Source organism: Homalodisca vitripennis, chromosome 7 (assembly GCF_021130785.1).
Source record: "Homalodisca vitripennis isolate AUS2020 chromosome 7, UT_GWSS_2.1, whole genome shotgun sequence".
In the NCBI taxonomy this organism is placed as follows: domain Eukaryota; kingdom Metazoa; phylum Arthropoda; class Insecta; order Hemiptera; family Cicadellidae; genus Homalodisca; species Homalodisca vitripennis.
In genome coordinates, this window is record NC_060213.1 from 55,416,812 (window position 1) to 55,560,990 (window position 144,179).

Sequence of the window (144,179 nt, forward strand, 5' to 3'; positions counted from 1 at the left end):
TAGATCATTTAGCTTCCATAAATTAGATAGAGCATTATTACAGGAATGATTAAACATTAAATCAAAGGCAGCAAAACCTGTGCTTTCATTATGGGCGGTGTTTAAACTTAATTGTATACAGCCTAGGTCATTATCCCAATTACTATGACAGTTGTGATAGAAACTACGTAATAATGTAGATATGTTTCTAATATGCCTTTCTGATTGATTTCCATTGGCCCTGTAAGGCGCTAGTCTACGGTGTTCAATAAAATTCTTAAATAAGAACTTATTAAAATACAGTGATGTAAAATATGCGGCATTGTCTGAAACTATTATTTTAGGTACAGAAAAGTTGTTAAAAATTATGCGGTCTAATTTATTACATATTTCAGCACTCTTACATTCCCTCAAAGGGATTAGCCTTAGAAATTTACTGGCGGCATCTACAACTACAAGTAAATATACATTGCTGTTTCTAGTTCTCACTAAGGGACCTAAAAGATCTATGAATAAACAATCCATATTGGTCTTAAATGGCACAGATACTAATTCGCCTTCATATTTTCTTTGGCACACTTTACTCATTTTACAAACATTACATTCTTTGACTTTTGCCTTTATAATTTCGTCTAAATCAGGTCTATAAAAATACTGATTAATTTTTCTTTGCGTTCTAGCAATGGCTAAATGACCTCCTATTAAAGAACTGTGGAAGAATTCATATACTAAATCAACTAACTGTACAGGCAAAAATATCTTACTCTTACTTTTTACATTCCTTTTGTACATCAGTAAAATGTTTTTTATAAAATAACATAAATTGTTATTATTGCTTTTTACAGATTGAATGATTCGCTGAGTTTCTTTATCTTGAAGTTGATATTTTTCTAAATCTTTAAACGCTAATGGCAAATCATTAATTAACAACCACAAATTATCCTTGTTATTGCACTTATTATTTATCTGCATTTTAGGCTTTACATTAGATGTTCGTTTACATGTTTGCCTTCGGGAGGAGTTTGAATGGCAGAAGGAAATCGATAATCTATTTTTATCCTGGTCAGGACCGTTCCGGCAGTCACTGGGGCTCGGATCAGCTGTTCCCGTCGACTCGCCCTCAAACATACGTGAAAGGGCGTCTGCCAGCGCATTATCGGTGGAACTTTTAAATTCCACCTCAAATGGCAAATTCAAAATCCTCTCGATCCACCGTGCAAGTCTTCCTACCTTCCTTTTGTGATTGAGGACATAGGATAAAGCTTGGTTATCAGTTATTAATTTAAAGGTTCTTACTTCTAAAAATTCGTGCCATTTTTCTATGCAAATTAGTGCACTCAAAGCTTCTTTTTCATAAACAGTATATTTTAATTCGGCATCAGTAAATTTCCTAGAGTAATAGGCTATTGGCATTGATTCATTTTGGTCGTTTTCCTGTAACAAACAACCACCTGCGGCTATTCCACTAGCATCTGTCATTACTATAAACTGCTTTGAAAAATCGGCTAACTGGAGTACAGGAGGATTCATTATAGCTTCTTTTAACTTTACAAACGAATCTTGACATTCACTTGTCCAAACAAATTTAGCGTTTTTCCTTCTTAAACGATTTAAAGGATTACATAATTCGGCATAATTATTTATACATTTTGAAAAGAAATTGGTCATACCTAAAAACTGTGAAATTTGTTTGGCGTTCTTAGGCGGCATAAATTCTCTTATACTCCTTGTTCGCTCGGGATCTATAGTTACTGTATTACTTTTTATTAAGTTCCCCAAAAAGGAGATTTCCTCAAAACAAAACTTTGCTTTCTCTAGGTTTGCCGTTAAGCCATGTTTGCTTAGTCTATTTACAATCTCTCTGACATATACTAAATGCGAATCAAGGTCTTTACTGTACACTAAGATATCATCACAAAAATGTATCACATATTTAAATTTTATATTGTCTAGGACTTTGTCCAGATAGGCGGACAATACAGCACTACCAACATGTAAACCAAAGGGTACTCGTTTAAATTTATATTTACCAAGTATAGTGCTAAATGAGGTAAGATCTTGACTATCAGGTGATAATGGACATTGCAAAAAACTTTTTCTTAAATCTATTATTGAAAAATATTTGGCTCCACTAAGATGTTGATAATAATTATTTAAATCACCAATGGGAAAATCAATTTTCTGTAACTTTTTATTTAATTCGGTATAATTGACTACAAGTCTGTCCTTTTTGGTTAAAAAGGCTGGACTGGAGTAGGCTGAAGTACTGAGTTCAATTATTACTTGGTCCAACCAATCCTGTATTATTGTTTTCATCTTACTTACAGTAGGAGGGCTCATAAAATAAGGCCTAATATTTACAGGTTTGGGGTCATTTAGAACTAATCTCACTTCCAAATCTAGAGCCTCTCCTAATTTTGGATTAAAAACATTTGGAAAGTCCCCTATAAGGTTTTGTATCTCAGCCTCAGCTCTAGTGCACCCTATTTTTACATCAATGCTGTTTACTTCATGTTCAAAAGGCTGTTGTCTGACAATAGTTACTTTCTCATTACAATTGAATTTAAAATAACATGAATCTCCATCAAGATCTAAAATTAATTTGCTATTAGATATAAATGGGTTTCCCAATATAATGTCCCATTTTAAATTATCCAATACAATAAATTTTACTTTCCAACAAAATTTAGAAATTTTTATCTTAGCATAACAGTAACCAAAACATTTTATTTCAGTGTTACTTGCAGCAAACATTCTATCATCTGACTTCATTAATTTAGAAACATTTTTATTCAACAATAGGCTATCATAAAATTCTTTACTAATTATATCTCTTGTAGCACCAGTATCTAATAAGCAGTTTGTTTTTACATTTTTACCCACTATAGCTTCAATTAAAGGCATATTGTTACACTGTCTAACATTTAGTCTTAAATTAGGTTTTCTATAGTTTAATTTACTCCAACTTTTAATTACCTTACCATAGACTCTCATAAAATAGTGTTTTTCTTTTCTTACTGTATTACTATTTATAAAATTATTATTCTTAAATTTATGAAACCGGGGAGGGATATTTTTAGGTGTTGTGTGTAATACCACTCCCCTATCGACTATTTTTTTGGATTCCTAAAACAATTTTTTGCTAAGTGACCAGGCCTATTACAATTGAAACATAACTTTGCGTTTTTGACAGTAGGCCTACTTTTTCTAAGTTCAACATGTGGTGGATACATGTTGTTAACATATATCTTACTTAAATTATCCCTTAAGTTATCATTAAAGGTTATATTGTTACTAGCTATACACACATTTTCCAAATCTGTAAAACAAATGGGATTGTTTTCAAAAATTAACTTATTTCTATCTGTAGGCTTAATACCTCTTTTTATACAAGTTACCAAGTCCTGTTTACTTATGTTACACAATAAAACTTGACTGAGCTCTTTGATGTCATAGATGTATTCATACAGTGGCTTATCAAACCTTTGTGGCCTATAAACTAAATCTAGTCTCAGTCTTTCAATTAGGCCTACAGGGATAAAAGCACTAATTAATTCCCTGTGTAGATAGTTGACATTTGGCATGACAGACTTACACTGTATTATTTTGGCTAAAAGTGGACGTTTTGCATAACATGGTAACAATGCTAAAATTTCATTTTCTGATAGGCTAGTTTCACATTATAGTTTTCACAAAGTTTTCAAAAAGTTTATTAGCTCAGGTACTACTAAGCCATTTGTTACTGTAAAATTTTGTAAATAACATTCTACAGGGTTGTTTTACTTATTAAACATATTTAAACCAGACATAGGCTGACTAATACAATCATTGTTTGCATTATAAATAGGCATTATAGGCAAAGTGGGGGTACTGGCAGTAGGCTGTGATATTGTTGGTGGTTGTATAGAAATAGGGCCTATTTGTTCTTTCACTGCCTGTTCCATAGCCTCATCTTGTTCTAATGATTCATTTAAATTGGCTTCTAACACTTTAAGCTGTTGTAGGTTCACTGTAGGTAGCAAGTTTTTAGCTAACTGTTGTTCAACATTTACTAGCCTACACTTTAAAGCTGATAAAGTTTCACTATGTACAGAACTTAGTTCTAGCTGGTTGTCTAAAAATAAACGGTTTATTAAATGTTTACACTTTTCTTGGAATTTGGTGATTTCTAAAGGTAAACTAGCACTGTTCAATTCACTGCACCCATGTTCTAATAATATCACTTTTTCACTGAGAAGTTTTACTTCCTGATTGTGGTCTATTTTTAATAGGCTACTAGGAGTAGGCAAAATATTGTTTCTCAAACACTGTCCTTAGGACTTTCTGAGTTCATTTACTGTACTGTCACTATTTAATTTAATACCTCTAGATATCAGTTCAAATACCAACTCATCTTTAGACAAATATTCTATTTTAATGGCAGGCATTGTGGCGTTTTCACTCAGTTTCACCCAGTTGATGGCAGAGTAGGCACATTAATAGCAGAGTGGCGCAATAATGTGTGCCTACTTAAATAGCAGAGTGGCGCAATGTACTTATGTGTACCGTATGACGATAACACATGGGGGTGGTGACTTCTGAGGTCGTAGTAATAAATACTAGAAATACAAAGTTTACTTATAAGTTCAGTTTAATTACTAAAACTTAAAAGCAACACTTTTAGATGGTAAAGGAAAAGTTATGTAATGCCACGTTGCTGCCAATTACAATATAATAACTAAAAAGTGGGCCTAAAATATCCAATGTTCTATTGAATTATGCGTACGACGTTTTACTTTACAAAACAATAATATTTCACTTCCCTTCGCAATAGGTAGACTCACAACCCGGGTGTCGGCGTCTTGGCACGAGACATTGAAGCTGTAGTCTAAGAACGGTTATTTCTAGAAGAGGAGTAGAAGTTGGGAAGTGGTAGCCATCTATTCAAACAACACGTGAGATACGTCAGCTACGTAAACTCGCCTAAAACAAATTCGCGACGGTATTAGCCATTTAATGATACAAATTACTATTTATAACAACGTGCTCGTCGCCATAAGGACGACGCCACAACCTTTATCTATCTCAATCAAGCAAATAAAAGATCTTCAAGGGTAAGTTACTTTACTATTCACATCTTTACTTTACGTTACATTCATTTTATACGTTTGGCATCAAAGGGCTAATTTAATAATACGAAAAGATAAATTTTACTTACGGACAAAGCGCGCGAGGTCTGATCGGTTACGTAGTTGGGCTGCTACAAAGGGATAGAAGAAAAAATTCATACGCGTGCCAATTAGGTAGTTACTCCGCCCAATAATTTAGTTCCGGAACATTGGATGTAAAATAATATTATATTATACTGGCTGATTAGGTTGCGAAATTTACATTGTATGAAATTTAATTAACTAATTTACGGTACACACCCACCGCAAACCTATTAACATGTACAATGTACTGTTTTATAACATATCAATAAAACTATCATACACAACAGAAAAAGGTTAATCTTCTATGTGTAGGTTTTTATGTTTTAATTAATCCTTTAACCAAACCGATATGAATAAACAGATAAGGAATTTTTTCCTGATTTTGGAATTTATATAATGCACTTAACTGATAAGATCCTTGTTTAAAAGAGAAAGCAATAATTATGAGAAAATGTTAGACCTTTCATTCAGTGGGAAGAATCAGCTAGATTTTGCCACAACTGAAATATTATTAATTTATCCTCACTGGATTTCACCTACTAAATATCTTGAAGACCAATTAGGGTACAAGATTTAAAAAAATATTAAGGACACTGCTATGGCATTCCAGACGTTTATTAGTTTATCTAAATCTATAGATAACAAATTAGGGATTTTTTTAGGTCTCAAAGATCTCCAAAATCAATATATATGCTCAATATATGCTCATCAAACAATATATAACATATAAATATATTGATGAAGATAACACAATATATAAGGCTTCCACAGGTAGATGGAAATCATTCTTCTTAAAGTATTTTTAAAAATTTTGTTACATATCACGATGGAAGTGTCCGAATTTCTATTATCTTTCCAGATCAAGTAAATCTTTAAAAGGGAACGGCGTCCATACCTAAAGTGTGTGTGATTTGGTACAAAAGTTAAGGAATTTTTGTGTTGTTACCAACAAAGATCATTACAACAACATAGAAACCTTGTCGGACTTTGAATTCAATAGGCGTATACAAACTTTATATTAAAAGCTCAAACTACGTCAGAAAGTGTTACTCAGCGTTCCATGTCTATGTTTTAAATATTCAATAATTGATTGGTTGAATTAAATCTGCTGCATTTCCTTATGCATACAGTTCTAAAATACAGCTCACATATGTTAGTGTATGTATATACATGAGCAAATACCGCCAAAAAGTTTACAGTCAAATATTGGACATCTGGTGCACTGTTTGGCCTCGAGTAGTGACATATGATTCCAAAAAGTTCTCTAAAATATTCAAAGTATGGAATACGTTTCTTGAGTTTTACTCTCTATTTGTTTAGTATTTAAGCCTGTAGTGTATAAATTTGTTTTAAAATAATAAGAAGTTTATACAAGAATATTGTAATTTTGTAAACTGGCTATTTAAATTATAACTCCTACATAATAGGATCCATAATAATTTCTTATACTCTGGTGAGCACTTCCTTTGTCATCATGCGTTTCGAAACAACAATGATCTTACCAAAAATACTTAGTTTAATGAATACTATTACCTTATTCTGGGTTGTCTTTATTTCAGTTTTTATTACGAGAAAATAAACTTCATATTTATTTAAAATTGTAAAATTTAATTGTTAAAATAATAAATAATTATTCACTATAAGAAATTGTTGAATAATAATTTGGGAATCTTCTCATGTCCGGTAGGCAAACACTGTTTCTATGTTCCATCATCTACTTCACAGCGGCAAAAAATATTGAGGTTTAATATTAGAACAACATGGGTATCTAAAAATATTATCATTTGATTCTGGACAGCATATTTTCAATTGAGGATCACCTTTAAAGCAAGAAAATTGTCTTTTATAATATATGAGATATCAAATTAATGACATTTTCTAGATATAATATGTTTTTTCATATTTTCTGTCTATTATATAACTTGTTAATGTTTAAGCAGTAAATGTGAAGTTAATTAAAAGTAAAAGGATGAGAAATAAATGTATAATTAGTAATTTTCATTTCATAATATTTACATTACATGATTTTTATGATAATCCTATAGAAAAAATATATGGTATTTATTTTTTTCATATACTGAAACTAATAATACAAAGTAATATTTCAATATTTAGAACTGAATAGTTTTAAAATACCTAAATAGTTAAAATACATTTTTGTTAAAATTACAAAGAATGTGTATTATGCATAATTATGACTTCCTGGTTAATTTATTTTAAAACTACACCATTTATAACTCCAGCTAGCCATTTGTTAAAATATTTCCAACTCGATTTTATGGTTTAAGAGAAAAATGTGTAGTTTTCTCAGTGTCATTATAGATTTCAAACTGCAAAATGTTCCATTATATTTGTAAATAGTAAACCATCGACAACAAAACAATCTCTGTTATATTAATGAATACAAAACATTAACTAATGACCACAGATTAATATTAAAATAAACCACACTATTATTTTAACATCTATGTAATCCTAAAATGTTTTCTCTTACATTTTCTATGCTAGGGAAGTATATAGAAAGGTGCTAAAATTATTGTGCAATGAATTATTCAATACGTACTCAATACAAATATTACCTTAGGTTACACTCTTTTTATGGAAACAAAACAAAATACGAGTTCATCTTATCAAAATTAAAAGTTAAAATACATTTTCTACGGTATAAAATCACGTTTAAAATTTTAGGCAGGTTTGCATATCAAGCAATATATTATTAAATACTGTAAAATTCTATACTCACCAAAATCTTACTATAACATAGTAATATTAAAACCATAATACCTACAATCAGTAATAACCCGAAGATTCCTTCATGAAACCACGTACTTTCAGCCTATCTGTGTCTGTCTCTGAAATTGATAAAATACTTAATGAAAAAAATCATATTTAAATACACCTTCTCGACTATAATATTAGGACTGTAAAACTATGGGAAACATGTCCAGGTCTGTTGTACCGTATGCAGGCACAATTGTGCTTGGTATTATGTTCTTACCAGAATTATTTAATGTAATTAATTTAGTAAAACTCCAGTAATAAATAAATCTGATTGCTTGTTGTCTTTAGCAATACAAAGAACGGTGAGGCCAACTGCGCGCTTGTTAGCATAGTGTGGAAGGAGGAGACACATAAAAGCCTATACTCTCACAAATAATTAATCATCTTGTAATTAATTAATTTTGTTACTATTTCTTTGTATTATGGTTCCCTTTTTCATGCTTCATAACTTCGCTAAATTGATTTATAGTTTACCAATATCAATAGTATTAAAATCAAACTTTGATGCATAAAATAACACACATTTTAGCACATTCTGAATATTAGGTTTAATATTATAATTTTATGTTTGTTAATAATTTACCCTTATACCTTATAGATTGTATAACCAAAGGACGCTTAACTAACCCGCTTATTAGTTTCTTGCCTTCAGCATCAGAAATTTCGATGCACCAAGAACAGTGCATAATGTTCATTAAGACATATTATAATCATCAAGCAAATTATTAAAATTCATCGTTATAATTTTTAAACTTAATTTATCTTGTAGTATTGAGCGCCTGAAAGTGGGAATAGATACGATTCATCGAAATGTTATTGTTTTAATGCAGCACGTAAAGATAGTAATTGTATACGTAATCCTTTTGGCCCTATTTACAAATGAAAATATGGAATTTGTAAGTATTCTTTGTAGAATCTACTATACAAATGTGAATCTTGACTTTAACTCCAGATAACCTCTTAGGGTACTTTCCCGTCTGAAATCTGACGCTGTCACAGACTTTACGATTTTGTACCTACTATAACAATGAGAATACTTCTTCCCTTAGATTACACTAAATTTCCCTCTTCCCATCGTCCAAGGTGACATGAATTATATAGTGACGGTCATGGCTGCAGTATAATAAGAGGGCACCAGCACAATAGAATCATATTTCTGATTATCTAAACTAATTAAACAAAAATGGTGACACGAATTACGTTATATAAAAACTATCTGTTATATGTATCTATAAAAGGTAACAAACAAAACAGAATAACAATTAGTTACTTCTTACCGTTTTTAAGGATATACTATGATTCTATTGCGGTGGTGGCCTCTTATTTTACTGGACCCTCCGTCATCCCTTCCATGGGATCTCGACATGAGGCCCCTACCCCCAAATCTAAAGATCCTTTTAAAACTAAGGATGTTGTATGTTATTTAGGATTGGCTGGGAATGTAATCAGGCAAAGCTATGATTGCCAAATCAATATTATTGATTTATTTTCTTTAGAAATTGGAATTGCATGAAACGTACAGTGCACGAAATGCATGTTAATTGAAAGATCGTCTTATAATAATTTGTACGAGATTATCAAACCACCTGTTTCGGCTGAACAGGCGGAAGACACGTAATCAATGTTTGACCTACAACACTGCATTAAATCAGCGCTCTAGTTACCCTAGGTGCACCGGAAATTGTTGAAAATTGCAAATGTCAGTTAGTTAAGAGATAATGCACTTAGTGTAATCAAGCGTACAAAAAGAACGAGACCGTTAACGAGTGAACGTATGTGGGTTACTGGCGTAATTTACCTCAGCGTTGGTTTGTGGCGACTCCCCGTTTTTCACATGAATAACGTTTCTCTTCCCCTTGAACTTACAGTATAAATAGTACGGATTTGACTTCTAAGAAACCTTTTTAAATTAATATACATACAGCAGGTTGTAAGACAAACGTTGTTAAAAGTCACAGTCGTTTTAACTTTAGCACAACATATATGTCAAATTAATACAGAAAAACTTTTAGAGACACCATTTTCGAATTTTACGATAGTGAACAATGATATGAAACATAATATGGTATTTAATTTATTTTTGTAACAAGTTTGATTCATATATTAATATTTAAAGAGTTCATTTTCAGCTCAATACGTTTTAAGATAATTATTTGCATTTAAATTGCTATTTTCCATACACTTTATTTGCTGTAGATTCAAAACGTAAAACAATAAACCCAAACTTTTTTTATATATGAATTTGTAGATTACGTATTTCTAAAATTAAGATTTACACTTATTAAAATTATGATTATAAAGAAATGTAAAAATCTAGTATATCATTCTTGTATTTATGATAAGCAACAAAACCAGTTGGAATGAGCCGTGTTAGGAAAGCAGCTAAGTAGATGACAAGTACCACGTCGTTACAGAGTGAAGGCAAGAATGTTGTTTAGTGCTGAGAGGCAAATGCAGCGGAACTATGAACATATCCCTCCTGGTACATTCTGCAGTCTGTGTCTTGAATTTTGATTTCAACAAAGTTTTTGCCAAAATATAGACTTTTATTTTGCCCTGTTAATACTAGCATTTGTTTCAGAAAATTTTGAAGTACCACAATTTCAATAACTTACAATGTAGCATCTGAACATTTAAAAGTAGTAAAGATTTGAAGCAGCTATGGAGTTTTAGTAGTATAGAAGCTTATTGACCTTAAGTTAATCTTAAATTAGGTTTAAGATAATCTTAAGTTGACCTTAAGTTAATCTTAAGTTAACCTTACACTTCCATTGACAGACTCCTGTAGACTGCGAGGAACATCTGCACGGTATCAAGTGGAGTGATATGTTGGCACTCAAGCTTTGAACACCTTTTTTAATGATAAATTTTTTTTATTCATTGATTGGTGAAACATATATTTTAAAATAATTGTTAAGTTTATTAATATAGTTATATAGATGGCACAATTACCTACTAAGTTAAGTTGTAGATAATGACAGCAGTTCATATGTCATAGGTACCTTAACAATGTTTAAGCAAGTGTAATGTAATGGTTATGTTCAATATATTACATAATTTCATAACATATACATAATTTATAACTTGTATTCCTAAGTCTCTCAGTTATTCCATTATAAGAATTCTCCAATAGTAGAAATATTCGGCAGTTAAAAACTGCGCGTTTTACATTGTTACACGCTTTGAGCAAGAAGTATTGGCAGGTATAGAAGATTCAGCTTGCATAACGTTTCTGAACGAATAAAATAAATAAAAATTTTTTTTAGAGTTGTGATTAAAGCTTATTACGACTATTACTTCACTGATAACATTTTGTATCGTAATTGGAATAACAGAGATTTTTAATCAACATTTTATGAAATGTTACGGTAATAAATGAAAATACCATAGCGTATATTGGTAAATTAATAAATATTGGTATTTTAATATCTGTCGTATACATATAAATATTTAGTTTTTTATTTTTAATAAATAAACCCAGCCGAGTTGACAGTTAAAGGAAATTGCAATTGAGTATTTTTTTTCCTGAAAAATGGTTATGTAACCAGCAGTAAAATAATAACGTATTACCTTATAAATAGTTTGTTCTCAACTATATTATATAATATAGTTATATATATATATATATATATATATATATATATATATATATATATATATAAAATTTAGGAAATTAAGCAATAATAGAATTGCATAACATAAAATACAAAACGTATCTACCAGACATATACACAGTCGTTCTGTTCTCATTCCTACCTAATTTATGTCATACATGTTCTCATTCTTATCCGGTCTAACCGTAAACACCTGGTGTCATTCATATTTGTTGTACTAGTAACTTTACTTATTTAAAATATAAGCCATATAAGTCAAACATGTTCTCACTCATATCAATTCTCATTCATACCTGTTCCCAATCGCATCTGTTCTTCTCGTACCTGTACTTCGTACCTTCTCTTAATCGCACCCGTTCTTATTCTTATCTGTTTTCACTAGTATCTGTTCTAAATTTTACCTTTTCCAATTGTACCGGTTTTCATTCTTAACTCTTATAATTTGTTGTCTAACTCATTCGTACCTGATCTATGTGTTACCGTAAATCTACCGTAAACATATGACAAACCCTTTAACTGTTTATTATTGTTAATTTACTTTTATCTGGATTATATTCAATTCACAAAGTTTAGCAAAATATTTTCTATAAAAAACCATTTATTTATCAAATTTTATGAATAGTTTATGAATTTGATTTGATTTAATTGGACTTTATTCATGTTAATGATTGTATTTATTGATTTAAAAAACTGTTTTTCATGAAATAATACTTTTAAGGTGGCTACATTTTCTAAATGATAGCTTTACATGGATTCAGATTTTCCTCTAACGGTGATGAAGTGACATTTTAATATGTTTGTCTTTACTTTCTATTGAAAGCTGCATAAATGATAGCCGATTGATCTTGAAACACAAAATGAACATTCAGTCATATAATTTGAGCTACAATAATAGAGTTACAGCCGGTATATTTTGTAAGGTTATTAATACATTAACATCAGTTTATTGAATTCCAAAATCATGAGGTATGTATATTTGTCAAATAGTTTATCTTTTGTATGGTAGATTAAAATATTCGTTCACCTTTCCCTGTTGAATATTCTTAACTGTAAACGTTCGGTTTCAATAAAATAAAAGTGACAATGTACTATACATATTATTTACGTTAGTAGACGAAAACTAGATTGACACGTTCTATGATCAAGTAATATTTGAATAAACAGAAACAATAACATTTTAAAAAATATCCTTAAGAGTAATCTTAAGTATGTTTATCATTTTGTATACTATGAATGTTAGGAACAATCATGCACGGCGTGTGAAGATTTGTTCACTAATGACTTCATAACATTAATTGTTTTGTTTACTTATCTACACTCGTATTATTAGATACATGTTGTATTCTTCAAAATGTTCTTATGGATTTTTTCTCAATATTCTTACTCATTGATCATCATTGCACATATTATACTACTGTGGTCAGTGAAAACTTTAATTCACGCCCATTTTTCTGTCTATACCACTTTCTTGCACAAGTAATAACAAAATGCAGAGTCATACAAGTTTTACAAGTTCAAGTTATTGCCAAATCACGTCAGAGCTTAGCGGATGCCGAGGCTCCCAACTTCACATTACCCGTTTTCCACTTCAACTGTTTGACGGCTCAAAGTTGCTGAATCCTCTTTTATCATCCCAGCCAATTTACAAAGTTCGTTTCATATACGTAACGATAGCAGTATCTGTTTCCACCTTTCTTCAATGTCGGAATGTTTTAATTGTAAGATTTATTACTGTACATAGTAAGCCCTGTTTATTTCATTGCAACTAGTTATACTTCCACAATGAATATTTTTATATGTCATATGGTTAAATAAAATATTGTTTTAATATACTTAAAACACGCTTTTGAAATATATGACATTATCTGATCGAACCTCTGATAGACGCCAGCCTGAAGAAGGCAGAGACAGTATAAACACTCAAGTACAACAAATTATTATTCTGGTATATTTACAATTCTTATTTGAGCTAATGATAGAAAAGAGTTGTGAAGAGACTGAATTACTCTTGAGCTGGAATGTTTTGATACATAGTTCGACCTCCTTGAGTTTCTTCAGTTGAGTGAGCTGGGCGATAGTAGATTTTTAATAGACGTTGGCTTTCATCCAACACGGCTTTTGAATGAAAGTTACATTTTTTAAGTAGAAATATTATTATATATGTATAGATTATTGTATATGATATAATAGTTTGAATATAATAATCCATTCCTCTCTGTCACATATTGAACGGATCACATGTATGTTCATTATGTATTTGTTATAGCATCAGTTACAGTGGTCTTAAGGGTAATAATCAATCCACTCCTTCAAACCTGATTTTAAGTAGATAACTGATTCAACTTATTGACAAAGTTTCTTTTGTATTTTATCTATTAATATTATACATGAACGACGTTATGGACTGCTCAAAATTGTTACGGTCACAGACAGGATTTAAACCTGCGCTATCTCTAACTCAGATCCATAGTATGACGTCTTAGACCGCTTAGAACCGGCTCTTAACGAATTTAAAAGATTAAAACATAGGTCTTGCCATTGGATGTTTCAGTTATATTCTACTTCAACACAGACAATTTCAATACTTGAGAACAAGTTTCATTACGAGCTAATAAATAAAAACAAGGTTATTGTATATTTCCGCTATCCCTAAAGGATATTTCGACGGTATAAGTCCCTTCAAAAGCAGGTAGAAGGAAGACATTTCAAAATTGGACACTTAATCCAAACAAAAGTAATTATTGAAATGGAACTTGGCTATATTGGGTGCGAAGTCCTATTTCTAATTTACGTTTATTTAAAAACTAATAGAAAGGAACATTTATAGAGGGACAAAACTTCATGTATATAAGTTACTAGCTGTTATCCGCGGTTTCGCACGCATTCTTTAGAACTGAAGTACTTATATTAATTAGTAAAAGCAATTATAGTGTAATATGATGGGAGTCCTGTAAAAAATTAAAACCTAAGTAGGCGTACATCAGGCAGATATTATTTAAGTTCATGGTAAATAGTATCAGAGTTTAACTTAATTATTATATCATGTTTGGCACGTGTAGGAGCATTTCTGGTTTTATTTAATTATATACATAACGCCCCAGCTGAATCTGCCTTGTCATCCTGATCCAGAAAACACCCGGATCACACAGGTCTCGGAAACTTACTTCGGTCAAAAAACGTATTGATCCAGTCCTTGTCATATATTTCAGGTCTAAGATATTTCCAGTATCATAGTAAAGTTTGCCTTGTTGTTCTGACGAAGAAAAAAAATATATAAATATACTTACGTAGGAACGAGATGCCTACTTCGGTTAAAAAGTGCAAACTTAAGACCGTTTAAATTCACTTACCTACTATGTCACAGTTTAGTTTGCCATATTGCCTCGATCAAAATACTATATACGTTCGATTATGTAGTTCTCGGAAGTCTATTTTGGTGAAATCGTGTTGGCATAGTTGAGTTTTACTTGTCCTGATGAAGAAAATACATACGTAAGTAGGACTGAAAAGCCTATTACGACCTAGGGGGAAGCCCTGCCTACTTCTTATGTACTTACGGTATAGGAGGAAAATACTTATTAAAGTTATGCAACATTCCAAAATAATCGTTATTCAAGTTTTGCTTTACACTTGTTTTTAGGACTAGCTAGAGAAATAATGAATCGATGAGGTATATTATTATTCATTTCTCTGTTTTCAATATGTCATTGCTAAAATGTAATATCATAATATCAAGGAAGCCCACTAGTTTGAATTAACTTATGTGAAATCATTCATAACTTTGTTCATTAAGGTTAGTTTTAAAATAGTATTTAATGCATTAGATGATTTTAATTCGTCACTGGCGGAATCTGGAGTAAAATTTATATATAAATGTTTTATTTACTATCAGCATTACACTACCGATCAAGCACTGTTTACTTATTATTGATAAATGTAAATGTAAACAGTTGTTCCAAAAAGTTTGTCGAACTATAACTGTCAACAGCTGTTTAATGCCGGTTTAATTTGAATTATTAAACGTAAAAACTACAATTTTTTCTGAATTCCAAAACATTTCAGGTAACTTTTCTTAATAAAAACCTTCCTCGGATTTCAATGGACATTTAATAAAAACAATTAACCGAATTGGTCCTGCCGTTCTCGAGATTTGCGCTTACCAACACATTTTACGATTTATTTTTATTTATAAGATTTAGACTAGAACTTAAAATGTAATTATAAATATACGGTTAGGATGTACAATAATGAAAATCAAACCATAAAAGTAAATTTCACTACACACATGTTTGATTAATATTTTACAAAATATCTCTGCTGGCGCAACGTGCAAAATGTTAATTTATGTGTGACTAAAATCATAATACTAAAATAACACACTGAAAATTAATGACTAGTTTTAAGGTAAACTAGTATGTTTCTCTGTCTATCTAACTGTTTGCCTCTGCGCACAAAATCTCTAATAATAAATAACCTATGGTATTGACATTGTGCATGAATATTAATTTATAATCTATCACCATTGAGTTCAATTATAGTGCATGCCATTCCATGCCATTTGGCTGAGCGTTAGCCGAACATTTTTACATTTATCCTATGAGTAACCATGATTTAAATATTAAATGAATTGGTAAAAAAAACGGAGAAAAATCTTATGGAAAAACACATGTAGCTATTGATTTACAAATGATGCATGAGGAACCTGCAAGTTTTGTGACGCGGTATGGCGCACATTTATCTTGCTTTGCAAGCCACAAACATTTGTACGACTGTTATCCGGGAGTTTTAATATATATATATATATATATATATATATATATATATATATATATATATATATATATATATATATAATAGACAAGTCACCTCTAATAAAAAAGGAACCCAGGGACTGTAAAATCGTTTTCGTGTTGTTCTTCGATCTCTAATAACTGCTATATAAATATATCTCTACACCTTAAATAATAAGACAAAACTTTATAAATACCTTCCTGCGTGAGAGTATGGAACAAACAGACCCAAGCAATGTGTAAGTACAATCTATTTTATAAATTTATTTTCATCCAATAAAGTCTAGTTAATTACAATCTAATTTTAACTCCTATTTACTAAAATAGGTTGCAGCTGCATAGAGATAATTAATAAAACTATATACGAGTATAGAACTATTTTTGTGGTGATTGGCTTGTAATGACTAATATCGTATTATACAAAATTGATAGAAGGGTCGCTCAATGGGATTGGAAGCGGGAACGACAATCACATGTGTTGCAATCAATGTATTTAACACAATGGATCGCGATGGACGAAAACCAAAAAGACCCCTTCTTCTTGTTTTCGTTTCACCACTAAACAAGTATTTTTAATACATTATTATATCTTTATTTAATCCCCATGAGGCGAATTAGAAATGATAATTCTATTGCATATCTTTAAAGTTTGCAATGCTAAAAATCACAATGTTCTCTGCTTTGTGGTTGTCATTAGAGTGCAAACTTATAGGTCTTATAGGACTATGGTCTAGCGGTGGCCACCTTAAATTTGGATAGCACTTTTTTGTAAAAAAGAAGAAAATCATGTTTTTACATAATTTTGAACTGCTTCAATTTTAATAATACAAATATAAAATCTGTGTTGGTTCTTCACTTTTTAGAAGGTGTTACATATTAAAGTTAAAACATAGAGTAATGCCAAATCCTGATAACGCCATAACGGTGGGAGACATCATAATGGTGTGTTGTATGTAGTGTCTTTAGGTAGTAGAGAAACCCTTAGGAGCTATAGCAACACTGCCGGACATCTCAAAATCCATCAATTTGATTTTGGTGTTTTTAAGGTGAAGAAGTTTACGGTACATAAATTAAAACTGCCTCATTCACAGGCATGCTAACGAAAAATTGTTTAAAAATGTTAGAAGTTATATTATATTACTACCTAAATAGCAGTCCTACAGGACATGATTCCCACACAAAAGTGTTAATTAAATGAAACAACCCCTGCAAGGGGTTAAATTAAACCAAGACTCTAATAACCACCTTGCGCTTATTTTGGTGCAAGTCACCTTGATTATATTTACCATTTGTAGTGGACATTTATTTTACTTTTACACACACACACACACACACGTATTTTACCATGAATGGTTTTCATTCTTTCCACATCAATCTACTGTACTCAGTGGAGCCGCGAGAGGGATAGGTTTTTTGTGAGAGGTTGCGACCGTATATTTCCCTCATTACCGTGTTTTACACTAGATGAAGTGATCTCTATTTACAAGTATTATGGTAGAGTTTTAGTAAAAAAATATTATTTTAAGGAAATTTTTTATAGTATTGCCAAAACCAGCATAGGTAACGCTCAATTTTCTCATAAGTTAAGCTAATATATTTAGTTCACAAAAAAACGAGCTTATAACATGCAAATTGGCTCTCTGCTCCTTGAACATTTTAAATAATCTAATATCATTTCTAATTTGAGGCGGGAAAGGATTGAAAGTCTGAAAAAGATATTAACGAGCAATTTGTACCAAGAAGCGGTATGATCATTAAAGTAGAATAGCTTTTATCGAGGGATTCAAGGAAAATATTATAACAAAATACAATTGTGAGAGTAGGGATGTTGCAATGTATTCAATATATGAATTAATCAGCTAAACATAATTGGATAAGTTTGAAATTTCTAGTACTTGGAATTGTGTTTGATTATTGTAACAGAATGGATTGCTGTTAAGTATGCTTTGCTACAAATTTACATAGAGCAGATAAGCAATTTCCGTTTGCATCAAAATTCAAGCCCGGAGGAATTATAAACCAATTCTTCCAACAAGATTCACTTTACTGAGTAAATGATTTTAAATATAAGCCTATCACAGTAAATGTAATTATTAGGAGTACAAGACCTTCTTACTTGTTGAGTAAATTACTTCTAAGCCATTACATTAATTAAATTTATGATATCGTCTTACTTAGAGATATAATTCAGATATAGATCAAGATGAAATATTTCGGAATTAAGGGTTATTGTATAGAAATGCAAATGAAACAAAAATTACGTGACGACTGTAAAATGTGTGCTTATTTCTGTTGATTATGACTCGTACACACTAAAATTACTATTAATTATAAAATACTTTAGCTTATGTGCTTATATAATACACAGAGGGGTTTTTTGTTAATTAAATAACGTAATAAGTTGTTCAGATTGATTTTATTAGTACTATTTTGGTACTAGGATGAAAATGTTTTAGTACGCCGTATCAAGTTTCACATAAGGGGCTTCGCTGTTTTTACATGCAATTTACAGGTCTGTTGTTCATTACATTACGCTAAACGTGTTAGTATTTGACATGTTAAAATGCCATTTTCAGCTTATTTACAAATTTAATTATCCTGAGATTTACTTATTTGTATCATGATTACCATATGATGTATATAAAGGTTTTTTTGCCAACTCTCGGTAACTCCTATGAAAACTAAGCTTCATGAATACTATCAAGTATGTAATAAAGTTCTTAATCGAAGTGTTGTGCTGAGATAAATAAAGACGGACAGATAGGACTAAATGAAATTTTTCTATCTTTCTCGAGTGACAGGCTTCACTGTAACTCGGCGAATTACACAGTGTAACATTTTGTAACTAATCTAATACGAAATAATATGATGTCCACTATTGATCAGCAATGTTTGGCTTTTATTTATTGTGCCGTTTAACCTATTTGGTTGGATATTTCTTATTAATAACTTAAAGATATTTTGTATAGTAATATTATACTTCAACTAGCTCACTTTCCTACGCACATAGTACCAGGTGTATGTATGGCACTTTAAATTACAGGTCATATGTATCAGTATGGAGAGGAACGAATAGGTAAAGATTTACCAATATCTCCAAATTTGACATCTGATATTAGATATTGGGCATCTGACGCGCTGTTTGATCTCCAAGCTGACGCATAACCTAGATTACTTCTTTGGTGAGAGTTGGAATAGGATTTCCATATTTTTTGCAGCTTTACCGTACAGATTTTTTTGTCCAAGGATATTAAAACTAATTTCAACAAAGAAATGTTGTAATTTTTTCGCTGTAATTTATAAAATTGTGCGAGTATTTCTATTAAACAACTGACTTTAAAACATCGAAATTTACTAAGGCTCAAAAATTAATTAACTATGATAATTGGAGGATTATACATACTAAAAAGTGTAGTCTATGAACTAGCAGATAATTAAACTACACGGGTCGTTTTATGTTATTTTATGTTAATCGATTGCTAATGAAAGTCTAATTTGGTGTTGACACCATCTGCTAATAAAAGTTACAAATAATTTATCTACCGTCATGAACAATAAATAAATTCTTACTCCTGTTATTGGAAATAGCGAAAAATGCTTTTCATTGAAGCGAGGATAATTTATAAATATATTAGGTTTACTTTTTGGTTTAAAACACAGTAGTTTATATGCTCGAAAATACTATTTACGAATTTATTATATTATTTGAAAATATTTGATATAACATTGGTTTTGACTAACGAGAACAAAATATAATTTCCATTCTGTTATTGATAGTTCTTACTTATTTTGTCATTGTGGTTTAAAAAGTAATTCCTTTGACTACGGAACTAGTTAGAACAGTGTTGTTTGGTTTTGGTTTTATAACCAAATATGTTTTCCAATGTATTTAAGAAACACAGAAATATTTATAGCTCCTACTATTATTTCCTATTTTTCAAGGTTATAAATATTTTTGGGTAAACATTTTCTTAATATTCTTAATACAGAGGACTTGTTATAATTTTATGTTTTAGTCTAAATAATAATATCGGTGCATCAAAAGTTTCCTTGTGATCTAATGTCAGAAAAACTTTTATATAGCGTATTATTCAAAATCAATGTAGTGAACCCGTTAAAGACGTCCTCTCCCTTATACTATATGTTATGCTATGTTTTAAAGTTTTTACCAATATTTAAAAAATATCTAATTCAAACAAAATAGTTCGATTTAAAATATTTCAGAAAATATGTGTTCATGAAGTTATTGTAATCGTTATTATTATAGTGACACAAGCTATTTATTCACCTCCAAACTATGTTTATTCCCCATTCGTTTGTTCCCACAAATACATCACCGGAAGGTCGAAGTGTTATACTTTTAAAGGAGAAAGTTTAGGTATTATAGTAATTTCACTGTAAACCACCATGTGAAAGGCACACCAATGTCAGTATGGGAGAATTCGAGTTCGCTCTACATCGAAAAACATCTTGGGTCATCGAGTGTCAACGGTATGTAGTCTTGACGAAGAAAAACATATACAGGGTGTCAATTAAGTCTGGAACCTCTTTTTTAATTTTTGAACCATAATAGAAAGAAATACCAAAGTTCACACGCGCTTACTGGTGATAGTAACGCACACATCTGCCCAATTACCGACCGGATAATCCCTTTAGGGGACGGTCCACTAGGAGTCAGACAAAATTCTAAAATAGCAGCATAGGTCAAGTTTGGTATCAAATTAAAGATATTACTTAGCAGAGTACAATGCCGCAAACCGGACTTAAAAAGATGGATTCATTCAGTAGTTATAGCTATTTGAATATTAAAACAATTGAACAATTTAAATTATTAAGTATTACAAGTAAACACCAATTTTTAAGTACCTGTGATCAAAGTAAGTTTTCAAAATATTCCCCTCCCATCATCTGACAATGTATTAATCAAAGCCAGGAATCAATAATTATTACCAATAACACAACTACTGTTAGAATGTGAAAGTGGCAGATTGAGTCATACACAGCATCCACAGAAACTTAACGTTTGGGCAGGTATTATAGGAAATCAAATTATGGGCCCATTATTTATCAATGGTAATTTAAATGGTGACTCGCATCTAGCAATGCTCCAAAATTAGATAATTACTGCACTACATTCCTGCTGCTCTTTGGTCGACAATTTCAAATAATTTATTTCCAACAAGATGGTGCGCCACCACACTTTGCTCTCCTTGTAAGAGAATACTTGGATACAATATTCCTTCAGATGGGTTGGAAGACGTGGTGCAGTAGAGTGGCCTGCTCGTTCCCCTGATTTTTTTTCTCCGCTGGATTGTTTTCTTTGGGGATACCTCAAAGATAAAATTTATCGTACTAAGCCTCGAGATTTGGCGCACCTAAGAAATCTCATAGTCCAAGAAGCTCAAGATATTCCTCGTGACTACCTTCAAAATGCAGTGGATGGCTTTTACAACCACCTAGGACATTGCCAGACGATGGTAGGGGAACATTTTGAACACTTACTTTGATCACAGGTACTTAAAAATTGGTGTTTACTTGTGATACTTAGTAATTTACATTGTTCAATCGTTTTAAAATTCAAATAGCTATAACTACTGAATGAAACCACCTTTTTAAGTCCGGTTTGTGGCATTGTACTCTGCTAAGTAAGACCTTTAATTTAATACAATGCTGCTATTTAAGAATTTTGTCTGACTCCTTGTGGACCGTCCCCCAAAGGGATTATCTGGTTGGTAATTGGTCAGATATGTGCGTTACTATCACCAGTAAGCACGTGTGAACTTTGATATTTTTTTATATTGTGGTTTAAAAATTTAAAAAGAGGTTCCAGACTTAATTGACACCCTGTATATTGGAACACACATGTGTACATTCCTTGAACTACCATTGTTATCCACTGTAGCCCATCCTTTGCATAGATATTATTGAGGCAAAAACTGAATGGCATATTAAAGGGGTTGTTATATTAATATCCTCTTATAAATTGTAAAAAAAATAAGTGTTTTTATAAGCACATGAAGTATATATTAATATTAATAGTATTAAAAAATAAGTTTGAAGTTTTTGGCGCCTATCGCTCATTTTTTTCTCAAAGAATGACTATACCTTGAGATTTTGTAAAGTATAAATTATGCGCGTCGTAGCCTATCACCGTAGTGTTATTCTTTTTTTCAATTTATGTGGTATTTTTCACAATCCGCTATTAAGTTTTTATTCAACTAAGTGAAATAACTTTTATCAGAAACATAAAAAAATTGGTTAACTGTTTTATAAAGATAGAGTAAACCCTCTAAAATATTATTATTTATACACACATTTGATTACAATATAAGCTCTACCTAAAGGGAAGATTTTCTTTTTTCGCCATCCGTCCAGGGCAGTAACTTAGGTGCTGCAGAAGCACGTCCTCATACTTGTAATCATTAAAGTGAGACAGTTCGGAAACTATAATCTAGCTAAAAGAATCATACCTGATATATTTTTGGGTTGCGTTTCAATTGATATAGTTTTAAATCACCATTTGCAATGACATAATGTTTTCTGCTATTATAATGGAATTTGAGGCTATTGTGTTATATTTACTGATCATTTCTAATTCTCACTTTGGTTACAGGTTATCTACGGAGCAGTGTTTGAATTATGAAAGGTCAAGCTGATTATACTATATCCTCATTTAGTTTATAAAAAGCCTGCCTAGCTCTAAAATGTCCATAAGCAACATATTTAAATTCTAACGCATATGCGTCTGGTCAAAGTGACAGCTCATATTTGTAATTTATGTGGCAAATTTTAATAAATTTATACTAATTTTGATGTTAAGAAGTTTCATGAACGCATGACTGATAGTCACTTCGAGACTTACAAATGACCACAACTAATAATATTTAGTTATGCGACTCTAAGGAACTTGTTAATACAAAACGGAGGAATTATCTGTCATCTTATTTTTATAATAAACCATTTTTAATAGTTTTCATGGACGTCAATGGTTGTTTGTACAATCCACCACATCTCACTTTATCGTAATGATAAAGCTCACGAACTCCAACGAGGTTAGAGAGGTAGGCCTAGTCTAAAATATCTTTTCGTCTAGCAGCAATGAATCCGGTAATCCGATGATCGCGGTTTTCATGGGCAATGACGTCATCGATCTCCAAACATTTATGAGCCCTGTAAAAACTTTAAAGAATTTACAGTAACGTACAAACGCTACTCCGTTTCAGCTTTAACGAAATTTTGGAATCTCCAAAGGTTATAATCGAGATATCTTATACTGGTAATAAGAAAACCACAATAATAAATATGCTGAACGCCGATGATAGATCTAGCTGAAAATAAAGTTTCTTTTGCTATATCACTGTCGAAGTTTTTTTAATTTTCTCTGTAACAAAAGAAATACAAGAAAATATTACCTTCCCTCCCATCCTTCAATCTCTAATACATAAACAAACACATTTATATACTATATGTGTATATATACAGAAAAGATTATTGTGAAAAAGGTCTTTTCACTCTGGGTTTTTTTTAGGGTGTTCACAGATAACACCAGATATTTCAGACAGGTATTGTATTTTATGTAAATGCCATGTGTGAAGAAGAAAGGAAAAAGAATATAAGATAAGTTAATATACCAGCCCTGTACGAGGTGGTATATTAATTCTACATATTAACCACTTTAAGTGTTGTTTAAAGTAGCCTTAGAATACAACACAATAACAATATTTTTTCTGTTCTGTAACCTCATATTACTACTTCCAAACTTAAGGTAGTACCAACAACATATTTCTACACAAATTTCATGTTTATTAATCATGTACTTTGTTTACGATGTGAAGCCACTAGACCAGACTTACTCGAGCTACCTGTACTGCATTAATTTGGTTATGTAAATCTCAGCTTGGTGTTTTTGAAATATGTTTGCTATAATTATAAGTTTTAGTTATTTAAAACAAAGGCTACTTGAATGCTTCATATCCTTATCCATAACGGATTTATTTTAGAGCTAAAAGTCAGAAATATTAAGACTCATCTATTAGATTGACTTCCTGCTCTTCCTGCTCTGACATGGCTATGTTCACATACTTACGGCTTGATTAAGATTTCATTTGTAAAACACATGAATGATATTGATGATATCACGTAATGCTGCTAGCTTGATTCATCTCTTTAGTCTCACGTTTCTGCTATCTTGTCGATATCATTTTACAGATTAAAAAACTTTATAGTTATTTTTTTAAACAGGACTTTATACCTATTGAGCCAGATATAATTATGCTATTTTTATTTTTAACATTTTTTACTGGTTAATAAGATTACAAAATAGTTATTAATCAACAAACTCATAAGCAGTTAACGCTTTAATATAATTCATTCTCACAAACACATAAGGTTGCTTTTAGAACGAAAATTTCAAGCATTCCGGTTGATCTTAAATATTTCTAAAGGGAATTGAAGGAAAATACGGACTCTTAGTAAAAATACACAGACAGACACACATTATTTTATATGTTAAGCATCAGCATGTTCATACAGTCGCCTTGTTTAAACTCAGTTTTTGACGAAATATTGGAGGGTAGCAAACACCTCCCATACAAAAATATTTGAAGAATTTAGTGTGATATTAAGGTAGTAAGTCTTGAGTCGTTATATATATATATATATATATACACATATTGGATTTTGTCAAATATTATGCGTTATGGTATATATATATATATATAATGTCACTGAACAAAATAGATATAATAGGGTTGAGCTATAGGCTTAAAATCTTATATGTATGGCTTGGCTATCCCAGAAAGGTTCTAGAAAAAAGTAACTTTTTGAATTCATGCTTGTATCTCAGTTTACGTTGCGTAACTCGAAACTAATTGATCTGGAGATTTTTAACGTAACTTCATTTATACATAACCAACATCGTGTTTCATGATGAGTATGTCCCTCTTTGAGATTTGTCTGAGCGTTGATGTAGCTAGTTCATCCGGTCAACGCCATCTTTGCATTACTTGTAACCTCTAAATTGTTCATTGAACTACATTTTTACGTGGACGACATTAATATATATGATGATTCTTGTCTATTAAAGGGAATTGGCTGAGTGTCATTGCAGTCATGGAACTGAGTATGCTGTAAAATATATATTGTGCATGCCTGAAGGCTTTAAAATGATTAACAATCTTTATAAAAGTTAATTTTATTTACGAAATCTCAAGGACTAAATGAGATATAAACCTAATTCTTACATGACCTTAAAAAGCTGTTACCTGTGATCGTACTCATATATTATTATTTATGGTCTGACGATTAATTTTTGCTATTACTGTGTTATTTATTATTATTTTAGAACTATTGATTTAGAGATATTCTATATATTGGCTTATAAAATAATACTGGAAATTAGCTCAATTATTACGTTAATTTAAAGGTTCTTTTAATATAAAAAATAATAAATTTGTATCGCTATTCCTGTAACTAATACTAATGACACCACTAGCATTCTTTTAGTACTATTTTATTTTTCCGAGAGTAAATAAGGTGTTTCAAAACTAAATAGCAGGAGAAAGGTTCAACGATTCAGTTAAACTGAAGTAATTGGCGGACTTAATGAACAGGGAAAAAATTCCCAGATTGCAGAAAAGGTTTTTATATTGAAGTGTTACAATCGTTCAAAATTATCTTCAATCATTCCAACCAATTTAAATTAAGAAATTGCAAACCATTACCAATGGATCTTTGATACATTTATCGTCCTTTCACTGATCAAGTTCAAAGTAGTTTAAAGAACGCTAATATTTTACTTCACTCATTATTATTCATATTAAATTACTACATGTGAAAAAATGAATAGGCTACAAGAGGATCGTTTCTCAATTTTATATTTGTAGTAAAATACTTTAGTTATAATTATTTAAGAAGTCGTAAAAGCTACTGGACTTACGGCACCTATCTAACTAAGCACTGACCACAGGTTGTACATACATGTAGGTAGAAGATAGTGGGTGAGTTGTTTACTTACATTAGCTACCTATCAATCTTAAACTTTTATATGTGGCTGTTTAAAATTATAGCAATTTCAAGAATTATCACTAGCAATTAAGAATAGGTTTACAGCGTTAACAGTGAAACTATCCGAGTCAAACTTCTTACTGCTATAAACATAACTAGCCTGCTGGATCTGCAACTTCAACTGTAATAATACTTGAAGGAAATGGGTTTATAATATTTTGTATCTCTCTTTGAAATCTATTCCGTGTAGGCACTATCTAGTGCTATGTTTTAGTTCGTATTTATCAGTAGCCACTAGAAAAACCAACACAGGTCGTCCCGAAAAGAGGGAAAGGGTTTTACCTAACGGTGTATTTGATATGATATGAAAATGTATTTTTTTAATGAAACAGGATTTTTCCGGTCATTTGCCATCGTTCAGTGAAACAAGAAATCAGTAACACTACGTTTCGAAATCTGCAATCTGATCTATTCTTCAGTTAAAGAACTAACCTAATACATCATTACAAACTAGGTTAAAATACACAAATGTTAACAAAGCGTTGTGGCACGCCTAAGTCAGGAATCACAACCTACATGTTGTTTGTCAACTTCACTAACTCTACAAACATGCACTGAATAAAAAACTATACAAAACACTAATCATTAAAACTTAACTACGGAATACAGGTCACAATACCTTTTCACTCGTCTACTAACCACCTACGACTGAACGTCTGAACGACTTAACCTAAGAACAACTTCACTGAACGATGGCAAATGTCCGGAAAAATCCTGTTTCCTTCACAATCCTTCCATCGTCAAAAATAACCTTCAAACAAAGAATATTTTGTTAGCTGTTCCTAAAATTGTAAGGATTAATAATGGTCAGTGAAGATTATCACTCGAAGGAATGGACAAGCGCAAATTCTCCTGTTAGTTTATATGTGCGCACGACATTTCGAATAGACAAACTGACGTATACTGGAAATGAAACTTGAAGCTTCATTTATTTTTATACGGAACTCCGAGTTCAAGAGTGGTACCGAGTCACTTCGTGGGATTTCACTGACAGTTAGTAAAAAATTTTTATATTCGTGTCTTGGGTTACCAAAATGGCAATAAGTAAATACAGAATAAATTAATGTAAAAAATCTGAGAACAATCGTAATATGACATAGCAACACATGTAGCTTTACAAGGGACCTAATCGAAGCCTGTTACGCGACACGTGGCGATGCATGATTTTACCATGGACTCTTATACTTTCTAGTCTAAGTAGAATTCTTAAAGTGACTCGTAACCAATGAGGCCAGTTTATACGAATTTAAACAAAGCGCTGAAAGGATTTGTCTAAGAAGATTAATGGGTTATAACGTGCGGAGTGAGAGAGCTTTGATAGCCAACTTTAACTTCATCTTCTTATCGTCGCTGAGTTTTGATGTGGCCTATAAAATACTCTATTCATGAAACAATATTTTTTAAATATTTTAAATTCTTATATTAGAATTCCCGAAAACCCACAGCCCAGTGCTGATACTGATTTCATTCTTGTAAGCAACATCAAAGATTTTGTTTGTTTGATAATCATAATATTGGTACACATTGTTTCTAATATTAGTGAGAATTTATATCACAGTTTTGAGAAATAGAGCAATGTTTACTATCTAGCCGTCAAATATTTGTATTTTGAAAACTTTTTTTTTATTTTGGCAAAACTTCTATAATATTATTTCTTTTTCTGTATTAAGCTCAAAGTTCAACCATAGTGTAACATGATATGATAAAGCAACAAAACTTGTTCTCTTGATTTGAATCTGAAAGAATAATAATTGTACCAGATATCTTTGTTATATCTACTTTGAAGTAAAATCAGACCTATAAGACACTTGCCTACAGAATAAATACGGTAATATTATCATTTACAACCCAAGTTTATATTTCATTTTTGGTCTGTCCTGACACAAAGAAATAATTTCCAATATATTAACCTAGAGTTTTGTAAATCCACATTATGTCATAGCATAAGTTTATCTAGAATAAAATAAGGATTTAAATTCTAAAAAGGTTTTAAAATGTATTCATCGGTTAAGTACAACAATGGCACGCTCAATAGTTATCACGTAATCGCTAACGTTGTGTTGAACGTTACACCATAACAGAGTGTGACATCCTTCACAGTAGAATATCAGCAGTATTCAGGTTCCGGTTCCAGTTCAACTCGTAAGATCTGTGTCACTCAAATAAGTTCAGGATTAGATTAAACTCTTGAACACGTTTTGTTTTGTTTCAAACATCTGTCACCTTATTGCATTTTTCTTTCAAACATCTACTATTGTTAAGGTGGATAGCGATTTTTCAAGCCTTATAAGGGCATTCATAAAAAGATGGACGTATAGAAAACTACGGAGTTTCCTAAGAAATAAGAGTACTGTTTAACTTCCTTAAACATCCATTTTATAACAACAATAATTCAATCGCTCATATAGGATTTGCAATATTAATGGAAACTCTTTAATACTTTACAAACCTTGTTAGATTTAGAAATTTCACAGAATGTTATACGGCTCTAGTTACTTTTTTGTGTTATGTATAAATGCTTGAGGGGATCTCTAAAGCAATATTGAACACGGATTTCCACATGTCATTCAACTATTGAATACAAGCCTAGATCATTGTGAATGAAAAGATAGTAATCTATTCATATTCCACAATGAATTCATCAAATTATCCATCTTTAATCAATATGCACATAAAGTATTAGAATATTTTATTAGAATATAATGCTACAAACTACATTTCAAAACCTCTATTCTTAAAAAAATGGTGGTTGTAAAATAACATCAGTGTTATTACCTTAAACGGCCACTTATTACGGAACATACTGAAAGTTCTTTGTTAAAAGAGTGTAGAACCGAGTATACTGTATTTCTCCGTGGAACCAGAAAAAAACTCCTTCCCTACTAACTCATGGATGTTGAGTTTATATATGGTGTATCTTCCTCTCAATTCAGCGTCTAGAATCTGATTCTCTACGGATTTTACTCCTGGAATTTGGAACCATGTTTTTCTGAAGAGATAAAAAAGTCCATAATAGAAAAACATAATGGACTCTGTTGTGCGCCTGGTATTACAATGCGAATGCAAAATCAACTGGCATTTTACTCTACATTTGATATTTTATAATATATGTGTCTCTGATGTCGAAACGACGTAAATTATTCGTTTTCATCTTCTTCGTCATATAATAGATAGCCCTGAGGTATTAGAGATACTGTTTGAAGCATGTTCTAAAGTTACACCTACAGTACAGTACTCCACATATCACTATTAGCTGTAATGGAAAGGTTTCAGAATGTATGCGATATCCTAGAAATTAGACTGTATTGAAAAATGCATATGACGCTAATCAGCGCTTGATGCAATTTTGACCGCATTGAATGTAAGGATAGTTCATAATTCATTACCGTATATGATTATAAAAGAATCTATCCATGTTAAGACAAGCGTTTATATAACACATAACGTGTCTCTCAGTGTGATATACATCATATAAAGATATATATATATATATATATATATATATATATATATATATATATATATATATATATATATACTAGCAGACCCGACAGACGTTGTCCTGTACACACGTCTTTAATTCAAAAATTTTAAACTTTGATTAATCTGCAACAAACTGGGCTGTTTTTGATAAAAATGTCTATTAAAAAAGTTAATTACAATATCTAACTTCATCACATGCACATTTAATCACACTTCGACCAACCGATAGTGTGTGAGTATAAACATGAGTGATGTGAAATGTAGAGGATGTTTTAAAATTAAAACTTACTTAATCTGAAGGTAAAAAAGTTTGAAACAAACTATTTTATAACAGGGTATATTTTTTCAATTTACAACTTAATGTATCGTAATACCATTGAATGTACAATATTTTTTGTAATATTCCTACAGGAGTATACACAAACAATTAGATGATTTTCTGATAGGGCTGAAGTAAAATAAGTGACCTCCATTCACAATCAAATTATTGATATTTCTGAATAGCCTATATAACTACTATCCGAATTAGATTATTGTTATGTAAAGGCTGAAGTATAATAAGCAGCCACCATCACAATCGAATTATTGATATTTCTGAATAGTCTATCTAAACTACCGAATTTCATTACAGTTATTTATAATTACAGTATAGTATCAGAACTGGCCAACAGAATTTAATTTATCTAAAATACTAAATAAGTATTCCGTATAGGGCTGAAGTATAATAAGTGGCCACCATCACAATCGAATTATAGATATTTCTGAATAGCTATCTAAACTACTAAAATGACTAACTGAATTAGATTATAGTTATTTAAAGGCTAAATTACAATAAGCGGCCAACAATCGCAATCAAATTATTGATATTTCTAATTAGCCTATCTAAACTACCGAATTTCATTATCTTTGTAATTATATTTCTTTTATGCGTGTGTATGGGAGCTGAACTGCTCCTAAATGGGTGGACCATCTTGGAATGTTTTACATTGTATCCAGCAGTAATGCGCTACGATCACAGTTTCAAATGTTTTTCTATTTTAATTTCCAGGTTTTCCTGACAGTTTGTGCTGTTATCAAATATGTGTGTTGTTTTGTAACATCGTGTAATTATTGTGTGAGTGCTAATTGTAATATCACATTAATAGAGATTGAAGATGTTTGAAGTACATAAAAAACTATAGTTATTTATTGAAGTTATTGAACTAATTTTGAAAATTTTATTGAACGAAGTGAGTAATAATGGTCGCATAACCTAAGTAGCATACAAATCAAAAGGTTGTGTTTCTATGTGTGAAGAACTATTGTTAACAGTTTGGTTACATAAGTTCAAATTAAGTAGCATATAAATCACATGATTGAATAACTATTCGTCCTCTTCCACGCGAACACGTGGTATTTTTCTGTATAAAAATAAAATTCTGTATAATAGTACACAATGAGTTTATGAGTAACTTATTGAATATGTAATTTTAATTAAGTAACTTCTAGATAAAAATGTATAACAACGTAGACTACGGTATCTAAAATACTAAATAAGTATTGCCTATAGGTCTGAAGTACAATAAGTTGGCCACCATCACAATCGAATTATTGATATTTTCTGATTAATCTATCTAAACTACCGAATTAAAATTATAATTATTAAAAATTACAGTATAGTATCGGAACTGGCCAACAGAATATAATTTATCTAATATAACTAAATAAGTATTCCCTAGAGGTCTGAAGTACAATAAGTGGCCACCATCACAATCAAATTATTGATATATCTGAATAGCCTATCTAAACTACTAAAATGACGATCCGAATTAGATTATAGTTATTTAAAGGCTGAAGTATAATAAGCGGCCACCATCACAATCAACTTATTGATATTTCTGATTAGTCTATCTGAACTAACTGAAATTACATTATAGTTTTTTAAAAATTACAGTATAGTATCGAACTGGCCAACAGAATTTAATTTATCTAATATACTAATAAGTATCCCTTATAGGTCTGAAGTACAATAAGTGGCCACCATCACAATCAAATTATTGATATATCTGAATAGCCTATCTAAACAACTAAAAATGACAATCCAAATTATAGTTATTTAAAGGGCTGAAGTATAATAAGCAGCCACCATCTCAATCGAATTATTGATATTTCTGATTAGCCTATCTTAAACTACTGAATTTTATTATAGTTATTTAAAATTACAGTATAGTATCAGAACTGGCCATCAGAATTTAATTTTAAACCAATTCCTACATTATTAACAATAGTTATTGACACATGTGATTCTCTATTAATTTAATATTACAATTAGCACTCATACAATAATTACACGATGATACAAAACAACACACAAATTTGATAGCAGCACAAACTGTCGGGAAAACCTGGAATTAAAATAGAAAAAAAACATTTGAAACTGCGATCGTAGCGCATTCTGCTGGATCCAGTTTAAAACATACCAAGATAAAAAACAATTTATTTACAAACAAAAAATTAACTGATCAATCGCTGCACACTTAATATTTTACGAATTTCAGTTAAAAGAGTATATAACTAAAATTTCTAATTTTATATCTGGATAACCTCTATTGATATTCCTGATTAGCCTATCTAAAACTACCGAATTTCATTATAGTTATTTAAAATTACAGTATAGTATAAGAACTGGCCAACAGAATTTAATTTAAATCCAATTCCTACACTATTAACAATAGTTTATTCACACATGTGATTTGTATGCTACTTAATTTGAAATTTTCTGACCAATTCTGACTGCAAGATTAAAAAATGTAAATTACAACAAATTATTTTAAATCCATTAGTTTAAAAACTTGATTATCTAAAATGTTAACAATAGTTATTCACACATAGAAACACAAACCTTTTGATTTGTATGCTACTTAGGTTATTTGAGGTAATGCGACCAATAATCTCTATTAATGTACTATTACAATTTTAGCACTCACACAATAATTACACGATGTTTTATTTTTTTATTTTCTTCTTTTTGCCTGTTGGCTGGCGTTTTATAAACTTTATTAACGCGGCCACGTAGTACACTTTTTATAACTTCATTCTATTATATTTTAATGTTATTTGCCGTATTTACTTTTGAAACTACAAAAACAACACACACACATTGATAGCAGCACAAAATGTCGGGAAAACCTGGAATTAAAATATAGAAACATTTGAAACTGCGATCGTAGCGCATTCTTCCAAGATCAACACTTAATACTTACTAAGAATTTCAGTTAAAAGCTAAAACTTCCAATTTTATATCTGGATAATCTCTATCCTCCAAAGTGAGTTACAGAATATATTGAAATAAGAAGTGGTGTTAATTTTTATATGTTTATGCTTACTCTATGCTCTCAAGACTATAATTGATTAAACGTATGGCTGTGTTGTAATATTATAATGTTTACATAGAACAATTGGTGAAACTTTAACTTTGCAATCTGCATTAAACTACTGATCAAGCACTTTATAATAACGTAATATAAATGTAAACAAATGTTTCTGCCTCTTTGGTGAACTTCAGCTGGAAATATTCACAGCTGTTAAGTATTAGTTCACTTTGTATTTACGTGTCGTAGCGCAGTCTGTAGGATCCAATATAAAACACTCCAACATCAACAATAATTTATAATTAAAAATTTAATTTAATTTGACCGAATAAATAACTATAATGAAATTCAGTAGTTTGGATAGGCTATTCAGAAATATCAATAATTCGATTGTGATGGTGGCCTGCTTATTATACTTCAGCCTTTAAATAACTATAATCCAATTCGGATAGTAGTTTGGATAGGCTATTCAGAAATATCAATAATTCGATTGTGATGGAGGCCACTTATTATACTTCAGCCCTATCGGAAAACCATCTAATTTGTTTATGTACACTCCTGAAGGATTAACAAAAAATATTGTACATTCAATAGCATTACGATAAATTAAGTTGTAATTAAAAAAATATAGGCTACTTGTTATAAAATTAGTAATTTAAAATTACAGTATAGTATCAGAACTGGCCAACAGAATTTAATTCAAATCCAATTCCTACACTATTTTATTAACAATAAGTAGTTATTCACACATGTGATTTGTATGCTACTTAATTTGAACTTATGTGACCAATTCTTACTGCAGATTAAAAAATGTAAATTACAAACACAACCTTTTGATTTGTATGCTACTTAGGCCTAGGTTATTTGAGTTAAGCGACCAATATACTCACTTCAATAAATTTGCAAATGAGTTCAATAAATTTAATAAATAACTATAGTTTTTTATGCACTTCAATCTCTATTAATGTATTATAACAATTAGCACTCACACAATTATTACAGAATGTTACAAAACAACACACAAATTTGATAGCAGCACAAACTGTCGGGAAAAACCTGGAATTAAAATAGAAAAACATTATGGCTGTGTTGTAATATTATAATGTTTACGTAGAACAATTGGTGAAACTTCATCTTTGCAATCTGCATTACACTACTGATCAAGCACTTTACAAATTTAAAATATAAACTTTCTAAATTTTAAATGTGAACAAATGTTTCTGCCTCTTTTGATCAACTTCACCTGAAAATATTCACAGCTGTTAAGTATTAGTTCACTTTGTATTACTTGTCGTTCGTTAGCGCAGTCTGGCGGATCCAATGTAAAACACTCCAACATCAAAAACAAACTTTATTATTAAGAAATTAATTATATAAACTATTTAAATTGGACCGAATTGTGAATCTAAACCATTCTCGGATCCACCTGAAGACACACAAAAAGTTTCATTAAAATCGGTCCACCCGTTTAGGAGGAGTTCATTAACATTACACACGCACACAAGAAATATATATATAAGATTATATATATATATATATATATATATATATATATATATATATATATATATATATGAATGCGTCTGTAACCACTTCACTTATTGTATCGTTAATCACACTTAACACTCTGTGAATTAACAGCAGTAGATTGCACTCGCTCCCCCTGGAACTCGCAAAATGCGACGACAGAAGGAAACTCCAGGAGGCGATACAGAAGGCGGTGGGTGACAGGGGCGATGTTCGCTCCATTGTTCCTAAGGCAAGCCTAGAGATTCTAGATATGGATGCCTTGACCATCGAAGCCGGCATCTCGGACGCCCTAAGCAGGGAGTTTCCTGCCCTTGTTGGCGAAATTAGGGTTTCCCTCTTCAAGCCTAACCGGCAAGAACAGAGGAAGGCCGTGGTTGAGCTGCTCGAGGTACTTAGATAGTACCTTGATAGTATTTCGAAAGGGGAAGATCAAGGTCGGGTGGGTCATCTGCCGGATTCGGGGCCGTGTGGAGGTGGACAGATGCTTTCACTGTCTCGGCTATGGCCACACCAGGAGGAAATGTTCCGGACCCGATAGGAGCAGTAACTGCTGGAAATGCGGCAGCGCCGAACACAAGGCGGCGGTTTGCAAGGGGGATTCTTCTTGCGTCTTATGTACCGGAAAGCCTGGAACAAAGACGGATCATGTTCCAGGATCAGGTGACTGCGGGGTTTTCAAGAAAGCCCTGGACGATAGGAAGGCCCGTGCTAGGCCACGAAAATTATCCGGTTTATCCAGGCCAATCTGCAGAGATGTCACGCTGCGGACGCAATCCTTGAACAGCTGGCCTGTGAGACCAGAGCCCAGATAGTGATCGTCAGTGAACCCGTCCGAACCAAAACCAGCTCATATTGGTTTTACGATGGACTCGGCACTGCGGCTGTTTGGATCTCAGACAATCGTGGGGTCCGTGTTCTGAGTCATGGTTCCGGTGACGGTTATGCCTGGGTAAAGTTGAACAGCGTTACCATTTACAGTGTGTACCTCTACCTCAATTACTCCGCGCGAGAGTATCCAGAAAGGTTGGAAGCGCTGGAAGATAGTCTTCGAAACGTCTCTGTGCGTGTTATATTGGCGGGTGACTTCAACGCCCGTGCGGTCGAATGGGGTATGCCCGTTTAACTACTAACGTGAGGAGAAGACATATTTTGGAGATGGTCTCGAGACTCGATTTGAAAGTCGTGAATAGAGGGACAAGGCCGACCTTCCGAAGCACTCTCGGTGAGTCAATACCAGATATTACGCTGGTATCGGCCAAATTTTTCCCTTTAGTAGCGGAATGGGAAGTGATGGACGACTTACACTTCTAGTGACTACGAGTTCATCGCTTTCCATCTTATCTATAATCGGCTGCCGCGGCGAGTGAATACTTGAAAAACTCTTGGCTGGAATCTGGCTAAGCTGGACTCGTAGTATCGAGGCTGGTATTTCCGAGTTTCCTGAGTCCACGGCAACAGCTGAGGTTGAGGCTTATATCGACTCTTCCATGAAACTGATAGAACACGCTTGCGATTCGTCAACGCCTCGAAAACGACCAAACCGGGGCCGTCGCCAAGCCTTCTAGTGGACGGACGAAATCGGCGAGCTCAGAAGAACTGTACTAATGTGCAGAAGTAAAACGCAGCGAGCTCGAAACCGGCCTGAAGCTATAACTAGGTCGGCAGAGCATAAGGCTGCTAAGAAAGCTCTGAGTGCGCAATCCGTCTGAGCAAGGCGCGATGCTGGCGTGAGGTCTGCCAGGAGGTGGACTCGGACCCTTGGGGAAAAGGATACAGACTTGTGAGAAAAAAGCTCGAAGGAATGGTGGCTAACAGCACGGAAATGCCTGCTGGAATGATTTCGGCGATCGTGGAAGCTCTCTTCCCAAGTCACCCTGTTAGGCGGGAGGAGAGAGTAGCGAGGCCGGTTCCAGACGTTCCCATTTTTACGGAGCAAGAGCTTGTAGCAGCGGCGTCTACCATGCGCAACAAGAACGCTCCAGGACATGATGGCATTCCAGATGAGGTTTTTGAAGGTTGTGGCGGCGAGTTATCCGCTCTTGCTGCTGAATATGTTTAATGTATGTTTGGTAGATGGTGTGTTCCCGTCGCGCTGGATGGTTGCTAGGATGTCGCTGATCAGCAAAGGCAAAGGTGACGCGAACTCCCCGTCGGCATACAGGCCACTTTGTATGCTTGACACCGCGGGGAAGCTCTATGAAAGGTTGCTGAAACCCAGATTGCAGTCGTCCATCAAAGCCACCGGAGATCTCTCTCCCCGGCAGCACGGCTTTCGAAAGCGACACTCAACTCTGAACGCCATTACACAGGTGGTCAGTGCCGTCCAGCAAGCCCACACAGCTTGTCACAAGGCTCAGCCGATTGTGCTGTTGGTCACCCTTGACGTAGAGAACGCGTTTAACTCTGCTCGGTGGGAGAACATGCTAGAGGCGTTGCAGCGGGACTTGAGCGTGCCCGACTATCTCCTGGTCGTTGTGCAGGACTACCTGTAGAACCGTCGGCTGTTGTATGAAACCAAAGACGGAAGGAGAACGAAAGAGGTCACTGCCGGTGTGGCTCAAGCGTCTATTCTCGGCCCAGACCTTTGGAATGTTTCATACGATGGTTTGCTTCGCCTCGAGATGCCCCATGACGTCTTCCTCGTGGATTATGCCGATGACGTAGCTGCAGTCATCACGGCGAGGACTCTGTACTTGGCACAGTCACGCCTTGATCAGGTAATGATTCGGGTTAATGCCTGGATGATGAGCCACGGACTTGAGCTGGCGGTCGCCAAGACCGAAATCGTTATACTCACTCGACGGAGAATCCCCACTCTGATCTCTATGAATGTGGGGAGTTTCGAGGTTCGAACAAGGACTGCGGCGAAGTACCTGAGTGTGTTACTCGACAGCCGTCTTCGGTATTGGGAGCACATTCAGGCGGTGTGTGACAAAGCCTCTAAGGTGGTTATGTCTCTCGGCTGGCTGATGGCTAACGTAGGAAGTCCTAGGTCAAGTAAGAGACGCCTCCACATGTCCACTGTAAACTCAACCCTTCTGTACGGCGGGTGTCATGAGGATAAGGCGATACAGTCAAAGGCTGTTATCGGTACAGAGAAGAGCAGCACTTAGGGTCGCCTGCGCCTATCGCACCGTTTCCGGTTCGGCCAGGGTGGCTTGGGTGATTCCTATTGATCTGCTGGCCATGGAGAGACAGACCATCTTTCGTGAGGCTGCCGAGCGGGTTAGAGAGGATTCCTTGGCTGCTGCCAGGGTGGAGACTTTGCAAGTTTGGCTGCGGAGGTGGACGAAAGGATCGGACAGTCGCTGGACCTTCCGTTTCATTCGAGAGCTTCAAACCTGGATAGATCGTGACCACGGGGAGATAGATTTCTACCTGTGTCAGTTCCTGACGGGGCACGGTTACTTTGGGAAGTACCTCTACAGGATGGGAAAAGTCAGGTCACCTCGGTGTGATTACTGCCCGGAGGAAAATGATGATGTTCATTACACCTTCTTCGCTTGCGGGCGCTTCACCGAGGCCTGGCAAACGCTCGCCACCACAGTTGGCGATGTTTCGGCAGACACCATTGTGGAGCTGATGCTGCAGAGTGAGGACGCATGGAATGCAGACACCACTCATGTACATGCGATCCTTTATCAGAAACGTGAAGACGGATGCCTGGCTGACCCCTAGCTTCCGAAACAAGTAGTTTTGTCCTAGGTGGGACTTAAGACACACGGACCAGGCAAGATGTCATCCGAAAGGGTTCCGGCCTGGGCCCTCCGTGGCCCGTAGGGGGTTTAGTGGGTAGTCCGCCAGGGAGTCCCACACTCCGTGCGCCTGCGCCTATCGCACCGTTTCCGGTTCGGCCAGGGTGGCTTGGGTGATTCCTATTGATCTGCTGGTCACGGAGAGACAGACCATCTTTCGTGAGGCTGTCGAGCGGGTTAGAGAGGATTCCTTGGCTGCTGCCAGGGTGGAGACTTTGCAGTTTTGGCTGCGGAGGTGGACGAAAGAATCGGACGGTCGCTGGACCTTCCGTCTCATTCGAGAGCTTCAAACCTGGATAGATCGTGACCACGGGGAGATATATTTCTACCTGTGTCAGTTCCTGACGGGGCACGGTTACTTTGGGAAGTACCTCTACAGGATGGGAAAAGTCAGGTCACCTCGGTGTGATTACTGCCCGGAGGAAAATGATGATGTTCATTACACCTTCTTCGCTTGCGGGCGTTTCACCGAGGCCTGGCAAACGTTCGCCACCACAGTTGGCGATGTTTCGGCAGACACCATTGTGGAGCTGATGCTGCAGAGTGAGGACGCATGGAATGCAGACACCACTCATGTACATGCGATCCTTTATCAGAAACGTGAAGACGGATGCCTGGCTGACCCCTTAGCTTCCGAAACAAGTAGTTTTGTCCTAGGTGGGACTTAAGACACACAGACCAGGCAAGATGTCATCCGAAAGGGTTCCGGCCTGGGCCCTCCGTGGCCCGTAGGGGGTTTAGTGGGTAGTCCGCAAGGGAGTCCCACACTCCGTGCGCAAATGCATTCCCCCTACGTTAAAACAAATTTAATTCCCCCCCCACTATTTTTACATTTTCTGTATTGGGTTCGAATCGTTATTTCACTCAAGTTAGTTTAAGTTTACGGCATAACATTAAAACTCCTTAGACCAGGTAAAGTAGAAACTACTAGAGAAAAGGTCACATTAATAAGTAAGTCAGTTATACGTAATTATAAAAACGATTAAACGAAGAAAATGAAATGTCACGATAAAGTAGAAGACCAAACCCCATATAAGAGTCACGTGACAGATGTAACGTTAGTGGAGGAGTTGCCGCAATTAGGGATTTCTTTTACATTCAGGAGAAGGCGGTTTTTGTTTCTGGATCCCTCCGCGCGGGAAATAAGAAACATTCAACTCTTTCACTATCGGTGTTTGCTCACTGTTTTGAAAGTTTGTATGTTTTTACGTTTTATCGAACAATTTATACACTGTGTAGACCTACTGTCATAAAAATTACTATTGTAATTATCCTACAGTGGTACGCTCTTGGATTTTCATGTCCCTTTAATAACATATTAATGGGGTGTCATTACCCTGAAGTAACATACCTTTAGACACATACAGTGTACCAGTACCACACCAGTTCCTATTCTATCACCACTTCTCACCGTAGTTAGGTTGTAGTTAGAAAAATTCAACGGCTCCACCGTATTTTTTAATATTGTTACTAAAACGTTTAGTACACTCTCTTTAAATGATTGGCTGTTAGTGGACACTATTACAGAGGTATCACTTTAAATTTAAAATGTTTCTGTTTTAAATTTACGGTATTTAATAATAGTTAACTATTTTTAAGTTAACTGTGTTAAGTTAGTTAACTGTATCGATTAAAAATACATTATAATGGATAGTTCCCAAGAACACAATATAATTTTTTTCAAAAGTGTCATTGCGAACTTAACCTAAAAACGTAAACAATGTCTTATTTTATAATGCGGAGTTGTGGCAGAGAAAAATTATCTGAAAATTATTTTGGAAATTAACGGTTTAATGGTTACTTCTGAACCACCATCAATGGCTGGGAAGGCGCGCTGCTTGCAAGGACAGCATCACTCGGCGGTCACACATCCAGGAAGCAGCCACCATCGATGTTGCTTAGGACTCGGTTATCTTGCGATAATCGCTATATCAACTGAAATGTGCCATTGGAAAACATCCTATTCTGTATCGAAATTTCAGAAATCTTATTATAAAAAGTCTACAAAATTAGGTTGTAAAGTTTTATGCTTTAAATAATTAAGAAAAAATTAAGGACATGGCCACATTCTGTCCTGTTTCCATTATTTGGATAAATTTTTATTAGGTTTTTGTGAAATCAGTTACACTCAGTGCGCTGTTACAGAATGCGTTGATTACAACTCTTAACAGGCTAGTAAATTTCCACCTTTTTTCCAAGTTGTCATTATAGGTCACCGCTTCAACAACTAAGAATTTTAACAAATGTTATAATACTGTCCTGGACGATTGTAAGAGGCTTAGTGCAGAACTGTAGGAAAGCTGCCAGCTGCTCATTAAACTTACTTTTAACATATAACCCTATTTTTCAAGTTTTAAAAGTATTCTACGTTATATAATATTAGTATAATGTTATACTACTTGCATACTATATAATAATAATATAACGTACACTATTTAAGAGATATATACTTCTAAAATTTTCAATTACGTAAGATATCCAATAATTTCTATAACTCGTACAAGTCGTAGTTTCTCACGTGACTTTGGTAAATATTCATATAGTCTAGTATTATTCTGAAATAATACGTTTTAAGATATACCATATTTATTATATTTTATTTCTGATTATAGATAATTTGAAAGAGTAAAAAACGCACATTAAATATCATTCTTGAGCTTTAATAACATACAATGTTTTGCATTGTTTTCCATACTTAACTAATATTATTAGGATTAGAAACCTAAAAAAAGGCTCATACTATTTCTTGAAACTGGATTCTCTTACTGTAACACGTAGTTATGGTACATTTCCGTTAAGCTCTCTCAGTAGTTTTCATAAAAGAACTACGTTTTTTTTGAACTGAAGAAGAAATTTCAGTCAGACGTCTCATTACTGTTGGTTTAACTTTACTACTACTATTAGTGTTAAAATAGGGTTGCAATCCCAAGAAGAACTATATGTTTGTGTTTAAACTTCCCGCTGTCCCATAAAGGTGAATTTGGGCTAACACAACTTATACACCCTCAACAGACTACCAGAGCCAGAAAAAACATAGACTGGGGTAGATTACAATAGGTGAGTTTTACCGCTTTCTAAGCGAAGTTGACTTTTCACATATATTTTTTATATTTTTATACAAATATATTTTTTTGATGTAGACTACAAGCCAAAAGCTACAACCTCACTAGAAAATCCGTCGAACGTAATTAGATTAAAATGGCTGGAAGTAGCTGCTTTTTGACAGAAACATACATTTAAAGCAATTGTATGTATATTTGTATATATATATATATATATATATATATATATATATTGATCTGGATAACAAGGCTTACGATAATACGTCGCTTTAAATACATTGGAGTCGAAGTAGATTAAAGTGGCCGGAAGTACACGCTTTTTAATAAAATAAACGTTTTAAACCTACGTATGCGAACAGTTGATAGTTTACTCTAATTCTAAAAAAGGACGATCAATATTTTACAAATCACTACAGGTCTACCTCATTTTTTCCGGTTTTGAGTAAAAAATTTAAAAAGTATTTAAATAAAATCTGTAGAATTTTTTAATAAATACCATCTTCTTTCTGAGGATCAACCCGTTTTCAGAAAGGTAAGTTGACAAGAGACGCTGTGGTGAGTCTATTATACACGGTTATAGAGGAGTTGAAGAGTTGGGAATTTAAGAATTTCAAGACTTTTCTGAATCATTCCACTCCTAACTGCTTGCCAAACTTGAATTTTCATTAGAGGCGTGCTAATTCAGTGCTCTGCTCAGTTTTAAGCCACTGAACACAAGTAGTCCTGAACTAACTGAACTACAAGGGAGACTCGTAAAGTAGACTAATGATTCAACATTTTGTTTCAGGAACAAATAAAAACAGTACTGGAAGAGCAAACGCATCAAAAAAAAGCAAAATTTTAACAGCATCAATCTTAAAGTGAATTCCTTAAAATAAAATGTCCTAACGTCGCAGTGAGACCAGGAGATCCAAATCGAGGACCTGCAGTTTTGTTGGATGACATTTTTTCGGAAGAAGTTTATTGTTCCAAATTCCTCGGAATACTCCTGGTTAGGGAGTTAATGTGGAATGGATTACATTGAACATGTTTGCTTTAAACGTCCTCTGCATTTATGTTTCGAAACGTTTAACCAAATACCTCACCATTTAGGTTCAGATTACGGCGTACTACGGTTTATTTACCCCCCCCCTTCATATAGTTTAGTTTTGTGGGGAGAAGACCCAAACGGACAGTCCTCCAGAGGTTTTAAAATGCGAAATCAAGCTGTTCCAAAAACCGCACGATTCGAGTTCAGAGAGTCATGTAAGAGAGGCTTCAAAAGATTGCAACTGCTGACTCTGCCAAGTCTCTACATGCTACTAGAGGCAGTACTACTACTATTCTGTATGTGTAAATGAGCTATGAATAACGATCGACACATATATACGTACGAAATACGAGGCAGAGGCGCGAGGTCCTGACTGGCCCTGATATCAGAGATACCTACCTGACTGGAAGACTTAGGACGGGTGTTTAGAAATACTGGCCCTTAAAGGCAGAGGTTCACTTTATTAACAAATGGCCTGATTTAACAAAAATGCAATAACGCGAAAGGCGTAAAAATCTCGTTCGAAACTAGTTTTAGTGTTAAGCATTTTACAGTGCTTACAGCAAAATTAGCAGACTGACAACTGGCATTGGAAGTGTGAAAATCAATAAATAGAAAAAGTATGACGGATATTTTTTTTTTAATTTTACTGAGGTTTTAGTGTAGTGTGTGTAGGTTACTATTTATTATTTTAATGCATTATTTTATGTTAATGATGTCAATACAACATTTGATTTGATTTTAAATTTATGAATTTCTGCTTATAAGATAGCTAAAGAATGAAATGGGCTATTGACATTGCATGCTATTTCAGCAAAGCCTGTTATGCAACAAGTGGTGTAAAGTACTCCTACCTTGTAGTGTAAGACTACAAATACAATCAACTTAAGTTCAGCTCCGTATAAGTATTTATTGTTTCACAACCTTTCCTCCCCGAACAGATAGTTAGATCAGTGAGTGACTCATACTAACTATTATGATGGGACTACAAATAGTTTAGTACTTTAAAACATAAGTAGTAGCAGGACACATTAGACTGTAACTACAGGATTATATTTGCCTGAACTGTAACTCGCATCTAACTTAGATTTCACCTGTAGGTAATGTTCTGAGAGCCCAATTACGTGTTAATGGGGTGTCAAAGGTTACGTGTCAAAGGTCACGTGATGGTGCTATGTGATACAAACTTCTATCGGTAATCTTTCTCCTAATGGTCGTTTTATTGATAACATTACACACTTATGACTCGTTTACAATACAAAGTAGAGTAATTTTTACTTCGTATCCCATAAAGAATTATAAATTTTTTATTTTTAGTTGCTTACTCATTAATATACTTTTCCTTTTAATTGGGATATAGGCTCCCAGGTACCTTTTTAAAGTCAAATCTGTGATGTGTAAGAAGGCAAAAAAGCAGCAAACGGTATCAAAGTTTTTGATAAATCTCTTTGGTTAAAAATATAAAAAGAAATAGACTGATAATAAGACATAGGTAACTGATTATTTTAAAGTTTAAATTTTAAACGGTAGAAAAGGAATTATCTATTGGGAAACAGTAGATAACAAAATTAATATAACTTTAGATTTTATTTCCTATTATTTAGATTTCAGTGCAATCAATTATATATTAAAACTCTTTTTAACTGGAAGCGAAGATGTTGTGAGAGTAAAACTCTAGAATTATACTAGGAGCGATAAAAACTTTTTGCCTTTACTTTTCCGTTTTTGACAATGGAATGTACCATAATTTTATTAACATTTACCATTGTTCAGTGATACAACAAGTCTGTCTCACTAAGTACGGGGTGGATAACTACCCAAAGTACAGATAAAACATCACGAGGAAAATCCAGTAAAGTGAAGCCTTTTAATAAGCTGATTACAGATGCTAAAATTAGATTAGATCATTATTTTACCTAGGTAGCAGTGCTATGAATATTTATATTGCTTAGCACTTAGGTTCTAAAATAAACATTTTTTTCTCCATAACTTTTCAATCAATATTCTTAAAATTTTATAGTAGATTTTTCGATTATACTTTACAAATAATTGATGATAACTGTAATTATACATATAAAATTTAGAGTTTTTAAGATAATTACGAGGTTAGTAGATAGTTCGTGGTCATCCTACATAAAAAAATTCTTGTTTGTAACTAATAGGCGTATTATTGGGCTTAAGTAGACTTTGGGTAATTTTACCTAGATTTTTTAATATGTTTGTAACACTATTTATATAACTGAGTAAGAGATTAGACGATAAACCTTGATAGTGATAATTGTTAAAACAATTCGGTCAACTTTATAGTATTTCTTCTCCAGAAGAATCTGCATTACTGAGATATGTATAAATTAAACCTAGGATTCTCAAATCTGAGAACTGTTAAGAGAAGTAATGTTAAATGAAAGCCAAGGTTTAGAGGGAAATTTAATTTTTTTAAACATATTTGAAGTTTGATTTTTACCTACGATGACGATCGCCCGTAATAATTATGTTGTCCTAAATACATATTTATTTCAAAATGCATTAATACTAATATTTTTTAAGCGCTAAATTGTTATATAATTTTATTTTCACAAATTACTAAGTGAGAATCCTATAAAACAAAGGTTTGAATTTAAGGACCCAAAACAAATATTTTTTCCAAAACTATTTAGCGAAGTATAAATTAAATAACAGGGAACAGACAAATTCCGCAGTTTACCTGATATGATTGCCGCAGACTATTATCGGTATTTGCCCAACCAGATCAAAGCCAGTTACTAGTCAAACAATAAGTTTATTTGTTTAAAACCTTTTAGCGGGTCTGATAATTATATTACATCCGTATTGCAATGTTTTTTTTTAACTCCCAATAAAACTGTGGCTCACTTCACAATGAATTAAAATTTTAACTTTTCCATTCTAATTAGCTCTCATTAATAAACCTGCATTCGCAATCAGTTCTTTCAATTTGACCTAAATGACCATTTCCTTTGACTCTGTACTGTAACATAAGGGTAAAGGTGGGTGATTCAACACTATTTCTCCACTATCGCCTTCTTGCTCTGTTAATGACCGTTGATTAGTCGGGATACCACAGGAAATGATAACGTTCGTTTTTATGTTATTTTTTCACTTTCACTGACGTGTGTGTAACTTGTTATCTCTGCTCTTGACTTCTGAGCAGACGCAACGTCTGGGTACATTTTCTCAAATCTGGATTTAACGATGTCACGAACGATACAAATTCTTACGAGTGACAGTCCATTTTTTATGTGTATGTAAATATGTATTTACGTATTCAGCGTTTGCTCGTGAGAAACTCGGTATATTTACATCCCATAACCTAGGTTTTATCTTTTTCTAAAATAATCAATGGTAAATATTTGTATTCCCAATAGTGCCTGTTCATAACATTTTGCTCGCATAACTGGCAAGGTAATAAAAGCGTACAGAACAGATAGGCATGGAAAACAATATTAATTTGCATTGTTTAGTGAAATTAAATCGGCTGATTTTTTGATTCTCTAGAGAAGCTCTTAACATATCCCTCTTATCCCACATGTTTAAAGTATGTTTTCTAATAAAATTATTCTGTGTTGCATACATTAAATGTTCTTGATCATGGTTTTTTAACCATAAAGTGTTCTTCCATACAACAAAATTCACAGTAGGCCTACATATTCATTCCGTGAATATACCGAACAGGTTTCTAAAAACGACTAAATATAGAAATTTCATTCCCAGATTGCCTATAATTTTAATCTTTTTATCTTAAAAATCACAAATCTTTACAGATATAGATATGACATGTACGTATTTTGTAGGAAACGTGCAACAATATCACTTGAATGTACGATTTTCCTAGAACTACTAGGGAATCAAATTTTGCCAAATTACGTAAAGCATGCATCCACTCTTCCATAGGATAAACTTGTCTTTAATCCTACACTGTGACTATAATAGCTACAAATCGGTGAAATATACTTTCATTGTAATATTTTTCTCTACTATGATGATTGGTAGACATTCACCATCATTGTGTCGATTACAAAATACAATAAAGATTATTGCTCTGCGTCTTGTTGAATTTTACATAAGATCCGTTTTCAAATTATTATTTTTGCAAATAACAAATTTTTAATAGCATATTGAATAGTATTTCTAGTCCAAATAAAAATAACCGTCATTTACACTAATGGAAACAGTGCGAGAACTAACAGTGATCTTTCTGGAACGCCTTGTTAAACGCAAACTATGTATGAATGTATCGAGAAATAGCCAATAGTGTGGTAAAGATTATTCAATCCTATTAGTAGTAAAGTGTTTCCAGTTATTAAATTCGTTTCGTTACATATTTGTGTTTCTATTGTTCTCATTACCAAAACGTTGCACTTGTTATTATTGTACAAAGTTTAAGACATCGAAACATACTAGGTTAGAACATTTTATAATATTTTTTTTGCCTTTGGTTCCAAAAATTACGATTTTCTTCTTCTGGTAACCATAAACTATTGTAGATTCATTAACACGAAACATTTATTAGAACCCAGTATTTGACATATACGTTCTTTGTGCTGAATTATACTCACAAATAATACAAGTATACTATATTAGGGCGTATAGTCTTTGTCCGTTTGCGTTTATATTAAACATTCTTTTATATATTGTTATACAGCGTAGAGCCCTTAATTAGTTACTACATTACTCATATTTAGCTGAACACATTCATTAATTGGTCAAATGTTGTGTGTTCTAACGACAAACTTACACCTAATAACCTGTATTAAGTACACGTAAATTTGTTTGATACCATTATTATTGTTTCATTTATACGTGTATATAACGTCTTTAAGGTATCTGAGACAATAATCCTGAAGAAGTTAGTTGAAACCAGTGTAAAGAATGAGCTGTAGTGTGTTGGTTTGAATATACCACAGAGTAATATCTGGTCGATTACATTTCATACAAACCACGCATTTGCAATAAGGTTCTGTATCCATAAATATTTAGGTAGATAGAAGGTTTTGTAGTTTGTAAGGCGACAGTTTGTAACTGAAAAGCATTAGTTCTCTCCATTGTGACTATTGAATATATCATTTTATATGTAAATATACAGTGCGAGTTTTAAGTCCCTACATTATGCTGCTATATACTTATAAGATAAGAATAGTAACAATTATCATTTTCGGCAGTAATCTCGGGTACAGCTTGAACTAACATAACGTGCGTTTAAATACATTAATGGATATTCAAAATAGGCAGATGGTTCCTAACTGGCTTTTTATAACAAGTATTGTGGAACATATGTATTTCGGTCATATTTTCTTCGCGTTAAGACAAATACTTATTTTCTACTCTATAATTATGCATTTAATTGTATTTTCCAAATTTATTTTACACATATTTTTAAAATTTACCAATTGAGCTGACAGCTTAGTGATTGATGTGTTATAAACCACTAAAAGTGTAAGTAGGCAAGTTACCGGATACTATTTCAGTAACTAACCATAATTCAATAAAAACTGATGTTTTATGTATTTATAAATAAAAGTAATGTAAGTCATTGATTACACGAGTACATAAAGTAAAGAAGTGTTTATCAGAAAGATGGGTGAATATTTAGTAGAATGTTAGAATTAAAAGATATACCCACAGAAGGAAGTGAGTTACATGTATCAATTAATATGATAATGGACAAACCATAATTTTTATGGATTGTTAATGAAACAAAGCACTTTTAATCACAAAAATTTTTCTTTTGAAGAAATATTATTGTTTCAAAGTACATTATTATGAATTTTTAAGAGTATTTTGTACATTTATCATCTTTATACGTTCAAAAATGAAACACTACGTTTCCATAGTTAAAATTAGGCTTCTTCTTCAGGTATAAACGCCCTAAGATTGGTCATTTAAGAATATGCAATCCTTAAACTGCATTTTTTCTAGGTCTAAAGTTTATATTCATAAAATGTATGTAGATGAAGCGGTTTTACTTGTATATTGAGATAAAAACTTCCGTACTACGATATTTTATAAGTCATTAATTACACGAGTACATAAAGTAAATACAAGAAGTGTTTATCAGAAAGATGGGTGAATATTTAGTAGAATGTTAGAATTAAAAGATATACCCATAGAAGGAAGTGAGTTATATGTATCAATCAATATTATAATGGACAAACCATAATTTTTATGGATTGTTAATGAAACAAAGCACTTTTAATCACACAAAATTTTTCTTTTAAAGAAATATTATTGTTTCAAAGTACATTGTTATGAATTTTTAAGAGTATTTTGTACATTTATCATCTTTATACGTTCAAAAATGAAACACTACGTTTCCATAGTTAAAATTAGGCTTCTTCTTCAGGTATAAACGCCCTAAGATTGGTCATTTAAGAATACTCTAAATCATAAACAGTAAAACTGTATCAATTACGTAACTACTTTCTAAATTTGAAAACAAATATAAAGTATGTCAAAATATAAGCATGCACCTGTACCCTTTAACTGGTAAGAAAGAAACCAAACGATGATAATGAATATACACAACAAATGTCTCACGCACCTGGGAAGGGGAGGGACTGGGGAGAAAATCAGTAACGGTACTTCCTGTGGTGATGTGATACAAGGATAACTGGAATATGGTCATGAGAGCGATTGGTAAAGATGGCTATCTTTTGCGTTGATTCTCAATGCCTCAAAGTATACATTTTTGTACAGATTGTCAAAGAAAGGTCTAGAGATTTTCGAATATTGAAGAGATTATAGTTTTCGAAACGATAAATTTATCTTTATAACATATCACCCTTTTTTGAAAAAATTTTAAAACTAAGAATATATTGTTATGTTACGTTATTTAAATCCTTGTTATGCACATAATTCGTTTGTAAGTAAAAGTCCTGGAATATGTCCAAACAAGTTTTCATTTAATCAAAACGTAGTTTTTCGGATATTTATCAAAGGATCCTACTGAACTATCATCAATATTATTATTACATGTTTAGTATAAAATTATAATATTCACAAATGAGTAGTAAATTGGAGAATCTTTTTTCATTTTTAAGACGTAAAGTTTAGGCTTATTCTTCCATATACTCTTATCTTCCTTGTTCTCATGGGTCCTCCATTTTTATTAGATACTTTATTCAACAGATTCAGAAAGGAATTTTATATATTTAAACGAAGTATACACCATAAGCGGTCCAGAGTAGAATAATACATGTTAACGATTACAGTGGGCCTCGGTATCTCTTTCTATAGCGAGCCTATTACATAATTTAAGAAGAAGTATACATTAAGTATACTAGAACCCACGTAGAACCCATATTGTGTATATATAATATACAGTTTTATAAGTTATCATGAAATACATAACAAATTTAAGTTAAAGTAACACCGTTTTGTGCAATTAACAAGGGATATAATTATGCATAAGGATGTAAATGGTAATATTATTACGGAACAAACGTTTTCTACATTAACTCTTCCCCGCCTTTTCATTACCTCTTTCGACGAACATGAATCCAAATTCCTGGAGTCCATTCTGCGATAGCTTCAGATTCTAAGCTGTACTTGAATCACACCTTTTAAATTTATTTATACCTCGTTTTTTCACCTAAGTCAACAAATTACATGAAGGGATGAAACACCTATAAGGCATAGTTCTTTTTGCTCATACGTAGTTTTATAAAATATTGAATTTGTTCGAACGAAAATTGAAATAAACTTAAAATATTATCCTTTACGCATTAATTTTGATTTTGTAAAATGTTTAGGAAAACATGTTATAACTGCCTTGAAGAAGAAATCTTTTAAAATTATTATTTGTATAAAATTATTTCTACATTATGGAGTTATTTTTACATTAGTAAAGTAATCAAATTAAACCTAGAAAATTGTATTTCTCATTCGCGTTTTGGCATTCGGCCAGCTTCAGTGTACATTAACTTCTAAATAAAATTATGAACAACTAAATACGTGTAGTATGAACCAATTAAATGTATGGTAAGTTTACATGACACGGTTGTATTTTCGATATTACTCTGTATTTAATATTTTAATTTTGTAGTAACTTTTAAAATAGTTTTAATAGATTATTATACTAATATTTAGATTTTACTAGACATAAATACAAAATTCGGAAATATTATGCAACAATATTAAATAAACTTGAACCTTCATTTTTCCGCTATCTCACAGTTTAATAATTTATGATTATATTAATGACTATGTGTTAAATTCGAAGAAGTTTAGTTTAATATTAAGATAAACAAACAGAAGCAGGTTACTAGCTATTAAAAAAAGTGTAAGCAGAGTGTGGAATTATTTATTTTGAACCGCACTCCAAGAAACGTTCCAGATAATTAATTACTTTCCTTAATCCAGAACCTTGAGAGAGACCACATACCCACCCATTTGCCACCAGAACCAACGTGCATGCATTTGTCGTTGATATAAACTCATAACAATAATTGGTGGGTATGAATATATCTCTGATGGAGTAATAGTTACAGTAATGTTATAACCACAAAGATCGTCCATGTGGAGGTTAATTTACGTAGAAATAAAAAGTTTGAAAACTTGAAACTTTAGAGTAAACTTAATGCCTTTAGGAAATGTATGATGAAAATATTAAGTTACTCCATAGAGTTCTGAGAACGGTAGCATGAATAGCGCGTGTTTGTATAAAGTCGGGGAGTTGTTTTCCTAAGAAAAGTATGGTTATATCAATTAAGGGAATGTCATACAAAAATTTAATATTTAATATAGAAAATTTTAAATTTATATTTAGAGGCTTATTCGTACAGAATTAAATTTGTTGAAATTGTTTAAAAATTTCATCCATTCCATCCATGAAGTATCACATGATTTTAGGCATTCTGAGTAATTTCAAAATTGTTTACTACTTCCAAATGTTTATCTTTTACGGTTTAACAATGGCAGTCGATAAAGGTTTAGATAACGTAAAACCAATCGGAAAGTGTTTTACAATTATCAGGTAATTGATATCATTTAATAGTATTTTTTTATATCTCGTATGGTTTACAATAGAGACTGTATAAGGTTTAAAGAGCATACAATAATATCAAGCAAGCATGAACCATAACCCAGTTCAAGTTTTAGAACCTACTTTGTACTATGCGTATCACGATTTTAATTTTGTAACATTTCAAAATGAATGCGTACAAATTTGATTACATGCCAACCAATTCTAAAAGCCATTGTCCATAATAAATAAATGCATAATTTTGATACTTCGAGATGACAGTCCAACATGAAATCAATTATGACAGTCCAATGATTGTGCCGGAAATTAAATATTTCAGTATAGTTTAGTTAAATGTATTATATAACCTTATGTTTTCCGGGCCCATAAATTATTTCTTTGTAAAATTTTCTCTTTAAGCACTTTATTTATTTAAACTAAATGTGATAAATCATTATTATTATTCTTAACTTCTAATACTATTAAATATCTATATCTCAAAATTATAGAATTGTTAAAAATATTATTGAAAATAATGAAATGATAAGAAGGAGTATCGATAGGCAATACTGGAAGTATAGTGAAAGGCTTAAAGCCAATGTTGTTACTCTTTGACTTTTTGAAATAAAAGTTAATTCTGTTCTTCTTCGGACAAAGAGAAATCCATGTGGTAAGTTCATGCCTGTAGAGCCAGCCTGCCAAAAGTTACCGCACAGACGGACAAAGACAGAAGGCAGAAGGCATCCTAATACCGGTAAAAGCTTGTTCTATTGCTGTGATTCTCTTTGCAATAAGTGTTATTGAATGAACATGGTAAATTGGCAGTTAGATCTAATGACTGAGATACATAGAGAGGTATCCGTTTAAAACGTTAATGATCAATACTGGAACCGTCTGTTGAATACAGTAGACAAATACTGGGCGAGATTTGATTTATTACCGGCCTCTGCTCTGAAAATATCAACGGTTTTGAATTCAAGTCCAGTTTAATAAAACAAAATAAAGAGGGGTTTCTGTTTAAACGTTGTTCAATAATAGCTGCCTAGCTACTTGTACAAAGTATTTGATACTACCAAAAGTATGACTAGTTGCTTACATCTGTTCTTGAAGTGTCCATGTTATTAAAGTCAATTCATAGCTAATATGTTAAAATAAAGAGGTTCTCTTATTAATACTAGCAAAGATTTGGCTTGTTCCTGCCCTTTGCTCTTTAAATGTCCATGTTATTGAAGTAACGTCAAGTATAATACTGAAAACAATACACTTCTCTGTTAAAAACTTTACTGAGTTTTAACAACCTATCCTTCTGTAGGAAGCATCCAAATACTGGTAAATATTTGATATATCATTAACCTACGCTATGAAAATATCCATGTTATTAAAGTCACGTCGTTTGACTACTGAAATATAAGGAGAGGCCACTGTTAAACCATTTTTGGATCAATAAAGACATTTTGCGTCAGTGCAGAAGGTATATTTATATAATGGCTGAAGTTTTCATCTATTAATCTGGCACTATCAACTCTAATAAATGGAAAAAGAGTTTAGTTTAAAATTTATTTTGCTACAAGATAAAGCATCAAGATACCGACAAAAGATTCATTTATTGTTAGCCTGTGCACAGGATTTGTCTATATTATTAAAGGAACGTGATGTCAAATGACTGAAATTATCACTGCAAAAATAATTTTTAACTAAAACACAAAATAAACTAGCAATGTATTTAATACATTTATAAATTGTGTTATACTTTTATATGCTGGAAAATATAGCAATAAGGATTTGTATCCTCAGAAAGGTTGCAAGTTTAATAACTAATGTGAAAAAAAGAAAATTGTATATCATACTTAGTATTTAAGAAAATTTGTCAAAGTCGTACATGCAATATTTGCATGTGCTTAATGCATGTATTCTCTACGTACTTATATGAAATCTAATATATTTTTTCTTACATAAAATATATTTTTATTTGGGACAACTTTCGACATCTTTATTGTGTAATACGAAACATGTTTTAATGACAATCTACTTGTAAAATTAAGGCTTGTAATCAGAAATACAATACGCAAGCAACTGCCAAATTAATTTGTTTCAACAAAAGAATACTTCGTAACACGTTAAAAGGATAAATAAATTATTTCGTTCATGAAATATTATATGATATTATTATTATAAATTGACCAACTAAGGTTCATATTTTTGTCTGTTTTATTCCAAAGTTGCATATACACAATCAAACCTTTTCCTTTGCCTTTCTAGTAATTTTAATATAAATTGCCATTTGTCTGTTCTCTAAAATGGCTCATTTTATTTAGTAACTAGTCCCCGTTGTAAAGAAATTTTTAATAATGTGAAGTGAATTAATGCAAGACGATCGGGAAAATTTAGCTCCGAAGAAAATAATTTATTAAAAGAGCAAAAACTACGAAAAACAGAATTGATTCATCAACTTGTTCTATAATCAAGACAATCGTACAACACCAATATTAGAAACAGTTAATTACTCTGTGTTCTTCAGCAACTACTGCTGTAACTGTAACTGTTGTAAGTAACAGTATTTAATCTTATATTTAACTAATGTTGTATTTAATTGGTTTATTATGTTTTGCTGCTTTCGATGTTGATATTTAAGTATTACTTAAAACATGTGTTAATTTCACCAAAATATAAAACATATTCTTATAAAACAGGATCTTAATATTATATATGCAGCAAAGGTTAAATATTTGTAAGATCTTGACCCATATTACTAATGTAGACTCGAAAAGTTTGCAATGTGCAGTAAGTAGAAAGAGTACATATTTTTTAGTTTTTATTTATACTATGTACTTCCGGATTCAAAGAATCCATCATCAGGTACTGCAGGTTAAGGTACTAAAGTCAAGACCTTGCTCATAAGTTTAAGCTCCACGTCTTGTATATAACTATATTTAAAATGTGTTTGTTATGCAACTACAAGAGTTAAATGTTCTTCTACACATACTTAATGAAGAACTCAATGAAAATTATGCAAAACAAGTAATTTAATTTTAAAAAATATTCATGGTGTATCGTGTTTAATGTATACTAAGAAGCAAGTTAGATATTATTATAAAATACTATTAGGAATATTGTTGATTATGAAATTAAATGGCATAAGTTTCCTCAAACCATGCTTGAAAAAAACACACATTCATAGTGAATATAATTAAGAAATTATGATTGAACAACTGACCAAACGATGGGGTTTACAATACGACAAAAACACTTTTATAAGGCATAGTACTGTATGAAAACGTGGGCCACGAAAATCCCTCAGGGAGTTCTTATTTCCGACCATTCAGGAGAGAAACCTTAGCCGCAAGCAATGGGAAAAAGTTACGTCATTGTGTTTCGCTTGGCTGCACACAATAACATACCCTCGGATCATATTTCACGCTGAAAATTGCAACTGATATTATAGATACTAAGTTGCTTCTATCTTTGCAGATTATGAACCACCCTTATTACAAACATATTATCGCGCTGTATTTCTCTTTTTTGAATTAAATTATACGCTCCTGAGAGAGTGTCCAATATTAAATGTAGTAAGATATGCTGCAAACTGACTAATACACACAAATTTGGTTAACTCTAGTAATACATTTGAAATAATTAATGTAACATTGTGCTACCAATATTTAAACACATAGTACAAAACTATATAAATTTATTAAAGACAGCAGAAGTAATGAATAAAAACCATCATATCATTACATTAGTTTATTACCTAATGTATTACCTAATCATATCGAAATTAGTTACCTTTAACATTGTAAGACAGCATACTTCTAGTAACTGAAGGAACGGAGACAGGCAATAAGTTGAATCAATGAAGTATTAGCAATGTGCATTAAAAAAATTTTCAATGAAAAAAAATCAATGAGCATTAAAATTTGCTCTGTTACTGCTTTTGTAATTTTGGAAAGAATCAAGCACAGTGAGCTGGTGACCATTGCAAATACACACAAAAGCTATACACACGGAAAAAGTGTAATTTGTAAAACAAAACAACAATCGAGGGGGCAGTGGATATTGTACAGAAGAGATAAACGATACTGATTAGCTATACACAAATTTACATCATTCCTTGACCGAATCAATAAAATAGTATGATATAACAAGCAGAGATTGGAAAGGAAGGGAGTGCCGAGTATTGTATCAGGTTTACAGATATCCATACTTTTGAAGAACTAATCTGGAAGGTACAAGCCAAGGTAGCAAGATACATAACAAACTGAATTATATATTCCTGAGCATAAGACAAAGCCAACTGCTGTGACAGAAATATAATTAGCACGAGCCAGTAGTGCTCCTGGACGCGGAAATCGTGAAACAAGAGCAAGTCTTAATTCAATTAAACTCTGATGACCTTAACTATAAATACTGGAATAATATCTACCCGATTTATGCCTATTTTCTATATCTTTGATAGGGCTTTATCATACTACATTATGAGTGATTTTGCGAATTAAACAAGGATTCCTGTACACTGAGCCTAAGTTTGTTTAAATGTACTCACCCCAGCGCCTTAGTGATAGATTTTTTCAACGCTCAGAACTTATGGTATCATTGCACTTAATATTGCCTATATGAACTTGAATTGTCATGAAAAATTTCAGATCTATATAGCTCAAATTATTCTAGAGTTATTTTGCTGTCAGACATGCAGATTGACAAAAGAGAAATTATACCAGCCCACTGATTGATAACGCTCAGCCAATTAGAGAAGCAATAGACAAGGTTCCATTGATGTTTTAATTAACTTTCAAACCTGTTAAGTTTAATCATGAGAGCAACATTAAAACGGATGTTTTAAAAAATCCACCAAATGTTTAAAAAGATCTATATAATAATGGTTAGGATATAGTTTTCATATCTTATTCAATATCGTATTCTATTCATGCTCTCAAAAATAAACAGTTCGTAGAAACATTTGTATAAAAAGATAATTTAGTCATTACATGCTTTTAGTGCAGTAGATAACTAAAGAAAGATAACTATTGATGAATAACAAACGGCCAATTTCTTTGCTAATTTTAATATAATTAATCAAGTATTTAAAAACATTTTAGACAAAGAAAGAAGACAATTTATTTAAACCCGTATAAATTATATCACGGAAAAGAATCTCTGTATTACTAAGGATTAATTAACGTCGGAGCCTTTTGTGTTTACAATTTGTTTCTAAATTGTGATTTAATATGTTACATCTACAAAAATGATACGGAGAGTTAAAAGAGTTTTTCAAGCACATCCTTAATTTTAATTTTCAATTTAAAGACTGATTCATGGTAAATAAAAAGTTTTATATTGTTATCTGACTCCGTTTTCCTTCCATTCACAAATCCGTTGAAATATTTTGTTACTTTAATTCACACACACACACACACACACACACACACACACACACACACACACACACACACACACACACACACACACACACACACATATGTATTTTAACTATTTATCTTGTTAGATACACTCAGAAAGGTTATTGTTATAATTTATTAAATTTTTAGATAACACCTGTTAGTGGATAGACTCAGACCTATGAAATCTAGCGTTCTTATCTTGTATCATATAACGATAGCAAAGGTCCGAAAGCCTGTTGACTAATAACCTATAGAGAAGTAAAAGTAACAAATATATTAACCTTAACTTGGTCTCATATAACGACACAATTTATTCCAAAGAAAAAAAATCATTTATATCCTGAAAGTAAATGGTCCATATGTACTAATAAAATCTAGTAAATTGTGCACAAGAAAGATAAAATAATTATGATATATATTATTAAACATTGACAAAACTAAACTACAAATAAATAAATAGGGTGATCATAATATGAAATAAATAGTACATTAAAATGTTAGAAATACTATTTATAGCACACGCAGTGCAGGCTGTGATTGGTACTTCTTCTCATTAGCTGCTTTGTAAGGAGTATCCTATTTTGTAGAGTAAAACAAAGTACTGAAATTATATAATGTTTAAAATCTTCGTGGAATTAATTTTTAGTTATCAACTATTTCAGCTTATCACGTGACTGTAAATTACATCACTTGCAAATACACCTGAAAACGTAAAATGTATGGGGCTAACATATCCTTAAAAGTAAGTTTTAATTCATCCCCTCACAGTAAATTCTAATCTACTTTAACATTTTCAGAATTTTCTTTTTATTTGGATTATTTTTTTACGCTCTAGCTCTCTTAATACTTACATAACTGTTTTCGCAGTTTCTCATATTTAAATGTATATTTAGTCACATATGCGTATTTGTGTGTGAACGCAAAATATGATATTTAAAACAGTTTTGTAACTTATATTATACAAACAATGACGACAATGAGAACAATGATGAAAAGAAATAACAATACCAAATAGAACAAAAGCTTTAATTCTGTGAAAATATTGCACTATATTCAATAAGGTTTAATACCATGCAATTGTTATAAAACCTAATTGTGAGTTGCATTCTTCGTAATCATTGAAGAACTTTCCTCTGCTGTTGGAAATATATTCCTTATTAATTAGTGTGATCTTAAAATGCAATAAAATTGGAGTAAATTTCGGTGAACTAACTTGTGTTTTGAATAAGCTTTTCGTATTCGTTTGGGGGAGTAGTTTTCCACTCCAGTAGCACATTAACTTTAGAACTTACATGTGCAGACTATTCTGATGCTGAGAAATAATAGATATATTATTTCTATAAGGTAACAATTTACTACTAACTTTGTCTTCAACATAATAAAGTGTTGTAAATGATTACCAATACCGCTTAATCTTAATGTTTTATTCACATTATTTATTGATAAATTAAAAACAGATATGATAAGGACACTTATCACGATTTAAGGACCTTTATTTTGGTCTTAAATGTCCGATTTAGAAGTACCAGACCCTCGAGTATGAAAGTTAACCCAATTCTAAATTATCGAAGAAATAATGGCACTATCTACTGAGGCAGTATTCTGCTGTAATATTACACATAATGTTAAAATTTAACTCTATAAATGGCTGTTTATTAAAATTGGTTTCAGAATAAAGACAATTTTGTCAAGTAAGGTCTTTTATAAATACAGTTGGAAACCGTAACGTTAAATTAAGTGTGATTTTTATAATTTTTAGTTTACAGAACAATTATGAATAAAGAATAATTTTAACGGATAATTTTGAAACCAATTTAAAAAAAGTGGCCACACTGTCAACTGGGTCAAATAAATCATCATACAGAAAAGAAATGTTTATATCCCTCCAGCAGACATAAGGTAAATTCCGTCAGTCTACTAAGTAATAGACTTCAATGACGCTCAGCCAAATTCCATGATTAGACATGCACTATCATAGACCTCACTCTTGCCTATGTAGAAATGAAGTATCATTCAGAGTTCCGGTGAGAATTGACAACGCAAGTGTCTGCTGAAATAAAATATCATATTGAATTTTAACACTGACTTCCTATTCCTTTATTGTTGTTTAATATATAATTAAAAATCTCACAATTTAAAATATAATAAGGTTGCACTCAGTTTTCTCTGCTACTCAGTTACTCCGTTGCCATAAGACAATTGTAAAGATATCGCTTCCGCTCAGCCAATCCTCATTGAGTAATGCGCACCATAGCGGAATTTGATGCTACCTATATAGAAATAAAATTTCGTTAAAAATGTCCGACGGTCGATTAGTTTTCGAAATATCTTGCCGATACAAAGAAAGAATTATTTCCAGCACCTCAAGTGATAGACTTCTCTAACGCTCAGTTAATTAAATGGTATATTATTAGAAGCTATTAATAAATATTAACTTCTGAAAGTTTTAAGTGTTAGATTTATACTAATTTATTATCAGTACATATTTACACATAAATAAAAAAGACAGAGCACATGAGTTGGAACTAGATACTGTCAGCTTACCTCATTAACAAGGTTGAGGCAAACTAATTGGTTTAGTTTTAGACACTAGTGGTTTACACACTTTCCTCAACACCTACTCGAGTTGTTCTCGTCCTCTTACATTTCTCTGTTTACATATACACTGTTACATCATACATTCAGATATCCTTTAAAGTTTTTATTTTTATCTATGACAATCACATTACATTTCACAAACATATCACGTGCTTTTAATTATTGGACAGTCTTTGCCATATTTTATGTTATATATTTTTGAAAATAAAATACTTTCCAAATATGAATAACAATAACACTAAAGGATTAAAAATGTAACAAGATATGCAAGTTTTTGTATTGCAATTCAAGGATAAACACGCCATATTTTGGTCACCATGGAAGGATTATCCTCTTCCCTCCTCCCTACAGCTGAGAACATCTTGGCCTAAAAAACTACTCACAGTGGACCGATATTAAAAAACGTTAATTGTGATACAAAAGTATTTAAGTTGAGTTTTAAATGAAATTTCAACTGTACAAGTTAACTCATTTGGTAGTTATCTTATACAAAGTTCCCAAACACACGCAAATGTAGAAAGCTGTTTTTAACAATCAGCTTGTGGAAGAGTTGTAAAAAATAAACCAATTAATGTTGTGGTGCACAAAATGTATCCAACTAATAAATGTATTACATTTCGTGATACATTTTTTCTACACAGTTAGTGTGTACAACAAAGGTTATATTGTATTGTTACACAAGGTATGTTGTATTGTTAAGTTAACCGCGGTTTTGGAGCGGATGTACTATTGAATATTGGATACGCTCTAGTCATATCCTTTTTATATTGAATTGTTCTCAAAATAAGTGATAATCACTAGAGAATATTTCAATCTCTTGATCCTCTTAGAGTTTAATTTTAACACAAAGTTTAGGACGTACTAAAGTCAGAGAATACCAATTTAAATTCACGAATTTTTTGTATCCACAATGTGCGAATGTACAGCTCCAACAATTTCAGAAAATCATTATTGGACAAAATTTCACAATCATCCAGAAGACAAATGGTTAGATATTTGAAGTTTTACACTGAAGGATGTATAAAATGGCCATACCTTAGCAATTACTGTAGCTTAGAAGATATTTTTTATTCTTTAAAATATAAAATGGGATTTATTAAGAAAATTAAAATGTATTTAATTGTATGTAATTTAGTACGAATGAATTATTGACGATTTATGATTGAAAAGGGACACGATTACGAATTTCTTTACTTCACGATGACTGTTATCTGTCCTCTTCTTCAGTTCTCATAACATAGAATATAAGTTCAAGTATGGAAATGGGGGAGTATTTATGACACGACGATAATTACATAGTATACCAAGAGTTTTTCGTCACAAAACATAAACATACTTTGACTCAACACGACAGTAACGTACCAAAAACATAAACGAAGCATTACTGCACAACTCAGATTTGCAGAAAAAAACATAGCACACGTACCTCCAAGCAGCTAGATTAACAATGACAAGGAGTTCCTGCAGCATGATGTCTTTAAGCTCTTAAATAACTCAATATTTGCTTTACATTATGAAAGCGAAAGCCAGAATATACGTGATGATGATTAAATCCCATTAGATAATCTATGTGTGATCGCTTTACTACTATAAAGATAATATTTTTCAGTTGAAATTTATTCATGTATTATATTCATTTGGTATGTAACACAAATTAGTTGTTTAAAAACAAGACATTTTAGTTCATCGCCCGCGAGATAGAGACGTGTCCGTTTAAGTTCATTACACTGTAATTTAAACTTACAGAAGTAAACCACTTTGTCCCTTGATTCCACATGAATTTATATGAAATTATATATAAATATTCTCAGAGTTTTTGGTAACCATCATCCTCTAGAAGCATTCGAACTACGAGAGACCCAAAGCCTGAGAGCTCTCAACCAACGTGAGATACTGACCTCTGTAACTGCCGGTCTCTAATAGCATTCAAATTATTGGAGCCTCTGTAAAACCAGAAGTGTTTAGAAGCAACAGCCATGAGGGACCTCCCAGCCTCTTATAGGTAAGCTATAGAAAATAGCTTCTTGTAGCTGCCGGTGAGGGAACATTTAGCCTCTAGCACCACGAGGCCTAAGGCATGTTCCCGCCTATCGCTAGCCTCTGACCGGTTCTATCACCAGGAAGTGCTCGGCCTATTAAAGGTATTAGTTTGAAAGTTTGATTTTTATAATGAAAGGTTTCAAAGGATAATAAAGTGTTCGGACATTTGCCATTGTAATGTGCAAAAAAAAATTGAAGAATTTAAACCATCCCGATATTTGATATTTTCCAATTCAGGTCAGTCGTGGATTCCGGCAATTCACGGGCATTGTCAGTGTAATTGTATATAGAATGGTTTAGATCTTAGGACTCCACTCCTTTCTCTTTAAGGCACTGTCAACCATCCTCCGTTAACATTTATCATATAAAACCTTCATGCGAATTTTGGTTCAAATAAATCGAACCGAAAAAGGTCTATAGCAGTTGTGTATAAAATGATTGTATCTTGGAGCTCCATCTCTTTAGGTCCAAACAATGAACTTATTAATATCAATAATCTGTAGATTGTCTGTACTAATTTTTGTAAAGTTTCATTAATAATTGTGGCCTTAATTCTAATAATAAATACATAGATGATTTGACAAATCTACATAAATCAATTACAATAAACATACGATTAGCCAGTAAATTAAATTTTCTCATCCATATAATATTATAAAATTGTAATACGGTGAATTACTGTGAGTATTTTTTACCACAATCGTCGAAGGTTATAAATACTAAGTAATAGTTTCCAAGAAGATACTTGGCACATTTGCAAGACAAGGCTTCCTTAATATACAGTAATATTGTCGAATAGAAAAACTTTCCAGAAACACGCTGGTATAGTTCCAAGTACGGAAACACTGCAGTTTTTATTGAAAATAATTTCCATACTGTCGAAAGTTTACATAGGAAACTTTACTTAAATGATTTTAGCTTAGAATTTGCATAGAGATGTTATTTAATCGATTAATATTTCATCACTGTGGTTATGATGTCGTGTTTTAGAACTAATATTATATAAAAGATTATTATTATCATTTCTTTTAAGTCAAGTTATTCTCACAATGTCAAGTTATTCTATTTAAAAATATAGAAATGTATTATCTATTTTAAAAATAGATGAACTTTTCAGTCAAAAGTAGAAGTATATGTAACATTAAATGTATAGTTAATAAATAATGTATGTTATAATGCTATCTAAATGTATAAACGCACATGTTTGTCTTATTGCAAGTTTAATATTTTGTGTTTGGTTGTTTTATAAAACTAAACTTCGAACTCAATATTTTATTTTGAGTATATTTTTGTGTATTTTAAATTTTATTCATTCATTGTAAGAACAGTTACTGATTTATTCATTTGTAAACTAGCCATAATTTATCTGTTGTATACGATTTGTTTAGTATATGCTGAGCTCAAATTATGTATATCGTAGCAAAATTATAATTACATTATGTATTTGTATGTAACTTTATAAAAATGAAATTTTTAAATAACAAAATCGTTTCATATTTATTACTCGAAATAAAAACAAACGGAAATATTTTTGTCGCTTTTATATTACTGTAAAACACCAGGTTTTGTCTTTTAAAGAATGTTGCTGTTTATGTATTAATTTTAAAAAAATTTTAGAATTTCTACTAAAATTATAACGTATTGGTAAAAAAAAAATTCATAATACAGTAATTACAAGGTGAACAGCGAATCTTCCCAACACTTTCGTCACTGTAATTTAAATTTTAACTGAATAAAACTGCAATTTAAAATAAACTTGCAATTATGCTTTACGTATCACCGTGTACTTAATCTCCCGTCCATACACGGTATGTAGAGGGGAATACGCTCTTAAGGATAAGTGTAAATTACAGTACAATCACAAATTTTAATGCCTCTTGAATTCATATTCTCTCATATTATACTGTTAACACAGTTTTTGGAATCCTGTGTGAAATTGTAAGTTTTTGTTTTTGCGAGACTTTGCCTAAGAGTATTGTGTATTTTAAAAGCAGTTTTAATGATGATCTTTCCTAACCTAATTTGTAATTATGTATTAGGTTAGTTATTTGTCTGAAGAAGATATCAGATTGCAGATCTCGAAACGTAGTGTTACTGATTTTTTTATTCACTGAACGATTCCAAATGTCTGGAATAATCCTGTTTCCTTCACAATTCTTCCATCGTCAAAAATCAATTTCAAACAAAGAATACTCGTAATATTTAATAATTATCTTGGTTAAATTAATTGCACGATCTTAATTTGTAAGGAAAAACTTAAGTTGGGAAGAACTCTATAAATATTAGCGTTGCACATCGTTAAACAAACTTGGACAATGCAGGCGCTAATTTAGGTAAGTTTGCTATGTACTAAATAATACACTCTATTGCTGTCAGACATGAAACTGTGGAAAGTTTTCTAGTTCATTGCACAGAACAATGCTCTTTACGTTTATTATCCCTTCGTGTTGTTCCTATTTATTGTGCTAACATTGTTTGTGTTGTAACTTTCCACTAGATTACCCCAATATTGTATCAAAGTTCACGAATATTTATCAGAAGTTATCTATTTGAACACAGAGGCAGCATGTTCTTTCTTGTCCAAATAATGGTGTAGTAACCAAACCTATCACTGTGAAACCATGACTGAATTTTACCTTATAGGTGACTGATCATATTAAACAGTGCTTTGCAATTTTTACAGCTCCGCTTATAGTCAAACAGATGCTGAGCTAAAGACGCAAATGAGATGATATTTCGGATATGCCGGGACGTTTGTGCCGTGATAGGGGTGAAAGTCTGTGTCGGGTCGCTTTTAGTTAGCAATTCGATAATTATTTTATACAACATAGGCGTATACAAGTGGAGCTTAAAGGGATAAGCCCCTCTGGTACGAATACACAAATAAAAATTTTACCTAGTAGCGTATTTTAGTCTAGAACAAATGCATGTTGTCTTATTTCTAACTAACTTTCCAACGATAATTTTCTGAGCTACTATTGTTGAAGAGTATTTTGAACCATCCCGATGTGTCAGCTCCCTCTGAAATAATAATGTGTATACGACAATGCGGTGTAGCTTTATTGTATTTTGTAATGTTGATGTCATATAAAATAAGCATTGCTAGTTCTTCATGCTCATATTTTGGTATAATGTTGGAGGTCGAAGGACGTTAAATGATGTATATTTGAATAAAACTACAGTAAATTTGGCATTAATTAAGAATTAAATCAGTATGTTGTTTTCTCCGAAGGCAAACGAAAGAAGACAATCAGTAAGCTATTGATCACTGTATTTCCTCTTCTATTAATTGCCGTCACTGATAAATTAAGTGATATTATAACGTAATTGAATCATCTTAATTACAAATGGTTATTGTAATATAACCAGGGGCGAACTTAAATGTTGCCACCCTCGGACGCCTCAGTTTGCGTCAGATTCTGTTACCAATATCAACTATGAGGAGTAGTATACTTTGGCCGTTCCTGGGACAACGCACCCGAGACCGGTTCTGGGACAAACCGTGTGAGACTGAATCTGGGACAGAAAATTGTTAGAGAACGACTAAGAGTGTGAGTATGGGTAGTCAGAACCGCGCCGCGCGAATCACCACGCATGTCATCGCTGTCCCGCCACCGCGCAGACACCACGCTTTTTTATTTACCACAATTGTGAGTATGTATGTGTTTGTGATTTACTGATCAGATCTAAATAGATGATGTTGTTTACATGGTTGTTCTGGATCAGTTGGTTGTTTTGGTCTACAAGTGTGATTGTGATCTGTTGAATCTTTCGTAAACCGCTCCGAAGAGGTATGTAGTGTTTTTCTTGAGGTGATTGAGATATTTTGTAACCATGTGGTACATGAGGGGAAAAGGAGTAGAGGATTGCTGTCTCCAAATGTTTGTGAGAGTGAACATCATGATTGACAAGACTGTTGTTGACAATATTGCAGTGTATCTCGATGACATCAACGGCTCTGAGATTCGGTGGATTCGATACAATTACATTTTCATTTGAGTTGAAGTAAGACGATTCTTATTGTAAGTTTGTAAGAGAGGCTTCAAAAGATTGCAACTGCTGACTCTGCGAAGTCTCTACATGCTAGAGGCAGTAGTATTCTGTATGTGTAAATGAGCTATGACTAACGATCGACACATACATACGTACGAAACACGAGGCAGAGGCGCGAGGTCCTGACTGGCCCTGATATCAGAGATACCTACCTGACTGGAAGACATAGGACGGGGTTTTAGGAATACTGGCCTTTACAGGCAAAGGTTCACTCCATTAACACATGGCATTATTCAATAAAAATGCCACAACTCCAAAGGCGTAAAAATGTCGTTTGAAACATTTAAATCTCAAGCATTTTCCAGTGCTTACCGCAAAATTAGCAGACTGATAACCAGCATTGGAAGTGGGAAAATCAATAAATAGATATGACAGATCATTTTTTTTATTTTACTGAGGTTTTAGTGTAGTGTGTGTAGGTTACTATTGATGATTTTAATGCATTATATTATGTTTATGGCAATAAAACATTTAATTTGATTTGATTTTAAATTTATGAATGTCTATCTGCTTATAAGATATCTAAAGAATAAAATGGGCTGTTGACATTGCATGCAAATTTAGCAAAACCTGTTATGCAACAAGTGGTGTAACCTTGTATTTAAGAATGCGTAGTATTGTAAAATACAACACAAGTACAATACACCTTGTAGTTCAGCTTCGTATAATGTATTTATTGTTTCACAACCTTTCCTCCCCGAACAGATAGTTAGATCAGTGAGTGACTCATACTAACTATTATGATGGGACTACAAATAGTTTAGTACTTCAAAACATAAGTAGTAGCAAGACACATTAGACTGTAACTACAGGATTATATTTGTCTGAACTGTAACTCGTATCTAACTTAGATTTCACCTGTAGGTAATGTTCTGAGAGCCCAATTACGTGTTAATGGGGTGTCAAAGGTTACGTGTCAAAGGTCACGTGATGGTGCTATGTGATACAAACTTCTATCGGAGATCTTTCTCCTAATGGTCGTTTTATTGATAACATTACACACTTATTACTCGTTTACAATACAAAGTAAAGTAATTTATACTTCGTATCTTATAAATAAGTATATATTTTTTTTATTTTTAGTTGCTTACTCATTAATACACTTTTCCTTTTAATTGGGATATAGGCTCCCAGGAACCTTTTTAAAGTGAACTCTGCGATGTGTAAGAAGGCAAAAAAGCAGCAAACAGTATCAAAGTTTTTGATAAATCGCTTTGGTTAAAAATATAAAAAGAAATAGACTGATATTAAGACATAGGTAACTGATTATTTTAAAGTTTAAATTTTAAACGGTATAAAAGGAATTATCTATTGGGTAACAGTAGATAACAAAATTATATAACTTTAGATTTTATTTCCTATTATTTAGATTCCAATGCAATCAATATTCTATTAAAACTCTTTTTAACTGGAAGCGAAAATGTTGTGAGAGTAAAACTCTAGAATTATACTAGGAGCGATAAGAAATTTTTGCCTTTACTTTTCCGTTTTTGTCAATGGAATGTACCAGAACTTTTTAACATTTACCATTGTTCAGTGATACAACAAATCTGTCTCACTAAGTACAGGGTGGATAACTACCCAAAGTACAGATAAAACATCACGAGGAAAATCCAGTAAATTGAAACATTTTAATAAGCTGATTACAGAAGCTAAAATTAGATTAGATCATTATTTTACCTAGCTAGCAGTGCTATGAATATTTAACTTAGGATTCTCAAATCTGTGCAGAGAACTGTTAAGAGAAGTAATGTTGAATAAAAGCCAAGGTTTAGAGGGAAATTTATTTGTTTAAAACATATTTGAAGTTTGATTTTCACCTACGATGACGATCGCCCGTAATAATTATGTTGTCCCAAATACATATTTATTTCAAAATGCATCAATACTAATATTTTATAAGCGCTAAATTGTTATATAATTTTATTTTCACAAATTACTAGGTGAGAATCCTATAAAACGAAGGTTTTAATTTAAGGACACAAAAGAAATATTATTTCCAAAACTAATTAGAGAAGTATAAATTAAATAACAGGGAACAGACAAATTCCGCAGTTTACCTGGTATGTTTGCCGCAGACTATTATCGGTATTTGCCCAACCAGATCAAAGCCAGTTACTAGTCAAACAATTAGTTTATTTGTTTAAAACCTTTTAGCGGGTCTGATAACTATATTACATCCGTATCGCAATGCTCTTTTTTAACTCTCAATAAAACTGTGGCTCACTTCACAATGAATTAAAATTGTAACTTTTCCATTCTAATTAGCTCTCATTATCAAACCTGCATTCGCAATCAGTCCTTTCAATTTGACCTAAATGACCATTTCCTTTGACTCTGTACCAAAACATAAGGGTAAAGGTGGCTGATTCAACACTATTTCTCCACTATCGCCTTCTTGCTCTGTTCTTGACCCTTGACAAGTCGGGATACAACAGGAAATGCTAACGTTCATTTTTATGTTATTTTTTCACTTTCACTAGTGCGTGTGTTGAGTGTTATTTGTGCTCTTGACTTCTGTGCAGACACAACGTCTGGGTACATTTTCTCAAGTCTGGATTTAAAGAGGTCAAATTCTTACGAGTGACAGTCCATTGTTTATGTGTTTGTAAATATATATTTACGTATTAAGCGTTTACTCGTGAGAAACTCGGTATATTTACATCCCATAACGTAGGTTTTGTCTTTTTCTAACATAATCAATGGTAAATATTAGTATTCCCAATAGTGCCTGTTCATAAAATTTTGCTCGCATAACTGGCAAGGTAATAAAAGCGTACAGAACAGATAGGCATGGAAAACAATATTAATTTGCATTGTTTAGTGAAATTAAATCGGCTGATTTTTTATCCTCTAGAGAAGCTCTTAACATATCCCTCTTATCCCACATGTTGAAGAATGTTTTCAAATAAAATTATTCTGTGTTCCATACATTAAATGTTCTTGATCGTGGTTTTTTAACCATAAAGTGTTCTTCCTAACAAAAAAATTCACAGTAGGCCTACATTTTCATTCTGTGAACATACCGAACAGGTTTCTAAAAACGACAAAATATAGAAATCTCATTCCCATATTGCATATAATTTTAATCTTTTTATCTTAAAAATCACAAATCTTGGACAGATATAGATATGACATGTACGTATTTTGTAGGAAACGTGCAACGATATCACTTGAATGTACGATTTTCCTAGAACTACTAGGGAATCAAAGTTTGCCAAATTACGTAAAGCATGCATCCACTCTTCCATAGGACTATAATAGTTTTTTGACTATAATAGCTAAAAATCGGTGAAATATTCCTTCATTGTAATATTTTTCTCTACTATGATTATTGGTCGACATTCACCATCATTGTGTCGATTACAAAATACAATAAAGATTATTGCTCTGCGTCTTGTTGAATTTTACATAAGATCCGTTTTCAAATTATTATTTTTGCAAATAACAAATTTTTAATAGCATATTGAATAGTATTTCTAGTCCAAATAAAAATAACCGTCATTTACACTAGTGGAAACAGTGCGAGAACTAACAGTGATCTTTCTGGAACGCCTTGTTAAACGTAAACTATGTATGAATGTTTAGATAAATAGCCAATAGTGTGCTAAAGATTATTCAATCCTATTAGTAGTAAAGTTTTTACAGTTATTAAATTCGTTTCGTTAGATATTTGGGTTTCTATTGTTCTCATTACCAAAACGTTGCACTTGTTACTATTGTACAAAGTTTAAGACATCAAAACATATTAGGTTAGAACTTTTTATTATATTATTTTTTTTGCCTTTGGTTCCCAAAATTACGATTTTCTCCTTCTGGTAACCATAAAATAATGTAGATTCATTAACACGAAACATTTATTAGAACCCATTATTTGACATATATGTTCTTTGTGCTGAATTTTACTCACAAATAATACGAGTATACTATATTAGGGCGTATAGTCTTTGTCCGTTTGCGTTTGTATTAAACCTTCTTTTATATATTGTTATACAGCGTAGAGCCCTCAAATAGTTACTAAATTGCTCATATTTAACTGAACACATTCATTAATTGGTATTGGTATTCATTAACTGTATTAAGTACACGTAAATTTGTTTGATACCATTATTATTGTTTCATTTATACGTGTATATGACGTCTTTAGGATATCTGAGAAAATAATCCTGAAGAAATTAGTTGAAACCAGTGTAAAGAATGAGCTGGAGTGTGTTGGTTTTCATATACCACAGAGTAATATCTGGTCGATTACATTTCATACCAATTACGCATTTGCAATAAGGTTTTGTATCCATAAATATTTAGGTAGATAGAAGGTTTTGTAGTTTGTAAGGCAACAGTTTGTAACTGACAAGCATTAGTTCTCTCCAATGTGACTATTGAATATATCATTTTATATGTAAATATACAGTGCGAGTTTTAAGTCCCTACATTATGCTGCTATATACTTATACGATAAGAATAGTAACAATTATCATTTTCGGCAGTAATCTTGGGTACAGCTTGAACTAACATAACGTGCGTTTAAATACATTAATGGATATTCAAAATAGGCAGATGGTTTCTAACTGGCTTTTTATAACAAGTATTGTGGAACATATGTATTTCGGTCATATTTTCTTCGCGTTAAGACAAATACTTATTTTCTACTCTATAATTATGCATTTAATTGTATTTTCCAAATTTATTTTACACATATTTTTAAAATTTACCAATTGAGCTGACAGCTTAGTGATTTGCGTATTATAACCCACTAAAAGTGTAAGTAGGCAAGTTACCGGATACTATTTCAGTAACTAACCATAATTCAATAAAAACTTATGTTTTATGTATTTATAAATAAAAGTAATGTAAGTCATTGATTACACGAGTACATAAAGTAAATACAAGAAGTGTTTATCAGAAAGATGGGTGAATATTTAGTAGAATGTTAGATTTAAAGATATACCCACAGAAGGAAGTGAGTTATATGTATCAATTAATATTATAATGGACAAACCATAATTTTTATGGATTTTTAATGAAACAAAGCACTTTTAATCACAAAAATTTTTTTTTAAGAAATATGATTGTTTCAAAGTACATTGTTATGAATTTTTTTGAGTATTTTGTACATTTATCATCTTTATACGTTCAAAAATGAAACGTATAATTTTCCATAGTTAAAATTAGGCTTCTTCTTCAGGTATAAACGCCCTAAGATTGGTCATTTAAGAATACTCTAAATCTTAAACAGTAAAACTGTATCAATTACGTAACTACTTTCTAAATTTGAAAACAAATATAAAGTATGTCAAAATCTAAGCATGCACCTGTACCCTTTAACTGGTAAGAAAGAAACCAAACGATGATAATGAATATACACAACAAATGTCACGCACCAGGGAAGGGGAGGGACGGGGGAGAAAATCAGTAACGGGACTTCCTGTGGTGATGTGATACAAGGATAACTGGAATATGGTCATGAGAGCGATTGGTAGAGAGTATGCACCTTGGCTATCTTTTGCGTTGATTCTCAATGCCTCAAAGTATACATTTTTGTACAGATTGTCAAAGAAAGTTCTAGAGATTTTCGACTATTGAAGAAATTATAGTTTTCGAAACGATAAATTTATCTTTATAACATATCACCCTTTTTTGAAAAAATTTTAAACTAAGAATATATTGTTATGTTACGTTATTTAAATCCTTGTTATGCACATAATTCTTTTGTAAGTAAAAGTCCTGGAATATGTCCAAACAAGTTTTCATTTAATCAAAACGTAGTTTTTCGGATATTTATCAAAGGATCCTACTGAACTATCATCAATATTATTATTACATGTTTAGTATAAAATTATAATATTGACAAGAGATTAGTAAATTGGAGAATCTTTTTTATTTTTAAGTTTAGGCTTATTCTTCCATAACACTTATCTTCCTTGTTCTCATGGGCCCTATATTTTTATTAGATACTTTATTCAACAGATCCAGAACGAAATTTAACATATTTAAAAAAATTATACATCATAAGCGGTCTAGAGTAGAATAATGCATGTTAACGATGAAAAACATGCTTGTTCTATAGTGACCCTATTACATAATTTAAGAATAAGTGTACATTAAGTACAAGAAGACCCACGTAGAACCCACTTTGTGCATATTGATAAACATTTTTTGTAATATATCATCAAATACATAAAAAATATAAGTTAAAGTAACACCGTTTTGTGCAAATAACAAGTGATATAATTATGCATAAGGATGCCAATTGTAATATTATTACGGAACAAACGTTTTCTACATTAACTCTTCCCCGCCTTTTCATTACCTCTTTCGACGAACATGAATCCAGATTCCTGGAGTCAATTCTGCGATAGCTTCAGAGTCTAAGCTGTACTTGGAATCACACCTTTTAAATTTATTTATACCTCGTTTTTTCACCTAAGTCAACAAATTACATGAAGGGATGAAACATCTATAAGGCATAGTTCTATTTGCTCATACGTAGTTTTATAAAGTATTGAATTTGTTATAAAGAAAATTAAAATAAACTTTAAATATTATCCTTTACGCATTAATTTTGATTTTGTAAAATGTTTAAAAATATGTAATAACTGACTGAAAAAGGAGATCATTTGAAATTATTATTTTTATATAATTATTTATACATTATAGGGTTACTTTTAAATTAGTATAATAATCAACTGAAACCTAAGAAAAGTATTTCTCACTCGCGTTTCGGCATTCGGCCATATGCAGTGTACATTAACTTGTAAATAAAATTATGAACATCTAAATATACACGTGTGAACCAATTAAATGTATGGTAATTTTATATGACACGGTTGTATTTTCGATATTACTCTGCATTTAATATTTTAATTTTGTAGTAACTTTTAAAATAGTTTTAGTAGATTATTCTACTAATATTTAGATTTTACTAGACATCAATAAAAAATTCGGAAATATTATGCAACAATATTAAATAAACTTGATCCTTCATTTTCCGCTATCTCACACTTTAATAATTATGATTATATTAATGACTACGTGTTAAATTCGAAGAAGTTTAGTTTAATATTAAGACAAACAAACAGAAGCAGGTTACTAGCTATTAAAAGTGTAAGCAGAGTGTGCAATTATTAATTTTGAACCGCACTCCAAGAAACGTTCCAGATAATTAATTACTTTCCTTAATCCAGAACCTTGAGAGAGACCACATACCCACCCATTTGCCACCAGAACCAACGTGCATGCATTTGTCGTTGATATAACTCATAACTATAATTGGTGGGTATGAATATATATCTGATGGAGTAATAGTTACAATAATGTTATAACCCCAAAGATCATCCACGTGGAGTTTAATTTACGTAGAAATAAGAAGTTTGAAAACTTGAAACTTTAGAGGAAACTTAATTACTTTAGGAAATGTTTGATGAAAATATTAAGTTACTCCGGAGAGTTCTGAGAACGGTAGCATGAATAGCACGTGTTTGTATAAAGTCGGGGAGTTGTTTTCCTAAGAAAAAGATGGTTATATCAATTAAGGGAAAGTCATATAAAAATTTATTATTTAATATAGAACATTTTCAGTTTATATTTAGTGGGAGTAATTTCAAAGTTGTCTAATACTTCCAAAAATGTTTATATCTTACGGTTTAAAAATGGCAGTCAATAAGGATTTAGATAACTTCAAACAAATCGGAGAGTGTTTTACAATTCTCAGCTAATTGATATCATTTAATAGTATTTTTTATATCTCGTATGGTTTACAATAGAGACTGTATAACGTTTAAAGAGCATACAATAATATCAAGCAAGCATAAACCATAACCCAGTTCAAGTTTTAGAACCTACTTTATGTCCAATGCGTATCACGATTTTAATTTTGTAACATTTAAAAATGAATGTATACAAATTTGATTACATGCCAACTAATTCTAAAATCCAATGTCCATAATCAATAAATGCATCATTTTGATACTTCGAGATGACAGTCCACCATGAAATCAATTATGACAGTCCAATGATTGTGCCGGAAATTAAATATTTCAGTAAAGTTTAGTTAAATTTATAATATAACCTTATGTTTTCCGGGCCCATAAATTATTTCTTTGTAAAATTGTCTATCTGAGTAGTTTATTTATTTAAAATATTTGTGATATATGTGATAATTCATTATTACTATTTTTAAATTCTAATGGTATTAAATATTTTATATCTCAAAATTCTAGCTTTTTTTAAAATATTTTTGAAAATAATGAAATGATAAGGAGTATTGATAAAAAATACTGTAAGTATAGTGAAAGCCAATGTTGTTACTCCTTGCCTTTTTGAAATAAAAGTTAATTCTGTTCTTCCTTTGACAAAAAGAACTGCATGTAAGTTCATGTCTGTAGAGCCAGCCTGCCAAAAGTTACCGCATAGCCAGAAAAAGACAGAAGGCAGAAGGCATCCTAATACCGTTAAAAGCTTGTCCTATTGCTGTAATCCTCTCTGCAATAAGTGTTATTGAATGAGCATGGTAAATTGGCAGTTATATATAATTACTGTAGTACATACAGAGAGAGGTAACCTTTTAAAACGTTGTTGATCAATACTGGAACCGTCTGTTGAATACAGCAGACAAATACTGGGCGAGATTTTATTTATTACCGGCCTCTGCTCTGAAAATATCCATGTTATTGAATTCAAGTCCAGTTTAATAAAGCAAAATAAAGAGGGTTTTCTGTTTAAACTTTGTTCAATAATAGCTGCCTAGCTATCTGTACAAAGCATTTGATACTACCAAAAGTATGACTCGTTGCTTACATCTGTTCTTGAAATGACCATGTTATTAAAGTCAAGTCACAGCTAATGTGTTAAAACAAAGAGGATTCTCTTCTTAAACTTTGTTCAGTAATAGCATGTACATAGAATGGTATAGTTGCATAAATTTGGTTTGTTTCGGACTTCTACTCGGGAAATACCCATGTTATTAAAGTCAATTAAAGTCTAAGAAACGAAAATAAAGAGGATTCATTTTTCAAACCTTGTTCGGCAAATAATTGCTGCCTAGCCCTCTGTACAAAGCATTTTATACTAGCAAAAGTGTGGCTTGTTCCTGCCCTCTGCTCTTGAAATGTCCATTTTATTGAAGTCACGTCAAGTATAATACTGAAAACAATACATTTTTCTGTTTAAAACTTTGGTGAATGTTAGCAGCCTATCCTTCCGTAGGGAGCATCCAAATACTGGTAAATGTTTGATATATTATTAAAATATGTTTCGAAAATATCCATGTTATTAAAGTCACAAAGTTTGACAACTGAAATATAAAGATAGGCCACTGTTAAACCATTTATGGATCAATAAAGACTTTTGCGTCAGTTCAGAATATATATTTATATACTGGCTGAAGTTTTCATCTATTTATCTGGCACTATCAACTCTAATAAATGAAAAAAGAGTGTAGTTTAATCCTTTATTTTACTACAACATAAAGTATCAAAATACCGACAAAATATTCATTTATTGTTAGCCTGTGCACAGGCTTTGTCTAAGTTATTGAAGGAACATGACCTCAAATGACTGAAATTATCACTGCAAACATATGTTTTAACTAAAACACAAATTAAACTAGCTATGTATTTAATACATTTATAAATTACGTTATACCTTTATATGCTTGATAAAATATAGCAATCAAGATTTTTATCCTCAGAAACGTTGCAAGTTTAATCACTAATTTAAAAAAATATTGTATTTCATACTTAGTATTTAAGAAAATTTTTCGAAGTTGCACATGGAATATTTTCATGTGCTTAATGCATGTGTTCTCTACGTAATTGTATGAAATCTGATATATTTTTTCTAACATAAAATATATTTTTATTTAAGACAAATTTCGTAATCTTTATTGTGTTATACGATACATGTTTTAATGACAATCTACTTGTAAAACTAAGGCTTGTAATCAGAAATGCAATACGCAAGCCACTGCCATATTAATTTGTTACAACAAACAAATACTTCATAACACTTTAAAAGAATAAAGAAATTATTTCGTTCATGATTGACAACTTGAATTGGTGAACTGACCTATCAAGGTTCATGTTTTCAAGTCTGTTTTATTCCAAAGTTTCCAAAGCATATACACAATTAAACCTTTTCCTTTATCTTTCTAGTAATTTTAATATAAATTACCATTTGTCTCTTCTCCGAAGTGTCTCATGTTACTCTATAACTAGTTCCTGCTGTAAATGAATTTTTAATGTCAAGTGAATTAATGCAAGACGATTGGGAAAATTTGGCAACAAAGAAAATAATTTATTAAAAGAGCACAAACTACGAAAAACAGAATTGATTCATCAACTTGTTCTATAATCAAGACAATCATATACAATATTAGAAACAGTTAATTACTCTGTGTTCTTCAGTAACTGTTGCAACTAAACAGTATTTAATGTTATATTTAACTAATGTTGTATTTATTTGGTTTTTTATGTTTTGCTCCTTTCGATGTTGATATTTAAGTATTACTTGAAAAATGTGTTAATTTCACCAAAATAATATAAAATATATTGTTATAAAACAGAACCTTAATGCCGTAAAGGTTAAATAAGTGTAAGAGCTTGACCCATATTACTAATGTAGACTCAAAAAGTTTGCAATGTACAGTAATTAGAAAGAGTACACATTTTGTAGTTTTTATTTTTAATAAGTACTTCCGGATTCAAAGAATCAATCATCAAGTACTGCAGGTTAAGGTACTAAAGTCAAGGCCTTGCTTACAAGTTTAAGATCCACGCCTTGTATATAGCTATATTGAAAATATGTTTGTTATGTAACTACAAGAGTTAAATATTCTTCTATAATCACACATTTGATTTAGACTCAAGGAAAATTATTCAAAACAAGTCATTTAATTATTAAGAATAAATTTTTAAGTTGTATCGTGTTTAATGTATACTAAAAAGCAAGTTAGTTATTATTATAAAATACTATTAGGAATATTGTTAATTATGAAATTAAATGGCATAGCCTACGTTTCCTCAAACCACGCTTCAATAAAACACACATTCATAGTGAAAATAATTAAGAAATGATGATTGAACAACTAACCAAACGATGGCGTTTAAAATACAACAAAAATACTGATACAAGGCATAGTACTGCAGGAAAATCGTAGGCCACGAAAATCTCTCAGGGAGTTTTTATTGCCGACCATTCAGGAGAGAAACCTTAGCCGAAAGCAATGGAAAAAAGTTACGTCATTGTGTTTCGCTTGGCTGCACACAATAACATACCCTCGGATCATATATCATGCTGGAAATTGAAACTGATATTTCAGTTGGTAAGTTGCTTCTTTCTTTGCGGATTATAAACCACCCTTCTAACAAACATACTAACGCGCAGTATTTCTCTATTTTGTATTAAATTATACGCTCGTGAGAGAGTATACAGTATTAAATATAGTAGGATATGCCGCAAACTCACTAATACACACTAATTTTATTAACTCAAGTAACAAATTTGATAATGTAGGTGTAAAAAAATAATGTAATTGTGCTACCAATATTTATAAAAATAGTACACATCTATATAACTTTTATTATAGACAGCAGAAGTAATAAATCCAAACCATCGTATCATTACATTAGTTTATGATGTATACTCTAAATTAGTTACCTTTTACATTGTAAGACAGCATACTTATAGTAACTGAAGGAACGGAAACGGGCAATAACTTGAATCAAAGAAATAATCGCTTTGTTACTGCTTAGAATCAAGCACAGTGATCTTGTGACCATTGCAAATATACGCAAAAGCTATACACAAGGAAAAAGTGTAATCTGTATAACAAAACAACAATCGAGGGGGCAGTGGATTTTGTACAGAAGAAATAAACGATACTGATTAGCTATTCACAACTTTACATCATTCCTTGACTGAATAAAAAAATAGTATGATATAACAAGCAGAGATTGGAAATGAAGGGAGTGCCGTGTATTGAATCAGGTTTACATATATCCATACTTTTGAAGAAATTGTCTGGAAGGTACAAGCCAAGTTAGCGAGATACATAACAAACTGAATTATATTTTTTCCGAGCATAAGACCAAGCCAACTGCTGTGACAGAAATATAATTAGTAGGATCCGGTATTGCTCCTGGACGCGCAAATTGTGAAACAAGAGCCAGTCGTAATTTAATTAAACTCTGATGACCGTACCCATACATACTGAAATAATATCTAGTCGATTTATGCCTATTTTCTGTGCCTATGAAAGGGCTTTATAATACTACATTATGAGTGATTTTACGGATTCCTGCACACCGAGCCTGTCCTTTAAATGTACATACCCTAGCCCCTTAGTGATACATTTTGTCAACGTTCAGAACTTATGATATCATTGCACTTAATATTGTCTATATCAACTTGAAGTGCCAAGAAAAATTTTAAATCTATAAAGCTCAATTTATTCTAGAGTTATTTTGCTGTCATACAGGCAGATTGGCAAAAGTGAAATTATACCAGCCAATAGACAAGGTTCCATTGATGTTTTAATTAACTTTCAAACCTTTAGTTAAGTTTAATCACGAGAGCGACATTAAAACTGATGTTTTAAAAAATTCACCTAATTTTTAAAAATATCTATCTAATAACGGTTATGACATAGTTTTAATATCTTATTCATTATTGTATTCTATCCATGCTTTCTAAAACAGACAGATCGTAGAAACATTTGTATAAAACGATAATTTAGTCATTACATGAGATTTAGGCAGTAGATTACTATTAACTAAAGACGGATAACCTATTAATGAATAACAAACTGCAAAGGTTTTTCCTAATTGTATTATAATTAATAAAGTATTTAAAAATATTGTAGCCAATTAAAGGAAAAAATTAATTAAAGCTCTATAACATTATATCGCGGAAAAACTATCTCCATATTAATAAGGATTTAAATTCCTGGAAGACTTTTGTATTTACAATGTCTTTGTAAATTATGATTTCATATGTTACCTCTACAAAAATGTTACGGAGGGTTAAAAGAGTTTTTTCCAAGAAGTAATCACCATATCCTAAATTTAAATTTTCCATTTAAAGACTAATTCCTGGTAAATAATAACTTTTATATTATTATGTGACTTAAAAAGATTCGTTTTCCTTCCATTCACATATCCGTTGAAATGTTTTATATGTCAGTTTAATTTACATAGATACGTATTTGAACTATTTATCTTGTTAGATACACTCAGACAGGGTATTGTTATAATTTGTTACATTTTTATATAACACCTGTTGGTGGATAGACTCAGACCTATGAAATCTAGCGTTCTTATCTTGTATCATATAACGATAGCAAAGGTCCGAAAGCCTGTTGACTAATAACCTATAGAGAAGTAAAAGTAAAAATATTGTAACCTTAAATTGGTCTCATATAACGATAAAATTTATTTCAAAGGAAAAAAATCATTTATATCCTGAAATTAAATGGTCCATGTTTACTAATATAATCTAGTGAATTGTATGCAAGAAAAATGAAATAATTATCATATATATTTTTAAACATTGGCAAACCTAATTACAAATATATAAATAGGGTAATCATAATATGACATAAATAGTACATAACAATATTTAAAATACTAATTATAGCACACGAAGTGCGCACTGTGATTACTACTTCATCTCATTAGCTGCTTTGTAAGGAGTATCCGATTTTTTAGAGTAAAACAAAGTACTGAAATAATGTAATGTTGAAAATCATTGTGGAGTAAATTTTTACATATCAAATATTTCAGCTTATCACGTGACTGTAAATTAGAGCACTTGTAAATACACCTGAAAACGCAAGAAGTATGAGACTAACATATCCTTAAAAGTAAGTTTTAAGTCATCCCCGCACAATTAAATTCTAATCTACTTTAACATTTTCAGGATTCTCTTTTCATCTGGATTATTTTTGTACGCTCTAGCTCTCTTAATACTTACATAACTGTCTTCGCAATTTCTCATATTTAAATGTATATTTCGTCGCATATGCATATTTGTGTGTGAACGCAAAATTTGAGATTTAAATCAGTTCTGTAACTTATATTATACAAACAATGGTGAAAAGAAATATTAATACCAAACAGAACAAAAGCTTTAATTCTGTGAAAATATTGCACTATATTCAATAAGGTTTAATACCATGCAATTGTTATAGAACCTAATTGTGAGTTGCTTTCTTCATAATCATTGAAGAACTTTCCTCTGCTGTTGGCAATATATTTTTTATTAAATAGTTTGATCTTTAAGTTTAATAAAATAGGAGTCAATTTCGGTGAACTAACTTGCATTTTGAATAAGCTGTTCGTCATTATTATGTTAATATTCGTTTGGTTGAGTAATTTGCCACTCTAGTAGCTCATTAACTTTAGAACTTTAGATATGTGCAGACTATTCTGATGCTGAGAATTAATAGATATTACATAAGGTAAAAACTTTCCAGTAAATTTGTCTTCAAACATAATAAGTGTTGTAAGCGATTACCAATACCGCTTTCTCTTAATCTTTTATTCAAATTATTTATTGATAAATTACAACTGCGAAAACTGATCTGATACGGACAGTTATCAAGATATGAACGACTTAAGGACCTTTATTTCGGTTTCAAATGTCCGATTTAGAGTAGTACCAGACCCTCGACTATGAAAGTTAACCCAATTCTAAATGTATCGAAGAAATAATGACACTACTTACTGATGCAATATTCTGGTGTATTATTACACATAATGTAAAGTGCAACACTATAAATGCATGTTTATTAAAATTGGTTACAGAATGAAGGCAATATTTTCAAGTAAGGCCTTTTATAGATGCAGTTGGATACCTTAACGGTAAATTAAGTATGATTTTTATAATTTTTAATTTACCGAAAAATGTACAATTATAAATACAGATTTATTTTAACGGTTAATTTTGAAACCAATTTTAAAAAAAGTGGCCACACTTTCAACTGGATCAAAAAAATTATTATACAGGAAATAAACATGTATATCCCTATTGCAGATATAAAGTAACTTCGACATCCTACTAAATAATAGACTTCAATGATGCTCAGCCAAATTCAATGGTTAGACATGCTCTATCATAGACTTTACTCTTGCCTACGTAGAAATGAAGAGTTTAATTCAGAGTTCCTACAACGGAATTGTCCGCTGAAATAAAATATCATATTGACTTCTATGTCATTATTGATTTTTAATATATGAATAAAAATCTCACAAGTTAAAATATCTTAAGATTGCACTCAGTTTTTTTCTGCTACACAGTTACTCTGTTACCATAAGACAATTGTAAAGATTGTCGCTGCCGCTCAGCCAAACCTCATGGAGTGATGCGCACCATAACGAAATTTGATGTTACCTATATAGAAATAAAGTTTCGTTAAAACTTTCCGACGGTCGGTTGGTTTTCGAAATATCTTACCGATACACACGAAGAATTTTTTCCAGCACCTCAAGTAATAGCCTTCTCTAAAGCTCAGCTAATTAAATGGTATATTATTGAGAGGTTATGAATAAATATTATCTTCTAAAAGTTTTAATTATTAGATTTATACTCTATTACCAGCACATATGACATGTATAAAATGAATACAAAAGGTAGAGGACATGAGTTGGAACTAGATACTGTCAGCGTACCTCATTAACAAGGTTGAGGCAAACTAATTGTTTTAGTTTTAGACACTAGTGGTTTAGACAGTTTCCTCAACATACTACTCGAGTTGCTCTCATCCTCTTACATTTCTCTGTTTACATATACACTGATACATAATTCGAAAGTCTTTGCCATATTTTATTTTATATGTTTCTGAAAATGAAATACTTACCAAATACGAATAACAATAACAATAAAAATATAAAAAATAACAAGATATGGGGTTATCGTCTTCCCTCCTCCCCACAGCAGAGAACATCTTGGCCTAAAAAACTACACACAGTGGACCAATATTAAAAATTTTTAATTATGATACAAATGTATTTTAAGTTGAGTTTTAACTGCAATTTCAACTGTACAAGTTAACAAATATGGTAGTTATCTTATACAAAGATCCCAAACACACGGAAAGGTAGAAAGCTATTTTTAACAATTTGCTCGTGGAATAGTCGTAAACGATAAGCCAATTAATCTCGGGATGATAATTTTTTATTTTATAAACATGTTAGTGCACAACGAAAAATCTAATAAATGTATTACATTTCCTCGTAAATTTTTTCTACACACTCAGTTAGTGTGTCCAACAAAAGTTATATTGTATTGTTACACAAGTTATATTGTATTGTTGAGTTTACCACGGGTTTTGACCTGATTTACTATTGAATATTGGATACGCAGTAGTCATATTCTTTTTATATTGAATTCTTCTCTAAATAAGTGATAATCACTGATCCTCTTAGAGTTTAATTTTCACACAAAGTTTTGGGGGTACTAAAGTCAGAGAATACCAATTTAAATTCACGAAATTCTTTTCTACAATCCATAATTGTGTAAATAAACAGCTCCAACAATTTAAGAAAATCATAATTGGACAAAATTTCACAATCATCTAGAAGACAAATAATACGAAATTTGAAGTTTTACACTGAAGGATGTATAAAATGGCCATGCCTTAGCAATTACTGTAGCTTAGTTGAGATGTGCTTCGAATATCAGTTTTATTCTTTAAAATATAAAATGGGATCTATTACGAAACGTATAATATAATACATTTTATGTAATTTAGCAAGAATGAATTATTGACGATTTATGATTGAAAAGGGACACGATTACGATTTTCTTTCTTCACGATGACTGTTATATGTCCTCTTCTTCAGTTCTCATAACATAAAATACAAGTTTAAGTATGGAAATAGGGGAAGATTTATGACATGACGATAATTACACAGTATACCAAGGGTTTTTCGTCACAAAACATAAACATACTTTAACTCAACACGACAGTAACGTACCAAAAACAAAAACGAAGCGTTACCTGCACAACTCAGATTTATAGAAAAAGCATAGCACAATTACCTCCAAGCAGCCGCATTAAAAATGACTAGGAGTTCCTGCAGCATGGTGTCTTTAAACTCTAAAATAACTCAATAATTGCTATACATTCTGAAATCGAAAGCCAGTATATTCGTGGTGACGATTAAACCCCATTAGATAATCTATGTGTGATCGCTTTACTATTATAAAGATAATATTTTTAGTTTACATTTATTCATGTATCATATTCATTTGGTGTGTAACACAAATTAGTTGTTTAAAAACAAGACATTTTAGTTCATCGCCCACGACATAGATGTCCGTTTAAGTTCATTACACTGTAATTTAAACTTACAGAAGTGAACCACTTTGTCCCTTGATTCCACATGAATTTATATTAAATTATATATAAATATTCTCAGAATTTTTGGTAACCATCATCCTCTAGAAGCATTCGAACTACGAGAGACCCAAAGCCTGAGAGCTCTCAACCAATGTGAGATACTGACCTCTGTAACTGCCGGTCTCTGATAGCATTCAAATTATTGGAGCCTCTGTAAACCCAGAAGTTTTTAGAAGCAACAGCCATGAGGGACCTCCCAGCCTCTGATAGGTAAGCTATAGGAAATAGCTTCTGGTAGCTGCCGGTGTGGGAACATTCAGCCTCTAGTACCACAAGGCCTATGGCAGGTTCCCGCCTATCGCTAGTCCTAGCCTCTGGCCGGTTCTGGCATCAGGAAGTTCTTGGCCTATTAAAGGTATTAGTTTAAAGTTTGATTTTTATAATGAAAGGTTTTAAAGGATAATAAAGTGTTCGGACATTTGCCATTGTAATGTGCTAAAAACATTTGAAGAATTTAAACTATCCCGATATTTGATATTTTCCGATTCAGGTCAGTCGTGAATGCCGGCAATTCCCGGGCATTGCCAGTGTAATTGTATATAGAATGGTTTACATCTTAGGACTCCACTCCTTTCTCTTTAAGGCACTATCACCCATCCTCCGTTAACATTTATAAAACCTTCATGCAAATTTTGGTTCAAATAAATCGAACCGAAAAAGGTCTATATCAGTTGTGTATAAAATGATTGTATCTTGGAGCTCCATCTCTTTAGGTCCAAACAATGAACTTATTTATATCAATAATCTGTAGATTGTCTGTACTAATTTTTGTAAAGTTTCATTAATAACTGTGGCCTTAATTCTAATAATACATACATAGACGATTTGACAAATCTACATAAATCAATTACAATAAACATACGATTAGCCAGTAAATTAAATTTTCTCATCAATATAATATTATAAAATTGTAATACGGTGAATTACTGTGAGTATTTTTTACCACAATCGTCGAAGGTTATAAATACTAAGTAATAGTTTCCAAGAAGATACTTGGCACATTTGCAAGACAAGGCTTCCTTAATATACAGTAATATTGTCGAATAGAAAAACTTTCCAAAAACACGCTGGTATAGTTCCAAGTACGGAAACACTGCAGTTTTTGTTGAAAATAATTTCCATACTGTCGAAAGTTTACATAGGAAACTTTACTTAATTGATTTTAGCTTAGAATTTGCATAGAGATGTTATTTAAGCAATTATAATTTCATAACTGAGGTTAGGATGTCGTGTTTTAGAACTAATACTATATAAACTATTATTATTAGCATTTCTTTTAAGTCAAGTTATTCTCACAATGTCAAGTTATTCTATTTAAAAATATAGAAATGTATTATCTATTTTAAAAATAGATGAACTTTTCAGTCAAAAGTAGAAGTATATGTAACATTAAATGTATAGTTAATAAATAATGTATGTTATAATGCTATTCAAATGTAGAAACGTACATGCTTGTCTTATTGCAAGTTTAATATTTTTTGTTTGGTTGTTTTATAAAACTAAACTTCGTATTCAATATTTTATTTTGAGTATATTTTTGTGTATTTTGAATTTTATTCATTCATTGTAAGAACAGTTACTGATTTATTCAGTTGTAAACTACCCAAATTATCTGTTGTATACGATTTGTTTAGTATATGCTGAGCTCAAATTATGTATATCGTAGCAAAATTATAATTAAATTATGTACTTGTATTTAACTTCATGAAAATGAAATTTTTAAATAACAAAATCGTTTCATATTTATTACTCGAAATAAAAACAAACGGACATATTTTTGTCGCTTTTATATTACTGTAACACACTAGGTTTTGTCTTTTAAAGAATGTTGCTATTTATTTATTAATTTAAAACAATTTTGAGAAATTCTACTAAAATTATAACGTATTGTTAACTAATAAAATTCATAATAAAGTAATTACAAGGTGAACAGCGAATCTTCCCAACACTTTCGTCACTGTAATTTAAATTTTAACTGAATAAAACTGCAATTTAAAATTAATTTGCAATTATGCTTTACGTATCACCGTGTAATTTCATCTCCCGTTCATACACGGTATGCAGAGGGGAATACACTCTTAAGGATAAGTGTAAATTACAGTACAATCTCAAATTTTAATGCCACTTGAATCCATATTCTCTCATATTATACTGTTAACACAGTTTTTGGAATCCTGTGTGACATTTTAAGTTTTTGTTTTTGCGAGACTTTGCCCAATAGTATTGTGTATTTTAAAAGCAGTTTTAATGATAATCTTTCTTAACCTAGTTTGTAATTAGGTTAGTTATTTGTCTGAAGAAGATATCAGATTGCAGATCTCGAAACGTAGTGTTACTGATTTTTTTATTCAGTGAACGATTCCAAATGTCTGGAATAATCCTGTTTCCTTCACAATTCTTCCATCGTCAAAAATAAATTTCAAACAAAGAATACTCGTAATATTTAATAATTATCTAAGTTAACTTAATAACACGATCTTAATTTGTAAGGAAAACCTTAAGTTGGGAAAAACTCTATAAATTACCGTTGCACGTCGTTAAACAAACTTGGACAATGCAGGCGCTAATTTAGGTAAGTTTGCTATGTACTAAATAATACACTCTATTGCTGTCAGACATGAAACTGTGGAAAGTTTTCTAGTTCATTGCACAGAACAATGCTCTTTACGTTTATTACCCTTCGTGTTGTTCCTATTTGTTGTGCTAACTGTGTTTGTGTTGTAACTTTCCCCTAGATTACCCCAATATTGTATCAAAGTTCAGGAATATTTATCATATGTTATCTATTTGAACACAGAGGCAGCATGTCCTTTCTTGTCCAAATAATGGTGTACACTGTGAAACCATGACTGTATTTTACCTGATAGGTGACTGATCATATTAAACAGTGCTTCGCAGTTTTTACAGCTCCGCTTATAGTCAAAGAGATGCTGAGCTAAAGACGCAAATGAAATGATATTTCGGATATGCCGGGACGTTTGTGCCGTGATAGGGGTGAAAGTCTATGTCGGGAAGCTTTTAGTTAGCAATTCTATAATTATTTTATACAGTACAACATAGGCGTCTACAAGGGGAGCTTAAAGGGTTAAGCCCCTCCGGTACGAATACCCAAATAAAAATTGTACCTAGTAGTGTGTTTTAGTCTAGAACACATGCATGTTGTCTTATTTCTAACTAACTTTCCAACGATAAGTTTCTGAGCTACTATTGTTGAAGAGTATTTTGAACCATCCCGATGTGTCAGCTCCCTCTGAAATAATAATGTGTATACGACAATGCGGTGTAGCATTATTGTATTTTGTAATGTTGATGTCATATTAAATAAGCATTGCTAGTTATTCATGCTCATATTTGGGTATAATGTTGGAGGTCGAAGGACGGCAAATGACGTATATCTGAATAAAATTACAGTAAATTTGGCATTAATTAAGAATTAAATCAGTATGTTGTTTCTCCGAAGGCAAACGAAAGAAGACAATCAGTTAGCTATTGATCACTGTATTTCCTCTTCTATTAATTGCCGTCACTGATAAATTAAGTGATATTATAACGTAATTCAATCATCGTAACTACAAATGGTTATTTTAATATAAACCAGGGGCGAACTTAAATGTTACCACCCTCGGACGCCTCAGTTTGCGTCAGATTCTGTTACCATTATCAACTATGAAGTTTACATGTAATGTTCATACATTACAGATAAATTACAAATTATGCGTAATTTCTATTGAACTCTTTTAGGACCGTTTGAGAAATTCTATGACTTTCATACTATAGGGAAAGGTGGTTTTGTTCTTTTATCATACAGAATCTGATGCTGATGCAATCTTGACTCCTGGAATCAGGAGATACGTTCGTCAGAAGAGATTGAAAAAAAAACGACGGCGATTAAGATCAAATGGAAAAACCATCGTTTCAAAAATTATCGGAGACAACTATATTAAAAAATTTAAAATATAGTGTAATCAACGTTTTTTACCTTCTCATCGTCTCATCAGGCCAAATTGAGACCGCTACGATGTTTATGAATGATATGTTTTGAATCCCTTTAGAAAAACATGTTTCCATATTTCAGGAGACAAATCTGTAACGGCAACAGATTCCAGACGATGCATTGAGAGGAAAGTGCGCTGAAGGTGAACATCCATGAGTTACATGGGAAGTATATTTTTAAATTCAATAGAAAAATACAGGGTCTAGACTTTTTGGACAAAAAATTTTCAGTTAATTCCCCAATTCCAAAGTATGTAATAGAATAATTCATAAAACGTTAATGCTATACAAAATGGTAGGCCTTTAAGGAATAAAATTTGATGTTATTTTTACAACCACCATTTTATAATGAATATTTGCTTTGGAATGTTCGCACTTACATATTCTAATAACCTTGAAGCGATGAAAGTACTTATGTTATAAAATGGATGGTAATACTCCTATACTATATTAAACTATCCAGGTGTCTATTAATACTAAATTTTTACTGTTATTAATGTTTTTCAAAACTAAACAGAAAAATACAATCCTGATATCACTGGTACAATAAAACCATGGAAACCAAATACACGTTTAGTGTCGCGTGCAGTAACAGATATAAATTAATATATTTTCCTTTTAAACGGTATCGGAGGAACAAAGAGAAAAGTTAGCCTAATGCTAGGGTGCAATAAATGCCAAAAGCATTGTTCTGTCTTGTGGACTATAAAACTTTCCACTTATATTTTTATGTCCAACGGCAACAAAGTATATTCCGTAGAGCGACACAAACCTACTTAGGTTAGTGCCTGCACTATTCAGGATTACTCTATAACCGTGGTAATTTTAAATTTATTTCTAAATTGAGTTTTTCCTTCCTCTATTAAGATAACATAGTCGATTAATCTTTATTTACAAGTATTTGGAACGATTTGCTTGTAGCAGTTGTTCTACTTTTTCTATATTGTCATATGGGATGTGATTATCTTTTGATATTTTTAAGGGTGTATATGGCAATATTCAACGCCTTTGGGAGCTATTTCATACTTATATTACAACATCAAACATATCATATACATATATATAACCGTTTAATGCTATTCTTGAGGATGATGACCTTTTAATCATGATTAGATTTTTCTTAGGTTGCCTTTTGTTTAGAACGGAATAATAATTAGGGCAATGCCATCTATGGAGTAATCTCCAGTTTGTATGTGTTTCCTCAACTATAATAATCCTTTTTCGACCATTCATAAAATATCACAGAGGGCTATTACTCACATTTTTCTATTGAGGAAAAAGGAATTTGAACCAAACGAAAAATGATATTGTTTTAGGCTCCAGAAAAGAACTGTTTGGATCACTATAAGATTGTGCTATAGTGAGTCGAGTTAGGATAAATCTTTCAGGGAGCTGGGATTGGTGGTTTTTTTCTTGACTCTAGATTATGAGGGATACATGTTCTGTGGTTACATTTTTTGGCGGTAGGAATGTTTACTGGTACTAAATTAATAACAAGGAATAGTTGGGACCTGACATCGAGTCTGATATTCTAACAACATGTAACGCATGCAATTTTTAGTATAGGCCTTACTCCTTCCAGTAATGTCGAAGATTCCAATAAACAAACTCATCCTTTGTTAATGACTTGAATGTTTGAGACTGAATTCGTGTAGATTAACACCAGGAGCCTCACTTACATATGGGCGGACCCCATGAATGCACAAGAGCGGTACAAAAATAGACGCTGGATCTAGAGGCATGAGGATGACTGTTGGAGTTTTTGGGACTATCTTAGCATTAAAAGATGCTGCCTAAACATGATGGAGTACTGCCTCTTACCGCTTTGACCGGAATATGATGGAAAATAGCTGGACTTCCCTTCACCCGAGGTGACATGGTCGACACATAGACCTCGCTAACCCCACTAGAGATAGCCACTTTCTCAAGCTTACACATCCAGAAAGTCCTGCCCCTCCGGAAGCAAGCGCGCAGGTCATTTTTAGGACTCAGTGCAACGAGAGTTATCCTTATCTTCCTCTCCTTAGAAATAAAAATCACATTAAAATAATCGTGTTTTGCAAATTCTTACTGATTTTTACCTTACGTATCAAATATGCTCATAGACAATATCAACTAGACTTAACGTTAAGGAAGTTAAAAATTACTTTCATATCTTAGGAAACGTCATATCAATATCATAATAAATGTTTTATTAACCGCTTTATAAAAGTTCCGTCTACTCATTTAACAGTAAAAGTTTGAAAGAAAATTCCAATTTGAAAGAGGCAGATGCTTGGAGTAAAACAAGAGTTTTATCTGATCCTGAGCTTACACAGGTCTCAAGAGTTGTACTGGAAGTGGAACCCGAGTGAGTACTGCTTACATTCTACTGTGTAGTTTGTCACACTCTGTTGGGGTGTGTAACGCTAACACAACGATAGCGATTAAGTGATAATTATTGAACATTTTGATACACGCAAGGTTTTAAATACATAATGTTAACAAACTGCGGTTAATGTTTTGGAAATTTATTTTCCGTCTCAGGACAAATAAAAATTAGAATACAAAATTGGGTCAGAAATGCTTGGATTCTCGTAGGTGTGTTTTTTATGGTTTATTTTAGTTCAAAGACCAGTAAAAACAAACAAATTTGCCATAATTATTGTTCTTGCAATTGAATCAAGATAAGATTTAGTGACACTATATTATGTCACGTTTAAATATCGTTGATGATTTAGGTATTTAAAGCTTATTACAGAAAAATAGTCTGATTATGAAAGTTTTCATAAGAAAAATGTTTATAAAGTTAAATACAAATATTTTACTGTGAAATAATACATATCGGCCAATATTTTATCTGCAACCTAACAATAAAATTATCACATATACTCTACACGATTGCATCATCGTGGCTTATGATTCATGTTAAATAAGGACAAAAATCACTAAAATTAGGTATTTGGCTTTGTAAAATATACTATAAAACAATCGCAGTAATAAAAATCAGCAAATAATTTGTTTGACAGACATAAGAGCGTTTGTCACAAAGGTGAACTGACATGCATTCAATAGTCAAAATGAACTACTTTGAACAAGTAAGCATTACCATATCAAACCTGGCAAATAAAATGTGCAACATATAATCCGTTTTAAATATCGTTTACAAATGTTTATATATTTAAGTGTATCCACTCATTTGTAGTTAGATATATAACTATTTGCATTGATATATAAAAGTATTACAATTATATAAATTACATATTGTCATATCATAAAATTTTTCATGTCCAAAATTACCTCAAAATGACGTCTAACATACGTTACAGTATACTAAGTAGATGTTTCAAAGTTAACTTAATTGTATAAGATGTGTATATTAACTGAAATCTAAGTAAAACCACCAACATGTCATTTTTGAGACCATTGATAGAAGAAATAATATTTGAGTATATAATTGTACACAGATATATGGAATACTATACAGGCCGACTATATCACATTAGCACGCATGGTTGACATTTTGGGAAAGACGAAGCACAACATCAGAAACAAAAATTCTAAAAAATGAAGTCTTATATGTTTTAAAACAATTATTATTACACAAATGGAATGGTATTATAGGAACAAAATTGTATATATATATATATATATATATATATACAATTTTGTTCAATGTTGTACAATGTTTGTTTATATATATATATATATATATATATATATATATATATATATATATATATATATATATATATATATAAACACACACACACACACACACACACACACACACACACACACATATATATATACATATATTTAAAATACAATATTTTTGCAATTTATTTACTACCTGTCTCTTACTTCTCATTTTCCAAAACCAAAATTATTTCTTAATAAGTTATCTGGATTTGGCATGAGAGAAAGATAATAGTCAATAACAACTTACAAGAAAATTTTCGAGGGATTTTCTTAATTATACAGTTATTTTATACGTAATTAATAAATTTTACTAAGAGACAAGCCTACCTACTGTGCTATAAGATCGTAAAATAGGAAAAATTCGTAAATAAACTGCAGGAACTTCTTAGGAAACAGAAATGCCTTCTAAATTTGAAATTTAAATAAACTAAAAAATATCTTTACATTTCTCTCATCATCACATTTTCTAAACATTTGTTGTTCACCATACACAGTAATATATGTAATTTATTTTGATTTAGGTATTTTAAAGGCACAACGGAAGAAAAACTGAACATAAATTGCCCTTTATATTTTGTGTATGAAAAAAAGTTTATTTTCTTATGGAAGTATGTTTATAGTTTAAACATAAATTTCTCTTTAAACCAATGTATTATACAAAAGTGTTTTCTCTATTAATTCAGTTCTCATTTAATTATAATAACATCATTCTAGCTCAGGCATAGAATATATATGTATAAGAAGAGTTACGAATTATTTATTTCATCATTATAAATAACGTAATAACTTAAAAATGTTTAAAAAGCTCTTTTTCATCATTTCATGTTCTAAATAAATATATAAAAGAAAACAAAGAAAGAACTGTATCAATGTACTAGGAACATCGTGGATTCTAAGGAAATTTTCTTTAGTTCCAGGTTTCTGAGAAGCTGAGTTTCTTTGTGAAGTTAAAACACTTATTATGCCCTGAGCACTTAATGTGTTATCTCCTATTTTAATTTTGTTAACACAAACAAAATTTTTAAAGTTTTATATGCAGAATGTTATATTTCTTTACAAATATTGCCAGCTATCAAACAGGAATTTGATTTACAAATAACACATAAACCATAAACGCTGTCGCAATTCTGCTCGATATATTTGACGTGGAATTGGTTGTATAATAATCATATTATGATTATGATGTATATTATTCATATTATGGGTTATGTGTTCTATGTGTCTATCTAAAGCGTTTGAATGTGTGTACCACATATAACGCTTAGCGAACCTGTATTAAAAATACCGCTCGTATACGTACCTCATTCCTTGGAATATATTTGAAACTATTCAAACTTCTAAAATATCTAGGAATAATTTGGTTTCAACTTTTAATCTAATATTTTCAATGGTTTAGCTCATCACTTCACGCTGATGACACGACATTCTATTTTACAGTGAATTCTAAACAAGTATTTTAGTAATAGACCTTTGTTTAACAAATGAAACGTGTTTAACGTTTCAGTAGTATTAAACCTTTAAATAAACTAAAAAAACCTACCGTTTAATTTTTGCTTTGATACATACAATTTCGAATTTATACTGCCGCTTTTATGATACAGATTTTATACTCGAAAACCTGTGATTCTTAGATATCCGTTGAAGAGTTTGACATGGATTGAACTTCAAATTGATAATGTTGATGCTAAATTAATTATCTTAGGTAAAAATGGAAAATTAAAATTGTATTGACTCAAGATGTACTAAAAAAATATTTATTTTTATTTAGTCACCTGCCTATATCTTGTGACATGTACAAATACGTTTTGCCAACGCTCTGTTTATTTTAATGATAAACATACTAATGTTTAAGGATTTGTCTTCAACAATTCTAGGGTTCACATACATTCTATAATGACAACTTACTGGGGCAACTGTAAATTATAAAATGATAAACATTTGACCAGCAATTGCGTGGTACTGGCAGGACTTGTTCGAGAAGTAAATGTATAATGGTAATTATAAACAAGACTCGTATAGTACGAGTATACTAATTTTATTCTGCGAAACCCTGACGATTTACGAAAATATTTATAGCAACTAAATTGATTAGATTCGTGGTTAAGTGAGCAGACCGATTTATTTACTATAATACAACCATACTTTTATCCAATGGAAAACTCCAACAAACCGGCAGCTAAAACGGTTTACTACAGCTGGAAAAATTTTCAATGTACTTTAATATTATGGTTATTTCACAGTTACTATAGATATGGCATGGTGACAATGGCAAGTGATATTGTATTTCTGTGTCCATATCAGCTCAATTCAATATCGAAGTCGATTCAACAACGTTACAGGGTACAGCTCCCTATAGAGGACAATATCAATATTGTCTGTAAATATTCAATATTGCCTCTAAACCTTACCACAACCTGCCAACACATGCACACATATTCAACTTTGACTTTTTTATTAAACTGTATCATTCTTCTGTAATGCTTGTAGGAGACGGCTCTTGTGTAAATTCATAAAGATCGTGTGTTAGTATATATATCCTATCTATAGACTGTACAACAATGATACAAAATTGTGACAGTGTTTGTTTGGAGCGTTGGTGCATATAATTACAAAATAAATAAATTATCATATACTAAAAGTACAAATATATTCTTTTGAAAACATTGTATGAATCGTTGTGTGAATAAATAATTTAAAACACTGCTTGATTTTCTAATTTTAGAATTTCAGGAAGGACTTATATTGAATTTTTTCTTTTAAATAACATAGATGTGTTAAAAAAATTATTTTGGACACCAAAAAAAAATTGTAATTTTCTAATTTATTCTAACATATGTTTCTATTTCTTTCTCATTATTCCGGAAAAGTCAGGACGCTGGAAATCATTTAAAAAACTGTGGACGTTTTTCTAAATTTAATATCCACCTTTCATTACTACAGTCTTGAATTCGGAGTGTATTAATGTGATATCCAAGTTTGCCTACGTCACCACTTTGAGTGAAATCGTGTTAAAGATACCTGGTGGCGGACCAATCGGTCTGGCAGCTGAATTGGATACTATACACAGGCACTATATTACAACTTTAATTGCAATCCTAGTACAGATTTAGTTATTAAACCTTTCGGTCTAACATCTAAATTAAGAGACCTCAAGCAGATGTGGCGTGACGACCACACGTAATTCAATGTTAAATGTTCTCGGGTTCTAACTCGGACACGGTGATGGAAACTAGCCCAGACCAATCAAGTTGTTGTAATAGAAATGCACTCCTCGGTTGGCCAAATAAAACCATTTAATTTATTGTGAAAACAATTTGAGTTTTATTACATAATTTAAAAACCAGTTCAATAGTTACAAATTTAGAACGGGAGAGAGAGCGATTTCACGCGAGCTTGACGCGTTCAAAACCCCGACACGACTGCCACTCAGCACACCGAACTCCAGGGAACAGCGTTGTACCAGACGCTACCTCAGCAACATTCCTGCTTGTCTAATACCCAGTAACTGCGCAGCTGCTCTGAGTATGGAAAGTTACCAGGCTTACTGGTGACAGACCTGGACTTACAATTCATGTGTTGAATTAAACTATATATCTTCTCTGCGTGCACTGCTTAACCTAATACGTCTGACTATATATATTCATTACTCGTTACTACAACTAGATGTTATGCTGAATAAAAATTAAATATATTACTGATAATTAAATTTTATTAACAACTTAAATTGGCTGATTAAGACCGCATACGATGTTACCGGTCTGATACGTCTGACTTCATATATTCATTACTCGTTACTACAATTAGATGTTGTGCTGAATAAAAATTAAATATATTACTGATAATTAAATTTTATTACCAATTTAAATTGGCTGATTAAGACCGCATGTATATTCCACCACATTCTAATTATTATATTCACTTAGTGGATTTAATTTGTTTCATAATAAATCGCCGAAACGCGATGTAATGTTCTTCCATTACTATAAATATAAAATATTAAGAGTATTTTGGTATTGATTTAATATGTATACAAATCTGTATAATCACCATATGTGTGAGCTCCCCATATTATAAACGCATAATAAAAATGTATAAAAGTTTCGCTAATCAGTAAATTTTAATAAATAGCTTCTCCTAAATATTGTCGTGTTGTGTTTCATTTGTCAGGCTTTATTTTATGTTTTGGTCTTATACAAATGACAGAAAGGACTAGTATGTTTATCCACAAAATAACTATATTAAATAACTAACTTATGTACGAAAAATAACAGCCGAGACATGAATCCGCTGTTCATTCTGGTATTAAGAATTTCTAAATTGGGTGACATGAAAAAATATAGAGTTATCGGAGAAATGGAGTGGAAAACAAGAACTTCGAAGTAAAGAATCAGAACATCGGATGTTCCCTGAAATGATTTGACATCAACTTCCTGTAACTCATATGTACCCTACTTTCTTCCTCATGCGTAGTAGGTTAAACCATAATCTGATAGTGGTAAATTCAATTTTCCAACATGAGTAAATCCTATACGTACATAATTATATCTGTTTATTTTACCTATACACATATTTCCATTCGTAGAAACGTTTTTACCCACAAATTTTCTCTTAATAAGGAAAGAAACATATTTTTTAATAAATCCGGCTAGACGCTTAGCATTAAACATATTATATTCTCAATGTCAATTTCTAATCACTATAACAGTAAGGTTTATCCTATCTGATTCCTTGCGGTGGAAAATTGTCGTCTCTTTTTAATGGTAGTTCTTCTTACTACCCCGATATCATAATAGTTTCCCACCTAAATATTACTGTTATCAAACAATTGGGCTACAATTTACTTCTAATAGGATAGTTTTTTTTTTTTTTTTTTTTTTTTTTTTTTTTTTTTTTTTTTTTTTGAGGGAGAGGCAGGAAAAATGCAATTACGCACACAGGTGGCCAGCCTGTAGTGTGGGACTCCCCTAAAAACGGGTTTACCCACTAAAAAACCTCCTCTACTCTTTAGGATTCTAACCTGGGATTTTTTATCACATTACTTCAGGCTAGGCCTAAATTTGGCTTAAGCCCGTGGGGCTCGCTCCTTATCCAGCCACTCGGTCAAGGGATCTGGGCCACTTCGCGGTCCAGATCGGGTCTCTTTTCCAGGAGGATGCCCCGGACGAACTGTGACAAACAATCCCAGTTCCCCTCATCCTCCATTATCTTTTCGCAGACCGTATCCACCGAAAAAACCCCAAGTTTTCTTGTGGCCTCCAGGCGGGGCCTTTCCCAACGCGGACAGCGGAAGAAGGTGTGTTCCGCGTCGTCGGGAACGCCCGGGCAGTAGATGCAATCCGGTGAATCGGTCTTGCCCATCCGGTTCAGGTACGACTTGAAATAGCCGTGACCTGTCAGGAACTGCGTGAGGTAGTAATCCACCTCGCCATGCCGCCTTTCGACCCATGGTTGAACCTGCTCGATGAGTCGCGCAGTCCATCGTCCTCGGGTTTCGTGCTCCCAGCTGTGTTGCCACTGCTGGAAGGTTCGGGCACGCTCTTCGGATCTTGCTGCGTCCTTGCCGATCTCGCCTTGTCTCTGATAAATCGCCTTCCTCTCCCCTGCCAAGAGCTTGACAGGGATGACTCCGGCAACCACCAGGACGGCAGGCTCGGATACTGTCCGATAGGCAGAACACACCCGGAGCGCAGCTTGACGCTGAACCCGGGCGAGTCGCAACCTATAACATTCCTTGGTAAGAGCGTCTGCCCACACCTCTGCCCCATAAAGGAGTACGGACTGGACTGCGGACATCAATAACCGTCTTTTGCTGGACCGAGGACCCCCAACATTGGCCATCAGCTTACTAAGATAAGAGACCACCTTAGCAGCCTTGTCCGCCGAACGGAAGATCTGGTCTCTCCAGCTAAACTTATTGTCCCTCATGACTCCGAGGTACTTGGCGGCACGCGTTGACTGGACCACTTCCCTTCCCACTCGCAGCGGGACGACGGTGTCAATTCTTTTCTTTGTGAGAATCACGATCTCCGTCTTGCTCAGAGCAAGCGAAAGACCGTGATCGGACATCCAGGCGTTGACCACTCGCATGGCCTGGTTCAACTTTAGCTGGGCCAGCTCAACGTTGCGTGCGGCGATGAGAGCCGCAACGTCATCGGCGTACCCAACCAAGACGGTTTCCTCTGGTATCTCGGATCTCAGGAGGCTGTCATAAGCGATATTCCAGAGATCCGGGCCGAGTATTGAACCCTGCGCGGCACCAGAGGTGACTTCCACCGTCCGCGCTCCGTCTCGAGTGTCATATATCAGACGCCTAGAACGGAGGTAGTCCTCGATGAGCCGCAACAGATACGTTGGAATTCGGAAGGTGTCACGAAGTGCATCCAACATATCGACCCATCTCGCCGAGTTGAAGGCATTCTTGACATCAAGCGTAACAAGAAGCACTACTCGGCGGGAGAAATGGTTGTGGCTCTCGGCTCTTTCAACTGCTTTATGTACTTCCGTAATCGCGTCGATTGTTGATCGTCCCTTTCTGAAACCGTACTGACGAGGGCATAGGTCCCCGACAGCTACCACGGCAGAAATCAGGCGGGAACGGATTAATTTTTCAAAAAGTTTTCCAGCCGTGTCCAGCATGCAGAGAGGTCTGTAGTACGACGGCAGCTCTGGATCACCTTTTCCCTTGCTAATAAGCACCAGCCTGGCGGTTTTCCAGGGAGATGGAAACACTCCTTCAACCAAGCAGGCATTGTACATTCTCAGCAACAACCCGGGATTGATGGTGAAAATCTTCTTCAGAGCCTCGCTGGGAATCCCGTCCGGGCCGGGAGCCTTGTTGCTTTTCAGGGTGAGAACGGAGGTTTCCAACTCCTCAATAGTAAAAAGCGGAACGCTCTCCACCCGTTCGAAGTCAACTAGTGGTCGCTGTGGATGTACAGGAAACAGGGCAGTGACGATCCTCTCCATGGTGGCGCCCTCCATGATGGAGGGTGGAGATCGGGCGCCGAGTTTCTGGGTCACAACTTTGTAACCCAAACCCCAAGGATCGGAATCGACGTCGTCCCGAAGTTTCCTCCAGCTATTCGCCTTGCTCCTGTTGATAGCTCGGCGGAGAGACTTTCTCGCAGTTTTGTAGACATCCGACTTACGAACTCTATCTGCAGGAATTCTCGCTCTAGTGGCGGCACGTTTTGCTCTAAGGCATGTTCTTCTGAGCTCCGCAATCTCTTCAGTCCACCAGTAGACGGGTTGCTTGCCACGGCGGAGTTTCTTTCGCGGCATAGACCGGTGACAGGCCGAGACAAAAAGTTCCATCGTGGATGTTACTAAAGCCTCGGCGCCAGCCTCACCAGGATTCGCCTGCGCTCCCCGAGATATAACCTCGGTGAACTTGACCACGTCCAGTTTATTGGTGTTCCATCGGCGTGGCCCATCCCGGGATGCGGAAACTCTACGGTTTAAATCATGCAGATCAAAAACAATGTACTGGTGGTCACTACCCGTGTAATCCTCTACCACCCTCCAGCCAGAGATCCTCGAAAGAAGAGACTCAGACGCGAAGGTTACGTCAGGAATCGTGCCTCTCTGCCCGGGGCGCCTGAAAGTAGGCGTGTCGCCCTGGTTGAGGACGACGAGCCCGGCCCTGGCGATGAAGTCCAAGATGTATTTCCCCCGGGAGTTGGTAGAGGGCATACCCCACTCGACGGCCCTCGCGTTGAAATCACCGCCAACGACAACGTGCCCAGTGGTGCCGAGCACGCTCTCCTCCAAACGATCAATCTTGTCGCGGAAGTCTTGGATGGCCTCGTTTGGGGTGAGGTAGCAACTGAAGAAAGTTACATCCCTACACCTTATCCAGACGAATCCTCGGCCACGTCCGTGACTCCGCACCATAACTTATAGTGAGTTCCGGGCCCAGAAAGCTGCAGTACCTAGACTGTCTGGGATCCAAATGCCTGGGTCCCTGTCCCGATACTGCTCGCTGACTAGGAGCGCGTCGACACCGAGTTCTCGGGCGAGCTGATTTAGAAGATTATCAGCCCCCCAGGATCTTTGAAGATTGGCCTGTAGGATACGGATTATTGGCCTCTGCCTTTTGCCTGTTCGAGTGCGGATCTAAAAACACCGCACTGACCAGAACCAGGTAAGTGACCAAGAGCATTCCCAGCAGAACCTGTCTCCTTACAGAGGAAACAGGAGAGGCTCGAGGTGCAGTCTTTCTTCTTGTGGCCTTGGTCTCCGCACCGGAGGCAGTTGAAACTTCGGTCGGGCCCTCTGCAGGTACGGGAAGAGTGACCGAACGCTAGGCACCGGTAGCATCTTTGCACGATGACCCTTTGTTTGAGCCTGCAACTCACCCATCCGATCTCAGGTGCTGGAGGCTAAGCAGCTTATTAGCGTGCTTTTCGCCCAATTCAGCAATTGCCATACGCTGCTGGCTCCGATTTGGTTTTGTCAACCAGACCTTGAGACCTCCCGCTTCTCCCGGTAGTTCTGGAAGCGCCTTCTTTAACGCTTTGATCACCTCGTCCTCTGTAGATAGAGCGTCTAGGTCTCGGATCTCCACTGAACATCTCGGTTGAAGGGTTCGAATAGAGCCTTTGTCACCAAGAGCGGTTTTGAGGGAAGCAGCAAAACCGTCCTTGTCCCTCGATTTTCCCAGTTCGAGGAGAACATCCCCGTTCTGGGTTCGTCGGATGGACTTGATTGTAGTCTCCGTCTCTTCCGGTTTCGCCTGGGTTTTAATCTGTCCTAGGACATCGGCGAAAGATCGCCCCCCTAAGGGTTTGATCAAAATCGCCTCAGGCCTAGGTTTCTTGAGCCTGGGTCGTGAAGGCTTCCTGGGAGTTTTGCTAGGGGTCTCCTTAACCGGTTCAGAGACTTGGACTTTCTTCTTCCCTTTTGCAGGCGTCTTTTTTGAGGCAGCCTCGGCGCGCTTTAGCTGTCTCCTCTCCTTTTTTGACAGGCGTCTCTCCTAGTTCCCCAAAGGTGTTTGCGGAGCGGGCCCCTGCGAGTTGAGAGATGTCGATGGGATTGACGCTGGGATTAGAGCAGCTGCTGGTGCAGGAACCCCTACCGGAGCAGGAACTAAATCAGCAGCCGGAACGTCCTCAGTCTGTGTGGAAGCAGAGAAGAAGACTGGATTCGGCGCTGGATCCAATTCCCTAAGCTCAGGGCTTCCCGGCGAAGAACCTCTCTGCCGCTTTACTCGCTTTCTGGCTTGGGTCTGAGACTCAGCCAGATAAGCTTGAGCTTGAGGTGAATCAGATATGACACGGTTCATGATGTCGCGCTCCTGCTTCACCGCCTTCAGCCTGATCTTCCGGCATTCCTCGATTTCACCAAGGAAATCATCGAGTTTCGGAATTCCATCCTTAATCGCCTTGTTCACGTTCCTCTGAGTAAGGAGAGCCTTGGCCATCTCCTTCAAAAGAGCTTTCATTTTTTTCAGTGACAGGTCCTCCTCTTCGCTGGCATCGTCATGCTGCTGCTGAAGCATTTGCAGACCGAATGCCGCACGAAGAGAGCTGTTGCTGGGAGGAATTCCTTGAGGTGTTTCCGGGTTGGTCACCTCCATCGCCAGATCGACCTCTTCTTTCCTCTTTCCGGATCCGGACGACGATCCGGTGTCACTAACAGCCTTGAACGGCACCGGCGGAGGGGAGGTTTTAAGTCTCCTCGTCGGCGTCCCAGTCGTCAAGGTCGGAGACCTTTGCATAATTGAACTGCGCTTGAAAGCGGCTTGCTCCTTCTCCTTTCCATTACTCCTGTATGTAGTTTGACAGTCCATGCTTTTTTGTCACCAGCGCATCGTGCGGCAAGGAGCGGCCCGTTCATTGGCCGAGAGCGGGTGTACCCTTGGAGGTCCTCCTCCCGTAGGAGAGTGGACGCCCCTACCCCAGTTCCCCGGGGCCCGAACCTCCGTTTGCCCAGCACCGATACACACAAGGTGCCGTACGTGCTGGGGGTCGCCCGTGGCAATGCAGAGTCCGATCCCTGCATCCATGCCGCACTTCCTGACCAAGGACCGAAGTAGCTGGCTTCTGACAACACACTGGAGAGGGCCATCGGCAGTGCGAGGCACACATCAGTCCCTGCAGCAAGTCAGGGACACTCCCAGGACTCCCCAGCATGCGCCGGTCGAAAGAAGGTGGAAGGACACCCGTAATGCGGGGTCGAAAAGAAGAAGAAGGCGAGCAAAGTTAGCTCAGAAAAGAATAAAGACAGTGAGCTAAGACCTAAAAGATGGGAAGAAAGGCCCTAGCTCTGGAAGAACTGTGAGAAGGTTCTCACAGCTTGGCTCAGGTACCCCGGGGTCGCCAAAACACCCGTACAGTGGAAAGCCCACTGCCCCTGAGGCTTCTAATAGGATAGTATACACAATGAAACTACATGTAATAGTTTTGCTTGGTATAATAGTTTTTTTACAATCCAATATTATCTGTACACAATATTTATTTTTTCAGCAGTAAGATTAGAATCTATGTACACGGGTAGAAAATTGTCTAACCTAGTGTTTAACAAACGTGGACATCATCGAGGATATAAAGAAATACACAATGTCTCTTAGAAATTTTTCTCGCAGATATCCTCTCCATATTATTTTTTTTCTGTTCTTGAAATATCACGTTCTAAGGCACTGGGCGCTGACAACATGATTACATAAAACTAATATGGTACGTATAAAATTAGAATACATAACTCCTTGGTAATAATGAATTGTTTAATAACTTTAAAATTACTTTTATTACGTTGTTATTCAAAAACTTCAACGTTCGAAAATGTATTTAGAGTAATGAACAGAGGACTTTTTTTACATAGCTAACCAACGAAAGTATTACTACTATTATGTAGATAAGACCAGGGAATTTAGTCACTAATCTTAGTTTGTGCTGTACTAGACAAACTTGGTTAATTGATCAGGTTTACCACTGCAGAGTAATTTACTACGCAGTCTACTGCATAATGCAACTTGTGCCACTTCATTGACTATACTAAGTTTTACTCCTTACCAAAAGTTTTTAACACTGATTTATAGGAAAATTATAACCTCTGTTAATGTCTTCAATATGCCTTTTAATTTTTCTTAAATTTTTAAAGTATATCATTATATTTAGTTAGTAAAGTTGTTGCTTTAAACAATACATATATTTCATAAAGGGACCAAGATTTTGCTTTATGTTTAGTTGCGAGAGGATATTTTAATGTATATCTAATTTTAACAGTAGTATATATGGATTAATGTAGAACTAAATATTGTTGGTAATTATAAAAATAGTATTGTACCGTTTTACTGGCACATGAGGGGTTAGCTATGAAATTTAAAACACTAGTGAAGGTTCAAAATAAAAGAAAATCTGCAATAAATAAAGTTCAAGCTAAAATAACACTTTCTTCTTAAAAATTATTACTGGAATTAAAATAAAATAAAAACTTCTTGATGACTTTTATATTCAAACTTGTAATATATTCTTGTATATATTCTTCACTCCCAAAAATATACAAAGTTCTTACAGCTCGTCTTTTATTCAATTTTCAAAATTCAAACATTTGCACTCTAATCTGATCTGGCAATTCTTCACTTTAATTTATCTTCAAAATTCAATTATATTTGTTACTGATATTCTTTACTTTACTTTTAAAGTATTCTTCAGTGTTAGAGATTTAATAAATCAAAAAATTGCTGAAAGCATCTGTAACAACCACAAAACCCTTTTAGTATTTTTACATAAAATTTTGTGTACATGTGCTCACTGCACCAACAAGTTTTATATTGTACAGATCAAAAGGAAAAGTTCCTAAATTCCCATTAAATTTAATTTTTACAATATTTCTTTCCCAAAATTTATTCCAAAATATCTAAGAATGTATATTGACTGGTCTCCAGTTAAAAAGTTCACTTACCCGAGAGTTCGATGACGATTATCAAAAAGATTTACTCTAAGCACTATTTACTCTACTCGTTACAATCACTTCCAATGAACTGAGACGGAGGTACGTCACGTCTACCTCACCCCACCTCTCAATTTCGTTATAAAACACTGCCATCTGCGATGCGCGCCTCGCCGATAGCAGCCTCTTTTGTACAGTCTAGCCCTTTATCATTCGTCTGGGCCTACTCCTTCCACCGGTAATCCAGTTACCCCAGAATTATTATTTAATACAATCGGTACAGTATGATAAACCTAATGCTGAGGAGGTTTTTTATTTTGACTCAATGCTGTAGAATGTTATTATAAGAATGGATTACTAGACCTAAACACCAATCTATATATTGGTCACTCGTGTAAAACGTTTTTCAAAGTTTTCAGGAATATCCGGTACTAGTGTCCCCATTTCAGGAATTTCATCAACATCTTGGATAACCCTATTACAAATCTGTTAGGAACTCTGAATTCCAAATCCCTTACTTTTTCAGATTATTGAGTTGAGGACATGGGCCAAAAGCATCTTGGGCTTTAGGGCATTTCATTCCCGTATATTAATGATCCTAATTAAACATAAATATTAAATTCTTTAATTTCATAGACAACTCCGTATATAAATCAACGAGATTGTTTTCCAGAGACATATCCAGGCACCGAACAATCCACTGGCATATCCAAAGAACCGTGTTCATGTATCTCAGTACCTGATTTTAAAAATATTAACAATGGCACTCAAAGCATAGTATGAATCAGCTAATTTCAAGCTGTAGTAATAACTTTAAAAACCATGGAGGAAATTAGAGATTTGACTGAAGAGAAGGCAATGAATTTTGAGTGATAATTGACTTCTCTATATTAGTTAAATTCTAAATTCAGAAAACTTAGATATAAATATATTCATAATTGCCACAGTTAACAATATTGTGATAATAAGACCGATGGCTTAGAGGGAACAGAAAATGTGCATAGTTTAATTATCGAAATGTCAAAAGCGTACCATTTTATGCCCCGATATAATGCTTTTTAATCACCTGATGATGGAAGTTTTTTCCGAAACACGTAGTGTAAACATAAAACATTTGTATCTCTTTTCAAAAGAATGAGTAAGCCCCAATATTAGTATTTTTTCCTTGGCTCTCATTTTGAGGCATCAGTCTAAGGTAGGAACTTATTTGTGCGGTAGTCTCATCATAGTATTTCGTCTGTTTTGTCAATACTCGTGTGTTATTTTTTTATTTTATTTTTTTGCAACAAGATATCACGTTTATAACTACCTGATGACGGAATTTTTGTTCCGAAACACGTAGTGTAAACGTAAAACATTTGAAACAGTTCTCAAGAGATTTAATAAGCTCTATAATATTTTTATTACTAAGCTCTCATTCTGTTACATGACAGGCGCTGACTCGAGGGCGTGTTTTGTTCGTCACCATCAGTCTAAGGCAGTAACTTAAGTAATGCCGGAGCACGTGCAAATACTCAAAAGCATTCGTGCCAGACAGTTGGAAAACTAAAAATACTTTCTCCATAACCACAAAGTCTAGCTTTCTTGTTTTTCATTACTATGTAAGTAGTTTTAAATCATCGTTTGCAATAATAATTATTTTGTGTTCTTATAACAAAACTTGACCCAATTCGAAGATATTGAAACCTTACAATTCTCTGAACACTTCAGAATTATGTCATGTTTTTGGAATTTAATTTTCTATCAACTTCTATTTAGGCATTGAACGTGAAAACTGACCATTGCATTGACTCGTGTACCAGACAGACAGAAAACATATCAACCAGCAATATTATTCATAACTAATCTTCGCCCAATCTCTCTGATCACAAACTTTGACTTGCTTAAGTGAATATTAAACAGAGTTAGTAATTTTCTTAATAATTATAATTCTTTTTCAAACCTATAATATCAATACAAAAGTACAGATGTGTTGAATGGAATGTAATTAAAATATTTCTGACTTCATGTCATACCCCTCCCGATGAAGAAACTAAGCACTCTTTTCCAAAATAGAATTCCACAGAAACAAGAAATTCAAAAAACATTAACATTATGCGTAAATAATAGCTTCATTTTGAATATTACTTGTTAAAATAAAAATTATAAGCTTATAGATAAATAGTTTTATAATTCACCAATTCTTTGTCAGAATTAAGTGACGGTACAGCTTACAATGTAAGACTATAGAAGTAGTTGGTTCATAGCCACAATATGGCCAATAAAGCAGTGTGTGAATTGAAGAAAAGTTATCTTCATTAAGTTTATACCATGCATGTCTCGTTGGAAGATGGCCTTATTCATGCTAAATATTTAACATGAGCCCGTTTAAAATGTTACTCGTTTTATTTATAAGTGGAACTTTAGAATAACATAGTTTTCATTTACACACACACACACACACACACACACACACACACACACACACACACACACACACACACACACACACTCACTCACACATATAAGTAGCCTAATTTTAAATAGGCACTGGCAGTCCCTGAGAGTCTGTGGTCTCATCTGACATCTTAAAATTGGCAGCGAAAGATTTATATTACTTCTTATGGACGTCAATGGTTGTTTCTGCAGTCCACCATATCTTACTTTAATTGTCATGTGGATATTGAGATATTCCAATATAATTCAAAGGACAGTTTAAGACGTTGGGACGACATTATTTTCTGCAAGTGTGTCCTTCTATCGGCACCGAATCCGGAAATCCATGGATCCCAGTATTGATAAGAAATGGCCTCCTATATCTCTAAAAGCTATATGTTTGAGGTCTGTGAAAGTTTGAAAGTTGTATACATATATCTGACACAAACGCCAACCCTTTGCACCATGAACGAAAGTGATTACAAATAGGTTGTCATAGTGAACTCTTATACCAGGAAAAGGGAAACTTCTGAAACAAACATTCTAAATACTGCATAATGAAAAGTAGTACTAAAAATGCAAATAAACGTTTGTTTCTTCTGCCGCATCGCCGACATAGGTTTTTTAATATTTTCGATAGCAAAAGAGAAGAAATGGAACTCTCTCCCTCCTCGTTTATAAACACACACACATTTACGGAGGAAAAGTTCTATGAAACTAATTTCTATTCTTACTTTTATAAACCCATGTTTTAGTAGAAAAGATCCAATAAGGTGGTCTGTTATTGTACTGTCTAATAGTAATATGTGGTAAGAAGAAAATAAGATGAGGTAATGTTTTAAATTAACATGTCGTTATGAGATAGCCTCACTGTTTTAATTTGTGTTATGATGTTTCCTTATACAATCCGACAACTATGTTTCTCTTCTTACATTACCATTTCCAAACCTAATTTAAATGGAAGTTAAAATCAACATTTGATTTATACATGAATCTCATGTTTTCTTAATTATGTAGTTAGTTTCTGACAAGTCTCGATCCACTCGCTTAAATTACTGTCGTTGTGTAAAACCTTATCTTTGAAAATATATTTGATTTATTTGTTTTAAATAAAAGTGTTGAATTTCTTTAAATTTTAGAACCATTTAGAAACCTCCTACCGTTATATTTAACTATTTTTTCTTATAAGAAAATTGTACAACAGTTTTTTCTATCAGCTTTTCTAGCTATTACGTGGCTATTTTCATATACCGACGCGACGGCTTCATTTTATTTGATAACCAATGTTAGTAGCGGTGATTGGAGGGGGTTTTCAGACGCTCCAGGCTATCTTCCTGGTATCGCTATAAGTTTTTAACACTTTAAAGTGGTAATGACACTGATAATAATAATGACAAATAATATGAATAATAATACTGTTTCGATGAGTGATTCTTATCTATTTAAGCCTAGGTATATGCTATATTACCGAGACGATTTAGTTTTACTACTCTGAACACTTTTGACAAATTGTCTTTTTATTTTATTAAAATTGAGCCAGATATAATTACAGCCCTATTGTTATTTTACTTATTTAATCATAAATAATCCAATAATAATGTTTATATGATTGCAATACATTTATTATGGTAATATTTAAGTTTTTGAACCGGTATTAATCTTTAAATTTATAACATTTAAGGCTTCCATTTCGTATATTCTAGCAAACACACAACGATGATTTCATATCAACACCTTCGAGGATCAAGGAGGTTTATCATTGACGTTGATAAATTAAATACGAGCTCTGAGACGGATAGCAGACATAATATTTTATATTCTTCCCGCTTTCCGAGTTTAAAGGTCAAGATGTTCATACAGTTGACTTGATCAGACAAACCCGATTTTAGGACTAACTAGTTCGGACTAGGATGATCTAGCATTTCCTGACCGCCCTAGGATAAACTAGTTTGACAAAGCAAAAGAGCTGAGTAAGTTGTCTACCAACTGAATGATATATTTTAAACTTTAGGAGCACTGTATATTCTATAGATAGGCAGTGGAAGAGAATTTGATAATAAAGTTATTTGTGAAGTAAACAGTTGTGGTCAGAGTTGAAAATTGTGAATGGTAAACCTCGGCACAGCCAATGTCAGGGCTCAGTTGAAAGATCCATTTAAGACATCAAAAACATGCTCGCATCTTGGATGGCTGATAGAAGGACAACAAAGTGGTCACAGGGGTTACGGTATACACAAATCATGAAGAACAGAGCTTTCCATTCTGGTATTAAATAGTCCCATTATAAAGCAATGTTTAGTATGGATTCTGTAGTAAGACAGTCTACTTCATCTCTGCCCTCTGAAATTGTGAAGGATATAAATAATGAGGAAGATCTTAACAAGGTTATAAACACTTGCAAATGAAACAGCTGATAGATTAATGGAAGAAGATGAAAATATGGTTCAGATTCATACCTCAACTGACAATAAAATATTATAACATTCAAGAAAAACAAAAAAAAAATTAAATCACACAATTAAAACTCACATCCACTATCCAAAATTGAGATAACGTCATGATACCCGTTCCTGGTGCGGATTAGTCTAAGGTTGACCTAAGGAAAATCATTGGCGTTGTTATTGATATCACAAAATGTTTTGTACAGCCCCTCATCAGTGATATATATATGGAATTCAATGACTTTTTATTAAAACAAGCCTAAAAATTAGTTTAAAATAAGGTTAAAAATGTTGAAAGTTTACATATTGTTTATAAATAAATACAATTTGCATAATTTTTTGAGAACCCAGGTTGACGTGAGCACACATTATTCATAGCTAAAAAATAAAGTGAATATGGGGAGTGATATTTCTTTGATAACAGCAAATACGGCTACTAATTTAAGAACCGGTTTTAGTGGAACAATTTTGAGTTGTTCTCATAAGAACAATATTTATCACTTTTTTATCTTGTAAAGTGTATTTTTCTCATGCCTATAAATAGTAAAATATATATATATTTTTAGACAAATATGAAAAAAATCAAAACAGCTAATAATAATGCTACTAGCTTTTATATCAGGTTTAGTGCTTGAAGAAGCATTCAGGTTCAAATCAATCACATTCTTCATGCCAGAGTAGGCAGAGTATGCAGAGTAGAATGCCCTTTTGTCACCAGCAATAAAATATTAATATACCCATCTCTGAAACGTTTACTACTGTAAAAAAGTGACCACTTCCGGCCACTTTAATCTAATTATGGGCTTTCTGGTGCCGTAGTATAATTTCCCTTGTCATCGAGATCAAGAAAATATATACGTACATTTGTCTGTAAAGTCTACTTCGCTCAAAAATTGACTAAATTAACCTATTGTAATCTACTCCGGTCTATGTTTTATATCCGGTTTCGGTAATATGTTGAGTTATAAGTCATGTTAATCAAACTTCACCTTTATAGGACAGCGGTAAGTAGAAAAACAAAAATATAGTTTTGCTTTAATAGCTCTTCTCCAGATTGCAACTTGATCTTCATGAAAATGCTTTTCAAGTAAGTAATGAAACACGTTTGATTGGAATTTCTTTTTAAGATGAAAAACTAAACTTAGTACTTTTATTAAGACTGACATGTAGAGTGATACTGATAGAACTGTATAACAATATGTACAATAACAGAATCACGTTTTAAGAACTTCAATCTGCCTTATTTTTCATATTTGAAATCCTACAAAATTAGGTGAAGCGTTGTAAGTAGAAGGTAAATTGGGAAACAATAAGTTGTTACAGCTCAATATTGATATTCAATGTGCGTTTTTTTATTCTTTCAAATTATCCATTGTCAGTAATCACCTGTAAAAAGCAGGCACATCATAAAATTTGTCATTTCAGAAGAAAACTAGTGTAAATAAATATTCGGCTAATAAACTACGACTCTTATAAGATATATTGAAGTGTTTCATTCGTATGCAATAAATTTGTTTTATATGCCTCTTAAGTAGTGTAAATTGTATAATTTTATAGTGTAAATATAACATAATAACATTATAACAATATTACACAGTATACAAAGTTTGGTTTAACTGGAAAAACGCGGTTATATTTTAAAAGGTACTTTACTGAGCAGCTGAAAGAACCTTTCATACAGTTCAGCGCTAAGCCTCTTACTGTTCTGGACAAACGTTAAAGTTCCTAGTTGTTGACGCGGTGAGCTATACTAACAATTAGGAAAAACCTGGAAATTTATTAGTCTCTCCATAGTTTTAATCGACCCATTCTGTATATTGTGTTACTCAGATCACAAAATCCATAATATCCGTTTATCGAAATTATGGGAAAGGAGACGAGAATTTGGCCATCTGCTTGAAATGCTTCTTGATTATTTAAAACAGAAAACTTTACAATGTCAATTATTTGATTTTTTAATAAAGTTGTATCTGAATGTTCAATACACAATAGTCTGTTTTCTTGCAGCACAGTTCAGCAAGTACGGCGGTTTCGCAAGATAACAGAGTCAAGCAAATTTGAGCGTCATTGTTGCTTGCATGGGTGTCTGCCTGCCAGTCTATTGAGAGTGGTTCGGAAGTAACGCATAAGCCGTTGGTTCCTGAATAAGCTTCAGAAGGGATTCTTCTAAGCTCTGACATAGTTTTATGAAACAGTACATTCTTTAAATTTTTAGGTTATGTTAGCATATATAGAACGAGAGGTTAATCTGTAGGAACCGTTATCTGTTGAAATATATTTTTTAATAGTTTACGTAAAATTCTATATTAAAATGAGCTATCACCATAGTTAGTTTTACCATAAATACCAGCTTATAAATGTTAGCAGTTGTTTGATTATTAATATGTAAGCAAAACCCAAATAAAACTTTTTATCCATTCAATTGTTCATATATCTCTCTAGCAGATAAAAAACAAACATTTTTAATGTTATGTCATACATCAGAAACAGTGTTGTTCCTCAACAGCTGATTTAATTTGTGTGAAAAATGAGGTTTTAGACACGGAGTAATGGAGTTTTCTACCCATAGTTAAGCTGTGGTGAGAAAGATTCATTCAATGTGAACTGTACACCTAACGAAACTATGATACATCTCTTCATTATCAAGATTAAATTTGATTTTTTAACCTACGTATATTTAATGTTTAATTTGTGTAAGGTCAGTAAACTAATTAGGACCCCCCGTTTAATTATGATGACAGAACCGGAATTAATTGTTAACAATGGAGGCACAATAAATACTCCCACTGAACCGGATATTATGTCACAGAATAGCAATATTAGCATGCTATACTTCACTGTCATCGCAAGAAGAATATTGAATTTCTTTCTAGAGTACATTAATACACCCGAAAGGTGTTCTCCGATGTAAGGGATTCATCTTGAGTTTCTTCGTCGCAGACTTTTTTTTCAGACGAACATGACTCCAAATTCCAGCGGTCAAGTATCTGACAGTGTCAGATTTCAGATGCTGCGCTAAGGACAAGGTGGACTGGAGGTAAACGCAACCTTTTTTATATTATCGACATTTACTTCACTCATTACCTTTAAAATGAGTTTAAAATAGTTTCTTATACAATATAATTATATTGAAGCAATAACTACCATTTATATACAAATTACTCAGATTACAAATAAAACCAATAAGAACATTAAAAGGGGAGACGTGAGGTACGCAATACAATCACAGGAGTTTTGCAGGGGCTGTGTTATAAGCGGTAAGTTGCCATCTGTGTGCTACAAGGGAACGTGTGTATTGCAATTGTGCGTCGTTTACTACTATATATATTTTCAGAACGTTCTGTGAATATTTACTCTTGTTAATATTTAATTTCGGGAACAATATTGTGTTTGATGCAGATTAACAGAATAATACTCCTTAAAACAACTAAAACTTTTTGTTTGAATATTAATATTACTTGTTTATCAGTTCTAGTGCTACAAATATTAAATATAATAAAATATTTACCACGCATTTTGCCTATGCCATAGTCTATGTTAGTTATGTATATAGCTATTTATATAACCCTTAATTATAAGTATAAACAATATGTTTACAATATCTCTACGCAACTATTGCCAAATTTGTGAAAATGAGTAGTGTGTTGTAGGGGTTCAAGGATACCTCATTAGAATATGGTTCTGTTGGAATTATACCGATCTGGTACCTATAAAAATGGATATAAAAAAAGTTTGTGATAGCTAGTTAAAACTCGTAGAACCAACTGATTTTACCATCTTTATCTATTCAAGGAACAAGTCTTCATAGGGGCATGTCAATCCAAGGGTGTGTTACTGAAGGGCACACCTGTGGTTTGCCATCATAGGACATTACTCTCTCACTCTCTCTGTGACCACATGGACTAAAGTTGTCATACCAGAAGGTGACTTATGCATATTTACCGTGTATAAATATGATAGTTCTGTTTAACTTTTAGTAAACTGTGCATATAAACTTAAGGCTAGAAGTAACGATCAAGAGAACATTTATGTCTTAGGAACATTTTAAATCAGAATGAACGAGTATTCAACCTACTAATTGTAGTTAATGGCACCGAATACTAAGAATTTCTGATAAATATTTTATCACAAATATCACACAGTTCAGCATCCTTGTCGGTGGGACCCAAACTGTCTTGATATATAAATTATTCCCCATGTTCTTAGATTACGTCACGTGTACTACTACCAATAAGTATGTTAACAATAATGCTTAGCATGTATTATATTAATGAATATTATTCACGTAACTGTAAATGTTAAATTTAAGAATCTAAAGAGGGCACAATTAAAAGTTTTGAATTGATTTTATAAATTAGTATAAGTACATAAAATAAGTTACTGATGTACTATGTATTCAAGTTTGAAACCTAATAATTTACTCAAATTCTGGGCCAATGAGCTGCAATGAAAAAAAATTAATTAAATAAAAAATGTCTTTAATTATAGAGGCGAAGTTAGGACTTAAAAGTCCTCTCTACCACGTAACCTCCAAACAAAACAAACAAAGTAAAATATAATCATATCTATTACAACATTGTAACTGACACGTAAACTAAGTCACTTTAATAATTAATAACATATTGGATGTAACATAATAATGTATATATATATATATATATATATATATATATATATATATTATGTTACATCCAATATGTAATTAATTATTAAAGTGGATATATATATATATATATCAATTATAATTAAAATTAACCATTTCGATTAAACTCTCACATAAATCTCTTTAATACAACAGGAAACTAATAAAACTATCGTATCCTAATCAGCTTTCATTCCCCATCCACGCAACTTACATACAGTTACTCCAAGTGTGACCACAAGAACCACCAACCGTCACTCCCGCCGAGTCCGCAGCAGAAAAGCCCTAACCTCCACCCCAAAGCGATCGCGCTTTTCAATACTTCTCATGTTGTCTGGGAGAGCGTTCCACAATCGACATGCGGAAACAGTGAAAGATTTATTATATAAGGCTGTCCTATGAATTGGAATTGATAATAAAGATGCACCCCTATGAGTTCTACGTGCACTAATATCAGACATTAAAACGAAACTTTGGGCCAAATAACTTAATGAGGTAGATTAGTAGGATTTCAGCTTTCAACAGTCACTAACATCACATATTTATATACAGGTAAAGGTTCCTAACAGAAGCTTTGTATAGGCTATGATCTCCGATTTTCATGTAAATATATTACACGTGTTGTATTGACGATTATGTCAAGATTATTTATAAGTATTCCTCGATGAGATAAAAACGAAAAATTGTCATTGAAAGACATTGTGCAAAACATCTTATTTGGAACCTTGAATTGTAGTGAATTACATCTACAAGTTCATATTTCATCTCGTATGTAGATTCGTAAAAACATATATACATAAAAGAAATGTTATACAATTTTTCCCTACTTTAGAATAAAAACATACAGACATCCCAAGTCGACCCATTATACTAGATAGGGAGTAATAAACAACATTAGTAGTTCCGTAAGACAGTGAAGTTACACCGTGTGTTCATTGGTCGAATAAAAAAAAACAATCACACAAAAGCAGCGAACAAACACCGATAATAAACCAGATGAACGATTCCTGTACGGTGACATCAAGCAACAAAAACCGCCTCCTCCTGACAGTGAAAGACATCCCTAATTGCGGCAACTCCTCAACCAACTGTACATCTGTCACATGACTCTTATTCGGTGTTTGTTTTTGTTGTGACATTCCATTTTCTAAGCTTTGTCGTTTTTAGAATTAAGTATTACTTACTTTATTTAAGACTTACTTTATAAATGTGAACTTTTCAGTTAGAAAACTTCCACTAGTAATTAATTCTTTGCGTAATAAAGTATTTTAATGCTCATTTCTGCACTTATGCTAATGTAGATGAACTAAAGATTCAAACCCAATACTGGAAATACAAATATGGTGGGGGAGTCCATTGTCTAAACGAATCTATTGCTATCAATCAATTCACCGAGTGTTTAAGAGTAAGAGTGATTCACTATTCTCCTAATGACGTGATGACAAAAAAAAAATATATATATATATATATATATATATATATATATATATATATTTATGTATACTTATATATCGCACTGAGTGACACGTATATATTTATACGTTTGCCTTCATAGGGAGAGATTCATTTCATTAACACACTGCCCAAAAAACTAAGAATTAAGAATCAACATTCAAGGCGGTCAAAACTCAAACGTCAAATACATTTTGTAATAAAAACTAATTTTTGGCTTAGACTGGGAGAGCACACAACAACAAGACGCACTCCCGAACGAAGTAGGAATCATTGGCAATTAATGGATGTGTAATTAGTGTTTTAAATTTAAGTTTAAATGGGAGCTTTATGAAATGGTATGTGTGTACAAATTATAGAATTCTTTAACTATTGATGTACAAGTGTATTTTATCTCCGCAATAAGTAATTTATTGTATACTATTGACTATGACCATATGCAATTAATAGCAGCGTCAACCACAGCGATTGAATCCGTATATTTATGGCACACGTTTATATCAATTGTGATCGGTGGAGTTTTGAAATACACCTCTGAATAAACCTCTTCTACAATGCATTTTTGCGGAAAGACAAAGCCAGAGGAACCCTCTGTTAAATCTGTGCCAGTTGTGGGAATGCGCAAGGTCTATGGATTTCTTTTGCTTATTATTAAGGTGCCTAAACGGTTGCCATAAAATTATTTGGATCCGTAAGAAAATACTAAAATAATTTATAACACATTTGTTCCGTAATGTTATAATTAAATAAATGCTTACAATGTTTTGTTTGTCTTTACACTACAAGACACGTTGTTATGGTTATTTAAATAAGAAGCACTGAATAATTAAAATTCTTATTAATATTAATTAATAAAACAAAATCACTTACTAATCGGTAAAATTAAAAGAGCTCTTTTATAAATTCCTGATAATTTTCAACATCAAAGGTTCGCCGTATTGAGAGACGAACAAAATTGGTTTTAATTTCACGGTTTTGAAGTTTCATCGGATATTTCTTAAAAAAACTTATTAAAGTACTGAACCTTAAATTCATCTACTTCAACCTGGAAAATAACAGACGATATTACTTAAGCTCGAAAGTTTGTATACACAGTAATAAACACAGTATTTGCGAACATATTTATTACAATTGTACATTAGGGAAAAAATAAATAAATATTCTAAATAAATCTGTCAATAATTTTTATCAATATTTATCGGCTTTCGGTAGGTGGAAGGCCCATGGCACCATACAGTCGTTACCCCCATATTTTAAGTTATGCTTATAAATCCAACGTGCATCATAGGTCTTAATACATAGTTCATACAATGTGTTGTCAATAATGAAAATACCTGTACACTTATAATTAATTGAAATTCACAAAATTTTAATAACACGATATTAGTAAGAAATATAAATAATCAATTATATAGGATTATGAAATGATTATTGCTCTCCATTACCGCATGTTAAGGGACAATAGGTGATTTTAAAGCAACTCTGAGAAATAAAATGTAAAATTTTAACCTAAACGGGGGTATGATTTTTGGAAAAACGAAAATATTTGTTTTTCACCTTAGATATAAATAATATTTGTAATATCGATAACTTTTATAAAATAAATTTAGCGTAATGATGACTACGAAATACTCCAAATTTAATTGAGAATTAAACCGTTCTACCATGGTGTTTAATTGACTGTGTACACTAATACTGAAGAATATAAATAGATTTCAATCTGTTCAAAAGTAAAAAAACAATGCAAAACATTTCGAACCAGAGGGTAAATGACGCTGGCAATGATTAGTGGTGCCCTCTGGTCCGATTCGATACATATATAAAACAATTCCCTCTTCTTATTTCACCAAAATTGTCATCAATTCATTGCAAAATATCTTTTATAATCAGGTGTTTATAAATTAGATCTGTTTACTGGACTGATCTGGTTACGGACTTACTTAGAATAATTATTGAGATTTTAAAATGATACATCTGAAGGGGACTGTAATATCCCTAAACTTACAATGTTACATTTGTTAACTTTATGTACCTCTTTCTCAGTAACCATTTATGAAAAAGACTTACTCTTTATTTTATTTTGAATATAGAACTATTCTGACCAAATTAAGTAGAAAATTTGTTATACTTATTAATATTTTATATAATTTATAAATTGTTTGAAAATGCTTCAAATGTTACATATTTGTTTAAATTGTAATGGCCAAAAAACTACTATTTAAATGAATTTTGAAAAATTCGCATTTAAAATGTCCGAAACGCTAACAGGAACAAAACAAACAAAAAATTATATTTATATCTCCTATGGTTCTCGAGAAATAGGTACATGAGTAGTAAAAACACGTTTTTTCAGGAATCGCAATTTAAAAATGTAATAATATGGAAAACAGCAGTTCATTACCTTAGTACATGCCTGCACCATAATTAGGATGATCTGGGTCTTCCTGTGGTTCATAATCATCCTCCAACTTCCTTTTGGCCAACTGCCGCTTCTAATAACACTTTTTTTTGGATTTCTTCCATCACTTCTTAAGCTTCAACAATTCGTTTTTCATCAATAGCTTTCATGACTTTCAGTTACTTTCAGGCTTTATTCCCAATCTTTCTAATAGTCTAAATCGTATTATGTTCCCATTATTAAAAGTAGCTATTTCTTCATACACAATTAGTTCAAGGGTAGATCTCATCACAAAGTTGGATTTCAGTATTCTGGTCCACACTACACTGTTCAGGCTCTCGCAATGGTTTTGGGTACCCCCATGGAGACAATTTATCAAGAGTTCGGGATTCAAGAGTTATCTGAATATTGGTTTTATTTTATCCATAACAGCTGTGGGGAAGTGTGTGTGTGATCATCATGGTTGTACTATTCATTGCTGTACTTATATTGTATATTTAATAAATATCCATATATAGCCTTATTGAATTTACACCAACTGTCGGGACTGTTTTGGGACATAGCTCGTGCATTGGAGTTTCATTGGATGAGAAGAGATGAAAATACTCAGCCCAAACAGCTCTTTGCATGTCTCGTAAGCTGTAAGTATTACGCTTTATTGCTAGGCCATAGTAAAGCTGGATTTCTTTGATGCCAGCATCAGTTAGCCGGCCACGAGCGCCGCGCCGATTGTTTTCCAATCGGATAGTTTGGTTTTTGCCAATTTTCTTTTTAGGGTTAAAAGACGTGTAACCATGCGCTTCTGAATTTTTACAGTAGTACCAACAACTTAGAAAAAAAAATTCAAAGCTTATCTCAAAATAAAGCACTATAAAAAGTAAAATTTTGGAGATGAATTGTCATACCTTGCTTAGCGTAACTGATAGCCTCATGAAAAGGCTTATGCATGTTATTACTAAAGTGTCAATTTGGATCAAATTAGCAGTACGTCTATAGGGAACTTTATAATCTCACCTTCTTAAATTATATATAAAACGCATGGTAGCATTCTGTAACCTCTGAATGCGATCCATATCCTTCCTCTAGATATTGTTCCCGTAAGTAGGAAACTCACAGTAAAAATTAAGTAATTGTACAAGTTTCAATATTCTGGTTTCTGGTAGTAGATTAAGAAATCGTTACGTCCTATAATTCGGCTCAAGGATTACACACAGATATTGTGAGAGAGACAGTAAATTTTAGGTTATTGCCTAGAAATTTTTCTACCAGTTTTATAGCATAACCTACCATCAACACTTACTACAAAAAGATAATATCCAGATTGTTCTTATGATACCTTCTTGTTACAGCTGTTGATGATATTTAGTGTCATGTACAATACTGTGGGTTTAACTTCAGAACATGCTTTAAATGGCATTTCTCATATCTTACGGATATCTGTTCAAAACTCTTCGATATGGCTGGCAAGAATGAAGTCGGTATCAGCTCTGGGTTTTGGGTTTTCGGGAAGGGCGTATTATGCTTCCTTTTCAGGTTTCTTGAAACTCTCCAGTTCTTAAAGGTTCATTAATTGTGTGTTTGTTATTGTTTCAACTGCAAAATTACTTCCGACTTTATGAATATTTATACTTATGCCAGCCACTCTAGAGGTGATATCACTCATTGTTGATTTAATTTTGTCCTCACTTACTTATGTAAACTCAAGGTTTCACGAACATTGTCTCCAGTTTTAATTCCCAGAATTTACGCTTCAAACTAATTTTATGTTTGCCTAGTATTTCAATTTATTCTGTCATCCAGGGGGCTTTTTATCTAGAGTAGTGACCCTTTTTGTCGTAATAGTGATATTATTCTGAAAAAATTGTTTTATATTTCAGAAGAAGCAATTAGTTTTGTTGCTATTTCCATCTTTTCATACGTCCTTTTCCAGTTTAGTTTAGATATCATTTATATAACAGGATTCAAATCAAACTATACCTCCAGTACAAATACTAAATTCGCTAACGCTCTGTCAATTCTTATTGATTTTAAGGATACTTGGGACACCATAAAAAGGTTTTTCCAATTGAAGGTTTGTAAAGGTAACATCTTTGTATATTTCTCGAGGTGATAATGAAGCTAATGGTCTATGAGCAGAGAGCCAATTTTAACTGCAAGAAAGTATTTGGTCGTCAAACCCGTTATTATTGAAGGATATAAACAGCGTAAAACATATAAAACAAATGCTTTTCTCTAAAAAATATTTATTCTACCTTGATACACTTAAAACTGATTATCAGATAAATAAATAATAATAGATATATCACCGTCATACGTGTTAGTTAATGGACTCAAAGTCGTTAGTAAAGGTTGTTTACGGTTATTTGACGCTGAAATTACGTTTATGTGAGTGTCTGAATATTGGTCTAAGTGTTTAAATCTAAGAAAAATATGATTTGAGAAAAATCCTAATTTTATATTTTTAACGCTTTATACATCCTTGCATTTGACGTCCCCAAAACTAGTGTGCCTGACTATCGATTTCCTGTTTAGGAAAGATTTCTCTACTTTTTTCAAGAACAAACAAGTTGTGAGCTTATAGAATGTAATCTGACTCTCAGATGCTGGTTTATAACTCATAACTACGATCCATGTTGAAATGAAGCATATATAACGAGCTTGTGTTATGGCCGGTTAATTTCTACCTAGGTTATAGTTACGATTACGTTAGTAATTCAACTGAGTAAAAGATAAGATTAAATTTGATAGTAGTGTTACTGATTTTTTGATGTTTCTGATTTTATGAGCTTTGAACGATTCATGTTACCTTCACAGTATAAGGGAATTCAGTATCAAGCTCACTTTGGAGGCAAAAAGTTTCCTTTTCCGATTGAAAGATTGGTGATTGGTTGAGCTTAAATTAAGTAATAGATCTGATAAGCTGTATTGTTTGACTTTCATAGTTTTAGTTTAATATCCATAGACTGAAGCTAGCTCAGCAGGACTTACATATCTCTGGAAATTATTTACGTACGCAATGTTTAGTGCACGTGAACAAAATAGTTATATATACTAGACTTTACATCAGTCGCGTATGTCTAACAGTTATAATCCTAAATGGAACATCTTTTCTAAAGCAAAATATTATAGAATACAAAATAGGGCAATTGAAAATATTATGAAACGGTATTTATCACTTGAGAGGCTAGACAATTTTAATTTTTGTCTGTCCACACGATATCTCTAAAATAAACTTATCTATAGAGTTAAAAATGTGCACACGCTTTATTTACATATAGGTAACACTGAGCTTCTGATGATATATGTAACTCCACTGGTTTTGCCTGAGATTTAATGAATACGTTTAAATGAGTCTTATGGGTGGAACTATAACAGCAATGAAAAATACCAGAATAAATAAATTTGTAAGAAAACTGGATATAATAAAATAATATTAGAACATGTGACGTAATAATACATGTAGCCTAACTACTGAAACACATTTAACACCTTTTATCGAATTAATGTTGTAAACGTTTATTATTAAAAAGCTCCAATGAAATCCAAGTAAATGAACAAAACTTTTAATGTAATACGTGGTAAGATATATCGAGAAACATCCAATACGTTTAATTATGCATGAATCTTTATTTATACATGGGAAAATGATTTACATGATAATGCATTTCTAACAGTTTGGTTGAGTCCCCTTAAAGCCTGTTATTTAGTAGGCTCACACATTTTTACTTTTGTCTATCGAAAGGATGTTATATTTCTTTCCTGCATGATTGTCTGTTAATATATTCCGCTTGACATCCTGAGAATAAAAGAATTTATATTCTTAAAACTGTGAATGCAACCTTAGCAACACGTGGTTTAGCATACTTCCTATCTTTTTAATTGATGATTCAGTAGAATCAAAAAGAGCACGTGATGAACATTAAACATATATTCCTAAAAGTTAAAATTATATACTATATAATTAGTTCACATTTTCCAGTAGTACAATTTCAACACATTGTAAAGTGGAGAATCAAAATAAATAAATAATTTTACGCAATGAAAATTTTATTTGAGAGTAAAATGACAAATTTTGTAAAGCAATAAAAACTGTACTAATTTCAAATTCTATCACAGTTAAAAACAGTTTGCCGATTATAACTTATTTGAAATAAAATAATTTTAATCATTCACCGTTTTTCTCCCACAACTGTTGTTGGTTCTTTTCCAACAAAATAATAAGTACAAGATGGCACTCTTCCATTCATGAAACTTGCTGCCTGCAATTTATTAATTTTTGTAAAAAATGGCTTAGCTACGTAACAATTATGCAAATCATATCTGCTAAATCAATGGTGTGGAAAGTAGCACTGAAATTACAATAAAAATCTCTTAGTTCCATTTTTAATATTTCGATCCCCCGATCTTATCTACATAAACTTTAATAAAACCCTGCATTTTTATAGCAGCAAAGATCCACAAACTGCGTTTTACGCTAATAGAGGATACCAGAGTAAACTTTGCATATATTAATAGAATGTTTGCTCTAATTACATCAAGCCCACACTGCATGAAGTTTTTATTACTGTAATGAGTTTTTGAGATAAATACAATCATCGCCATAATGAGTTGTTGTTTACAAACTGTTTATAAATAAATAGTACAGCTGAAACTTTGCTAGGCCCCTAATAAATGACTCAATAAATAGTGTATACTTTATTTTAGTGTCTAGTGTCAATTAAGCTCCGGGAACTTTTAAATAAAACACTATTTTTTAAATAGCATTAATATTCGAGAAAAAGTTTATCATCAGCCTCTACGATTTTCTAGATCTAAACTCTACTCAATGATTTCAAAGTTGCATCCACAAATTGAAACAATTGCGCTAATCTTCTAAATACGATTCGCTCCAAAGTTACAGATTACTTGAGCGACACACCCAGTAGAATGACTCATGGCTTCTTGAAAGAATAATAGGATTTAGGACATTTGCCGTTATATGTTTACAAAAAGTATAAAACAACATTTCGAGTATTGTAATTCTATGATTTTCATCAAGGACAGTTACTTTTAAGAATGAAAATTTAAAATAAAGAAGAAAAAGAAAAGGGATATTATCTTTAATACTATAAGAGTAAAACAAAAATAAAGAAAATGAACACTAGTGGAAAAACTCTAAATTGCTTAACATTGCTGGTCACCAAATAACTAAATAAAATGGAAGGAAGCCAGCATAATACAACGCGAGACAGAATTACTTTAAACCGAAACCTATTGGGTTACATAAACTTAGCAGCCTTAACGATAATCAAAAAAAAACTTCGTTAAGGTAGGCTACTTTGGGCACTAATATTAAAAAAGGACTACTTAGGTAAGCTTAAAATATTTAAAGAATTTGAAAAACTTCAACTAACAAAATTAATAAACACACTAATTGTATTAAGGTCTACTGACCAAAAACATAGGGCCAGAAAGCTACTACCTTTACCCTTCTTCTGCCTTACTGTCCTCATTGTTACAATGACAGGCCGCGATGCCAACATTGATTTCTTAGTTAGTTTCCCACTTTCGCATGTGCTGCTGTGACGTATGATTGTGCTCTTGTCTTCTCGTGCTCATGACTTTGTACTTACGACTTCCATCATGTGAAGTGATAATGCCTGGACTAGATGCCGAGCACCTATATGTGCATGTTTTGCTCCCTTTTCTTTTTCCTTCTTTTGTTCTTTCTTTGATTTTTTTTTTTATAGTAATTACCTCCCCATATTATGAAAGAGTATGGATTTCAACTATGTAAAACTTTTGTTTTATATTGTATATAACATATAACGATGGAAAATGTCTGAAATTGTAATATGGTCACTCAACCTTGCCCATCGCCAATAAAAATATCAACAAAGTATTTGCCTCTTTCTTGCGAAAGTCGAGCGGTCTCTCTTTATCGGAGGCAATAAACGCTAACAACAAGGTGCACAATTGTCATTTGTCCCGGCAATGTGAAGAAGTCAAAGAGTAGGGAATATAACAAGGTTAGTTACAGCTCCCGTGTTCACCGTTAAAGAAAGTACACACCACACACATGTTGCCTTTTGCCTTCATGTGTTAATTATATACTGTACATATAAATACACATAAAAGATGTTCGTATTTATGTGTACACCTTGGTGTTCTGTGGTTGATAGGTACTCATCATTTAGAGCAAAATCTTTTATAAACATTGTCGAAAAAATGGTCCTTATCTAACCCGACAACCACAAATAGAACGTATATATTATATAGTATATAATTTATATACTATATGATCTCCATATTATGTGTAATTTAGCTACTAGGGGATACCTAAGTAAACTTTATATATTAGTCAAATGTTTGCCACACTGCATCAAGTTTTGTTACTGTAATGAGTTTCGATAAATACAATCACCATAATGAGTTGTTTAGTGACAGTTTTTATTACAAAGTGTTAGGAATAAATAGTACATCTGAAACTTTCTAGGCCTAGACTGTAATAAGATCCAGGAGTTAATACGCAATAAATAGTGTATACTTATTTTTAGTTAGATTCATACGTGGTGTGTCAATTAAGCTCCGGGAACTTTTAAATAAAAGACCTTTAAATAGCATTAATATTCGAGAAAAACTTTAAATCAGCCTCTCTACGATTTGATTTCAAAGTTGCATCCACAAATTGAAACAATGGCGCTAATCTTCTAAATACTATTCGGCTCCAAAGTTACAGATTTTTTGAGCGACAAACCCACAACGCGAGGAGAATTACTTTAAACCGAAACCTATTAGTTACACAAACTTAGCAGCCTAAACGATAATCAAACTTCGGTTAAGGTTAGGCTACTTTGGGCACTAATATTAAAAAAGGACTACTTAGGTAAGTTAAAAATATTTAAAGAATTTGACAAACTTCAACTAACAAAATTAATAAACACACCATTGTATTAATTTCTAAGATCAAAACATAGGGCCAGAAGCTACTACCTTTACCCTTCTTCTGCCTTACTGTCTCATTGTTACAATGACAGGCCGCGATGCCAACATTGATTTTCTTAGTTAGTTTTCCCACTTTCGCATGTGCTGCTGTGACGTATGATTGTGCTCTTGTCTTCTCGTGCTCATGACTTGTGCTTACGACTTCCATCATGTGAAGTGATAATGCCTGAACTAGATTCCGAGCACCTATATGTGCCTGTTTGCTCCCTTTTCCTTTTCTTCTTTTATTCTTTCTTTGATTTTTTATAGTAATTACATCCATATATTATGAAGAGGATGGATTTAAAACTATGTAAAACTTTTGTTTTATATTTTATATAACATATAACGATGGAAAATGTCTGAAATTGTATATCTCACTAACCTTCCATCGCCAATAAAAATATCAACAAAGTATTTGCCTCTTCTTGTGAAAAATCTTGCACAATAAACGCTAACAACAAGGTGGCAATTGTATTTGTCCCCGAAAATGTGAAGAAGTCAAAGTTAGAACAAGTTAGTTACAGCTCCCGTGTTCACCGTTAAAGAAAGTACACACCACACACATGTTGCCTTATGCTTCATGTGTATTTATATACATACAGAAACACTTGGTGTTCTGTGGTTGAGCAAAATCTTATCATTTAGAGCAAAATCTTTTTATAAACATTGTCGAAAAATTTCTCGTTTAACCGACAACCACAATTTTGTATTACATACACACACACACACACACACACACACACACACACACACACACACACACACACACACATACATACATATATATATATATATATATATATATATATATATATGTTTTAGAACCTCAGCACTTGGCTGGTCCAGGAGCGTAAATCGTGCGTACCTTGTTGGTCATCGCGCCTCATGCTGGGTCCCGGGCCTTGACGTGTTGGTCCGGACCCCGCAAGTTACGAGGCTCTGTATAGAGCGTGTAACATCCTGGACCAAGAAGTGCTGCTTGCCTGTAAAGTTCATTTGATTGTACAGTAGCTCGCCTAGCGTGAGTATAACGAACTAAATACTCGAATGAGGGGAAATCCCCACCATTCTCGGACCAAGATTTGCCGGTTTTCTGTACAGGGCATACTGTCGAACATTGAATAAAGTGTTTTTTTCAAATCAAATTAAATCAGTCTTTATTGCCTTTTAACAGCATACAATATTGTATAGGAAGCAGTCTGTATTAGCCAATGTATTAGCCTATCTACTCATTCACACACAATTATACATACAAAAAGTTACTCATCCAGACAAACATGCAATGGCTAATCGGATCCTGTTAAAACGTGTTTCGATTTTAATTGTCTATTTACGGGCGGCTTTCCATTAACTCACATACCGTGTCAAAAGCGCCTGACACCAATAGGCATTGAAGACGAGATTTAAATTGTTTGGTACTGGCCAATGTTTTAAGATCCTCAGAGAGCCTATTAATTCAACCTAACACCAGCCTGCAATGGCAAATTATGAGACGCCACCGTTCGATGTGGTTGACTGCGATAGTTGTCCCTGCCTCTTGTCTCATACTGGTGAATGTTCCTACCCTGAGCCAATGTGCTCTTTGATTTTACAGAACACAGCCACCTCGAAGATGTAGAGGCAGGGCAAGGTCAGTAAAACCAAGCTCCCTGGAGGCATCCCTGCACGACCCTCTTCTCTTTAATTTTGAAATGATTCGTACACAGTTTGTTGTTTGCACAGCTGCCCCAGAGTCTTACTCCATATGCAAGTGCGGATAAGCAAGGGCAAAATAAGCCATTCTCCAGGATGTCGTGAGAACAGTGTTTTGCCAGATTCCGCAAAGCATACAAACCTGAAAGTTACTCTGGAACAAACACTTTCAACGTGAAATTGTCCCAGGTCAGACCTCGATCTAGGTACATCCCTAGGAATTTGATGGAGTCAGATTCCTCTAAGAGTTTTGTCATCTACCAGGACAGCAGGTCGTGCACTACCTTCACGCTGTCTCAGACAAAAATCAGTTGTGTTTGATTTTGAGCTGTTTGTTTTTCAAATTGATTTCCGAAAAAATTGGATGCATTGAAATCACTGTGACAAATAAATTAATTTCAAGCTTCTGCAAAGAATTTGCAGTAACGCAGAGAGTCGTATCGTCAGCATATTGAATCACCTTTCCATTCTGGACCGATGGAGTTTAAATTGTTAACGTAAATAGTAAAAAGCACTGGCCCATGGATCGATCCATGAGGGACGCCATTTGCCATTTTCAATTTTCCTGACATGGCATTTGAGATCTGCACGTACTGGTCTCTATCCTTATGTAGGACGAGATCCACCTGTGTGGTAGACCCCGTATTCTTCATGTCACTAACTGATGCATCAGTGTCAAAAGCCTTAGCAAGATCGAGAAATATGCTGAGCACCTTAACCCGTCTCTCAAAACCATCGACAACAATATCCACAAGACTTGTGAAAACCGCATCAATTGTTGATTTGTTTTTATGGAAGCCGAATTTTTTCAGGACACAGTATGTCAATTCTTTCCAGAAAACTTTTTAGTTCATTCAAAAATGCCTTTTCAAAGATTTTGCTGAAAATTGGCAAGATTGTGATTGGGCGGTAATTTTTGGTTTGATGAGGATCTTCTTTCTTAAAAGTTGTTGCAATTTTTGCTGTTTTCAAATCATCCAGGTAAACTCCAGGTAGAAATTGAGGAGTTTACCACTTTTTTAGTGGAGTCAAGATACGCTTGGAGCATTTTTTGACTAGCCACGTGGACATACCACTGTTGTTACAAGATTTCTTTTAATTTATTTTTTGCACAATACCAGCCATCTCAGCCTCATCGACAGGGTCAAGATCATAGACGATACCGGTTCTCTACCAAGGTTGCGAGGGAGAGGGTTTTCAGTGAAGCACACATCACACGAACCAACTGAGGCAAAATACTTGTTAAATTTGTCAGCAATTTTTTGAGGGTCATCTATAAGTTGGTTTTCAACGAGCAGTAAACATTGTTTTGATTTTTGTATTGGATATTCTCGTTTTTAAAAAAAACGGATTAATTTTCCATGCTGTTTTTGAAAGTTCTCGGTATTCTTTAATAGTTTGTTTAATTCATAGGCTTTAGCAGCTTTTATAACTTTCTTATATATTCTTCTATAATTTTTTAAAAATCTTTGAAAATTTTCGTTGTTTGTATTAATAAAAATTGAGTGATAAAGTTTGAGTTTTTCACGAGATGTGAGAATACCTTGTGTAAACCCAAGTATTCTTATGTCGCTTACTGCGTACTTCAAAGGTTCTGTAAGGACAGGAAATATTTAAATAATAGAGAAAGCGTTCATTAAAAGCAGTGTAAACTTTATTTAGACACTGAATGTTATTTAAAAAATTCCAACTTTCTCGCTTAAGATGATAAATTAACTCGTTAATATTTTGAGGGTTTTTAGAGCTCTTTGGACCGTATTTTCTGCAAGCCTAGTCACCGGATCAAGTCCTATTAATCAATCTCCTGAGCGAAGTGATCAGAGATGGCAGGATTGAACACGACAACGTCAAATTTCGGGATGTTGGTGATAAACGTTGCCGATGGTTGTACTCGTCGTGGCACATACTCGTGTAGGAGAGTTCACTGACCACTTTAGACCAAAAAGATTAAAAAATATCACGCAGCCGCCGAGTGTGGGGGTCGAGGTGGTCCAGTGCGTTTATATTTAAATCGCCAATTTAAGAGAAATAGTTTGATTGTTTGAAAACAAAAATTGGTTAGCAGGCCCTCTGGTTTTTCCAAAAAAGGATAAAATAAAACTTCGGTTGTTGTTTGGGACGGTATATTTTTCAACAATATTTAACTTTTTCGGGTGAATTTAAATTTATATTAATACCAGCAGCCTCAAAATAAAATTCTAGAGTATAAATTAATTAATTTTTTTCAAATTTCAAGGGGATTTTTTTACAAAGATTGCCACACCACCTCCCTTAAAATTGGAACGAAGGAAAATATGTGCCAATTCATAATTTTGCATTTTTTTAAATGCTGATCGGTTGTAAAACAGTGTTCCGATATTACAATAATATCACTTTTTCGCTCATCGCAACATGAGGTCCAACTCTTCCAACTTATAGGTAGCGGATTGAGCATTTAGGTGAATAATTTTGAATTTCGAAATTTTATGAAAATTTTGAGTGGTTTCTGAAAACGTGTTCTGAATAAATAAACGGGATCTGATACCCCTCTCTCGTTTTACATTCGTCCATAGGCTCTTCGTTTTTATGACAGGAAAGCGTAATATTGTTTTCGTCAGGTTTTACAGGCGAAGTAGCTTTGATGAAGTGTCATGCTGCATGAGACGGTTCTGGGCAGGACTGGCGAGCGACTCACAGGTATCAGCAGCAGCAGGTGAGGCAGCGGGCACTAGGCAGTGTTGGAGACAACTCAGGCGCAGCAAAGGCGGTCCGACAGCAGCAACCAAGCCCTCCACTATCATTTCGACCAGCAGCTCTCTACCCTGCAATTTGCAGATGCATGCCATCCGTGTGAACCAATTTCTTCCGATATCATCGATATCGAGGAGCTTGAGGTTTGAGTGTCTCACGCATAGCTCCTCTATGTAGTAATTGGAGAGAATGGTCCGTTGGTTCACAGGATGGCTAACGAGCAGATCGTGAAGATAAGGGATCATTGCCAAGATGACATCGGCCGAACTAAGTCGAAAACGGTGACTCTTTCTTCCAGGCGATTTATAGATGTTGTGTAACTCACCGGCAGCGGTGTCGTTGGTTCTGGCGAGCAGGATGAAGCAGCTAGAGGGAGGCGAGGGGCTGCTTGGGACGTTACATTTCAGGAGTTTGGCCCCAGGCTTACATATGCCCAGTCACTTTGGCAGCCGCTGAGACGCGGCGCATACACAATGCGGGCCAGGAAACGGGTATTACTGTCACCCTCAAACACAACATTCCTGAAGGAAAGCAACTTTCAATTTTGGCCTTCTACTAGGAGAAGACTTTGGAGGCGGTGTGTTGGCCGGATGGTTTACTAATGTTGCAGGTTATTGTACGGGATATTTTTGTTGTGAGCTGCATTAGTGGTTGCGATGGTTTTGAGAATGGGTGGTTTTTCGTTTGTATTTTCGAGAAGTTCAAATCTATCGCTGGTCGTAATAGGAACATATTTTTTTTATTTTAACAGACAATCCAATCAATCCAATCACGCCCGCCTGAGAGTAGCCACAGGAACACCCCTGAGGACCTCCCTCTCGGCCCGTAGACATTCAATCTCTGCCTCGAGTACCATGAATAGTTGTCCTCAGATTGGTGACGAGGTCGCGAGTCCCTCGGAGCACTGTGAGACATGACAGCAGGTGGTCACCGGTGGCTCGCACTGCACAGTGCAGTCTCTTACAGAACCTCCCGCTGATACTCCGGACAGCGAAGATCTCGCAACAAAAAATGTAATTTGTATACCGAAGAAGCCTTATGTCCGATTCAATGGAATGATCGACAACCCTCATCAGATCGACATTGAGCTGCCTTATCTGCTCCTTTTAGTCTGCAGTTTTTTTGACGCAAGTTCGTCAGCATCAGCGGGCTACCGACGAGGCGACAGGCCTAGGCGCTTCGAGTGATGATTTGTAGTAGCGAGCAGGTCAGGTTTTGTAGCAGCGACAGGGTGTCGGTTTCTCTCCCGTAGACGCGTGGAACGCAGTAGTCTCGCCCGCCAGTGAACTGATCGATGTGGAGGATCTGGATGGAGTGGCGCTCAGCGCAGGGTCCGGGCAAGGCGTGGAGCAGGCAGGCGGCGAGTCAGATGCAGGTGGACTAGGTGAAGCAGCGTCGGTTGTAGAAACCGAGTCCTGGACAGCGGTGACAGATGCGAACGCATGGTGACTGGGTAGTGTTCGCCGCTGTGTTTTTTATTGCAAACAGTCAGTGCCGTTATATTTGGATCAGTTTTAATCGATGCGCTGCAAATTTTTTTCCGAGACATCGCCCAAGATATGTAAAGATTTACAGGGTTTCCCGGTTTTTGTTTTTTCTATTGTAAATTGCATATTTTTGTCAATAATAAATTAATGAATAAAATAAATAAATAGATAAAATGAAAAGTCACGATTATTAAAAGAATCTAAGTAATAATAATTTATAAGAAATTAAAACTTATTAGATTAACAATAAAAAAACAGTTTCTCTACAGCAAAAAGGTGCTTCTGTCGGTGGGAATCGAACCAATGAGTACTGAGATGCTGTGCCGTGACCCCTACTGTTGCTGCCACGCAGATAGATTAAGATGTGGTAGTTACTTCTTGTTCATACGGCTCGTCGCTCTGTGGTTGTGTCAAAAAATGGAGTTGCACAGTTTGTATTGCAAGTCTAACCTTGCTATTTTTGCGACTAGGTTTAGGGCTAAAACTTACAGATAAATATAAACTTATCCAACTCACTATTAGGCGTTATTTATCGGTAACTTAAAGTGTTCTTCAGTAACTAATTCTAACAAACTGTGACGTAAAAACCTTGCAAAAATTTCGTCTATGCCAGTGCCGCGCTCGTTTGTACTTTCTTGACAGTATGTATACTTTGATGATCAGTAGGATATTAATACGTACAGATTCGAAGACCCTAATGTTTTCATTTTATAGAGCCTAAAAGTTAGTTTTTCTTTCAAAAATTATTTTTCAAAGTTTGTTATTTCACTTTTCATTCTTCATGTATATAAAACGAGTTCAGGTACATTAAATCAAGTAAGCAGATCGTCTGATTTTAATTTCTAACATTCACTCTATTCGCAACAATTTGAGTACGGAATTACTAAATATATATATATACCTGTAAACTTATTTTATTTCAGTTTCCTTATTCTGTACACCTACCTATTGTGTATATTTCATACATGTATTTCTTATATATGTTACAACCTTTTATCACATGTACATGTTAAAAAATTTTTATATTTCTGATGATAAATAGGCAGTTTATTTAACTATATGAAATACCTTTGGATAATTACCGGTTTCTCAGATCAATGTAGACCAGAAATTAGATGAGCTAACAGTTTGTAAAGACAACCTTTCGACACTGCGTTGAAAACCCAATGTTCAGATGGTCCTGAAAACGTTTAAAAAAAAAATTAGTTCCTCAAAAATTTAGGTAATTACTGTAATAAAATCAATTACTCCAAAAATTAAAATATGTGGGAAAATATTTTAAAAGCCATGGATATAAACAAAGATAAAGAAAGGATTACAATTAATTGATCATTTCAATCAAGGGTCAACGAAAGGTTAAAACTCTTAAAACAAAGATGAAGCAGGATTTTATTCAAGAAATATTACGCGAAACGTCGGGACCGCCTAGCCCAGTTTTTCCTGTAACCTGGGTCGTCACGAAAGATACTGAGTACCTGGTGGACGCTTACTTCCGGGTAGAATCTATAACGGGCCCCGAACTCCCCAGCAACGTATTCACGGATATGAAGGGCGGCTATCGGCTCCCGGCAGTGATAACATTCTAGCTTAATTCCTTCAAATTTATTTGGCCTATTTAATTTTTTTCCCTTGCTTCATATAATAAATTCAGAATATTAATGAGGACATTTTTCCCAATCACCTTCAAACTTGGAAAAGTAATCCCGTTTATAAAGGGTAAAGTAATGATCATGATTTTGGGTGGGACTTCCCAAGTACGTTCATTATTAACAGTAAATATTCATTAAATTTATCTAGAGTAATGAATGTGATTTTAATGATAACATATAAAATATATCTTCTTTACTGGCCGTTCTTGTATATGTTTATTCTTTACGCCTCTGAAACTACTAAGTTACCTATTGGACTGTTTACATTTCTTTCAGTGGCAATCCAAAATTTACCCAAAGAATTATATTCCTTGTTTTTTTACGGTTTTTTAACTATGAAATTTTATAGTTTTCACCGGGAAAATATTTATTTGTGATAACTACATTTTTATTTATATATTATCCAAATACTACTACAATATCGATTACATTAAATATGTGCAAAAATGGATCTTGATAAAACAGAATTATTTTTTCTAACACGTAAATGCAATCTTTTTTTAAATCTAACGCATCCTTCCTAGTTTGGCAATTTATACAAACTGTGCAGGATGAACTAAAATAACTAATTCCTCTAAAATAAAGAATGGTGAAAGAATTGCCAGACAAGTTTTTCAATAATAAACCGAAATAATCGAACATAATGTGAACACCTACCAACCACTCAGTAGCTATTCTCTCGTTAATAACTATAAAGATATTGACGGTATCTAATGACCTCACTTCCATATTAAACTCCCGGGACTATGAAAAGGGCTCTGTTCACACAGAAGATGAACTTAAACAATTGCAGTCCCTTCCAGAACCAGGCCCCCACCCTCTGAATCGTCCTATGCCGGCCCGAAAACGACGAGGGGCAACTACTTATGCTCGGCGCAATCTAGCCAAATTTTTTCCCCCAAAAGTTTTGAGAAATGGTCTACAAAGGCCTAATCCATCTTCATTTTTGCGTATGGAATAAGACTTTGGGGGAAGTTGTGCAAAAAACAAAATGGAGCGCGTCTTTAGACTTCAGAAAAAAAGCTGTCAGAATCATTGAAAAATTTGAATTACAGAGGAGTCGTGTTGTTTGTGGTTGGTGTAGGGAATATTTCAGAGAGTTGAGATTGCTGGCTTTGCCCTGTCTCTATAATTTTGAGGTGATCATGTACTGCAGATCAAGGTGCATCTTGATTCGTGGCAGGAACGGTCATCAATATGACACTACAAGAGGTAGGGATAACTTTCGAACTCATCAACGCAGATTGACATTAGCGCAACATCTACCGCAAGAAGTTGGTGTCAGATTAATCAACAGGCTCTCATGAAGAAATCAAAATTTCCAATAATCAAAATCGATTTTAAAACGCTTCTCAATATCCTTTTGGTGTCCAAGGCTTTTCTGCTCTGTTGATAAATTCATGATAAGCCACTGGGATATTTGAGAGTGCTGGATCTGAGGCTCAATGCGATTGTGTCTTGAATGATTGTGTGAATTGTGAATATGAGGTTGCGTTAATGTGTAGATAAAATCATGTAAATTTACTTTAACTACTGGCTATTGCGATACGATGTAAAAATTGTTAAAATAATGCAATAAAGAGATTATTATTATTATTTTATCAACGTTTACAGGTGTGACAAAACGATTTTGTGAATTTTTTGTGCTCTTAATTTGTCTCAGCGATTCATCATAAACTCGTCAACAGAGTAAAATGCCTCTGGCACCAAAATAGTTTTGACTGATCTTTAAATTTAGTTGTTTAATACCTTCAGGGAGACTGTTATTAGTCCGACACCAACTTGAGAAGGCAAATTTCTGAAAGCATTTCTTCTGTGTTGTTTGGACTCGAAAGTTATCAAGTTACCTCTACTGCCATGATGGTGTGAAACCTCCCCCCTTCCAACAAAGCGCACTTTGATCTGGAGTAAAGGATCACCTTGAGAATATAGAAACAGGACAGAGTCAGTAACCCGACTTCCCTAAAAAGCATCTCTGCATGACTCTCTGGCTCTCAAACAAAAAAATCATTGTCACAGTTCTTTTTTGTTGAGAATGAAGACCCGTTCCAACTTGTGTTTTGCACAGCTACCCAGAGTTTATTTAATTCCATACCCTAGATGAGGATAGATTATGCAAAAATATGCCGTTTTCAAGACTCCGATGGAGCAATACTGTGCCAAGTTGCGAAGAGCAAAAATTTCTTCTGATTGCAATTTCAGCACAAGCGTGGTCGATGGTGATTATCCCAAGTCTCAAACCCCGATCTAGCTACATATAAAGGAATTTCGTGGTTTGAGTTTTTATTGTTTACATGCTTATACTGTAAAGTTCCATTAAATCTAGAATACATTAAATGTTTTGTTGATAGTGCTAATATTGACAGTGTCCTGCACTGGGTGCCAAAGAAAAAATTTAACTTTTTCTGTAAAGTGGACGAGATGTATAATATTTATTGAGAAATTTGTTTAAGGAAAACTGGTAATAATGATTTATTAAAATGTCCTTTAGTAAAAAAGCAGCAAAGTATGGTATTGTTTTTGATGGGAAGGATGGGATTGAATTTAAAACCTTTTGATAAATGTTTTATAAGAATTAAATATAGAGTAATTATGAAATATTATTATATTGTTTACCGAGACTCGGCCGGCAAAGCAGATTCGGGACGACTCATACGAATTTCCCAGAGGTTATCATTTATTCGGTTGCTTCCGGAGTGAAAAAACTCGTTAGAATCATCTATTAAAGTCTATAGTTTTATATTTAAATACATCCATGACCTTTTTTATTGATACAAAAAGCCAATGTTTATAGTTCCTAAATCTGGCAATAATACTAAATATGATTGTATAAACCTCCCACATTTTAAATTTACCGTTCTATAGATCTCCCCGAGATACAAACGGAAAGACACACATTTCTGCTTTAAAGATTTAGTGATAGGATTTTTTATTTAATGTAACATTGTTTATGTACAATTAAAAAAATTTAGTTCAAAAAAATTTAAAACCTTAGAAATTTATTAAATTAATGAATAGTGTTAGTGCTATTTGGTTCAAAATTAGTGAAGCCTGTAACTCGAGGGGCTGGAAAAACCAATGAATAAGGTTTGTATTCATTGGAAAAACTTAATTTATGATTCTCTGTCTGTCTTTCCGAACGACATTCCAATAACTAAATGTGCTATTGACTTGAAATTTGTGCATGAAGCTTCATATCTATTTGAGGAACACCGAATTTCATGATGGTCTGTGTCACTACTATAGAGTTTGGTTAGGCACTAGCCAGAGAGTGGGTAATAACACTAATATATTTGTTTTCGTATTGCGCACAAAACTTGTATACAAAATTTTACACTATAGGATTAATAATACTTAATTTTTCTATTTGAGTAATTTATTTGTGCAGGATATTCTTAAAATAAAATAATAACACTAAAGAAGAAGTTATCAACATACAAATAGTAAATATTTGGTTCGTGAATGCTTAGCTGTTAGCTGTGATATTTTTTAGGAAAGGGATAAATTTATTTAATTAACTAATAAATTTCTACATTTTCCAAAATAATATTTTTGGCCTGACAAATTGCCCCCCATGTTGCATACTAAGTATGTCTAAATGTTATTTTAAATCATCAACACACTACAATGATTTTTATTATGTATCAAAGGAATTTTTATATTGTGGAAAATTAGCATTCTTTGTGAAACTCTTTATTTTGCTCGAAAGGTTTTAACAAATACCACACAGTTAGAAAACATTTTATAATACTCTTTTAATAACATAATATCAACTTACATGATGTTCCATAATACCAGTTGGCTTAATAGATAGCAATATAATCAAAAATATGTCATAAAGCAATCATTTCCCAAACTCCTGCCTATCATGAAAATTTACATTGGACTAAAATCCTAGTTACAGTTAAACATATAGACATGCGTAGATATTAACTACTTCATCATTTAGCCAACGCACTTTTTTCCTGTCTACAATGTCATTTACATCGTAAAAAAAATTCAATAACTCATGCGATAATTTTATGTAACGCTGTTCTAATGTATTGATTGACTTTACCTACCACGTCATTCATGAGAGGGCGCAATGAAAGCTGATTGAAAAGAGGAAGGAAAATTACTTTGCTTGCTCTCAATCTGAAGTATAGGTTAGGTTGCATCTTGAACCTAATGCATAGATGACCACTGCGGTGCTGGCTCGGTATATTTCATCACTGCATGACAGATCAGGTTCTATTACTCTCGGTGCTCAGTGCACAGTTTTCAGCTCTGCGATCAGAGCAAACAGTGCATTCAGTGCAGGTGCAGGACAACCGAGGAAACTCGCTTCCAGTCTTCTGTCAAAAACGGGGCGAGTGGGCGAGAGAGAGCGAGCAGTCGAATGACAAAGAATGAACATCCGCCCCGCTGACCAATATAGTACTCTTACTACCACTACGACGCGACAACAGTACTCTTGTCCTGCGTGCCGTGACCGTGGTCAGCACCTCCTGCACTTGGCCAGGGATTCATTCATGAGTTTTTTCTAAAACACATTCAAGGTAACTAACGCTCGCTCCCACTTAACTCTGTGTTGGCAGCCGATCTTTAAGGTTGACTTTTTTATTTTTCCTAATGACTGCAATTTTGGGTATTAAAAAATTGTTTAGATTCATCTCATAACCATAACTAAAAAACTGTTAATGATAAAAGATATGAATTTTTAAAGTAGTGCAAGTAGTTTGGCTGAAGAAAATATCAGGAATTTATTTATAAAACATTTTTTAACTATTTATATATTTTGTAAACACATTTTAAAGCTATATTTAATATCTTAACAAATTTAATTTTCTCAAATCATTAAAATTAAGAAATGTCACGTCCTGAAGTTACTATTTATCTACATACAGTACAAAATTCACTTTTTTTATCATCGGCATCGACCGTTTAATGTGGACTTCATCACAAACATTTTCTCATTTTACACACTATATTAATCGTATAATCCTGTAATATTGCTGTATTCCTATATTATTAACTTATTCCCTTTCGACTTATATTGAGGTAATATGTGAAAAGCTCGTATTTATGATTTGATGTAACTCATTATGTAGTGAGGGAAATACTTCCTCCCGTGTTTAATAACTTTAAATTAGTATATAGCGGTTTTCTTGCAATAAGACGGAAACATTTATATGTTATTTGGAGAAAGGAAATCAAGTCATAGATCGTTGGATAACATGCAGTTAAATTATAAACGAAGTGGGTTCAGTGAAAGGTTAACATCAAAAGTTACAGTATGTATTTAACATTTAATGGTAAATAAGAAACAGTATTTTGCATTGGTGTCCCGTAGCGTTTAAATGTTGACAGAGTTTAAATCCAATCAAATAGGTCTCAGTTTCCTTATAGGACATATTTGGTTAGGGATCATAAGTACTATCAGACACAGAACTTTTGTGACACACTTTTAAGAACGCCTTGCTTTAAGATTTATGCACCAGAATTAGTGCAAACAAATATTCTAAACTCTAGGACGGAATCAGTAATTTAACGCGATTTACTGAGTGTTTATAACCATCGTATATACATAACAGAGATTAGGAGCATTTGATAGCGATGCTTCCTTTCCTGGGAAGGTGATCGGTGGATTTCCCATATGATATTTTTCTTATATGGAGTAATCTTCATTCGTTCATAACTGTTACAATATTTACTATATGTGCTCTATATCTAGGTTTATTTGGAAAATCTGCCATTTATTCTTGGATTGGTATCCGCAAAGCAATGTTAAGCGACCATCTATCTTATCACTGATTGCCAGGTTCACATCTTAAGGAAATTCTTTAAAGCTGAAACAATTTTATTATTTTCATTTCTCATTTTAAATACGTTAAACATTTTTTTATTTTTGTTAACATCATGTTTTTAACCTTAATTATTAAGTAAAAATAACACAAATAGGACAGTATTCGTATTGTTTTTGCTAACATTAACCATAACAAAAAACATATTACTTTGTAAGTGTTATTAATTTTTCAGGAAAATTTTGATTTAATTAAAACAACTATATACGGAAAACTAAGGCGCGGCGTTGAACTTTCAAAATCAAGCAACATTGGAAACCTCTTCTATATTTATCTCATAAGAGTATATTTAGCTGTTATTACTGTGTCGTGTAGTGTTTAAATCGATAGAAATATCTTGAATTCGTTTTCATGAATGTGAAAGAATTGGGGGGAGGGGCTTATTAGCTAGACCCCCTAATCAAGTGCAATGCACATATGAGTAAAAGCAGCTTTGTTCGGCTTAAGCATTAGGTGTGTAAAAACGTTGATATGTATTAAAAAATATATATATTTTTAAACCTTTTTATCGGTACTTTCACGCAATTCTCTATTTGCGGTGGTTCCCTAACACAAAGAAATTGATAATGATAATCATAAAATAATCAATGTGCAAAATTCGCACCTATAATATTTTACAACAGTTTTACATTTAAGAGGCTCTATTAATTAACTAACTTTTGTAACTGTAGAGACGGAAAATGGAATTTTAGCTATTTTATAGACCAGTAGGGCGTAGCCCGAAGAGATTTTTCGAAATAAGAATATGCATATATTCATCCAAGGAATCCTAAGAATGTTTACGTAAAATTGCAGTACAATGGGTTAAATAGTTAAAGCGTGAAAGCAAAACAAACAAACATAAGCAATTTTTCCATTTATAATATTATTAATACCTTCATGTTATATCCAGGCCTAAAAATCATTGATAATAAGGATAATACATTTTTACCGTACGTGCTAGAAAAGTGGCTTGTGGGAATATTTTTATTTTATTCATAATAAAATTCTTAACACATTGGAGTCTGGCTCGCTATTTTGCTGTTTTTATAACCCGGTCTGCATAAATTAATTGGTTTTCACATTTCGTTTTTAGAAAAATGTTAAATATTATGTATAAGATATTATATTTTCTTGAAAGTTCTATCTTTCCTCTTTAAAATGATATGTAAAACTGTATTCCTATAAAATGTAATTTATTTTTAAAAAAAATTTAAAAACTTACATTTTTTGAAGAAAAATAAAAAAATCCTTCCCGCATGTCTTGTGTTTACTTGAAAAAAAACTAACTTTTGAATAAATAAAAACAAGTAATTTCAATTTTTTTAAAGGCATTTACAATATACATATTTACAAATAATTATTTTAATTGCCAAAAAAATTTCAAATGCTAAAAAAATTATTGTTGTCGTAGACAGACTGACGACGCGCCAGGCCACGTCAGTGGATAAACAAAAGCCTCAAGCGGGTATGACGTAGTAGCGCCTAGCGGAATTGTTCTGAAACTGACCATTAACGCTTGGCTTTCTAATGTAGCAGACGGCACTCGCGAATATCACTCGAGCAACTCCGTATATCAATCGGCAAAGCTGTGCTCGAGTCACGCTCGAGCGCCGGCCGGGGGTTTAAACAATGGCGCTCGCGTCTGGCTCGAGCGTAGACTCGAAATGTGAATTATATTTGAATTTAAATATAGACATTTTTAAGATATGTGTAACTTTAAATAAGTAATTATTTATGAAAATATATGTTTTCCTTTCCTAAAAGTTCTAAAATTACGTACAAAAATAAAATTTTGATATCCATCCGTTTTTTTGGTCCTAATTTTATGAAAACTTGACAAATATTTTCTACATTCAATGTATGTAGGTCTTAAAAGCCATTAATAATGCTTTATATCTACGAGAGGTGGTCTGAAAAGTTTCCGGCCTAACAAACATGACATAATTTGTGAAATAAAACCATCAACATAGTCTCCTTGTCACTCTACACACTTCTATCAGCGATACCATCTCTGTAACCCCAAAAAATTGTACTCGGAATATTTCTCTGAAAAATAATTGTTCACGAAGGTGATTGCCTCTTCATTTGACGATCACATTGTCCTCCGAGCGCAATTTTGAGATGAAGGAACGAAAGGAATTCGCTTGGGACTGGATCTGGTAAGACGGATGGTTAAGCAGTTAAACCCGTAATTCATGGATTTTCGCCATCATAACCGCTAAGGGACTCAGGTTCGCAGACTTGGTGAAACATTATATTTCACAATGTGGGCGTTTCTTTAAAAAAATGTCTACCTTTACCTTGTCAAGTAATGATGGATAGTATGCTCCTGTAATGGTTTTCCTTTTTGAAGCTAATATATTAAATTAATTCTATTAATATCACATAAACAGGTCGTCATGTCTTTCCTAACCAAAGAAGCAGCATTTTTTCTTTTTTTTTGAGTCTGTTCCCCTTTTGTAATTTTTTTCGGGTGTATAATGGTGTAGTCAAGTTTTTATCTACAGTAATTAATCAGCGCATTTGGATTATTTTACCTAAACTGCGCCAGAAGAGCGTTGGAAATGTTCATCCCTCGAACCTTTATGGTCTAACGTGAGCAAACGCGACATTAAACGCGCGGACAGCTTTCTCATGCCAAAATGTTGATATATTTTTTCACACTTTAATTTCGGTGGTCGTCTAGCACCATTTGGTTTAACTCTGTCGATGATTTCATGGGTAGTTGCAGTTTTTGGACGTCCCGAACGTTCATCGTCTCTCAAGATCTTATAGCTATTTTTAAATGAAGCAGCCCAAAAACTTCACTGAGGTAAATGATTGTGCAGAGTTTCCATACACAGAATCCAACTCATTTTTTATTTAATAAGGCGTATTGCCTTTCAAACACAAATAGTTAATGGCAGCACGATAAATCGTGTCCATATCACAAAAACACTCACATCAACTGACTCGACTGTTACATGAAAACGCGGCACGTCGAAAATAGCTAAAAACTTTTTTTTAGTAACTGTCAACAGAAACGAAATTCAGTACTTTTGTTAACGAACCTTCTATCTTCACGTTCAGAAAGCAAACTTTTTCAGACCACCCTCGTATACTATTAACTAACTCCGATATGTTTAATACAGAATTATACAGAATTAGAATGTGAAAAGATCTATGTTGCTTTTAAGTACCACCTTTTAATGCAGAGTATAACGAAGAGTTGGCTTTACCATCTGTGAATGTAGAGTGTGAACATACCTTAGCTATATTTTATGGTTTTTATATTATGCTATATGGAGATATGCTTGTGTAATATTCTCAATTGTGTAATACCAAAATATTTCTTTCCAAATTCAGTAACTTTAAATTAGTGCTCAGTGGTTTCTTGCAATCAAACATTTTAATATGTAATTTGAGGAAGTAAATTCTTTTATGATTGTTAAATAAAATACAACCATAACCAGTATAGGCTAAAGTAGTGAAAGACTAACACCACATGTTACATTCGAATATTTTACAAATTAAAGGGCCAATAAAAAGGGGTAACATAAGAAACAGTATTGCGCATTGGCCTTCTGTATTCTTAAAATTGTTAAAGGTGCCAATGACCTAAGAATAGGCGAATTTAATAAAATAATAAAATTTGTGCGCACTTATATTTATAAAACATTTAGGAAAAAGGAATAAATTATTTAAAACTTTACAATTAAGTGCAGTTCCTGAGAACTAATAATATATTTTACAAGATGAGCTCAAGATTTTGTTCACAATCAATTGACATGTTAAGACATTATTTGTATAAACTTGGTATAATGTTTCTTTTTTAGCTTTTAGTGAATTCAAATTCCCCTTCAATATCACATAGTTATAATTAAATTTTTTATGGCATATTTATTATACAATGTACAACTTTTATTTTTCATTTCATTCCGTATTTATAATTTTAGGAGAAAAATATGTTGCTGGTTTATCTTATAGTATAAATGGGTAGATGTAATTCAGCAGTTAGTATAGAATTAGTAGGGCCTATACGTGTATACATTCCTGGTCCCTGATCATATTCGAAAATTAGTTTAATTAAAAACAATTCTTAGATTTAAGTTCATCATTGATGATTGGTGTATTATTTTTAAAATGATTATAATGTAGAATTTTTACATTCTTTTAGTGTGTTTAGGGTGATATATGTGATGTAGATGTTTAAAATTTTAAAATAAAAAATACTTTTGAAGAGTGCTTTAAAGTTTATAATGTTCTGGCAAATAAAAGCTGTTATTTTATATCTATTTCAATGCAATCCTTTCGCTGATTTGCTGGACACACAACTACCCAGCAATACTTGAGACGTTTGAGGCATAATATTCTCCGTGTGTAAACCAGCCACTGTCAATTAACTTTTATGTTAAAATTCACTACAGAAACGCGACCCATTAACAAATTAAAAAACAGTATTATGACAAAAATTGCACAGCATAGATAAATATTACTTATACATTAAAACATGCGCATTACCATATCTATTTATAATTGTAAATATAGAAATAGTTTTAAACTGAAAACATTTTTAATGCGTATGATTTAGAAAATGTCATTCTATTGAAATATATGTCTAATATTATGAAATACAATAAATGTCTGTGGGTAATAAGGAGGCCACAGATCAGATGCAACAGCAATTTATGTTATAATATTAATGATAATCCAAGATATTCTGTTACTTTCTCCTAAGGTAATATTATTGATTACCTTAAAATAAAATAAAATATGTGAAATGAATGCTTTACAACTTGGAGTTTACAAACGAAAGGCAAGTACAGGTCTTTTCAATATATTACAATCAAAAAGGCAGATGCAGGTCCCTTCCCCTCTTTCTCCCACCACCAACCACACGACCCGCGGATCAACATGTTCCGCTTAATTATACGGTGTATAAAAAGGACCAACATGGACCGCTCATTACACGCGGACCAGCAATGTGGACAAAAGTTTTTATATATTAAAAAACATTAGCATACATTTATCAAGCAAGTTATAAAAACATAAATGTATGCTGAGAAACAAATTCATAACACGGGTTATATGAAGGTTTTAAATAAGGGGGCTTGATGGACCTGCATGGGTCGCTGTTATAACACAGGACCATCAAGTGCCTTGTTTCCGTAAAATATATATATATATATATATATATATATATATATATATATATACATACCATCTTGATAAATAGATCCACTTAAGGATCCAATATTTGGCATATAGGTTTGAGTAAATAAGAGGAAAAACCAAAAATAATTGTGTTAATTTCTTTAATATTAACGAAATGTCGTCAGTTGAAGTGCCAAATATGTCACAATTGAGAGGTATCTGATGGATGTTTGTTGCTTACGCGTTGATAAATTTCGATGAAAAAAGTACCATTGGAATTGTTAAAAGAATTACAAAATAGTTCGTGTCTAACAGCTAAAGCCAATCAAAAGACAAAATATTTCCTGGTTCCGTCTTATGAATGCGAAGCTACAAAGTAAACGAGCTTGCTTATGCATTGACGGATTTCGTAAAGAATTTACCATTGGAAATGTTACGAAAATGTTTAAATAGTTAATATACTATGCATTTTTATAACTATATTTGTTTTTTCATTTGACTTTTAAAATTCATTTTGCGTCATTTTTTAATATTAAATCTAATTATAGTAATATTTTTTTTAAATTGTATTACGTTTATTTTACATTTAAACAATTGTACGGTAATCAATCTAGCCGTAGTCTATTCCAAGCGTGTCAGAGAACGTCACACGGGCTTTACTGAGGTTACTTGCAAAATTCCGTGTTAATATCTCATTTTATGCTTGATATGTCGTGCGCCCAGACGGACAACTCAGGTACGAGATTTGTAAATCCTTCTGTGGAAAAAACTAATTTTTCCATATACTGAGTGATAAGTTTCAATGAGATAAATCCCAAATATGGCCATGGACCCTGATAGACACTATTTAAGTGACCATAAAATAAAAAATTGCTCTATGTAATTTATAGCATTTATTTCAGTAGTTCTTGATGTGCTAAAAATAATTGAGACCTAAATTTTATAGCCAGTCAATCAGTTGAAGACCCAATACTGAACTCATAGATATATTTTACTCCTAACCGAAATGTAAGGTGTATTAACTCTTGCAATAAACTCTTTATATAAATTAAAAGTTCATTATTATAATATCATTTTGTTAAAGTCTTTCAACTCTAGTGTCAGAATTTACAATATTTATCAAATTTTTTCATGAATAAAGTATTTTAAAAGTCACGTCAAACTTAGCGACAGTAAGAGGATCAAGTTACAGTCGGCTATCAAAAGCTCTCCAATCCCTACCCCATAACCGACTAATCTACTCTGACACAATCCTATCAGATCTTCGTTTTGGTTCATATATACTGGTCGCATTGGTTATCAGCCACATTAAGAATTCTACTTAGGCTAAGAAGTATAATAAGAGTTCAAGGTCAACACCACGTGTCGCGTAACAGGCTTTGACAAGGTTCCTTTTTTAAGTTTAATTAATTTATCATGTAATTTACTCGTTGCCAACTTATGAGACAAATATAAAATTGTTCACTAAAAATCCAACAGCCATATGTACCATCATTTACCTCGATGATCCGAATAAATAAATTAGGCATCGTTCTTAATTTGCAGTGTATAGTTCAGTTTGTATTTTGAGATATCTTGCAGTCAGGTAGTCATTCTGAAATTAAATTTGATCATTCCCTCGAGTGGTAAGCTTACTGAAACTCATTCAATATACAGTTTTAGGAATAGCTAACACTTAGGTTAGTAAATTTCATATTTTCATATAGACACATTGGGGAAAATCCCTTCCCGCTTTTCTAGGTGACATTGGTTGGCTTCCATTGCGAGGCATTGATGAATTCTAACTAACATCTCTCAAGATAGTGCCTAAATGTAAAATATACAAATTCTAGAGGGTTAGATCACAAATGCCCTAGATAGATACCAAATATCATAAACTTATTTGCTTCGATGTATTTGTATGGTTTCAGTTTCAGGTCCGGTTAGCAAGTTATCTTTATAGCGATAAGACTTATGACTCTGATTGTTTCACTGATAACGCTAGAAAAGTATTTTTAGTATTTGCTTGTAACGTAGGATAATACATGAAATTATTTTAACTTTAAATAGACGCATTGAAAGGTTTAAGATTGATGGGCAGCTAGTGAAAGTAAACAACTCACCCACAATGTTTATTCTTCATGTATGACTAACTTACACCCAGTGCTTAACTAAGTAGGAGCCATAAGTCCAGTAGTTTCAAACTTTATATAAGTATAAATAAAATATTTTACTACAAAGATAAAAGTAAGAAAGTATATTCTTGCAGCCAATATATTACTTTTTACATTTACTAATTTTAATAGCATTACTAACACGTAATGTTTAATATTAGTGTTTTTAACTACTTTTAATTTCAATTGGGTCTGCTAAAGTTACGGTAAATGTATTCAAGTATCAAAAGGTTTAAACTTTCTTAATTTGAAGAAGGATGAATAAAGATCATTTGAGAAGATTTCCAATCCAGAGTCAAAAACTTTTCTGCAATCAGAGAATTTTTTCCCCGTTAAGTTCTTCGTACGCCAATTACTTCGGTTCATTACAATCGTTGAATCTTTCTACTGATCTTGCATTTGAAGTTGAGAAACACCTAAGTTATTCTGGAGTCAATAAAATCGTAAAATAAGAATGCTAATGTTATATAGAGTATTATTAGACATTTTTAATTAAATATCAATCGCTACTACTGAATACTACATCGCCTAGTATAT